Here is a 143,846-nt window from a genome sequence, read left to right on the forward strand (position 1 = left end):
TGTAACCTAGAGATTTTGTATAATACATATTATATTACACATTATTAGTTTTCTTTAACAAATCTTGGAATGTTAACTTACAGGCTTAATTGAAAATTAATATCTTTCAAAACTGTCATTGTGTGTGAGTGAAGTAGAAGTAAAAATTTCAACAGCTGATTGTTCCTTTTTTTTCTGTCTTCCAACTGTCCCTATTTCTACACAAAAACAAGGATTTTTTTTATATTACTGTGATCTTCTGCTAATCACAATTGTAAAATGGGTCATTTGCGTCTCAAATTGGCTATATCCTTATTTTTTGATTACTATTTTGAATCCTCACCTGAGGATATTATTCCATTTATCTTCAGATAGAGTAGGAGGGAGGGAAAGAGAGAGAAAGAGAAAGAAAGAGAGAAACATCGATGTGAGAGAGACCCATCAATTGGTCACATGATCCTGACCAGGGCCGGGGACCAAACCACAACCAAGGTACGTGCCCTTGACCAGAATCAAACCCAAGGCTCTTTGGTCTGTGGGTTGACACTCTAACTGCTGAGCCAACCTGGTCAGGGCTGGCCATATGTTTAGGAAAAAACAAATAAAAAAAAAGTTTTTGCTGGATTTTGTGTTAAGCAAGGGTTTTTCTATAGTTAGAAGCCTTTTTGAGTTGTTCCTGGAATTTATAAAATTCTATTTCTTTGTGTGGTAGTCAATCCAGCTACCATCTATCTATTCATCCATTCATATATTATCTCATTAGCACAATGTAATCACACAGGTTCTATAAAAAACAATATATCCAGTGGTGACTATAGCATTCCTCCTGGGATGGGAGCAAAACAAGTATGACCACTATCGTTACCTCTATTCAATATTTTACTGTACAGAAAGGTAAAAAAAAAAAAAATAAATGTCAAAGAATTGGGAAAAGAAACTGTCATTGTTTGCAAATATAATTATACTTGTAGATTACCCAAAAAATCTATAGATATATTTTTAGAACATGTGGGTAAATTAGCAAGATAATCCAGATACAAGATCAACATACAAATAAAAATAGTACTCCTATATACCAGGAACAGATAATTATAAGATAAAATTAAAGAGTTATACCATCAATTCATCTGAAAACATAAAGAATTTATAAATAATTTGAAGCTTAATATTTCTAGATATCAGTATTCCTCAAATTTATTTTTATAGTCAATGAAATCTCATTTAAACAAATTTTCTTGTTGAAAACAACAAGCTAATTCAAAACTTCAAAAACCTAAATAGCCAAGACAGCCTTGAAGAAGAAAAAGAATTGGAGGGGCTTCACTATATATCAACTCACTCTAGAGCTATAGTGATTAAGACAGGGTAGTACTGGAAAACAAACAAACAAACAAACAAACGAATGAATGAAACAGAATAGAGACCAGACAAACACCTACTCATATTTACACTACTACCTGATTTATAATAAAAGTGCCATTTTAATTTAGTGGGATGAATTATGGTTTTTTCAATAAGTGGTGCTAATGCAATTAGAAGAAAGTTAATGTGGTTGAAACAGAGCTAATGATGTGAAGCATAGGGCAAGATGAATTAAAGAGGCAGGCAGAATCAAATAATTTAAGACTTCATAATCCAGGAAAATAATTTATATTTAGTCTTAACTGTGATAGAAAACTACTGGAGTTTTTAAAAACTGGCTGTTGTGCAAATAATGAACTGTTCAGGGTAAGAGTAAAGGCTAAGAGTCCAGCTAGGGTGTCACTGTAACAATGTAGGTGAGAGATGTTAACTAAACATAGAAAGTACTACAGAAGGAAAGAAGCAGATTGATTTGAGTTATGTTTTTGAGGCAGGATTGACAGGACTATCAAACTGATTAGAAGAGGTAAGAGGAAAAGAAAATAATCAAAGATACCTTATTGGCTTAAGCTACTAGTTGGGTGGTAGCACTATGTATTTAGATGTAGGTCAGAGGAAGAGTAGGTTTTGGGGGTGTTATGACCACCTCCTACTCATCCTATTAGTGAAGAAGGGATCCTATGCCCTAAATTGTAGGAGATGTTAAAAAACACACTACCTAACATTAAACAGATGAGATGAGCAATAGTTATTAGTCATCTGTTCTCACAGCCCAGGCGAAGGGTATACAAATGTTTCATTTGAAAGCAAAGTAAACCAAAGGGATTGGGGAAGGCAGACCTCATAAACAGGAAGGTGAGGTGCCCTGTTTTCTGCAGGAGGATATGAATAGTATATTTGAATAATTTCATGGGTTGGTAGGGAGGTTAATCTGTTAGGCTAAGGACCAGGTAGGGTCTTGATAGAGAAAGTGATAGTGGATAGGAGCATTTCTGGCAAGAGCAGTGGAACTCACAGACAGACTTTTGGGACATGATGAGGCTCAAAGATGTCAAGGCAGCACATGAAATTTTATATCTTATATACAGGAGGGAAATCCCTGTATTATGTCAAGTATCATATATATATATAGTATACCAAGTTCCCTTTACCCATACTAAGTTTGAGATGCCTGTGTAAAGATTCCATGTAAGTGGAGATGTCAAGTTGGATATACACATCCAGAACTGCAAGAGGTCAGAATCACAGGTAATGATTTGGAAGACATAGATATTTAAAACCATGGACCTGGATGGAGAGTATATAGACAAAGAAGAGTAAGGGGCCCAGGGTGCAGCTTTGGATACATTCCCACATTGAGAGCAGAGGCATTGAGGACACTAGGAAGAGGAGCTGGGGAGATTGAAAGAAAACCAGGAAGGTAAAGTGTCGTGAACCAAGAAAAGCATTTTAAGAAGGAAGTGATCATCTGTGACAAATGCTCCTGAGTTGTCTTGTGAGATAAGTGACCATTGGATTTAAAACATGATAGTCTTGCTAGGTCAGTGTGGCTCAGTGGATTGAGTGTCATCCCATGGACTGAGATGTTCTGATTCGATTCCTGGTCAGGGCACATGCCTGTGTTGTGGACTCACAGTAGGGGTCGTGCAGGAGGCAGCTGATTGATGTTTCTCTCTCACATTGATGTTTCTATCTCTCTTTCCCTTCCTCTCTCTCTAAAAAAAAAATAATAAAAACATTAAAAAACAAACAAAAAAAGTCATGATAGTCTTGACAAGTGAGTCTCTGTGGAGTTGTGGGGAATGGAGAGGTTTAGACATTCTTTGTTGGTCCCCAATCAGAGTTCAATGAAGCCTCTGGTGGCTACTGGTCTCTAGCTTCTAGTTAATGTTTAGTGGTGGTAATGATGACAACAATAACAAGAATCCCTTGTGGAAAATAAAGCACATGGGTGCGGTAAATAAGCATGGATTCTCCTTTCATACGAGGTTAGCCTTATCTCTCTCCCAGAGGCCAATGTAGGAATCTGTGGGATGTTTCTTACATAATAGGGTAAGTATTACCATCCAAGAAGTCACTATAGGCAGAGGTATATCAACCACCACATAATTCTGCCTTCCTCTCCGGTCACATTTCCTCTGTGCCTATGCTGGAGCCTTGCTAGCCTTTTAGCCTCACAGGACAATTTTGTGCTTCAGAGTATTTGCATTCACTTTTATCTCTGCCTGAAAAAATAATCTATTTTTTTTTTTTCCTGGATAATCTCAATCAGGATCAATTTAGGTTTCTGCTTAAATGTCTTTCTTAGGAAATTCTCCCTGGTCTCTGAAATCAGGTTATGTTTCCTTGCTATACATTTTCAATGTGATGTTTCCTTTCCGACTCTTCCATGGTAATAATTGCATGCATATTTATGAAATTATGAGGGCTATCTTCTTCACTCACCATAAGTTCTATGAAGTCCTGGTTCCTATTATATTCTTAACATGATTTCAAGTGCTTGGCACAAGTCCTGGTATAATGTTAGTGAATAATCAATATTTTGGTTGTTCTCATCTTAGTCATAAGTGGAAATGAAGAGGATTTATTTAATAATAAGGACAAGGACAAAACCCATTATATATATCTTTTTCATTTTACCTTATTCCTAGAATATCTTATTGGAATAATTTTGTTTAAAATACTAGTATTGCTGAATTTATCTTTGGCTTCTGTGTTCAACTTCACCCTTTATTTTTTAATTTATTTTTTATTTTTATTTATTTTTTCCTTGAGAGAGATACTTTTTATTTAATTAATTAATTTATTTTTGTTACAGATGTTTCTCCTTTTTCCCCCACTGATAACCCCCTCCCCTCCCCTCCCCGCCCTGTCCCCAGCTTTGTTGTCTATGTCCATTGTTCATGCATACATGCATATAAGTTATGTGGTTTATCTCTCCCCACCACCCCCTCTTCTGGGGATTGTCAGTCTGTACCCCACTTCCACATCTCTGGGACTACCCCATTCCTCAGACTGTCATGTTCATTATATTCCACAAATAAGTGAGATCATGTGATATTTGTCTTTCTCTGCTTGGCTTGTTTTGCTTAGCATAATACCTTCCAGGTCCCTCCATGTCATCTCAAAGGATAGATATTTCTTTCTTATAGCTGCATAGTACTCCATTGTGTATATGTACCACTGCTTTTTTTAATCTATTCGTCTACTGATGGACACTTGGGCTGTTTCCAGATCTTAGCTATTGTAAATAGTGCTACTATGAACACGGGGTACATATATTCTTCCTGATTGATGTTTCAAGCTTCTTAGGGTATATTCCTAGAAGTGGGATCACTGGGTCAAATGGCAGTTTAATTTTTAATTTTTTGAGGTAACACCATAGTGTTTTCTACAGTGGCTGCACAAGCCTGCATTCCCACCAGCAGTGTACTAGAGTCCCCTTTTCTCCACTACCTTGCAAACACTTGTTTGATGATTTGTTGAAGGCGGCCATTCTGACAGGTGTGAGGTGATACCTCATTGCTGTTTTAATTAATTTCACCCTTTAAAAAATGTACTATTCAAAGTTTGAACTATATTATCGAATTAAAAATAACAATTCCAAGGAGCACTTTCCTTAGTTAATATACTGTAGGTATCAAAGTTATTTTATCATGTATCTATCATCTCTTTTTTTTTTTTTTATATTGCATAGATTTGTTAATTATTAACAAATGACCAGTATGGGATGATATTTTTAATAATGAGATAATGCCTCAGTTATTTTCTGTCATTGCATAGATTTAAGTATTAGTAATCTACTCATGAGCAGTAGAAACATTTCTGAAACAGGGCATTTTGACATATGTTCATTACTTTTATTTCAAACATAATCCTCACTCCAACTTTGATGTACTCTGAACTTGATCTTTATATTTTTCTTTCCCCTACCTTAAGCCTTCTATCTCTCCACTCATACTTGACTCTTATCCCAGTTCTCCCCATACCGCTTTAAAAAAAAATAATCCTCACCAGAGGATATTTTTCAATTGATTTTCAGATCAGGTGAGGGGGGAGGGAAGGTAGGAGGGAAAGAGAGAGAGTGAAAGAGAGAGAGAGAGAGAGATATCGATATGAGAGAGACACATACATTGGTTGCCTCCCGTACAACTCCAACTGGAGTTGGAGATCCAATCACAACTGAGGTACACGCCCTTGATCGGAATCGAACCTGTGACTCTTCATTCCATGGGCCATCATTCCAGCCACTGATCCAAACTGGCCAGAGCTTATCTTTCCCTTTTATCCCTGACCTTAAGAGGTAGGTCTCAGACATGGAGTAAGAACATCTGTTTTAAACATTTTAAAGTCTTCTGAAATAAAAATGATTGCATTAATGGTGCTGAATCAAAATAAAGTGTTATGTACCCAATAGCTCCAGTAGGTTGCACAAATAGTGTAACATAATAAAAAATGTTTTTTCATTGTTTATAATGACTCAGGAAACACACGGCATACTGTGTTTGATCTGAAATGTTGCAGACAGGAAAGGCCTTGATCATTTGTAATCAGATTTATGTTCATTTGTATGATTTTGATGCATGGCTGGAGAAACCTAAAAAGATTGTGAGGAGGATGTGAGCAATTCTTGGTTTGTGTGAATCTAAATTAATATTATGAAAGGTAACTGGCTCTGTGTGGCAGAAGTGATTTATTATTTGGCATTGACAAACCTCAAGATAATTTTAGTGTTGACTAATGATGTACCTCTAGCTTTCTTTACTTTTAAGTTTGAAAATAATTCAGCAGTTGGTAGAACAAAATGGATTATTTAGGCTCTTTGATCTTGTATAATCTGTTCTCTAGGCTTGATAGTTCTTTTCTTTGGAAAATTTCTATTTATCCTTCAGGATTCAGTTTAAGTATCATCTCTATGTGAAAATTATTCTTTACCCATCTCTTTTTTCCTCCTAATTTTTCAAGTAGACAGAGTTACTCTCTCTACTTGGTTCCCATGACAACTTATACATATGTTTTTTTAATCATTTGTTTATGTTTCAGTGAAATTATTTATTTACAAATATGACTGGGGCTTAGCATTTTGAGGATTCAACAAGGATAGATACTATATTAATCAACAGTGTCTTAATCATAGATAAGAATCGTTGTTCAAGGATACATAGAGAAAACCAATAGAAGAAAGTGACTATTTCACAGTTATTGTTCTGATTACATGTTTTTCAAATAATTGTTTTACCATGTAGAAAGCTAACATGCTAGTTTGCTAATATTCTGAAATTTTCTCCAGTTTCCTGTGAATTTCGCTAGCATTACTTAGGTGCCTCAATTTGGAGTTAACCTTGGAACAGCCTTAGGCTTAAAATGAGAACCAGGGCTTATTCTAATAATGAGAATTGATCAGAATAACTAGAGCTCATAAAACATCTTAGCATCTAACTGGTAAGAACCTTCCTTGAAATCACTACATGTTTTGAAATGTTTGGAGGTAGTAGATCATTGGCTTCAAAAGTACACATGAAATATGTAGTAGTGACACTTTAAAGATAAAAATATCTGATGTGTCAGGATTGTTTGTTTCTTAAGATTATTGTCAGAATTAGAGAGACAAACATATATAGCCTTTACTTCACCAGGTTTATGTGACTGAATCTCACAAATACTAGTCAAAGGCATAGAGAGCTTCTGGAGTCAAACTACCTGGGTTCTAAGCTTAGTTTCACCAATAGCAAACTGTGATTTAGGCAAGATGCTTAAAGTCTCCATATTTTAATGTCTTTATTAAGTTCATTTAATTTCTTTATAAGAATAATAAATAAATATGGAAATAATATTCTACTTCATAGGGTTGTATAAAAAATTAATAAGCCATACATGACTATAGACTAAGCGCTTATATTGGTAATAAAGAGGGTGGGCTGATTCACAATAGTGATGAATTTTATTTGCCGAAATAAATGCACGAACTTAAAAAAAATCTCTTACTAAATTGTACATGATTTTCTTTCTTTCACACAAATGTTTTCTGATGAAAACAGAAAAAATAAGATAAATAAATTAAGCAAATTCTAAGTCTACATGGGAAAGAAACCCTTATATCCTCATAATAATATTATGAAATACTGTGAATGTTCTATGCCGTAACAGTCTGTATACACATTCACATTCTCTGAGGATGACCCTAATGATAAATTTTGAAACAATACAATTGTCTGAAACCCATTCTGAACCATTAACTTTCATGTTATCACCAGAGTATTAACAATGCAATTATATAGTGTTTAGATATTTTTAGTTCCTTACACCTTTATCTAAAAAGCACTTTTCTTAATAGTCTGATCTTTTGTTATCATATGAGGTAGGTGAGCTGCATTTCATATTTTGCCACACTCTCCATGGACTCTGACAGGCACAAAAGGAAACCGGCTGGTTTGCATTTGCAGAATTTCCTTTGATTACTGAGAGAAGTCCGAAGGTGAAATCTAAGAGAGGTTAGACCATAGAGAGGAAGCAACATCTCTTTGAACTTATGATAGGGTAATAGATTTTTAATTTGAGAACATCTGGCAACTGTACTTTAGCTGTCATTCTCAGGGTCAAAATAACTTTCAAAGCTGTTGTTTGATTTTGGTTCACCATGTATTTGGAGTTCCAAATCTGAAGGACGGTTTCCATAATCAAGAACAAAGAAGGATACTTCTTATATGAATACTTGTATTCATATTTATAAAATCTGAAAACAAAGTTTTCTAAAATATTTAAATCTATATTAAAAGTTTTATTCTTCAATATTTATATAAGACATCAAAATATTTGTTAATCAACTGAGAAAATACAGAACCTTTCAGTATGCAAGATTAAGTGAATGAATTACAGACCAGAATATTAAGAAATACTTTTGCATAATTGGTTAAAAAATAAGTGTAATGATTATTTTGTATGCTTATACTCATAAAAAGTATTTTTACTTATTTTATGTTTTAATATTCATAGTCAATAATAAAGGAAGCTAATGATATCTCACTTTTCCATGTGAGTCTAGACATACGTTGGTGATGCAGGTGTTTGTAGACATGACAGTGATTAAAATCAGACATTGAAATACTCTACCGCCAGGAGAGAGATACACACAATAATTTTTTTCCTAGAATTTTATGATTACTAAGGACCAGTGCTGGCTGTGTGCTTCCCCTTCTTCCCTTTTCTGAATTTGAATTTTTAATTCTATGTATTTTGTCCCTTCTCCAACACTGTTTATTGGTTGTGGAGTAAAACAGATGACTTGTCATTTTAGATTGTAGTTTGCAGAACCATAAGCAAACCCATTCAGGTTACATGGAGAGGGCTATACCATCTGGATATTGTGATCTTTGAACTGAATGTAGTAACAGAATGTCATTTTGTATGTCTATGAAGGGATGTGTGAGGGTGTATGCTGCCCTCCTATAGTACAAAGTTGTTGTTGAGAAGTAGCTGTCTAGCCAAGGTGTCTATTTCTCTGGCTCCCTTGCATTTATTTAGGTTGTGCCATGTGTCTAGCTCTTCTCAGTGGAATATAATCAGAAATCAGTTATAACCAAACTTTCCCCCTTCATGCCTTGATTCAAGAAAACACACTTACATTGGAAGCTGGGTTTTGAAGATACTTAACCTACAGAAGAAAAGAGCATTCTCTGTTCATTGACTCAGAATTGGAGAACCACATCCGCTAAGAGCAGGAATTCTATCTTTGGATCTTGTGTAAAAATAAACTCTTCCAGACATTACACATTTGGGGCATCACACATTTAATTGATTATTACTTAAATTAATGCAAATATGTGTTTGGTATTTAAAAGTCAAATTCTCAAAAGAAATTTCTTAACTCTTATTTATTGGTGACTTTGAACTCACAATATGTTTGTGAAGACTATTTTCAATTTTTGTCTTTAAATGAATGGCATTTGATTTTTAAAATGATTGCTCAGTTTTTGTTGTCGAGGTAGTTAAGCTGTCAACTTTAGTAAATGCATTATGGATCTATGTTTGCCATGCTATCAACTTGTTCTTTACATTGTAGCACTAAGGAATCATTGATCTTAAAGATTTTGAGTCTGCAGACAACTATCTCTTTGCCATTCCCACTGTTAGTATTGCAGACCCACCTGGGGATAATGTAAAGGTAGGATAAAAGCAGTCCCTGACTTGGCCACGGGTGGTGCTAGATGGATGGGATAGATGAGAAGCAATATGAAGGGATGAAGTGGGATGAGATGGAATTCCTGGGTAGCTGCAGGGTCTACTTTGGTGAGTAGAGAGAAAAATTTCACATTTTGGACCACATTAGCTTGGATGACTATTCTTTTTTTTTTTATATATATATATTTTTCTTTATTGATTTTAGAGAGAGAGAGGAAGTGAGAGGGAGAGAAAGATAGAAACATAAATGAGAGAGAACTGCCTTTCACACATCAATTGGCCGCCTCCTGCCTGCCCCCCGCTGGGGATCAGGCCCACAACCTAGTCATGTGCCCTGACCAGGAATTGAACTGGCGACCTCTTGGTGCATGGGTTGACACTCAACCACTGAGCCACACCAGCCAGATCTGGATGACTATTCTTAAGTAAGTTAACATTGTTATTCTGACCTGTACTTGCAAGGCCTTGAAATAAAATGGTAAAGCATGTTGGCTAGGGAATGTGTGCTCTTCTTGTGCCTTTATTGTGTAAGCAGGGGAAGTTTAATTTCCATCAAATTCTTTCATTTTTTTAGAATTAGCCATATTTGTAAAGATTTGCATTTTAGCATCAATTCTTTGAACATATATACATATTTTAATTATGCAAAACTGTTTTTGAGATGCCTGACTTCTTTCCCTAGTACCCAATATTTTTCAGTCAATTTATCTTGTGTAAAACTGTTATACTACTCTTCACTGATTCTAGATCCCCAGTGGATCCTCACTAGGTCTGTTCCACTTGGCTTCTCCTTGTCTAGTTCAGGTTTTTCAGTGGTTTCTGGGATGCTCAGAATTTGTTGCTATCATGGCTGCATTTTTGTTGTTAATCCTCACTTGAGGATATGTTTCCATTAATTTTTGGAGAGAGTGGAAGGGAGAAAGGGAAGGAGAGAGAGAGAGACACACACACACATCAGTGTGAGAGAGTCACATTGATTGGTTACCTCCTGCACAACCCAGACTGGGGCCAGGGATTGAACCTGCAATCCAGGTATGTGGCCTTGACCGGGAATCGAACCTGTGACCCTTTGGTCCATGAGCTGATGCTCTAACCATTGAGCAAAACTGGTCAAGGGTATGACTGCATATTTTGAAATCATTCTATTTAACCATGCATACTGCAAACTGTCTCCACTCACTATACTTGCACATCTACGTCTCAATGTTGCTCTACTAAATAAAGAGTCATATACTTTCTGGGTCTGCCTTTTAGAAACACAGAGTTAAAACTGTGCATGTTTCAGTGATTTCTTTAGCCTGGTGCATAAACACAAGTTCAGGGGTTAAATTCGTTAAAATGCACTTGTCCTCTCGGGCCCCATTGGACTTCCCATACAGACCCACTCAGGATGCTTGGAGCTTAGAGGAAGAAGGAACCCAACAGCTGAGATCTCTGGTACAGGTGAAAATTCTGATTTAGAATATAGAACAATATTCGGATGCTTTTCATTCATAAACTAAAATCCTTTTTTTCTACAGCCTTTTTTGTACATTTTAGAATTAACTGTGAGCATCTTGTTATATACTGAAAATGATTTTCATTGGTAATAATATATAAAGTTAATTAAAAGAGGTCTTCATCTTTTCCTGAAATCTCAGACCAGGCAGAAGTTCAGTTCTTTAGGAGGAGATTAGGCCACTCATCATTGCTTGTTTGGCTTGTCAGACACAGGACTTGCTCTTTAAAATTCATACAGTGCCTTTATGAATATGACATTGTATCTAGACAATAATTATGTTAATTTCTCCTAATTGTGATATCATCTGCCTAAAATAGCCCAATATTCTAACCTTTAAAAACCTGTAGCTATTTTTTTTCATGTTTGCAAGGCATAGTAATAATAACTTTGACAAAAATGGAGATATTGCCTGTGAATTCAGGTAAAACAGAAAGCTCTTCTCTTTCCCTTAAAATAAAGCTCTTTAAAATTTATATTACTTATGCAGCGCATGCTTATTATGAACAATATGGTTAATACACACACAAAAGGAAAATTGTAAACTATGCTTCTACCAATTAAAGACCTCTTCACGACATTTAGATGTATTTTCCTTACTCAGGGTACCCGAAATGGACATCTGCTATTCTTTCTGAACACCCAACACCCATGTTTAGGGAATTTCCACCTTATGAGGGAGATTCTGTCTTTCATTTTAGTAGCACAAAATCCAACAGTTGTTTTCAGCTGGCCTTGGAGCTAAGAGCAAGCACACAGCCTAGACAGCAAACCCGACGAGGCAAACTAACCTGTGCTTTGGACTGAAGCTGGTGAAGCAAAGCAGCAGAGATGCAGGAGAACCCTTCCAATGAGGGGGGTAGAGTGGTGGCCCCAACATCCAATTTCCAGAGGCTGCAGTAGCAGCAGTACTAGCAGCAGCACTGGGTGCCTAGTTCTGGGGATAAAAGTTTTGCAAGGAGCTGTGATTGTGCCCAGCAGCTCTGTAGGCAGTGTGGCTTCTTTAATGGCTCTGGGATGTTATTTTGCATATTGCCGGTGACTGTATGGCCCCAGCCTGTTCTTCCAACTTTCAAAGAGTCTGTGAATGACCTAATATGTTCTATAAAATTTCTTTGACTAAGAACACCTGAGTTAGTTTTTATTGCTTGCAACTAAAAACACTAAGTCAGTGGATTATTTTTAGTATATGAATGGAATCCTATTCAACGTGCTTTTGAATCTGTGGCAAATCCCACTTATGAGCTAGTATTTTCTGAAGGAAATTCTTAAATTCAGTTTCAGGGTCTTTTGGGTTCCTGGACCCAATCCAACATGTGTGTATTGCAGGGGAGCGAAGGGGGAGCTTCCCACACAACACCAAGCAATTTTCAGACACCAGCAGTCACTGAGAATTCAACTGATTCAACTCAATTCTGATAACATCTACCCAGAGATAGCATCCAATTTCACAGGTAGGGGGCTCAGTCCTACATGAGGACCACTCCATCCCCACTCCCCAATTCAGATACCAATTGAAAGCCCCGTTTGTACCCTGTGCTTCTGACCCACCAGCTACACATTGGAGATTCTAACCACCCACTTCAACTCAGAATGCCAATGGCAGTTGTTACCCATACTTTTGACTGACTGGGTGTAAATCAAAGGTTCCCATGACCTACTCCTTGGGTTCAATTAATGTGATAGAGTTGCTCAGGGGAACATTTAAGTTACTAGATTATTGTTCTTTTATGAAAGGATATAACTGAGGAACAGCCAGATGGAAGAGGTACCTAGGATAAGGTATGGGGAAGGGACATGAAACTTCCATGTCCTCTCCAAGTGTGCCACTCTCCTGAACCTTCATGTGCTCACCAACCCAGAAGCTCTCCAAATCCAGTCCTTTTGGGTTTATATAGAGGCTCCATTACATAGTCATGATTGATTATATCACCGGCTATTGGCAATCAATTCTATCTCCAGCCCCTTGTCCTTCCCTGGAGGTCAGGGGTTGAGACTGATAGTTCTAAACTTCTAACCACATGGTTAACAACCAGCCCTTATCTTCAGGTTGGGGTCCAAAAGTTGCATTATTAACATAACAAAAGATACCTTGATTGCTCCCCTTACTTAGGAAATTTTCTGGGTTTTAGAAGCTCTGTGCCATAAATGGGAACAAAGACCAAATATATATTTCTTATAAATCACAGTATTAAACAGGGTTATGTTCATAATAAGGGCAAACATTATAAAGAAATTCCATTGCATCTGTAGAAGGGAAACCAATCCTTCCTCCATTTTGTAAATTTCTTACTAAGGTCTTTTCCCCCAATTGTTTTACTTGCTGATTTAATGTTTATTTTCTGAACTTTGTTTTAATGATATAGGTTATTTATATCCCCATTAAACTTTTGCTCCATGAAATCCCTAATCTTTGTTTTTTAGTCTTATTGATGTATAATTTACACCTGTTTAAAAGGTATAATTCAATGGTTTTTAACATATTTACAGAGTCGTGTAACCAACACAATATCTAATTTTTTTTTTAATCCTCACCCGAGGACATTCTTAGAGAGAAGAAGGAAGAGAGAGAGAGAGGAGAGGGAAAGAGAGAGAGAGAGAGAGAGCGAGACCAGTGAGAGAGAAACATCTATTGGTTGCCTTTTTATGTACCCCCAACCAGGATCAAACCTGCAGCCTGGATATGTGCCCTGACCAGGAATTGAACCAGCAACCTTTCTGTGCACAGGACAATGCTTACTCAGCTGACCCACCCAGGCTGGGCAATAATCTAATTTTAGAACATTCTCATCACCCCGGAAAGAAACCTTGTACCCTTTAGCAGTGACCACCCTTTTCTATTCCCTCTCCCCTCCAACACTAGGCAAGCAGACAATAGTATATCTACTTTTTTTCCTCTATAAATTCACTTGTTCTGTTTCTCTCATATAATTGAAATCATATCGTATGTGGTGTTTTGTGACTGGCTTCTTGCACTTAGCAGAATGAGTTTGAAGTTCATCCATGTTTGTAGCACAAAATTAGTACTCATTTCATTTTACAGATTGCCAAATAATATTTCATTTTATTGAAATACCATGTTTTGCTTATTCATTTATCAGTCAATAGGCACTTGGGTTGTTTCTACTTTTTGGCTACAATAAATAATACTGCTATGAATATCTGTGTACAAGTTTTTGTGGATTATGTTTTCATTTCTCCTGAGTAGATACTTAGGTGTGGAATGGCTTAGCCCTATGATAACTCTAAGTTTAGCATTGTGAGGAATTGTCAAACTATTTTCTACAGCAGCTGCACCATTTTGTAATAAATTCAATTTCAATTTATCCACATTCAGTTCATTAAATTCCATCCTAGTGGATATGAAGTGGCATCTTACCATGACTAATGATGTTGAACACTATTTCATATGTTAATTGGACATTTTTATATCTCTTTCAGAGAAATGTATATTCAAACCCTCTGTCCATTTTAAAACTGGGTTGTCTTTTTGTTGGTAAGTTGTAGGATTTCTTCATATATTTTGGATATAAAACACTTATCAGACATATAATTTATAAATATTTCCTTCCATTTTATAGGTTGTCTTTTCATTTTCTTTATAAGGTCCTTTGGTCTACAAAAGTTTTTAAAAATTCTGTTGAAGTCCATTTTATCTATTTTTTTTTCTTTGTTGCTTATGTGTTCTGTCTCATATCTAAGAAACCATTTCTAATTCCAATGTCGTGAAGATTTAGCTCTATGTTTTCTTCTAAGAGTTTTGTGCTTTTAATGCATCCGAAGTATGTGCCCTTGACTGGAATTGAACCCATGACTTATCAGTCCGCAGGCCAATGTTCTAACCACTGAACAAACAAGACAGGACTTTTTAAAATTTCTAAAAAATTTATTTTAATTTAATTTTTGTCATCACCTTACCCCCTCTATGCCTTCTCCTGCCCATTCCTCTCCATCCCTGCAATCACCACACTGTTGTCTATGTCCATGAGTTCTTTCTCTTTTTTTCTCCTCAATTTCTCCACCCTCCTTAATGCTCTGTCACCCCTCCAAGTTGTCTGCCTGCTCTCTGTCTATGATTCTATCTCTATTTTGCTTGGCATTTCAGTTCGTTCATTACATTCCACATATGAAGCAATCAGATGTATCTTCTTATTCTTTAACCTAAAATAGCTGTATCTTTCCTAAGAGGTGAGCTTAGTTACACATGTCCAAAGCCACTCCTTCAATAATTGGCCATTTCTAACTCTTCACCTGTACAGCTTTTCTTATTCAGGACCCAGGGCCAGACAGCAAATTCCCAGAACACTCACACTGAATCCTGAGATCTTGTGGGGGCTCTGAAAACAGCGCAGGGCTAAGTGATAGGATGCTGTAATGCTGCATATGCTCCTCAAAGAGTTTCAGATTAGGGCGTAATGGTAAGGGTTTCTCTAATGTTCTCCCCGTACTCACAATGACACTAATGATGTTGTTTTTGGACATTTATTTACTGTTTGGCTCTGCCCCATTTATGCATTAGAGCGTTCAATCCCCACATCTTTGAAGAAAGTATTATTTTCTCTTTTTTATTGATAAGTTAAAAGAGGTTCAGAGCAGAGAATCACTTGCCCCAGGTCTCCCAGCTGAGGTGGTAGGGCTCGGAGATGTAAACTCACGTCTGTGGGTGGGAATGTCACAGCTCTAAAATGCTATGCTCTTCGCTCAACTGCATGTACTTTCGGCTCTGCAACCAATTCACCTGTTTCTGCTTTCTGCACAAAGTATTTTTGTACATTTTGATACCTTTGCTCCACATAGATGCTTTTATGTTTTTGAATCAAGGTGATTTAGGAAAATTAGACATTTTTATAAAAAAATATAAGGAAGAAAGCACAATCATCTTGAGGGATAGCTGAATGAGTGTGTTTAGACATGATAGGACCCTCCATAACATGTTTTACTAGCCAGTAGGAAAATATTAGGGATGCTTTTACTTTCAATATTCTTTTTAATATTTTTAAAGAAAAAAAGAAATAAAATCTGTCACATATACCACATATACAAAGGGTATGAATGTATTAAATCTAGTCAGTAGAATTACCACGACTTGAAAATACTTTATTCACTAGCTACAAACTTTATATACATTTATTTCTTATATACAAAGAATTTTCGCCAAGGTACTTTAGAACACATAATTACTGACCTTGTACAGAACTACTGGATGTTATTCTTTATTCCTGCTTGGCCCTAAGGGACATTTTTACAACCTTATTATTCTGACCAGTGTCATGCTTGATTCCCTTAACTCTTGGCACACTATCAACGAGTGAGAACCCAAATTGTTACTGTTAAAAGTATGAGCAATTTGAACTCTTCTGCCTTCGTAGTTGATGGAATAACTTATCAGACACTAATTAGAGGTTTTCTGACAAAATCCTGAATTTAAAAAACTCAATTTCAGATTATGACCTGTCCAGCATTACCTTTTCATATTTATTTTTGTGCTTCTGATATCAAGCTTCTTAGCATTCTTCTGTGTGATTTGTAAGGGTAGAGTTCACTGTGAATTTGGAGATTGGCAGGATCTGGAAATGAATATGAATTTTGCTGCTGGGTGAGAAATGCACCATCATAAAATTGGGAGATGGACTAATGCAGCACCCGAGTGAGCCAGTTAAAAAACAGGTGATGTTAGATTGATTCTATAATACTTATGTTTGCTTTCATTTTTGTCCCATGCAGGTAATTTCAAAAACACTTTGTCCAGATGCATAATACTGAAAATACAATGTTTATTTTTAATTCATTTTGTCTTTCAAAAAGAATTTTTAAAATGATGCAAGGCTTTTTTATTCTCTCAGATTTCTCTAAAAAATAATGTGTATTTTTCTTCTACTGATCTAAATCCAAAAAATCCTAGAACATTTTAACTATCTGCCTGGTATTTCTAGCCAGTATGTTTCTGTAAACACTGAAAAAGATTCACAGTGAACATTGACATCAGAGGGTAGGGTGAATTTTGGATGCAAATTTTTCCAAACCCTGACAAATAGGAAAACACTGGCATAGCTTTATTTAAATGACTCCTCCTGGAGCTGATTTCCATGTGTTTCATTGTCTAGTTCCCAGTGACAAAATGCATACAGAAGAGATAAAATCTTATTTTTCATGTTGTATTCATTTATTTTATTATTATTTTTCAAATTTTGAACTTAAAAAAATTTGTTTTACAAATCTTGGTTTAAAAGTCATGAGTACTGAGTGAATGATATCAGTTTTCCCTCAAATATATGTCTGAAACTAAGGTATTTCTGTTATGCTAGAAGGATGTTACTTGGTTAGTAAAACAATAAATCTAAAAAAATAAAAATAATAAAAGAAAGAAAATAAAACAGCTGATTGGAATATATATTTTCTTAGATGTCTTAGCAAATTATAGTGAATTTCAATAACATGCATGAAGGCCAAGAGTTGTTTTCCATATATATTTTGGTGGTGGCTGACTACAGTGAATCTGAGGGCCAAATTTTACATTTGTATTCTACAGCTGAATATGGTCCCATGTATCGAGGGGATTCATTAACCATAAGCCCATAATCATTTGAGAAGGTACTGTTTGCTTAAAATATTAGGCTTTTTTAGCCCTGGCCGGTTTGGCTCAGCTGTTAGAGCATAGGCCCATGGACCACATAACTGCGGGTTCGTTTCTAGTCAAGGGCACATACCTCAATTGTGGTTCAGTCCCCTGCCCTGGTCAGGGTCTTGTAGGAGGCAATCAGCCGCTGTGTCTCTCTCACATCGATGTTTCTCTCTCTCTCCCTCCCTCCTACTCTATCTGAAAATAAATATCCTCAAATGAGGATTTAAAATAAAATAAAATATTAGGCTTTTTTTTTTTTTTACACTTTCACATTATATGATAAGCATTTACATTTTTTTTGGAGCGAACATTAAAAGTATTATATTCAACAATTAAATAGTAATAGGTTTGTTTATCTAAAACATGCACACAAACTTCATAGGGTTTATTGAGCTATTTTGGCAACTCTGTAATAATTATTTATTATTTCAGCATTCAATTTTGAATTTAGTTCTTTGAATTTGTTACATACATTAAAATGTATGTGTCTGTACACTCAAATATGTGTGTGTGTGTGTGTGTATGTCTGCTTATTGGTGTAATCAGAAGAAATTTGGCTTAAACAGGTATGGTGGGGTTATTTAGGCTTTTAAAACTTTGTAACAATCAGATATTTCTGGTTTTGGGTTCAAAATGAAAAGGAAGATTGGAAAATTTAATGTCTTCGCAGCAAGAGACCATGAATTGTTCTTGAGTAATTGCTTCTATCTTGTTCCTTAAAAAAAATTTTTTTTTCTTTATTGATTTTTAGAGAGAGGGGATGGGAGAGAGAGATAGAAATATTGATTGGCTGCCTCCTGTGTGCCCCCCACTGGGGATTTGGGCCACAACCTGGGCATGTGCCCTGACCAGGAATCGAACTGGCGACCTCGTCAACACTCAGCCACTGAGTTACACCAGCCGCGCATTATCTTGTTCTTCACAAAACAAATAGTTGGTTCTATATTGATGGAAACATAACAACCCTGTAAAGTGTTACAGGTAATTATGTTAGCTGAATAGCTTAAAAAATATCCAACTTAACATTTTAAAGGAGAAGTTTGCACTATATATCCACATTTCAGAAAGTTTTACTTTCTTGAGCAGGATCGACAGTATCTCTAATTCAATGAAAGGTGATTTATAAATAAACACTGATGCCTGGAAAATAATTCTACACTTAATGGTATACCTTGTTTTGTTATGGCTCTCAGAAATGCATCATTTTATTTTTTCTTGAAGTGAAACAGATGCTGCTTTAGGATCACTAGCTCATTTCTTTTGGGGCGTGGGTGAGACTTCTGAAATATCTAAGCAAACAAAGGAAAGCTCTCTCTGGGGGAAGGTGTGCATTACTCTCCTGTTTGCTGGGTATTAGTTCATATGTATCCAAACTATGGTCTAATTTTCTATTGTAATAGTTGATTTCTATATCTTGCCTGATTTACTTATATGTATATTAATACATAAGGCAGCACATAAACTATTTTTTCTCTAAGACTTGTCTTTACATGAATTTTCTGATATTTCCCCCAGCTCTGACTCTTTGCTTTAATAAGGAGAGAGGAGGAGAGGAAATGGTCTCTGTACTATTTATAAAGTTGATGTCCACCTTAAACTTTTCCTTGAGTTATGGAGGAGAAATACATGTTTCTTTTGAGCTGGTAGATACCCCTGTTTGCCATCATAACTGTGAATTGTTATTTTTAATTCTTGCCTAAAAATTGGTAGCCAGTTTCAGAGATAAATGAAATTCTTCCCTTCTTCATTAGAAGGCATGGTTGGTGTTTTATGAATCTACACCTGGACACGGACAACAGTATGGTAACTGCCTGAGGGAAGGAGGGGTTAGAGGAGGTAGGAGAGGGTCAAGGCTGATGAAGGAGGTTGACTGGGGGTGGTGAACACACAATATAAGATGATGTATTATAGAACTGTACACCTGAAACATATACAATTTTATTAAGCAATGTTACCTCAATGAGTTAAAAAAAATTCTTTTTCTTAAATATTTATGCAAAATAAAGAGGATCATAGGATTTTGCTTTGTCCTTTTAAGGTCCAACTTTGACTATTTCTTAGTTTAGCACTTTAAAATATGTAATGGTCAAAAGGGAATGATTACTTTTTTTCTTTGGAAGCCACTTTCTCAGGAAAAAAAAAAAGAGAATGACATGTAGCTGCTTAATAATTTGACTAGATTTCCTTTTCAGTTACATTTTAAGGAGATAATTTTAAAATGTTAACATTTTAAATGAAAACTTTTAAATCATTCTACAAAATGAGTTCTCTTGAACACAAATTTTCATTAATTTCTACCATTTGAGGTTATTTTTCCATCATTCTGGTGGAGAAATTAATCATTTAATTTGTTTTCTGTTTCTAACTATGGATGAAGTTGTTTTATTTTATATAGATTTTGTTTTATTCACTCACAATATTGTATTTTAAAGCTTCTTTAATCTTTTGTAAAATCATATGTCACTTCAATTTCACTAATGTATATCGCAATTTTTAAATGAGAGAAAAAACACTTTACATTTTTCAGAAATAATTTTCTGTTTGATACATATAATAATTTAGACATTTCGAAGAATAAATTTAAAGCTCATTTTATTTTTGAGGGAGGCAAATATCCTGTGTCTTTAGTATATTTATAAACTACGTTTCTGGGTGGAAGGCAGCAGAGCTGCCCGGACACTGCCCTTCCCTTTGGGGAGAGGATGGAGCTCAGGGAGGAGAATGGGGCCCCGGCTGGCACCAGGGTGGCCTCAGGCGGGATTTAGGAATACTCATCCACAGAGGTGTAGGGCGAGCTTATGAAACTGGAGGTGGTGGAGGCAGATTTGGAATTCCTGCGGGCGCAGCCGTTGAAACTCGGGTCCCTGGGAGCCCCTCTCTTCTTCCTGCTGGATCTGCCGCTGTCCGAGTCGCTGGGGTCGAACACCACGGTCATGGACTCCATCCTGCTCACGGTGTACAGGCTGCTCTGCCGAGTCGGGTGGAACCGGGTGGTCTTGAGCTCCAGCTCGTCATAGCTGGAAACTTTGACCAAAGGACACCAGCGGAAGGCTCTCTTGAAGCCAGCTCGAAATCTGAGAAGTAGGCCACAGGGAGAAAAAGCCATGTTTGCAGGACATTTCTTTCATCTGCCACAGAAGGCCCTGCGTAAGACATGTCAGCCAACTAGGGTTTTGAGTCTGATTTTCTAGTCAAACTCTTAGAACTGACGCCACAGTATTGGTACTAGTCAGTTCAGTTCTCCTTGTTTGCTTTGAATCTTAATGTCCCATCAAGGAGAAGCAATTCATCAGCGTGAAAGCACAGCGTCAGGTAATCAATATGCCCAAGAAAAGTGTACATATCTTCAGTAATTTTAGACATCTGCATACATGTAATTGAGTTAGTCTTGCTAGTTAAGGCACTTAAAGATGACATATTTTGAAACAGCTTCCCCCCACCCCCCAGTAAATTAAAATCTTATTTCATGCTGGAATTAATTGCTAAACTTGATTTTTTTTTCTTTGAATTTTTATAAGAGTTTATTTGAGCCAAATTGACAACATGTGCCAGAGACTAAGATCTCAAATGCTCCCTAATCTTGATGGTTTTTATTTAATCACGTATGAAAGTGTAAAATCCTTGGCTTTGTAAACCATTTAATGAAATTGATTAAAAACAGATGTGCTGCTTGTGGGTGGCTTGAATTGATATATGGCTTATGCAATTAATAAAAAACATAACAATTAAGTATTTAACAAACTGAAGGCACAGGGAGGTGGACACCTACTTGGAAAGAGAGTTTGCGCAGTTACTTACATGAAGTTCTGTTTCTTCCTGTGCTCAAAGTAGCTCAATACACATTGGTTTATTAAGGAATTATCAACCTTATGAAATTCACCCTGCTATCCATGTAGTGACTTATAAACAAAGTGATTTTTACCAGGAAACCACATTTAAGCTTTTTTCCAGTCTTAAATTTAACTGTAAATATTCCTCCGTTTTTTTTAGCTTTACTTTAAAAATAGCTTTTTCCTGACCACCCCGCCTTCTTCACACCCTTTCCCATGGATCTCATTATGCAGGAAGGCAGACTGGAATTTCCCTTGCCTGTACTGTTGCTTCTATCACACTCAGCAACATCTATTTAGAAGTTTACTTACAAAACATCCTCCTTAGTAGAATGCACTCACAATGCCACCATCTGTGCATGTCTGCAAAGTATCTGCATTTCTTTGAGGACCTGAGCACATTCTCCACTTGCCTCCTTCATTGTAAGCGCATTCCTTTTTCTTTTGCAGATAAAATTATGAAAGGTTTGGAGGAAGGATTTGGCCCATATAAAAACTGCCCAGTTAGAACCTCTAAGAACATTGTGTTGAGGGTATGACTGGTAAGGTTGGATATACAAAGTAGGGGAGAGTCTAGAAAAATACCCAGCCCTGTGCTCTTCTCAGTGAATCTTTAAATTTTTCCTCCCGTTTGCATTTTAAATTTGCACCTAGAAGCTGGAATAACATTAAGCCAGGGGTGACAAGAAACTTGCATTTGGTAACTTTGTTTTTACCTCTTATTCAGACAGCAGTAGATGATGGGATTGTACATGGTTGAGCTCATTGCCAGCCAAAAGCTCGCCAGGTAGACCTGCTGGATGTATTTCCACCTGTTTAGTTGTTGATAGACTGCAGTGAGGATGAAATAAATATGGTAGGGCAGCCAGCAGATGGCAAATGTCACCACAACAATAATCATCATTTTTACAACCTAGGAGACAAGAAGAAAAAGGTCATATTTGGAATATTTGAAAGACATTACATATATTTCTTGCAATAGCTTTCTGCAAATCATATTTTTCCTGGCAGCACAGTTACATGCATAGCATGTCTAAGGAATAATTGATTTTTTTTCTTATCCTGACCCGAGGATATTTTTCTGTTTATCTTCAGATAGAGTGGGAGGGAGGGAGAAAGAGGGTGAGAGAGAGAAACATCAACATGAGAGGGACACATTGACTTGTTGCCTCCTGGACGAACCTGACCAGGGCCAGGGAAGAACTACAACCCTTTGGTCCACAGGCCGATGGTCTAACCACTGAGAACAACTGTCCAGGGCAGCTCTCAGGATTCCTTAAATTGCATCCCCCTCGATGAATTGTATTTAGATGTTTTCCTTTTATCTCTCCTATTTTTTATTCCTATATTTGTGGAATACAAGGAAGAGCCATATTTATTACTATCTATGACAATGTGAATGGTGTAGGCTAATATGTTAAATACAGTGTCAGCAAATGAATGTTTTTATGCAGACTGACCACAGACTCCCAATGCATGAACTTGTTTTCTAACAATAGCTGAAGAGCTACATAGGCTATCAGAGTCTTTTCAAGTGACTTCTAAGCATCAAGTGAAAGTCCAGAACAATAGGAAATTAAAGTGATTGTGCAGAATTTCATTAAGTTAAAATGCATTTACAACAGAAGTATCAGATGCCTTATTATTCACACATATATGATCTCCCCCCCTCCCCTTTATTGTTTTAGAGAGAGAGAAAAGGAGAGGGAGAGATAGAAACATAGATGAGAGAGAACATCGATTGGCTACCTCCTGCATACCCCTCACTGGGGATTGGGCCCACATGGGAAATTGAACAGGCGACCTCTTGGTGCATGGTTTGATGCTCAACCACTGAGCCATACGGGTCAGACTGATCTTCGTTTTTCAAAGATATTTTATCTTTGACATTTTTCTTTCAATATATTCTTATTGATTTTTAGAGAGAGAAGAAGGGAGAGAAAGATAGAAACATCAATGTGAGAGAGAAACATTGATTGGCCACCTCCTGCACGCTCCCTACTGGGGATTGAGCCCACAACCCGGGCATGTGCCCTGATCAGGAATTGAACCAGGACCTTTTAGTCCATGGGACAACCCTCAATCCACTGAGCCATACCTGTTTGGCTCTTTTAGATTTTTTAAAGGAAATCTAATAAGTTACTACATGTTTTGCAACAAGGACCTTAAGATCATGTATGTGGCCCGGCCAGTGTGGCTCAGTGGATTGAGCATCTTCCCATGGACTGAGAGGTCCCGGTTCCATTTCTGGTCAGTGCACATGCCTGGGTTGCAGGCTTGATCCTACAGGATGTGGCCAATTGATGTTTTCTCAGATTGATGTTTCTATCTCTCTCTCCCTTCTTCTCTCTCTAAAAACCAATAAAAATATACTTAAAAAATCTTAAAGATCCTAAGTGAAAGGCTTTTTTTTACAGTAAAACAATTGATACATTTTATTTATTTGTTAGGCTTCTGCTCACAAAATCCTGTGGAGTGATGTCAGATATTAAACTCAGGACCCCAGGTTTTCTGTAAATGCAGTAGCAAGCTCTTGGGTGAAGGAAAGTGCCTTGCTTTGTGAAATGCTGAAATTGTTAAACTGAGATTGGAATCCTGTCCCTCATAAAATGTTAAAGCAAGGAGCTGTTTGAAGGCAAACCTTGAGCAATGATAGGTATGTAGGTGCTGTGCGCAGCTGCCCTGTGTGGGTCATGGCTGAACAATGGCACCAGCACAGGCAGGATATAAATGCTAAGCAGCAAACTTGGTCCAGTTCCTGAAACTGCTGAGATTTTTAGGCAAGATAAGGGACTGGGATAGAGATGATTCAAATCTGTTAGCATGTCTTGACAAATTTTATTGTAACTTGATACAAAGATTGATTGGCAGTGACGGATGATTATTAGAATTAATGGGGTGATCACATTATAAGATGTGAACATGTTGAATCACTATATTGTTCACCTAAAATAACTATAACTAATATAATATTGTACACCAACTATAACTAAATTTAAAAAAACACGTTTTTATAAGCCAAACGTAAAAAGGGAAATCTTAAATCCCAGACTCAGGCTTTTATTATTCACTTATTAGACTTTTCTTGAGAAAGGGAATTTTTAGAAATTTCAGATAGAAATCTTTGAATGAAAAGGAGATAGAGAAGACGCAACTGATTTCTGTATGTACTGAGATAATAGTTAATGTTTTGATAAAGGTGCAGATTGAGTGGTAAGTATAAAACCTAAGCTTTCTGGGGGCTAACCAGGGCATTCAGAAGGTTGTGTTTGATTTCTCCCTTCCCTTCCCTTCCCTTCCCTTCCCTTCCCTTCCCTTCCCTTCCCTTCCCTTCCCTTCCCTTCCCTTCCCTTCCCTTCCCTTCCCTTCCCTTCCCTTCCCTTCCCTTCCCTTCCCTTCCCTTCTCTTTTTTGTGGTATGTGCTCCTAGCAGGAACTGAACCTGGGACTCTGGTCCACAGGTTGAGGCTCAACTGCTGAGCCAAACTGGCCAGGGCTGGAAGGTTGTGTTTTCAATTTGAGTGATCAGAGGCAAACAAAGGAAATACTAGTTGATAAAGAGTGGTGTTGTCAGATTAGTAAATTATCTGCAATATGTGTGATAATCCTTTTGTAACTTTAGATTTCTTTTTTTGTAGTTCATATCTAGTTATACTCTTGGTGTCTTTCATAGTTTCAGATACAGTAAAATAAAGTAAACTTTTAGAACTTTACCTTGAATCTACAGGTACAAACTGCTTTATCATAGAGATATAATAAAATGTCCCCTGACTTTTTCAAATGTTTTCTTGTGATAAAAACATATAATATAAAATTATCATTTAAATCATCTTTGAGTGTACAGTTCAGTGATATTAAGTAATTTACATTGTAGTGAAACCATCACCACCATCCATCTCCAGAACTTTTTACATCCGGCAAAACTGAAATTCTATGCCTATTAAATAATAACTCCCCAGTCCCTCCTCTCCTAAGCCCCTTGACTTTTAAAATAAAAAGTGTTCTACATGGTTTTTTTTTTTTTTTTTTAAGATTGATTGATATTAGATATTCCTGAAGCTGAAAGACTCATCCAGATTCTGAGCAATGGATTTATTTTCCATGGTAATATGGACATTGCCACCACGCACTGTCCTTACTAGTAAAGGAAGGGGTCAAGTGACGCAGCTCTTCAGTAATACTGCCTATTTTTCGAAGTTAAGAATCCACTTTAATCACATAGGCAAGATGGAAATGCATGTCTTCTGCTAGTGAGAAGAAGCTTTGGGCACCTTTTCTTCATGTATCAGAAAGAAAAAAAGACCTTTGATTTTGGGATCCTGTACAGGTTAGACTAGAATGCCTGCAGCTGTTCTTAGCTGCCATGTTAAGTTAATGCAGGATAAATGATTTTGAGCTTTGGTTGTGAAAGAAAAGAAAATCAGTCTAGGGAATGAAATAAAATACTGAAAACCAGAAAAAAAAAATTCCAGGAATCATAGTTTTCAGGGCAGAATTTATTCTTTTTATAAGTCAGAATTGGAAATAGTCAGCTCTATATGACAAAACACTCCTTGTTTTGATTAGAAACTCCTCTGAGCATATGTTTGAAAAACCATCCCATGGTCCACACATACCCTATCACTTCTCTATACCTCTGTCTGCTCAAATGTTCTCAAGTGGATCATTACATATTTTTAAGTCAAAATTCTAGGCCTGCTTATTTTAACTACGTATTAGCAAATTAAAATATTTTCAGGAGTAAGATATGAAAAAACTGTAATGAAAAACATCAAAAACTAAAGAACAGCTTTCTAGATCATTTAGGTTGCACTTTTGCTGCTTCAGTTTCAAAGATTGTGCTTAAAAATTTTATTCCCAATGAGAAAATAAGAATTTAGTAACACTTGTGAAAAAAGTGCATGATGTTCCAGAAGAGTTGAATTTTGCCAGTAATTTCAGAATTAGATGAGCACATAGGCATATTGGTTAGTGTTATCCAAGAAATCTGTTGCCAAATCCAAAATGTGCATCTAATTAACATTAGCTTAGATCAATACCTATAAGCAATTATGTCAAGCCCAAACAATGAGTGTTTCTGTGTGTGTGTGTGCCTGTGGTATTGTATTTGGACTCTACTTCTTTACATTTCATTGGCCATATATCATTTTTAAGGTGATTTCATTTTTCCATTGCAAATTTCAACTTTGAGAGCATTGCAAGATTTTAGATTTACAGTGATCTGAAGCCAAATAAAGGGATACAGCCATAAAAACAAGATGAAAAAGAAAATAAGTACATTAAGGAAAATGGGGTAAAAACTGGTATTATGGGATTATGGTTAAAGGCAAAAATTAGAGAGGCTTCCTTGGCTGGTCTGGCGCAGTGGTTAGAGCATCCGCCTGCAGACCAGAGAGTTTCGGGTTCAATTTGGCTAAGGGCATAAGGTACCTAGGTCGCGGTTCAATTCCTGGCTCTGGTCGGGGTCGTGCAGGAGGCAACCTGTCAATGTGTCTCTCTTACATCAACGCTTCTCTCCTTCTCTCTCTTCCTCCCCACTCCCACTCCGTCTGACAATCTATGGAAAAATATCCTCAGGTCGGGAGTAAAAAAAAAACAAACAACAGAGAGAGGTTTATTATTAATTGAATTGTGTTGCCTCAAAAAATTTTTTTTTAAAGTTTACAAGGCCCTTTTATTTATTTAAATTTTTTTTAGATTTATCAAGATAAACTTGGCATGTAACATTATGTAGATTTAAGATATACAATATGACGATTTGATACATGGATATATTATGAGGTGATTAGCATAGTAGGGCTAGTTAACAAACACCTCCATCACCTCACATAATCACCTTTCTGTGTGTGGTAACATTTAAGATTTACTTTCTTGGCAACTTTCAAGTATACATTACTGTATTGTGAATTATAATCATCATGCTGTACGTTAGATCTCCAGAATGTATTCGTCTTATAACCGGGCAGCTGGAGGCTCTGTAGGCGAGATCCCCGGTGGCTTGTGGGCTGGCTTCCAGAGGAGTCCATGACAGGTTAGTCGGATCGGAGTTCCTTTGATGTGTGCTGTTCAGAGCCCTACCTGCTGTTCTTCCAGCTGCTCACCAACCCCTGACTGTGTAGCTCAGAACTCAGTGCTCTGGGTGGAGAGAGAGAGAAATGGCCTTCTTGGCATGCCCCCACAGCGGGGAAAGCCAGGCAGGCACTCAATCACTTGCTCTTCTGGCCCCTGGGAGTAATCCTGGCACTGAGCTCTGTTGCCCTGGGGGAGAGGTGGAGTGGGTAAAGTCAAGTTATTCCTCTTACTGTCTTCGTGGCATCTACTTTCAGATGTTTTCACTCCAACAGTGTGCTGAAACTTCTATGCTGGACTCCTGGACTTCCACACAGGCTCCTGATGTGAGGGTGATTATCTAAAGTAGGGTTTTCCAGGGGCTCTGGGCCATGGCTGAGAGGAGCTGGACCTCATTCAAAGGCCACTCCGGGGTCCACAGGGGAACGGACTTCTGTGTATCTATCACTTGACTCTCTGTGGGGCAGACTCCTCCCCTTTGGTGCTGGTCACAGAACCAAAGCCAACCCCTGTGGTGTAAGGAGCTACATATTTCTCAGTCTATAACCACGGTGATTTTTGGGTAGTCACCTTTGAAGGAGCAGAACTGACTAGTTAGTTTTTAGAGGAGGAGAATTAAAATGGAAAATAACCAGAGAGTAATTTTGTTGTTTACAAAAACAATTGTAGATTTATTTACTAGTGTTTTAAATATTCAAATAATTAAGACTAATTTCAACAAAAATATTTTGTTGAGCAGGCCTATCTTCTCAAAATGACTCTCCTCATTTTTGGCCAGAACCATGGTTTTACAATTTCCTACCTGGATCCCTTAGCTTCCACAAAGGCACTTTTGTCTGTGGATGGATGCCAAATTGTTGTTATTGAGTGGGGAGATGAGGAGGAACATCTTATTCATCTCTTGCTGATGTCACACCCCTAAAATGCCTTACTAATAATTATTAAGTAAGATGTTTGAATTCGAGCAGGCACTTCTGCCCCGAAAGCACTTATTCTAACTCCAACACTATAATGCCTCCAGCTAGTGCGCTTTGCTTTCAGAATTCAAACTTGCTAAGTATATAAAGCAGTATTTGTTTATTTTGTGTGTATGAAGATTTATATGACAAAATCATTTTTTCAGAGTTTGCCTTAAAAATGATTTTTTATTTTTAATAAAAGGAATTGACTTGAAAGCATTTGTATTTTTAAAAATCATACACTGTAATAACTATAGCAGGCACTCCACTCCACATAGGATATAGAAATAAAGGTCTTCTGGAGAGAAGGCAGGATGATGAAAAACAGAGGTGGCTATAGTCCAGGACAATATACTGGATTTCAAGAGAGGTGTAGATTCTGTAGAATTACTTTCAGGGATGTAAAGAATAGACCAGGACCTCTATTTTCATCTGCTGAGTCTCTCTTAGGTTACAGTTAGTCTCTTCATGAGTACTGTTTTCCATTATAACTCCTTTGCAACAGAGGTAATGATACACACACACACACACACACACACATACACACAGAGAAAGCTTGCTTGTGAGGTGATAGGTGGTTCTTGGTCATAATACAACTCAAAATCTAATTTACTCTGTCACTTGAACTTAGACTGAAGAATCATACCTTTGATTAAGGCAAAAGTCTTCTCTGTTATTACACTTAGGTATGCACCTTTGAAGGAGCAGAACTGACTAGTTAGTTTTTAGAGGAGAATTAAAATGGAAAATAACCAGAGAATAACTTTTGTTGCTTACAAAAACAATTGAAATAGATTTATTTCCTAGTATTTTAAGTATTCAAATAAACAAGACTAATTTTAGCAAAAATATTTTGAAAGAAACTGTCACACATAATATTGAGACAAAGCCATATTTTTAAGACTTTCACAATATTAGATGCATTGGAATATTAGCCATAAAAAATGAAATCTTAACATTTGCAACAATATGAATGGAACAGAGGGTATTATGCTAAGTTACAAGTCAGACATAGAAAGACAAATACTATATGATTTTACTGATATGTAGAATCTAAAGAACAAAATAAATAAAAAAACACAACAGAAACAGACTAATAGATACAGAAACAAACTGATGGTTGCCAGATGAGAAGGGGTTGCGGGGCTGAGTAAAAAAGGTGAAGCAATTAAGGAGTACAAATGGTCAATTACAAAATAGTCATGGGGATACACAGTACAGTATAGGGAATATAGTTAATAATATTGTAACAGATATGTATGGTACCAGGTGGACACTAGACTTATTGGGGGATTAAGGGGGTTACTTTGTAAGTTATATAAATGTTTAACTATTGTGCTATATACCTGAAACTAATATATTATTGAATTTCAACTGTAATTTAAAAATACAAAATAAAAAACAAAGACTAATATATTCCACTGAGGATTAATATATTCCTCCACAATGTATGACAAACTAAGAAAGCATGGTTTATCTTGTTGTCCTTATTGTAATTACCTTGAAATGAATGTACATAATTTGCACATGCTGATTTCTCTGCCTGGAATGCCATGGTACAGTTTCTTTCCCTATAATATTATTTATCCATCTTTTGGGAGGTCACTTTAAGTTAATCTCTCTGAGGACCTTCCCTCATTTCTTCTTGCAGGTAGTGTTAGGTACTTCCTAATTAGACTTACTATATCATACTTACTTAGTCCAGCCAGTGTGGCTCAGTGGTTGAGCATTGACCCAGGCACCAAGAGGTCACTGGTTTGATTCCTGGTCACGGCACATGCCCAGGTTGTGGGACAAATTCCCAGTTGGGGGCATGTAGGAGGCAGCCAATTGATGTTCTTGCTCATTGATGTTTCTATGTCTCTCTCCCTTTCCCTTCCTTTCTCTCTAAAATCAATAAAGAAAAAAAAAAAATGTCATACTTATATTTCATAACACAGATTTGTGTTTTAGCCAAGAGTGTTTCTGTTTTCTTCAGACCACGTATCAGCACATTCATCTTTGTGTCTCCAGGGCTTAGTATAATTCTTTTTTTTTTTTTTTTTTATCCTCACCCGAGGACCTTTTTCGACATTTTGTTCAGAAAGAGTGGGAGGGAGAGAGAGAGAGAGAAACATCGACGTGAAAGGGACACATTGAGTGGTTGCCACCCACATGACCCAACCAGGGCCGGGGACAAACTGCAACCGAGGTACGTGCCCTTAGCGGGAACTGAACCCAGGTCTCCCCAGACCACAGGCCAACACTCTAACTGCTGAGCCAAACCGGCCAGGGCTTAGCATAGTTCTTGACATTCAATAAATACCTATTGACTGACTGTATCTGATTTTCTCACTCATTTTACAAATACTTTAAAGGCAGGAAGCATCATTTATCTTCATTTTAATAGTGTATTATTATGCATATAATAAGAATTTAATTATATTATTTAAGTGAGCAAAACAAAAATACATTTAAGGATATAACACTTAAAATTACTATTATTGCTTTTGGCTTTTGTATTTAGCAAGAAGTTTGGAAATAATAGCTATTTGAGCCATTTTATGGCATAGCCTTAAGAAAGAAGTACTATTATTTTTGCTTACTTAATCTATTGTACACTTATGTTAAAGGTGTTCTACAATAATGCTATTTTTCTAAAGAAACCAAGGCCATAGACTCTGGAGATGCAGTGCTAACTTTAAAAACAAAAAGTGTTATCTACTTTCACAAGATTACATCCTATTAAAGGGACAGTCAAATAATAAGTACAAAAATACACATGTAATTACAAACATAAATTCTGTAGAGAAAAATATTCACATCTAAATGTTTAGAATGCAGGTAGAAGGTCTCTTTGAGGAAGCAATATTTAAGTTGACACTTAGAGGACATACAGACAGAAGGACAAAGGGCATATCATTCTAGGCCCTGATAAGAGTATGAGTGAAGGCTGAGAAGTAGGAGAAAGTGTGTTGTGTTCAAGCAACTGAGAGCAAGTGTCACTGGAACAGAGTATGAAAGGCAAAGTTGCACAGTTGAGTTGGCAGAGTAAGTGGTATGAAGATTATGTAGGATCTTGTGGTTATTTTTAGGGTTTAAAATGTCTTTTATTTATTTTCTCAAATATATTGGGAAACCATTAAGAAATTGTAAGCAGATTGTATGAGTTGATTCACATTTTAGAAAAACTATCTTGGATACTGAGTGGAGAATGAATTTGAGGAGAACAAGTATAGACTTGGGGGGATCCATTAGAGCAGCTGTTTTATTGAGCCTGTCCATCAATGAGGGTATCTTGGAGGATTATTTCAGTGGAGATGGAGAAAAGTAGAAAGATGGGAGATATTTTTAGGAAAGAGAATCCTTAGGGTTTAATGATGAATAGATGAGGATGAGAGGAAGAGAGAAGTTTCAAGAACGACTCTTCAGAATTTGACATCTGGGTGACTGGAAATGCAATTTACTGATATTTGGATGACTGTTAAGAAGAGTCAATGTTTTTGAATATGAAGGCCTAAACTCAGAAAGTTTTTTATATGATAACTTTAAAATACCCGAGAAATACCAAATCAAGTATGCAGCTGATTATATAAATTTAGAGGAAGTATTGATTTAAAGTATACATTTTAGGGTCAGTGAACTATAGATGATCTTTAATGTCATGGGAGTAAATGAAAGTATGCAGAGGATGAACGGTAACAAGTCATCAAGAACAGGCCCTGAGTACCTTGGACATTTTGAAGTTAGGTAGAGGCAAAAAGTTAGAAAGAATATGAAGAAAGAGCAGTCAAAGGTTTGACAAGAAAACAACAGAATGTGTCAAGAAAGTCAAGAGAAGTGTTTTTCCCTCCTTTAAGAGGGAGGACTGCTAATCCTGTAGAATTCTGTTCAACATTTTAGTAAGGTAAGAAATTATAGTTTCTATGGAGAAAAGTAATGGAGTGACCAAGAACAGTTCCATAGAGCTGTGAATGCAAAATCCAAATTACAATAATTAAAGTGTGACCGGGATGTGGTAAAAGCATGTATAACAACTCTTTCAGTTGCTTTTGTTGGCTATGATGCAGGAATATAGGTTGGAAGCTGGGGGAAAGATGGGGATAAAAAGATAATTTTCTAAATGTAGACATACTAGAAGATGATTTAATGTCATTAGAATAGGCCTATAGGTCATCAAGCACAACTGAATGCTCAAGTTTACTGATATAGAGTGTGAGCAAATGAAATCCACAGACTTTTGAGAGATGAGGCATTTCTTCATTGTAATGGGAAGGAAGAATGTAGATGGTATATACAGGTGGGTTTATGGATAACATAGTGGGAAATACAGAAAAATGTCATCTAGTGGCTTCTGTTTTCTCAATAACCAATGCTCAGTATGCCTAGAAAAGGAGCTGGCACATAATAAATGCTCAATAAATATTTGTGGAATTGAATTAATAAAGTATGAATTAACCTCATTATCTAAAATGATGAGGCACGGGTTAGATGATCAGAAAACTAAGTATATCCAATATATAGCATATACATGTATATGAGGGTATTGGCTCACACAATTATGGAAGTTGAGATGTCCCATGTTCTGCAAGCTGGAGACCCAGGAAAACTAGACCCAAGAAAATTAATGTCCTGAAAGTGAAATAAAAGGTTGGAAATTTTTTAAAAAGGCAATTGAGATATGAAAAATAGAATAAACAGGTGCAACACCCATCTGTTAAGCATTCAAAAAGCATAAAACACAAACACAAAAGGATGATGAAGAGCATAAAGGGAAAGAGGAAGTATTCAAAGAGATCAGGGCTGAGATTTTCCCAGAATTAAAGACAAACATAAGACCCTAGATTGAAGAAATACATCCAGTTCCAAGCAGAATAAATAAAGCCAATACAAACTTGGAAAAAAATTTTGGTATTCCAACTTAGTCAGGCAGAGAGCAAATTCAAACTTTTTCTGCTGTTTTGTTCTATTCAGGTTAACAAATTGGATGATGGTCACCAACATTGGGGAGGGCCATTTACTTTATGCAGTCCACCAATTCAAATGCTAATCTCTTCCTGAAGTACCCTCAGAGACACACCCAGAAATACTATTTAACCAGCGATCTGGGCATCAGATGGCCCAGCCAATCTAACACATAAATTTAACCATTATAATAGCATGGCTTCATAATGCTCTTTAGTTGAATTTTGACATTAAGAAAGGTACATGTCTGCATGTTCATTACATTCTTTTCAATGGTGGCTACAAACACAAACTTATCTTTGTAGAGTGTGATAGTGTATCAGTGTAGATATATTTACACTCTAAGGCAAATCTGAGTCAAGATAGACATTTTAGAAACTTGCTTTTCTTCTCCTAATAGCAGCAATAATAAAAACAAAGACATTGCTTTTTATTGTAAGGAATAACTCAGAAAGAGATAACAATGTGTAAGTACATTTATTTTATACGATTGTTCAGAAAAGAAGATAAAAGTAAAAGTAAGGAACAAAAAGTAAAAGTAAGGAATAGTTTCCTCCTGAGGCAAAAGGGAAGCAAATTTGTTGAAGACCTGTTATGTGCAAGGTAGTGTGCTACCTGGATTCTGTGTATTACTTCATTTTGATTAATGCAATTGGTATAATTTAATTTATTTATAACTTAATTAATGTAATTTGTACAAATTAATGCAATTTGGAGGTGCCCAGTTGTGTTTCAGTTACAGTTAAAAATCTAATAGGTATGTATTTCTCTTCTAATAGTATTGTCAAGGTGAAGAAAAGACTGATTCTGGAAGTAAATGTAAATGAAATATTATATTTTTCTGTACATTAAATTCTTGGTTATTCGATTGAATGAATTTGTATCTCTAATCTAGACCTCTCCTCTGACCTTGTGTTATTTTTTTCCTAATGATTCTTAGGTGTTTGTATTTTGATATATTTCTTCACTTCTCAACAGTGACAACTTTTTTTTTTATCCTCACTCGAGGATTTTTTTTTTGCATTTATCTTCAGATAGAGCTGGAGGGAGAGACAGGAAGAGAGAGAGAGAGAAACATCGATGTGAGAGAGACACATCAAGTGGCTGCCACCCACACGTCCCCAACCAGGGCCGGGGACAAACTGGCCCAGGGCGATATTTAAAATTTTAAACTTCAATTGTTGAAAAAGAAGTTGTCACTGTTGCCCTGGCCAGTTTTGCTCAGCGGTTAGAGCATCGGCCTGCGGTCCAGAGAGACCCGGGTTTGGTTCCCACTACGGGCACGTACTTCGGCTCTATCTGAACAAAAAAATGGAAAAATGTCCTCGGGTGAGGATTAAAAACAATTTTTTTAAAAATATAATTTATTTAGTTCCACAATCCTCGTGCCATAATTAAGTGATCCTGTCTTTTGGGTTTAGTTCACAAAGTACAGCTTATTCTAGGCTTCTCTGTCTTGATTCTAGCAGCTGGTTTTCCTAAGGTGTGTTTTTATTATTTTTTTTCTAACTCCAGAGTCTGTTCCTCTTTGCATGTACAGATAAACTGAAAGTTTTCTCTTCAGTGCTGCAAAGCTGCAAATCATCCAGGAAGTGCAATCTCCTCTCTGCTGGCCAGCTATGTGTCCTCAGAGGATGGTAGGGCACTGAAACTCATAGTCTTAGGAATAATGGAATGAGTAAAACACAGCGTCTTTCTTTCCTGGATTGTAGCACCCTCTGCGCTTCTGAACTCTGCCTCCTGTCCTGTTACAGCTGCTGCTTCACTCCAGAAAATGAGCCAAGTGGCCGATGAGAAGGCCAAACTCCAAAAGAAACCTTTTAGGCCACCACAGTCCCCCACATAGGTGAATGTCTCCAAAACATCCAGAAATGTCATGTTTAAAACAAGCACCTTCCCGTCTACATCTCCCCACCCCAAAGCTGTTCTCTGTGAAAAGAATCTCAGGAAGTGGCACCACCACCCATCCAGTATCTGAAGCTAGACACTTAGAAGTTGTGCCAGTTTTTTTTCCCCCTTTTATTATTTTCATTTTTTTTCTTTGTTCTTGAGATTATTACAGATGTCACCCCTTTTTCTTTCCATTGCCCTCCTCCACCCTATTTCCACCCCACAAGAGGCCTTTGCCACTCCATTGTCTGTGGACATGGGCAATGCATACGCGCATATCAATTCTTTGGTTAATCTCTTCCCGCTCCCCTCCCCACTTTCCTCTGAGATTAGTCACCGTTCCATGCTTGTTTTTTTGCATTCCCCGTTTTTATTGCCCCATTAAATACCTTGGCAAATCCTGTTGGCCAAGTCACCAAAATATGTCTTAATTCTTTTCATGGCTTGTCATCTCTATTGCTATAACCTCTGAGAAAGCACTGTTATCTTTCTCCCGGACCATTACAATAACCACCTAATTAGACTTTGCTTCCAAACGGCAGTGAGAGTGACTTTTGGGAATAAAACCAAATCTTCTTACTGTTGCTCAGTAATTCTACTGTATTTTGCTTCTCTTGCCCTATTTTCCAGTCTCACCCACTACATCTGGCCTTTGATTCTGTCTGCCCTAGCACCCTTGTTTCTGACCCTTCAACATGTCAATCACTTCCTGTCCCAGGCATTGCTCGGGTGGTCCTTCCTGCCTGGGCTACTCTTCTTTCCATTCTTTTTTGCCTTACTTCTTCTTACTGATAAAAGCTCAGCTAGAAAGATATATTCTCCAGCAGGTACTATCTACCACCCTGTTTAAAGGTGACCCTCATTACAGTTATTCTTTTGCTTTAAAAATAAAATTCTTTTTTTCTTTATTGAGTTTTAGAGAGAGAGGAAAGGAGAGGGAGAGAGAGATAGAAACAATGATGAGAGAGAACACTGATTGGCCGCCTCCTGCTTGCTCCCCACTGGGGATTTGGAGGGGAATCCAACCGGCGACCTCTTGGTGCATGGGTTGATGCTCAGCCATTGAGCCACACTGGCTGGGCTATACTTTTTCATATTAGTCTATTTTCTTCAGCATTCCCAGCACAATTAGTACTTATTTTGTTAGTCTAGAAAGTCTCCGTGTCCTGCCTGAAGGCAAATCCTCTGATGGTCTTGGACATTTCAGTTTGTTTACCTTCTATCTCTAGAGCTTAGTAGAATACACACAACATATGATGGCCCTCCTTTGAATAAATGAATAAATAAATACATGAATAAATACATGAATAATACAGTAATGGGTAATTCAAAATAGAATGATTGACATACTCATACAGGGTATAAAACTATGATATCTTGTATAAAATACACCTTCAACCTCATGCAGGCTACTGAGAGAATGTTATCAAGTTTCTCTTTAGATTCTTTCTATATTATGAAATGAATTAATAATATGTAGATAATTTTGCACTGTGTATTATGGTCTATGATATTGGTCATATTTTTAACAGTCATAGGCAGTGCTGGTCATAATAGTCTTCATATAGGTAAAGTGTGGTGTTGTGATAGATGAAGAGCCAGGAGCTATAAATTCTAGTCACAACTTTTCTAGCAAGTTATCTTTGTGATCTTGTAAACGTTATTTAATCTCTTTAAGCCTCAATTTATATAAAATGAGACTAACCTCATAGCATTGTGGTAAAGGCTATTTAAAATAAAGCTTTTAAGCATCTGGGGAAAACTGTCAAAACTATAATTATGTTATAATAGCTAAAAACGTAGTAACTGTCTTAGCTTGGACAGCTGTAACAATATATTATAGAGTGGTGGCTTAAATAACAGACCTTTATTTTCTTGCAATTCTGGAGACTGAAAGTCCTAGATCAGGGTGTTAGGTTGGTTTCTGGTGAGGTTTCAGTTCCTGGTGTGTAGGTGGCCACCAACTTGCTGTGTGCCCACACGACCTCGCTTTGTCTGTTCCTGGAGAGGAGTGAGTGAGAACTCTGGTATCTCTTTTGCTAGGGACACTAATCCTATTGGATTAAGGCCTCAATCTTATGACTGAATTTAACCTTAATTAAATCTCCTTAGAGGCTCTATCTTCAAATACAATCATAATAGAGGTTAGAGTTTCAACACATGAATTTTTTTTTGGGGGGGGATACAATTCAGTTCTCCACAATAATAAATGTAAGATATTATTATATTGATATCATTGTAATTAGCTAATTATTAATAACAGGAAAGGAGCAGAGGGAAAGGCAGACATTATAGGTATGACCCCTGCAAAACATTGGGGGAAGGAGACTGAAAAAAAGGGAAGATGGACACATGCCCAGCAAAGTTGGGATGGCAGGCAAGATACCTGCCTGTCAGTCACACCTGGAGACAGAGAGATGGTTGGCCAGAATGGGCATGGCCATTGCAAACCCACAAAGATTTGCGATACCTGCCACCTAAACAAAGGATTTCTCTGTCTTGGTTCTCTTGGTTCCTTTTGGCGCATTGCACTTGACTTCTGGCTTGACCCACTGCCATGCGGACCTCACACACAGTGGACTAATAGATTTTAACTAGCCTGATGCTGAACTGGACCCAGCTCCAATGTGGAAAGAAAGCTTTGGACACTGGCTTTGCTTCTAGCTTTACCCAGCTACACTTCTTCTGTGACTGGACAAAGGGAAACAGGACTTCAGAAACACAGGGATTTAATTTTATGCAAATAAAAATCACTCTTTCTCCCATGCGAGTTTCAGACAATTCTTTTTCTGATATCATAAGAAACCCACCCCCAGCAGCACCCAGTCCACTTCATCTGATACCAATTTCAAATTCTCATTTATGAACACGTTTAGTTTTATTATTTTTCTAGACTTTCCATTTGAGTTGTTAATTACATATTGATATTTTCCAGAAATTAAATATTTTTCTTTTGATATTAGTTTTAATATATATATATTTAATATATGTGTGTGTGTGTGTGTGTATTAATATACCATAACTGATTGTTTGACCATAGAAAAATGATTCCCAAATTGGAAGGGACAAAACACACAACTTAGAGTTGCTGAGAGGAATTCTTTCCCCGATATTGTAAAGTACAGGTTTTATTATCTTGGTTCTATTTAGTGTTGAAGCAAAGAATTTAAATAGTCATCAAGTGGCTGATCAGTGTGAGTTTAGGCACATAACTTTATGGAACAGTTACAAGGAAACCTTGAAGTCTTCACTGCACAGGAGTGCCCTGCAGTGTCAAGGGCACTAGACTCAAAGACTTTGATTTAAATGTAGGCTCTGTTTGTAAATAGCTTGGTAACCTTGAGAAAAGTACTTAATCTTTCTGAACACCAATAATCTCACTTGTGAAGAAAGGACAAGAATGCTCATCATGCAGGGGACTGTGAGGATTAAATGGGAATGTGAATGCCGGGCTCATTAAAACTCAGGGCATGCTGCTGTATTCGCTTTTACTTCATTCCCCAAATCTGATTAATTTATAAACATATTTTAAATTATTGGCACAATGACCTAAAGTGCTTATAAATGTGCTTTTGTAAAGGCAAAGGGAGACCATGGTGGTAAGCTTAGGGCAATACTTAAAATGAAGATTGGGTACTGGAAAGCCAAGTAAATGAGTCAAACTGTGACAGAGGTGTGCAAACAACAAAAGTTTTAAAATCAGCTATTTTGTTTTTTATGAAAGCCCCTGCTAAATCTGAGAGAGAGAGAGAGAGAGAGAGAGAGAGAGAGAATGATAGCGATTGATATATATAGAGCATTAAATCCATGTTTTCCATTACAGCTTAAAAAATAAAAAGCTTAATTATTTCATAGTCACAATGACTTTGTCACTTCCCCAAAACAGCATCTTTCTATAATATAACAGGATAATAGGTGTTCCTTAAAAAACTTTGCTATAGCCCTGGCCAGTTTGGCTCAGCGGTTAGAGCATCGGCCTGCGGTCCGGAGAGACCCGGGTTCGGTTCCCGCTAAGGGCACGTACTTCGGTTGCAGTTTGTCCCCGGCCCTGGTTGTTCGTGCGGGTGGCAGCCACTCGATGTGTCCCTTCACATCGATGTTTCTCTCTCTCTCTCTCCCTTCCTCTCTCTCCCTCCCACTCTATCTGTACAAAAAAAATGGAAAAATATCCTCGGGTGAGGATTAAAAAAAAAACAAAACAAAAACAAAAACAAAAAAAAAAACTTTGCTATAGAAAAATATCTATTAAGATAATTACCATAGGAAGAAAAAGAATAATAAATGTTCTGTTCTTGATATTTATTTTAGTGTTATGACTGGAAACTTGCAATGTGAAACTTATTTAGTAAAAAATTAATTGAACAATTGAAATATCATAAATATTTTTAAGTTTAAAAATACTTAAACTCTAATGGCCATTTAATTGTTAACTGTAACATGTAGAGAATAAAATTAATCCAAGGCATATCATCTCAGTATCTTTTTCTATTAGTATTTAAAATCTCAATTGGAGAAAAAAAGAAAATAACTTGTTTATATATTTACTTGTTTAGATGCATAAATAATTTCTGGAAAAGAGAACTAACTCTTCTCTGTTCCAATCATTCCAGAAATATATTTCAAAACAACAAATTTAAGTCCTCCAGATAATATGGCAGGAAAATTGGAGGTGTTCCAGAAAATTAAATTTTATGGATTCAGTTCAATCAGTAATGTCAGAAATTAGTGACTTGTGCTGGAGAAAACTCCTAGACAGGATATTGGAAAATATTAAATTATAAGTGAAACATTAGTACAAGGTTGTGCATCAAAAAATAGCACAAAAAATACAACCAAAGAAAAAGGACAGGACATATTTTATTTTATTTTGTTATTATTATTTTTAATCCTCACCTGAGGACATTTTTCTATTTATCTGCAGATAGAATGAGAGGGAGACAGAGAGAGAAAGGGAGAGAGAGAGAAACATCGATGTGAGAGGGACACACTGACTGCTTGCCTCCCACATGACCCCAATCATGGCTGGGGACAAACTGCAACCGAGGTATGTGCCCTTGGCCAGAATCGAGCCCGTGACTCATTGGTCCATGAGCCAATGCTCTACCACTGAGCCGAACCAGTCAGGGCAGGACACGACATTTATAAAGATCTTCCTTATATCAGAAACATCAATATATTATAGAGTTTGTATATAATAATACAAGTATATATACAGAGTACATTTTATTGTCCATAGCATATACAGAATAGTTTGCATATGTTTACACACACACACATATATATATATATATATATATATGTGTGTGTGTGTGTGTATATATATATATACACACACACACATATATATACACACACACACACACACACACCTATATATATAGGTGTGTGTGTGTGTGTGTGTGCGTAACATTTACCCCAAAAGCAACTTTAAGCTATGAAAAAAATATAAACAACAAAACTGTTTCATGCCACTGGAGAGTAATCAAAAGCAGGTTGAAAATGGAGGCTGTAGAACCTGGGTGGGATTCGTAAATCTCTAGATGTCTAAATCCTTGGCTGCCCCTGCACTGCGTAGGCACAGGTCATGGCTATGAGCTGCTCAGCAAGTGACAACAGCTGAAAGGCTACAAGAGTGAAGACGTCTTAGCAGCCACTCCTCACAGGGGAGACAGTGTAGAGTTTGAGTCTCACCAAACTAGAGAGTCTCACTCAGTGAACAATTTAGGTTTTTCCAGAAGGTCTAGGACTTGAGGATAAATATGCCTAGGATTAAAGATTAACCCCAAGACTAACAGCAAAACTAAAATAGTACAAAGTACAACATTATAAACCCGAACTCCCATAAATTTGAACAACCCACCAGTAATTGAAAGCACAGTATTTTCAGCTGAAGGTAATGGCAAGTTGGAATAGACCCACAAGTCTCAGAAAAAGAATTCAAAACAAAGAGATTAATCCTTTCTCCTCATATAAAACATCAGTGAAAATATTTTTTTTTACTACACACAGTTTTCTACTCAGCTAATATAACTTGGTACTTTGGTTAAATAAAAGAAAATAATAATTGTGTGCAAAGCAACACATTACAGAGATGAGAATCTGACACGTGCTGTTAAATAACCCAAAGACAGGAATTACCTGACTTTCCTCCAAAACTTCATGTGCTAGAAAATAGTTCCTTGTGCTTATGGCAAAACTTCTTTTGGTTTGTCATCACAGAATAGAAAAGAACAGGCATTTATGTATCACATGGTATTATCCTCATATTATATGTATTAAAAAATAAAATAACTGTAGCAAAATGTTCCTGAACTCTGATTTCCCTTTTAGGCTATGGGACTTGAGGAAAATGTAGGTAAAAATCTTCATGTTTGAATCATTTTCTGAAAGCTGCCTAAATTCTAAGATGTCTTAAAGGAAGATAGGAGAGCAATAGAAACTGAGCTATAAGGCATAAGATATTCTTTGTTGTTGTTATTAATCCTCACCCAAGGGTATATTTCCATTCATTCATTCATTTATTTTTTAGATAGAATGGAAGGGGGGGTGGGGGAAGAGGAGGAGGAGGAGGTGGGGGAGGAGAGAGAGTGAGAGAGAGAGAGAGAAAGAGAGAAATATCAATATGAGACACATTGATTGGTTGCCTCCCACTGGACCTCAACCAGGGCCGGGGATCGAACTTGCAACCCAGGTACATGCCCTTCACTGGAATTGAACCCACGACCCTTTGGTCAGTGGGCCCACCAAGGGTGGATAACGTCTGGCCTGCAAAATCAATACCAATTGATATCACATGCCTCACCAAATTAGTCTGACCAAATATAGCAGGCTAATTTTTAAGTTGATAATTTTGTATGGTCCACAAATGATATAAATGTCCAAATGGCCCTTGGCAGAAAAAAAAGTTTCCCACCCCTGCACCACTGAGCCAAACTGGCCAGGGCATGATGGGGTATTCTTATTTACGATATTACAGACTATACTTTAATAATGTCAGTTGACACACTTATTTGCTCAAAGCACAGGAGTTAGAGCTCATGGTATAGCCTTTCTCAGTAAAAATCTGAAGTCCTGCAATGACATGTTCCAGGAGGTGCCTTGTAAAATTTTATGGCTTGAAGGTGGACTGGTGTGATGATGGCACCTGGTTTGTATTCTCATTCAAGTGAGTGAAACAGGGTCTTCTAGTTCTCCACAAACCTATGTTTTAAAATAAAACACTTTATCTTGCTTAAGCTGGATTAACTTTGGCATATAAATTTAGGGCCACCAATGATGAGTTTTCAATTTTCAGGAGGCACTATATATGAAGGGAATTATTATCCCCTACTTGGTTTTCTGATGTTTAATCAGCATGGTAGCATTTAAAGGACCGGTTGTTGTTTTTTCTAATTAAATTGGAGTTCTTATTTCCTTTGGTATGCAACTACTATTCTGTCCATCATTTTCAATTCTTTTTGGGTTCTCTTTTATTTACAGATTTAATATGTGAAGCGTGCTGTGTTTCTTTAAGGTGTCAGTGACAATCTTTCTCATCTGAGCTTAGTTGGCTGTGGCAAAAGGATTTAGAAATTCCAGTTTCAGAGATTTGTAAAATGCTGCCAGATCATGATAAAGAATAATGAAATAATGAAGCAGAAACAATCTGAGGATAATACCTGAGAATAAAAAAGTAAGATGTATTCACAATGTATTATTTCACTGGTTCTAAATATTTCCAAATAAAAACAGACTGAAGACAGGTTTGGGAGGACTACAAATGATTTGATAAATACTTCAGTTTGGAAATATACTGCATAAAGCATATGGAAGTACGGACACACATGGTCCTTTTGGGATCTACTACATAAGCAAAGTAGGAGACGCGAGTCTCTGGAATCTTTTCGGAAATAAAATAAATATGAAAGTTGTAGCAGAAAGACATCTGAAAAGAATTAGAGAAAGTAATTAGAATCACATACATAAAGGGTTTGTGCAACATGGTGCAAATGAAAACAGCATTATTTCTCTCTTTATAAGCTCTCCTGACTTGAAGGAGCGTGAAATTGGGTATACAAAGGATATTTTATTTGCTGAAAAAGGTAATAGATGTAGATGGGGATTTGCAAGTTTGGAATTATTTGAATTATAAGAACAGTGCTACAATTTGTATTGTAGAAACAGTGCTAAATTTGTCTTGAAAAATTGTGGGTGAATGTTCTTTCTGGAGCAGAGAAATGTATCAAGGAGACAGTTGCAAGCAAGAAAGGTGGAGAAGAAGATGAGGAGGGACACACACACACACACACACACACACCCCTGTGAACTGCACACACACAATTGCCTGGGAGCTGACTTGATGAGAAATGCCAAAGGGGAACAATTATATGCCCACAAATTCGGCAACCTTGGCAAATGCATAATTCTTAGAATCATATACTATTCCAAAACTCAATTTGGAAGAGTCTGAAAACCTAAACAGACCAATAACAATTAAGGAAATAGAAGTAATCAATAAAATCTCAGCGAAAAAAAGCCCTGGTCTAGGCGGCTACACAGGGGAATTTTATTGAACACTCAAAGAAGAACTATCACCTATTCTCCCCAAACTATTTTAATCAATTCAAGAGGAAGAAAGACTTCCAGCCCGGCTGGTGTGGCTCAGTGGTTGAGCACTGACCCAAGTACCAAGAGGTCATCAGTTTGATTCCCAGTCAGGGCACATTGCCCAGGTTGTGGGCCCAATCCCCAGTGGGGGACATGTAGGAGGTGGCCAATCAATGTTTTCTCTTATTGATGTTTTTATCTCTCTCCCTTTCCCTTCCTCTTTCTCTAAAAATCAATAAACAAAAAAAAAAAAATTAAAAAAAAAAAAAGACTTCTAAACTCTTTTTATGAGGCCAGCATAATCCTAATCCCAAAACCAGATAAAAACCCTACAAAGAAAGAAAACTACAGGCCAATATCCCTAATAAACATAAATGCTAAAATCCTCAACAAATCTTAGCAAATCAAATCAGCAATATATTTAAAACAATTATACACCACAACCAAGTGGGATTTATCCCAGGGATGCAAGACTGGTACAATATTTGTATTTTGATAAATGTGATATACCACATAAACAAAATGAAAAATATCAATAAATGCTGAAAATGCATTTGACAAAATACAGCATTCATTTTAGATAAAAATTCTGAGCAAAGTAGAAATAGAAGGATCATATCTCTACATAATAAAGGGCATTTATGACAGTCCTACAGCCAACATCATACTCAATGGGCAAAAATTAAAAGCATTTTCCTTAAAAACAGGCACAAGACAGGGATGCCCACTTTTGCCACTCTTATTTCATAGTACTGGAAGTCTTAGCCAAAGCAATCAGACATGAAGAAAAAATAAAAGATCCAAATTGGAAAGGAACAAGTAAAACTGTCATTATTTGCAAATGACATGATATTGTAGATAGATAGCTCTAAAGACTCCATCAAAAAACTGTTTAATAAATAAATTTGGCAAAATAGCAGGATACAAAATTAACGCCTAGAATTCATTGGCATTTTTTACACCAATAATGAACACACAGAAAAAGAAACTAAAAAAACAATCTTATTTACCATTGTAACAAAAAAAATTAAGATACCTAGGAATAAACTTACCAAAGAAGTAAAGGACTTCTTCACAGAAAACTATAGCACATTGAAAAAAGAAATTGAGGAAGATATAAAAAAGTGGAAACATATACTTTGTTCATGGATTAGAAGAATTAACATAATTAAAATGTCCATACTACCCAAAGTAATCTACAGATTCAATGCAATCCCCATTAAAATACCAATGACATATTTCACAGAACCTGAACAAACACTCCAAAAGTTTATATAGAACCAAAAAAGGCCCTGAATAGCCACAGCAATCTTGAAAAAGAAGAACAAAGTAGGAGGGATCACAATACCGGATATCAGGTTATACTGCAAAGCCACTCCAATCAAAATAGCCTGGTACTGGCACAAAAACAGGCACATAGAACAATGGAACAGAACAAAGAACCCAGAAGTTGACCCAAAATGTTATGCTCAATTAATATTTGATAAAGGTGGCAAGAACATACAGTGGAGTAAAGACAGCCTCTTTAATAAATGATGGGAAAATTGGATAGCTACATGCAAAAAAATGAAACTAGACCTCCAACTTACACCATACACAAGAATAAACTCAAAATGTATAAAAGACTTAAATGTGACTTGTAAATTCATAAAAATCCTAGAAGAAAATGTAGGCAACAAGATTTCAGACATCACACACAGCAGAATTTTCACTGATACAATACCTAAGGCAAGAGAAACAAAGGAAAAAATTAATACATGGGACTACATCAAACTCTAAAGCTTCTGCACAGTGAAAGAAACAAGCATCAAAATGGAAAGGGAACCCACTGTATGGGAGAGCATAACTGCCAATGATACATCAGATAAGGGGTTAATTTAAAAAATATAGAGATCACTCATACAACTCCACAAAAGGTAGACAAAATCCTATTAAAAATGGGTAGAAGACCTAATTAGACACATCTCCAAATAGGACATACAAAGGGCCAAGAGACATGAAAAAATGCTCAACATCAGTAATCATCAGAGAGATGCAAATTGAAACAATGCTCTGTCACCTCACACGTGTCAGAATGGCTGCCATCAACAAATCATCAAACAACAAGTATTGGTGAGGGTGTGGAGAAAAGGGGACTCTAGTACACTGCTGGTGGGAATGCAGACTGGTGCAGCCACTATGGAAACTAATATGGTGTTTTCTCAAAAAATTAAAAATTGAACTTCCATTTGACCCAGTGATTCCACTTCTAGGAATATACCCTAAGAAGCCCGAAACACCAATCAGAAAGAATATATGTACCCCCATGTTTATAGCAGCACTATTTACAATAGCTAAGATCTGGAAACAGCCCAAGTGTCCATCAGTAGATGAGTGGATAAAAGAGCTGTGGTACGTGTATAAAATGGAACACTATGGGGGAGGCAGATGTCATACTAGGCACTTTAAAAGATGATGTTGTCCATTGTTGCAAAGATTATGTAAAAGTGGAAAGGTGGAATAATTTTAATAGAAACTGTTTTCTCTAAGGCAAGAATGAAGAAAGAGAGTAGAAGTGAAAGTGATAAGGGCTCAACAGCAAACTGCCAACTAGGATTGAGGGGAAAAAAAAAGAAAATATTCAAGTCAAACAAACAGAGAATTAGCTTCCTCACTTTCCTCTCAGCTAAAGGCTGAGCTGTAAGAATGGGGTGGAGGGGAACACTACCCTAGCACCTCACTAGAATCACTCACACTTGCTGAGGAACTCAGAGCCGAAATCCTCCTTGGTGCCAGGAAGCTACTAGAAATCAGAGGGATCCATTTCTAAAAATCTTAAATAATGGTTTTGTTATGGGTTGAATTGTCCCCCTAAAATTTATATGTTAACGTCCTAACCCTCTAGTACTTCAGAATGTGACTGTCTCTGGAGATAGGTTTTTAAGGGGCTAACTGAGTTATAATGAGGTCATATGAGTGGACCTTAATTTAATAAGACTGGCGTCCTAATAAGACAAGGAGACTAGGATGAAGACAAACATGAGGGGAGACCACATGAAGACACTGGAAGAACGCGATCATCTACAAGACAGGGAGAGAGATTGAAGAAAACAGCCCGGCTGACACATTGATTTTCAATCCTCGAGAACTGCAGGAAGATACATTTCTGTTTTATGCATTTAGTCTGTGGTATTTGGCTATAACATCTCTAACAAACTAATAGGCTCTTTTTTCCACCTTCCCCCACCTCATCACCCCTTCCACTTCTAAATCATATGTGGCAGATATCATGAATTGTAACTTTTATTTGTATTCTGCTGCTTAAGCATGGTGAGTCATATACACACACTGTGATTCACATACCTGCTTCTGTAACTGAAATAGCAAACTTAAGCTGGTATATTTGACTAGTTACTTCCAGCAGAGAGAGCCCTTGGCTATGTCAATTCCTGTGTCCTAGCTGTCAACCAGGGGCACTGAGAAAGAAAAGCCTGTCCTGTGAGTATTCTTTGGGTGTTTGGAAAGGATATTTTTAGGAAAAAGATTTATAGCAGATGTAATCAACTAGGGCCTGGAGCAGAATGGAAGGCTTGTGGAAATATTTGTTAGGCTAGTAAATATGCTATGGAGATTTGCAATGCTAAAGTCTAAGAGTATACTCTACTCTACTCTACTCTACTCTACTCTACTCTACTCTACTCTACTCTACTCTACTCTACTCTACTCTACTCTACATGCTATCTGTCATCCGGAAATCTGTTTTATTTGTCCAGGCAGTTTATATTTGATACTAATTCTGTTAGTCCTACACAACACTGAAGTAGTTTTCTCCTCTATAGAAGAAGGCTTTTTCCCCCCAGCATAATTTAATGTTAAGGAAGTTTGGAATTTTACAATGAGTAGCATATGCATAATATAAACGTTTTGCTTAGAATGTTTTTCATTTACTGGAATGCTATATCAAGAATCTATATAATAGAAAGAATCTTATATATTGTTCTGGTGGCAGGATGAAGAAATCTTTTTATTTAATGAAATAAGGAAAATTTTCAAGAACAGCTTAATTCATTCAGCAACAGATAAGTAAACGTCATTTTTAAACCTGAGATTATTCATATACTCCCGAACAATTCACCTTGACCTGAAGATTCACATTGCAATCTTTCCTATGTGTGCAGGGACAAGGGGCAGAGTACCAGGTCACAACTCAGGAAGCTTAAATTCTGGATCTGGCTCTCCCTTTTAATGATTTTTGACCTTTACCAAGACACATCACATAACTGCACATATATTTCATGTATAAAATGAGAAAGCAGCTGATTCAGAAAACCTTATTTTTTCATTCATTTATCCATTTGTTTATTCATTTATACATTCATCCATCTATGCACCCAGAAGGCATAATGCTAGGCACTGAGGACACCATGGTGAGGAAAGCACTTTGCTTGCTCAGTACTCTGCAGCAGAGCTAAGAATTTACCTGTGATAAAATGCCCCACATTTTGTATGAACATTTAATTTAACTCTTAAACTACCTTATTTTTTTTGTTTTCTTTTTTTGTAAATTCTAACAGTACTTGAACTTATTATTAAAGGAGGTTTAATTTTAAAATGAATAATGGTAATGGTTATTAGATAATATATTATTGTGGATCTAACTACTTCATGTATTCACACATAGGCTAGTTTAAACAATTTAAGTTTAAATTAAAAACTACTTAAGCAAAATAATATAGGAGACTATGGATAACATGTAGAAGTGGGCATTAGTCTTAGGGAAGAGACAAAAGTCTGGGGCAATATATCAGATAAGAAGTGGGAAACACTGAAATAAATTCTGACAAAAACCTTGTCCGAAAGCTGCACTGAAAGCTCATAAACAAAGAAAATGATACATTTAAGAACAAAGTCCAATCTGTTTCCAGGTAAGAGATTCCATATGGAATCATTTTAGCATTAAATGAAAATATAAAAATAGATTATTCTATTATGAGTGAATTGTTCATAGATCATTGAAGGGGGTGAGATGTACTGTGACTTATATGGACAGCAGAATGAGAGGAATTTAGTTAATAAAAGGACCATAGTTTCTTAAATTTTATGCATTGAGTATACATTGTAGAAAAAGAAAAAAGTGATAGAATGCTGATATTGTAAGTTATTTCCGCCCCCCCTTTTTTTACCTCTTTTATTGACATTATCTATAATATACCTTAACTCTATTAAAGGATATAAAAAGGCAATGGGTTATTTCTTTCACTTCAGTGTTAGGTTGGGATCCAAACCAGATACCTCCACTTACTTGAAACATAATGTTAAGCAAACTAAACTCTCTAAGCCTTGATTACATCATTAATTAGATAAGCACAATAATATCTCAGAGTGTTAATGAGGCTACTACATGAGATAACACATGTGACTAACAATGCTTAGGCGTATGGTCTTATTATAAATACAGATAATTGATTTAAAAAATTGAGCATCTGAAGGAAAATACATCCAGATTTTATAATTCTACTGGACACTTGTTTCTAAGTGAATAAAGTAACACAGATCCATGGTAGCTTATTTACTGTGAATTTAAACGAGATAATTTCTATCTTTAGTTAAATCATTAAAAAAAAAAAAAAAAAAAAAAAAAAGCCTGGTGATTTTTTTTAAGCTCTTTGTTTTAGGGTTAGCTTAATTGCATTTTCTTTATTTTTTGGCCACAGATTTCCCTAAGTTGGTTCTTTCTGAATAAATGGGGTCATCCAAGATAGAAACTGGAGAAAGTATGTGAAGATGAGTCAGCACTAATAATCATGATGCTGAATAACATGCTACAAATGCATCTCCCACTGACAAATGGTCAGAAGCTAACACAGACCATATAAATAACATGCAAAATGGAATAGGAATAGAAGACAGGCGGTATCCACTGTCTAGTTGCATGACTTTTCAGCTAGCAACTCACCTTTTTTTCGAACAATATTTTATTAACCTGTTATTAATTGGTAGCCCCTACTAAAGAGGAACAGTGCTATCAGTGGATGTTTCTGCACTAGTTGAAAGTTTTATTACAAAATTAGAAATAATAAAGGTAGAAATAATAAAATAAATAGAAACTGGCAGTTGTGGCAAAAGCATTTTCCTCTGTTCCTCTGACTTGGGCTCCCAGATGTTGGGGGTGTGGAGACTGGGAGGAGGAAACATGAGAGGTGAGCAGAGGTGTTAGGGATAATGATACCCAATAGATGTGTGCCTATATTCACTATGATCTCATTCAGAGGGTGTAATGGAATATTGTTAGGAAAATTTCTAATCAGAGTACAGAATGAGTTGGCATAACACCGTCTCATAGGTTACAGAAGTGTGCAATGTTTCCTGCAGTAACAACGTCATCTGCCATCCTCATCAGCGTTAGAAAGTGTTCCCCCTGCTGGACGATCCCTCCAGCCGCAGACACATCATTTCCACCTGGCTGTACGCTCCTAAAGTGCATTCATCTTCTTCATCAGAACTGCTGTATGTTCTCACGGGCTCCCCATTTCTTGTTAACTGTGTCCTCATTTTCTCAGTAACTGAGTCTTTAAATAGAATTTTTCATTTCTTCTCCCTAAGTGTTTGTATCTAATCAGTTGCCACACACTGATGATTTTTTTAAAAGTTTTTCAATTGATCCCTTGTTTTCACCTTTACCTTCCCTAGCTTCAGCTGTTTGCTTATGTATCTCTCAAGTGAGGTAATACCTTTCCTATTTATCCCAGAGCATTACTGTGAATATAACATAAAATAATATATAGACTTTGTGCTATAAAAGGCTATAGAATTGGTACTCTTTCACCACAGATTCTGAACTAGTTCTGAACACCAAGAAGCCTATATAAATAAACCTTGTTGCTTTTTTACTAATTTATGACCCAAGCCCAAAGTTTACTTTGATTCCTCACTAATGATCACCCAAACCTAAGTATTTTTGTCCTATCAAATCCTCACAAATTATTGTTTCTTTGTGTAAAAAGATATAAAGTATTTCTACTTTTTGGTCACTCCCTGAGTATCAATTTTATCATCTCCCATATGTATGGAATTGTTTTTTTCTCAATCTGTCTTGTGTCAATTAGTCTAGCCATAAGAACTCAAGAGGTGTAAGGGGGCAATTTCTTCCCACTGACACCCCCAAGCAGATAGGGCTAGGGGTAGGAAAAGAAGGAGATGGAGGGGTGTCTGAGACTAGAGAGACAGAAGCACAGGAACTAAAGTCATACATTAAAAGAAGAATACATTTTATTTTTGAGTGGAGGGAGTTTTATGACCTTGAGTGTGGGTCTGCCCATCCTACCCTTCTGCTCGGTCCATGACTTGTAAACAGTATAATGTAGGTGACTGGTTACTTGTGTGGGAACAAAGGTATGAGGGAAAATTTTGGTTCTAAACAAAAGCTGTTCAGGACCCATTAGAAAATTTCCTATGAGCTTGGCCCACTAATTTCTGACCTGAAATATATTATTTTCATAAGATTTTATAAGGCTTAAGTAAAATCCCTCGTGCACAATGCCTGGTACACAACAGATGTTGAATAAACATTTGCTGAATCTCTATCATAGATAGCTACAGTTGGAAGTGAACTTAGAGGTAATCTAGTTCAATCTTCTCATTTTGCAAATAAGACTGAACCCAGGGAAAAGTGGTGATTCCACAAGATAATGTTCTCAGGCAAACACAAAATATTGTGCTCATTAGGCTTAACAAGTTTAGATTTTCTCTAAACACAAAAAACAATTATATTTATATTTGTCTTCTGATATTTGGCATTGACAATGTAGTTATTGGGAAATTGTTTTAGTGGTGGCAAAATCATGAATTAATATCCATATGCTTTAGGGTGTTATATTAACTAAGGAGAATTTGTTAAGGGCTTTTATGTATTGCTTTTATTCAGTATGTATTAAAGGAAGCTTTATTATGTTAAAAAAAAACTCATTTGAACTAAAACAAACTAAGCTTATTTGCAATTTTTAATAATCAAAAACAGACTTTATATTAGTACATGTTTTTACATATTAAAATAGGTATTTCCTCATTTTGGTAATTGCATGCAGTCCTAGTTTCCTGATGAATAATTTTTTTAAGAATTAATTTTTAAGTTGATTTTTGGTATTGGAAATAAATTTTAAGTTGACTGCTGATACGAGAGGATCAGTGTTTTTTTTTTTTTTTTAAAAACATTGCCTGCTTTCATTAGTTTAATATACAAAAGCTTTTAAACTCAGAATATGTAAATAAATAATACAATAATATAATTCAATTGTACTATTGGTAATTACACAAACAGAAAAATAACTAAGAATTACTTTATGTTATTTACTTCCCTACCTGCACTCCTGAGCAAAGTTCAGAAATGATCCATATGATAGAGGTAGAGACCACATTCTCTAGTCAGACATTCTAGATTCAAATACTGACTCTATCATTTAATAGATACGCTGTTACTTAACCCATTCAATGACTCTTTCTTCAGCTGCAAAATGAAAATAACAAAAGTGCCTCTCTCATGCGCTCGTCAGAATTGAACTGATCTACTTAACACACCTAAATCAAGTGTCTGACATAGTAATTGGCACAATAAATGCTAGTTGCTTTTAGAGAGCTATCACAAGCATTATTCATATTATTGGTGATCATAATTAGGTTTATTTTTGTCTCAACAAAAGACAAAAGTGCAGATCAAAAGTACATGTTTATGAGCATGTTTATGAGGTACGAGACATGTCAACACAAACATTATCTCGATTAACCTTCGTCAAAAATTTTCAAGAAAAGAAATTGTATTTCAGTATTTAGCTACATGTGGCTAATGGCTACCACATTGAACAGTCCTGATATGGACCATTTTCATTATTGCAGAAATTTCCATTGGGCAGGACTATTCTAGGGTAAGTCAGGATGCATAATGGAATAATGGGCAGGGGAATTTAATGATGAGAGACTGGCTAAGGGTAGCCACCAGTTCTTTGCAGTTAATGTAACGAAAAGAATGGTAGTCTTGCATTCCACAGGACTGAATCGACTTGCATAGTTACCAGCTGTATGAGTTTGGAAACTTCCCAGAGCTTCAGTTTCCTAATTTGTTAAATGGAGACAAACAATTTCCCCCAGGCCTACTTCCCAGGGGTAGTGTGAAGATCAGTGCAGACAACAGATGAGAAAGTATCTTGTATAAGGCAACATATACTCAGATATAAATATTATTCTGAAACCTGGTCCTTTGAACTAGTTCTCTAAAAGAACACAACTCTAAAATCTTTTGTCCAGAATTCACGTCCAAGTTCTGCCACTTATTAATTTTGTAAGTTTGAGAATCAGTTTTCTTTTTCTGTAAGACAAAAAATATTTACATAGATATTGGAGAAGTAAATAATATATATGTGGGAGTTATTTGCAAACTATGACTCACTATAAATGTAGATCGATATGATGTTTAAAAAGATAAATGACCAATTTAATAACTGTTTACTTTCTATCACATGATCCTCTCCGATCTTCACAATACTGGCATACATATCCCAATAAATTGCCTTGAGTAATAACTACTATTTACTGAGATCAGTTCTATATGCTAGATACTTTTTGAAATGTTTGACATGTATTGCCTCATTTAATCTCCATACAACTACATGGGTATGTATTATTATTTTAATTTCATTTTATAGATTATAACTTCTCTGAGGTTCAGATAGGTTATATTACCAAAGGTATGTGCCAGAGCCAGCATTTGAACTTGCACATCTACTAAAAGTCTGCTTGCGGTCTCTATGTTCAATTGCCTGTGTATATAAAGGACTGCCATTCATTTATCCACTCCTCAACCCATTTCAATTTCCCTTACTAAATATTTATTGCCCAGTTCTCTCAGAGTTAATAAATATAATCAAATTTCATAAATAAAAATACATTTTAATGAGACAAAATAATTTTTATAAATTTTACATGTAAAAATAAACAAGTAAGAATATCTAAGAAAATTCTGGAAAAATAAAGAGTAAATAAGGGTAGAGAGTTGCCCTAATAGATATTAAAATACATTATAAAACTTTATTAATTTAATCAGGGTGGTGATAATGCATGAATAACAGCCAGATAGGTTATAGACACAGAATAGAAAGTGCTGACTGAGTCTCAAATATGTTTGAGACATTAGAATGACAACTGTGAGATTTTTAAGCTCATGTTGGAGAAAATGGGTTACTTAATAAATGGTGGTAGGTAAAAACAGGAAGCACCTAGAAAATAAACTGAAGTCTCATCCCATAGCTTAAATAAATTAACTTCAGATGGATCTAAGTTTTAAATAACAAACAAACATTAGTAAGCCACTAGAAGAGTGTGATTCAATTTAATCTATCTATTTAGAAATTTTATGAAGTCTTGGTACAAAAATTGGTACTATTTGTGTGTGTCTGTGTGTATAAACATGTGTCCTGAAGTACTGAGAATTGTAGCACTTGTTATAGGTTTTATATGCCCAGCTTCATTTTCCTGCCAGAAACTCATGATGCCTGAACTTGGTTCCAATTTTCCCTGCACCTGTAATTGTGGAATAAGAAACATTAATGGGTAATCCATACAGAAACCATCTCAAGTGATTGCAAGCACTTAGAGACAGCAGATATTTCCTTCTAAAGTGTTATTTTTTCTTATTTTTTGAAAAGGAATAAACACTTCTAGTTTTCAAGTACGACTGTTAAAAATCACACAGGAACTTTTTAGCCTTTCAAAATGTTTCCCATCTACTGTCACACACACAGAGCTTGGAAGAGATTTAATGGAGGGATTTAAAGCAAATGGCATTTGCAATCAATGAACAGCTCAGATGTAGCAGGCGCTCCTGACTGCAGGTACAGCCCGAGTGGAGCCACGTTAGCAAGAGGGAACAAATGGCTGATATTTCTTTAAGCTTCGGTGTTTTAATTAGAAGTCTTTAATAATAATGTTATTCATACTTATCATGAATTGCAGGTGCTTTTTTCACTTTGTTTTGATTTAGTTCTTTTCCTTTAAGACAATGGGGCTATGAAAGACCCAACTGGATATATTTTTTATCATATCCTAATGGGTTAAAATATTTACATAATTTCAGAAATATAAAAAACATATATGTTCTAAAGTGTTTATTGATTTATCTGCAAAAATATACTCTTCTCAAAATATCTTCATGAAAAATAGTTGGTAAATAATCATAAATTTCTATATAAAAGTGCTTACAATATGTTTCTTTATTGAGGAGATAGGTTGTGAGATATGACAGAAACTTCCAAATGTATTCTATGGTTCTTGATTTTCATTTCCCTAGGAAATCTACTACTAAAATATTAGTTTTTACACCTGCATAATAACACATATTTTGAAAAGAAAGTAGAATACACAAGATATGTATTTTTAAAATACAAAAACAGTTTTAAAGGAATATATAGTTTTATGATTAATAATATAAATAATATTATTATGACAAATTATTGGGGAAAGATGCATGAAATAAGTGGAAATGTGTCATAAAGGCATGGAAATGAAGAGGGACACATAAATAAGTAAATCACACTGCATTATATACAAACTTGTGCACTTACATTATTTATTTATTTATTTATTTATTATTTTCATTTCTCACAAGAGAATACTTTTCTATTTATCATCAGATAGAGTGGGAAGGAGGGAGAGAGAGAGACAGAGAGAAACATCGGTGTGATAGTGCCACATTGACTGGTTGCCTCCGCACGACCCGACCAGGGCAAGGGAAAAACGGTGACTGAGGTACATGCCCTTGACCTGAATCAAACCCACAGCTCATTGGTCTGCAGGCCGACGCTCTAGCCACTGAGCCAGATCAGCTAATTATAGATAAGATTCTAACTCAAATAAGTATTCAATAACTTATGATTCAACATGTGTGGTTTACTTCTAGATATTTAGGAAACAAGATGATATTGTCAAGACTGAAAAAATTATCCACTCATCTATTGATGGACACTTGGGCCATTTCCAGATCTTAGCAATTGTAAATAGTGCTGCTATGAACATGGGGGTACATATATTCTTTCTGATTGATGTTTCAGGCTTCTTAGGATATATTTCTAGAAGTGGAATCACTGGGTAAATGTCAGTTCAATTTTTAATTTTTTGAGGAAACACCTTATTGTTTTCCATACTGGCTGCTCCAGTCTGCATCCCCACCAGCAGTGTACTAGAGTCCTCGTTTCTCCACGTCTTTGTCAGCACTTGTTTGATGATTTGTTGATGGCAGCCTTTCTGGTAGATGTGAGGTGATACCTCATAGTCATTTTAATTTGCATCTCTCTGATGATTAATGACGTTCAGCATTTTTTCATATGTCCCTTGGCCATTTATATGTCCTGTTTGGACAGGTGTTTGTTTAGGTCCTCTGCCCATTTTTTAATTGGATTCTTTGTCTTCCTTTTGTTGAGTTGTATGAGTACTCTATATATTTTGTAAATTAACCCCTTATCTGATGTATTGTTGGCAATTATGCTCTCCCATATAGTGGGTTCCTTTTCCACAGCCCAAGTGTCCATAAATAGATGAGTGAATAAAAAAGCGGTGGTACATATACACAATGGAGTACTATGCAGCTGTAAGAAAGAAAGATCTTGTATCCTTTGAGATGACATGGAGGGACCTGGAGAGTATTATACTAAGTGAAATAAGCCAGTCAGAGAAAGACAAGTATCACATGATCTCACTTATTTGTGGAATATAATGAAAAAAATAAGGTGATGAACAAAATAGACCCAGAGACATAGAAGCAGGGTTCAGACTGACAAACTGCAGAGGAAGAGGTGGGGGAGGCAGAAGGGAAGAGATAAACTGAAGAATTTACGCATATAAGCATAACCAATGGACATAAACAACAATGTAGCAGGGGGCAGGGTGGGAACAGGAGGAGGGTGTCAAGGGGAGAAAAGAAGAAACATCTGTAACAAAAATAAATTAGTTAAAATTATATAGTGGCTAGATTTTATATAACCTTTTCTTTTAACTTATAAATGAAATAGTACAGATTTAATGTGTATTATTTTGAGATTTTGAAATAATACAAGTCACAATTCTCAGTACATGTCAGAGATAGGAAATTACAAAGAAATACACTACTAAAATATTTTATAAAATAATTTAAAATTCACTAAATAATGGACATCCATGAACAATTGTTATGTAGATGTCAAGCATGTGAAACACCAACAAGATAGAGAGGTATAAAATATGACCTGTTAGACTGAAAAATAGGTTTTTAAACAACAATACTGTAATAGTGGATTTATTGAGAATTTTAAATCTTAAATAATATTAAGTACATAATAAAATGGTACAATATTTTTAAAGGAATCTGGTTATATGATTAAACATTTGACTTGTGTATCTCTTGACTCAGCATTCAAAATCTTAGGGACTTTTCTATAAAGATTAATTACATATTTTTGTAAAAACAGGTAAAACAAGGGTGTTTTTTGTAATTTTTTTTTATGTTCTTAAATTTATATAGTTATGTATTTATTTTCAGCAATTTATTTCCACAATGTGTTAACAATGTAGAAGTATAAAATAAATTAAAATTCTCATTAATGTCTACTGAAATCATATTTCTTACTATAAGCAGGGTAATAATTTGGAAAATATGTTTATCAGAGTTTTCATATAAGTGTATTCAGTTTTTAAAGAAACCATTATTACAAGATGCCCAGCAGGTGTGGCTCAGTAATTGAGTGTTGACCCATGCACCAAGAGGCTGATGGTTTGATTCCCGGTCAGGGATCATGCCCAGGTTTGGGGCCAAAGCCCCAGTGGGGGCATGCAGGAGGCATCCAGTCGATGTTCTCTCTTATTGATGTTTCTTTCTCTCTCTCCCTCTCCCTTCCTCTCTGTCTAAAAATCAATAAAGAAAAAAAAATAATAAAATAGAAATATTATTTGTAATTTGCTTTCTCACTGAACAATGCAATTTTTTTCTCAACATAAATACATGAAAATTGAATAAAAGACTGAAAAAAATTAAAGAGCACATTTGATTTATTTTATCAAAACATCCTAAGTATGAGATCTATTAGCACTCTTTACTTATTTCTTCCTTACACTGCATTTTATTTTAATCCAGAATAGCAATAAGGCAAGGGATTCTTGAAACTTTAGGTTTTGATAAGATCAATCATTCTAGAACACATTTTTTTTGAACTACAAATGCATTTTAAATCAACCCTACACTTACAGATTTCCTGAAGGAGAGTGTTGGCAAAAAATATTAAGCAATTACCACACACACTAAAAAGCACTAACTTTGTAAAGGACTTGGTGATTGTGTGATACTAATTGATATTTTATATTTTGCTACTGGGGGAAGATATTCTTATGTAAAGTATGGGCATCGTTTAAGTTAACCACTTTGTTATATTAAAGGGACATTATTAATTCAACATGCATATTTAAATAGACATATTTAAAGCCAATGCATGCATAACATACAGAATTTTAAAACCTAGAACATTTGCTGTAAATTGAGGATATGTTTGGTTGTGCTATGAGGTATTCAAAGTGCTTTGGAATTATAAAATACATTATATAAGAAAGTTAAAAAATTTTTTTTTATTGATTTCCAGAGAGAGAGAAAGTGAGAGGGAGAGAGAGATAGAAACATCCATTAGAGAGAACATCAACTGGCCACCTCTTGCATCCCCCCACAGGGGATCTGCCCGTAACCTGGCATGTGCCCTGACTGGAAATCGAACCGGCAACCTCTTGGTGCATGGGTTGAAAATCAACCACTGAGCCACACTAGCCAGGCTATAAGAAAGTTTATTAATGTACTTGCTAACATTGTTTTGGAAGTCTAGTCCTATACACGTGACTCAAATGTTGGTCCATTCTACAGATTGCCTCCTAGAGTTTAGTAAGCTGTTTGGAGCCATAGAATTTCAATACTGATGTTGAGGTTCAACAGCCTAATTTTTATAATAAAAAAAAATTTCTAGAGGTGTTAATTTATGTATCAAGACTCATATTTAGTCTTTTTAATATTTGGTGCTGGCTAGACCCAGTAGTATTATTTTCACATTGAATACATATGTAGACAGGACATATGGAAGGATCAAGTGGGGATTGTTAATGATCTGAATATTTCATATTAGTTTACTTTTTAGACATGCTAAATTCTATATAACTTAGACATATTTATTTCTACTGGCTGTTCTTTGAAGAATTTAATCTACAGGGTTTGAAATTAAGTACAATTCTTAAAGATTGTGGGAAAAAGAGAAATGAAAGCAATGTTCAATAGTGCAAAGATTTTCTCAGTGATTTGTCTCAAATTTTTATTTATTATAGTTCATGTATATTCAGAGCTTAATCAACACTCATTATTGTTTATTGCTAGGAGGTTGTTTCAGCATTGTTCATGGAGTTGTTGTTTGTCCCAACAGTCAGAATAAATTTGCACTGTTGTAATCAATACTCTCTTATCTCTGAAGTCAAATTTGTATTTTCAAAGATGTATTTTCTGGGAGAGAGTATATAATTAAATGAGTCATCAGGGTAGGATTTATATCTTTGCCCTAAGTAGACATATTAAAATATAAATGTAGCATGATTACTAGGAATAACTCTATTCCAAACCATACTGAACAATATTTTAATTTCAGATTTTAAAAAAATAAGAGAAGAGCTAACTATAATTTGAAATTTTTAGAAAAAATTGAATGTTACTTTTGAGATGCTCATAGTTATACTAATAAGCGACTGTGAAGGAAATCTAAGGATTAGGTAACTGATTACAAGAAGTCCATAACATAAATGTCATTTTGTATTATTTTAATCTAGAACACAATCTGATAGAAAGACATATGGATTGAAAAATGTAAATGTGTTAATCTTTTTTTTTTTTTTTTTTTTATCCTCACCTGAGGACATTTTTCCATTTTTTGTTCAGGTAGAGTGGGAGGGAGAGAGAGGAACAGAGAGAGAGAGAGAAACATCGATGTGAAAGGAACACATCGAGTGGCTGCCACCTGCACCACCGACCAGGGCCGGGGACAAACTGCAACTGAGATACGCGCCCTTAGCGGGAACCGAACCCGGGTCTCTCAGGACCGCAGGCCGACGGTCTAACCGCTGAACCAAACCGGCCAGGGCTAAATGTGTTAATCTTTTGAAATATTCTAGAGGGGTCACACCCTGAATTTAAATTGATATTTGTACTTTAAAATTCTAGAGTAATAAAATCAGAAGGAAATATTCATGCCTTACTTCCATCAGTTATGTAGAGCAAAGGCAGAATATTCCCTCTTGCTTTTGTTCCCTCTGGGACTCAATGCAAAAATAAAAAGGAACATTCATTTTTATTTTTTTGCTAGAATAATATTACATGTATCTGAAGAAAAATACTATAATCTACAATTATTAGACTTATTTTAATTGTTCCGGGTGTGAACAGTGGAAAACAGTTAAAAGAGAGAGAGAGAGAGAGAGAGAGAGAGAGAGAGAGAGAGAGAGAGATACCTAAACCAATAAGAAACAAAAGACAGGAAACTAGTAGTAATAGAAAGGCAGAAATTATTCTATAATACATAGAACATTACATCAGTTATTTAATGTGATGATGCCTATCATAGCTATGAGAAAATATCTCCCCTAAGAGTATCTTTCAATATGAGCAAGATGTTTCAAAATGAGGGTTGAAATTAAAAAAGAGAAAGAGAAAACTGTTCACTTAAGATGACAAAGTTATTGAAGTACTAGTTTTAGGATTCTTTGTTAGATGCCAAAAGCATTTTGTCATTTGTGCATTTCATTTTAAGGTGTTTTATTAAAAGAGAAATGAAAAAATATATATATATATATATTTGATGTGGAAATATATTTGTTTTAACAAACTAGAGATCGTAATAAATTGTTAACCAAACACAAGTCTCGTCTACCATTATTTGTCAATAAGAGAGGAAAAACATATGAGTGCTAAAATGGAATCCATATTCTACATTAGATTTTAAAAACCTGATTGATTGTTGTTGTTTGAAGGTAAGGGATTTTAAAACTGTTGGGTTTTTTTAAAGGCAAGTACCCATGTAGTTTGTAGTTAAATAAATAAATGAACCATAAATAGAATAAATAATAATTGGCATAATTAGCATGACTCTCCTATCCTTGAAAAATCCTTTCAGATTTACATGAGGCACACATCAATCGAGCGAGGAATAGGGAGGAAGATGGCTGTGATTCTTTTTAACTCTACAAATTTATCAAAAATCTCCCTCACTGAGTCACACAATGGTAGTCTGAATAAAATCTTAATTAAAATCCTAGTAAAATGTCAGTATAGTAATTTTAGAGGATTTGTTCTTTAATGTTAATGTTCAGAAATAGGCTCTATAATGTCACCCAATAAGTTGTAGAAGAGTATTAATGCAACTGTCATCTTTTTTTTAAAAAAATTATTTATTTATTTTTGTTACAGATGTTACTCCTTTTCCCCCACTGATTCCCCTCTCCCCTTCCCTTCCTGCCCTGTCCCCAGCTTTGTTGTCCATGGCCATTTTTCATGCACACATGCATGTAAGTTCTGTGGTTTATCTCTCTCCCACCACCCCCTCTTCTGGGGATTGTCAGTCTGTACCCCACTTCCACGTCTCTGGGGACTACCCCATTCCTCAGAATGTTATGTTCATTATATTCCACAAATAAGTGAGATCATATGATACTTGTCTTTCTCTGTTTGGCTTGTTTTGCTTAGGATGACACTTTCCAGGTCCCTCCATGTCGTCTCAAAGGATAAGAGATCTTTCTTTCTTACCGCTGCGTAGTACTCCATTGTGTATATGTACCACTGCTTTTTGATCCATTCGTCTACTGATGGGCACTTGGGCTGTTTCCAGATCTTAGCGATTGTAAATAGTGCCGATTGGTGTTTCAGGCTTCTTAGGGTATATTCCTAGAAGTGGGATCACTGGGTAAATGTCAGTTCAATTTTTAAATTTTTGAGTCAACACCATATTGTTTTCCATAGAGGCTGCACCAGTCTACATTTCCACCAGGAGTGTATTAGAGTCCCATTTTCTCCACACCCTCACTAACACTTGTTGTTTGATGATTTGTGATGGCAGCCATTCTGACAGGTGTGAGGTAATACCTCATAGTCATTTTAATTTGCATCTCTCTGATGATTAGTGATGTTGAGCATTTCTTCATATGTCTCTGAGCTATTTGTGTGTCCTGTTTGGAGAGGTGTCTATTTAGGTCCTCTGCCCATTTTTTAATTGGGTTCTTTGTCTTCCTTTTGTTGAGTTGTATATGCACTCTATATATATTGGAAATTAACCCCTTATCTGATGTGTCATTGGCAATGATGCTCTCCCATACAGTGAGTTGCCTTTCCATTTTGATGGTTGTTTCTTTTGTTGTGCAGAAGCTTTTTAATTTGAAGTAGTCCCATGTGTTCATTTTCTCCTTTGTTTCTGTTGCCTTAGGTGATGTATCAGTGAAAATTCTGCTGCATATGATGTCTGAAATTTTGTTGCCTACATTTCCTTCTAGGATTTTTATGGATTCACGGGTCATATTTAAGTCTTTTATCCACTTTGAGTTTATTCTTGTGTATGGTGTAAGATGTTGGTCTAGTTTCATTTTTTTGCATGTAGCTGTCCAATTTTCCCAATAACATTTATTACAGAAGCTGTCTTTACTCCATTGTATGCTCTTGCCTTCTTTGTCAAATATTAATTGGGCATAATTTCTTGGGTCCATTTCTGGGTTCTCTGTTCTGTTCCACTGGTCTATATGCCCATTCTTCTGCCAGTACCAGGCTGTTTTGATTACAGTAGCTTTGTAGTATAACCTGATATCTGGTATTGTGATCCCACCTACTTTGTCCTTTTTTTTCAAGATTGCTGTGGCTAATAAGGGTTTTTTTTTTATTCCATATGAACTTTTGCAGTATTTGTTCTAGTTCTTTGAAATATGTCATTGGTATTTTGATGGGGATTGCACTGAATCTATAGATCGCTTTGGGTAGTATGGACATTTTAATGATGTTAATTCTTCCAATCCATGAATAGGGTATGTGCTTCCCCTTTTATATATCTTCCTCTATTTCTTTTTTCAATGTCCTGTAGTTTTCTGCAAATATGTCCTTTATTTCTTGGGTTAAGTTTATTCCTAGGTATCTTAATTTTTTTGCCGCAATGGAAATGGGATTGTTTTCTTAGTTTCTCTTTCTGTGAGTTCTTCATTTGTGTATAAGAATGCCATTTCTTTACCATGACGTTCATTTTGTATCCTGCTACTTTGCCAAATTCATTTATTAAGTCTAGTAAATTTTTGATGAAGTCTTTGGGGTTTTCTACATATAGTATCATGTCATCTGTGAATAATGACAGTTTCACTTCCTCCTTTCGAATTTGGATCCCTTTTATTTGTTCTTCCTGTCTGATTGCTGTGGCTTAGCCTTCCAGTACTATGTTAAATAAGAGTGGCAAAAGTGGGCATCCTTGTCTTGTTTCTGTTCTTAAGGGAAATGCTTTTAGTTTTTACCCATTGAGTATGATGTTGGCTGTAGGTCTTTCATATTTGGCCTTTATTATGTCTAGATATGATCCCTCTATTCCCACATTGCTGAGCGTTTTTATCAGAAATGGATGCTGGATTTTGTCGAATGCCTTTTCAGTATCTATTGATATGATCATGTGGTTTTTATTCTTCATTTTATTTATGTGGTGTATCACATTTATTGATTTGAGAATATTGTACCAGCCTTGCTTGCATCCCTGGGATGAATCCCACTTTGTCATGGTAAATAATTTTTTTGATGTATTGCTGGATTTGATTTGATAGTCTTTTGTTCAGGATTTTGTCATCTGTGTTTATCAGGAGTATTGGCCTGTAGTTTTCTTTTTTTGTAGTGCAGTTTTCTGGTTTTGGAATTATGGTGGCCTCATAAAACAAGTTTGGAAGTCTTCCTTCTTCTTGAATTTTTTGAAATAGTTTGAGGAGAATGGATGTCATTTCTTTTTTGGATGTTCGGTAAATCTCCCCTGTGAAGCCATCTGGGCCTGGGCTTTTGTTTGCTGGGAGAGTCTTGATTACCTCAATTTCCTTAGTTGTTATAGGTGTGTTCAAGTTTTCTATCTCTTCCCGGTCCAGTTTTCAGAGACTGCGTGATTCTAGAAATTTGTCCATTTTGCTTAGATTGTCCAATTTGTTGCCATATAATTGTACATAGTAGTTGTTAACAATCTTTGTATTTCTGTGGTGTCAGTTGTTACGTCTCCTCTTTCATTTCTGATTTTGTGTACGTGGGTTCTCTCTCTTTGTTTCTTGGTGAGTCTAGCTAAGGGTCCATCAATCTTTTTACCTTTTCGAAAAACCGCTCTTTGTTTCATTGATCCTTTGAACTATTTTTTTGGGGGGGACTCTATGTCATTTATTTGTGCTCTGATCTTTACTATTTTCTTCCTTCTACTTGCTGTGGGGTTTTCTTTTTGTTTGGTTTTCAGTTCTTTAAGTTATGAGGTTAGATAGTCTATTAGATATTTTTCTTGTTTCTTGAGGTAAGCCTGTAGTGTTATGAACTTCCCTCTCAGAACTGCTTTCTCTGCATCCCATATATTTTGTGTTGTTGTGTGTTCATTTTCATGCAACTCTAATCTTTTAATCATACATACATGATGGCTATGCAGAAACCAGATGGGGGCAGAGAGAGGGGGTGAGGAAAGTTTTCGGAAGGGAGAGAAGGTGGGATAGATAAATGGATATTAGAAAATTATAGCACATACTAAGAAAGATGCCATTCTTGGGATCAAAGAAGCTTCTGGAAGACTATAGAGTTAATCAGATGCATTCTGTTCAATAAAGGACAAAGATAGCTAGAACTGCAAAAATATTGTAAACTGGGACTCCACTGAAAGTGAAATTTTAGAAGTTTCTTGTGGAGTAAATGAGAATACTCTGAACAGGGTAATAAAAATGTCTTTCTGTAGGGAAGTGACTTGTATAACAGAATGAAATTGCACATGCCTATTGGCTTATAGAATATAAAAAAGAAGTAAAAGAAAAATTGGATGAAAAGAAAGAAAACAAGACAAGTAAAAGTATAAGCAAAGCATGAAATCATATTATACAGTATTAAAGGCAATAAGTAGGTTTTCTCTCATACTGATTTGCCACGATTTACACAAATGCTTGGAAAATTATATAGAACAGTACCTTTCTTTTAGCCTTTAGCTGCTCATGATACTTATCACAGGTATCTCCTGGGATCTCTCCTCCCCAGAGAGTGATTCCAACAATGGTATATGTGATGCCCATGATGAGCAATGGGAAACAGTACACCAGTATAATGACAATAATATGGTACCTGAAATAAAAAACAAAACACACATGCTGAAGAACATATTCAGATAAAATAGTGGGACTTTGAATTCATTTCATTTTAAAGCATAATTGAAAATGCTAAAGAATACAGGGTGTCCCAAAACATGTATACATACTTTGAATGATCATAAAGGCAGTGTTAATTAAAATACATTTCATACTCAAAATGTAATAGAATCTACAATTTTGTGTGTATACATTTTTGGGGACACCCTGTATTTCCACACTCTCTGTGTCCTCATTTCACAGATCCATCAATATCCCATGCTATTGCCACCTACAGTTGTCCAAAAACTACCAGTTGATCTTTGTCAGTCTTTATACACAAAGACATAGCTAAGCTGCAGTGTTCATTTAAACTACACCTGCCCCCATCCCCACAACCTTGCTTAGAGGTTCAGTGTAAATGACTTTCTTCTACTTGGTAATTGCTGAGCTAATTAAATGTGTCATCAGACGAAAAGGGATGGGACAGAATAAACAAATCAATAGACAGATATTCTCTCCTGTCCATTGTAAAACTTCTATATATTCCCATGATATGATGCATATTTGAAATAAATGGATAGAAAACAGTTTAATAACAGTTGCTTGCTTTTTCTTTAATAAAAGCTTCTAATGTTCATTAAAAATCTGGACTCTTGGTAGAACAGAGTTTGATAAAATGACTGCTTTAAAAATGATCATTACATTTGTATTATTTGTTATTTTTAAAGGGAAAATTGGTCACTAAATAAGAATTATATTGTAATAAAATTTAAATAATCAGAATAAAAAAACCAAATGCAAATAAATTGCACAATTTTTTCCATTTGCTTTTCTTTTTAAGAAATTTTAAATTAAATTTATTGGGTTGACATTGGTTAATAAAATTATATGGGTTTCAAGTATAATACATAATTGGTATAGATGGACATTTCCTTCCATCACCATGTATTTGACCCCCCTTTACCCTTTATTACCTTCCTCCACCCTCCTTTCCCTCTGGTAAGCACCATACTATTGTCTGTGTCTATGATTTTGTTTGTTTCTTTGTCTTGTTTGTTCATTTGTTGCTTTCAGTTTTACATCCCACATAAGTTAAATCATATTGTTCTTGAATTTTCCCTCTATGACTCATTTCACTTAGCATGATATTCTCAAGATTCATCCATATTGTCACAAATGGCAATATTTCATCTTTTACTTTTTAAGGTGGGTCCAAAATATGAAATGTCAAATTCCATCATATAACATTCTTATTTTCTTTATAACCTAGTGTTTAAATTTATTTAATGGTAAAACAAAAGAACACAACCAAGAACCTACCAGGACTACACTTCCCTTCAACCAGGCTTCTTTATTTTTTTATTTTTTACTTGATTAATTAATTTATTTTTGTTACAGATGTTTCTCTCCCCCCCAACTGATTCCCCCCTTCCCCTCTCTCCCCGCCCTGTCCCCAGCTTTGTTGTTCATGTCCATTGTTCATGCATTCATGCATATAAGTTCTCCCCCACCACCCCCTCTTCTGGGGATTTTCAGTCTGTACCCCACTTCTACGTCTCTGGGACTACCCCATTCCTCAGACTGTCATGTTCATTATATTCCACAAATAAGTGAGATCATATGATACTTGTCTTTCTCCGTTTGGCTTGTTTTGATTAGGATGACACTTTCCAGGTCCCTCCATGTATTCTTAAAGGATAAGATCTTTCTTTCTTACAGCTGCATAGTACTCCATTGCAATTCACACGTTTGGCCTTTAGTTCCTCCCTTCTCATGAATTTCTCAATTAGTAATCATCTTGCCCTCCCTAGAATATTGCTTTCATCTCCAATGAATTTATCATCTCCTCTAGGAAATTCTCCAGAGCTGCTCCATGTAGAAGTCATTACATTTTTTCAATTACAAATCTTTGTAAGTGACACCAAATTATTGACTATATCTTATGTATTATAATATTTTTATGTGTCTGTCTTCCCAAATAATGTGTGAGACATCGAGGGAAATGTTTACATCTTCTTTGTTTAATGTTGCTCCCATCCTACAGTTCCTTGAGTGTTCAATAGTTGAATTGAAAGTCATACTAGAGAATTAACTTACGTGAAATGTTGTTTGGGACCTTCTGGCCATTGAACATAGCAAAGAGTACGGCCCGGCATGACTTTGATTCTGGAGTAAAGACACTGAGGGAAGGCAAGTAGAAATGCTAGAATCCAAATACTGCCAATGACAATCTTGGTTGCTGTGGCAGATAGTCTGGGTTTCAAGGGATCAATAATGGCCATATACCTACATAAAAAACAAAAACAAAACAAAACCATTTTGTCAGTCTCTTGTTAGCAAAGTTTAAAAATTAGTTTCAAAGGAGTTTCAGTGGCCAGGGTTCTCTCTCTTCCAGTAAACAAATTGACAAGGACTTTGCTTGTGTTGAGGCAGCATAAAGTAATGATTGTGACATAGTCTTTGGAATCAGACAAATCCAGGTTCAAATCCTATTTTGTCACTTTTTTAGCCTTTTTGAACCTCAGCTTCATTATTTTAAAAATAGAAGTAAAGAACATCTACCTCTTAGGGGTGAAGCCAAGATCAATAAAAATAATATAAGTTGAAAAGCCTTGATTATTTGGTGCTGTGCCTGCACATTATCAGAATTTATAAATGTCTGCTGAATAGAACCGGAAAGGTGAATGATCAGTACCTCAAGACCTCCATTTTTCCTTCTGTAAGCTTAGGTTTTTAAAACAAAATTCTGGAGACAAAATGGATAATACCTAATCTATGATTGATGAAGATGAAGAACCCCTCTGAAGCATATCATCATTTCCGTCTAAAGTTTGAAGAGACAAGTCCAGGATTCAGATAAAGATGAATAAATCAAGTGTGATTGAGGCTGTGCCTTCCTGTTACCTCCAAAATTGAATTCATACTACATCATGAAAATCTTCATAGTATCCATCTGTATAACTATATATAATTTTTATAAAAATACAGTTGAGGCTCTGAAAAACACACGTATGATTTTTAGAGTGCAGCTTTTTTGAAAATTATTAACTCTCTATATATGGTAACCAAAGTCAAACTTTATTCACTTAGTAAAATAGTAACAATATGTCTGGGAGAGTCAAATTCCAGTTTTAAATTGAATAATTGTCTAATTACCAAATTCTGGCTAATTGGGCAGAAAATAATGTATAACAAATTAATTCTATTTTAGCATTTCTAGCAATAAATCACATTATTTAAACTGTTTTATTTTTGAAAATCTTTTGGCTATTTTGTGTTTCTCAAATATATATTGATTTATGCAAATTTTCAAAGACAACACTTTTATCAAAGAGTGAGTATTATTTAAGCCAAAAACATTTTAACCTTAAGAATATTTTAAAATAAAGATAATTAACTAATTTGTTTATTGCTTTGTGATTTTGTAGTTATTAGACAGTAGATCTTAAGTAAACATTAGAACTTGTCTATATGCTATTCATAATATTAACTTTAGTTGTAATTTACTTAAAGCAAATATTCTTTTTTTTTTTTTTTTATCCTCACCCGAGGACATTTTTCCATTTTTTGTACAGATAGAGTGGGAGGGAGATAGAGGAAGAGAGAGAGAGGGAAACATCGATGTGAAAGGGACACATCGAGTGGTCACCATCCACATGACCAACCAGGGTCGGGGATAAACTGCAACCAAGGTACATGCCCTTAGCGGGAACCGAACCCGGGTCTCTCTGGACCGCAGGTGGACGCTCCAACCGCTGAGCCAAACCGGCCAGGGCCAAATATTCTTTATTTTAATAAAAGAAAATATTTGGCCCTGGTTGGTTTTGCTCAGTGGTTAGAGCAACAACCTGCGTTCCAGAGAGACCTGGTTTTGGTTCCTGCTAAGGGCATGTACCTTGGTTGCAGTTTGTTCCTGGCCCTGGTTGGGTCGTGCGGGTGGTAATCATTAAATGTGTTTCTTTCACGTCAATGTTTCTTTCTCTCTCTCTCCCTCCCACTTTATCTGAACAAAAAATGGAAAAATGTCCTTGGGTGAGGATAAAAATAATAATAATAAAAAAATATATTCTTAATTTATTATATATGATAGTTAATAGGCAAAAATAAATGTTGAATGTAAAAACAGTAATAAAAACAGTACCTTGCTTTAAGAAAATAAGGTGAATCATGAAAAAGAATATAAAATGAAAACTGTTTAAAATTCACTTTTCATATTTATGTGGATGAAGATAATAACAACATTTATTAATGACCAATCATTACCAGGCAATTTATTACATACATTACGTATATTTAAAATCCAGGATAATCCAGTCAATCAAGTAATATTAACTTTATTTTGCAGGAAAGAAAAACTGAATCTTAAAAAATTAAATAAATGATGGAAAAAGACAGATGGTAAGAGCTGAAATTCTAAGCCAATTCTGCCAGTCTTCAGAGTCCATATAGATACAGATTATGGCTTTGAATGTAACCATTTATGTAAGGGATTGTGAAAGAGAAGAAAAATATATAAGGCAGATGTCTTCCAAAGAATCAGAAATTGCATTTTGCCTTATGAATCCAAAATCATTTATGTGCAACATAAATGGTAAAGGTCAAACATATTGTGCTAATAATTGTAGTTGGCCATTGCTGTTTCCAATACTGCTGATTATGACTCACCATAGTATTTCTCCTTGTACTGCATTGGTTTTTTGGGGGTGGGGTGAGGGGAGTTCCAGAGTCAACCACAGCACTTATCAATAAAGTTTGTTTTACTGAATTGAATAATTCTCAAACTCTTATAATATTTTGCCTTTTTTGCTCATTCTGGACTTTATGAATGCAATTTGGATGTTTAGACAATTGTTATTTTTTAGACCAAAAAGCGAACTGAGTGGCATGATCAGGGTTGGATTTGTGTACAGCTACTATACCATGGATAATCAAAAGTAAACTGCAAATTACTTATAGATTTTTTTTTTTAGATAATTAGTCTAATGATAGAGAAAAATTTTCCTGACAGAATATTATATGGAACAATTTATGTTCTCACTAACACTTGAATAAAAGTAAAAATTTTGAAACTTCAAGCTGACAATTTTGTCATTTCTGGTCTGATCTATTATTTATTTATTTATTTATTTATTTATTTATTTATTATTTTTTTATCCTCACCTGAGGACATTTTTCCATTTTTTTGTTCAGATAGAGTGGGAGGAAGAGAGAGGAAGAGAGAGAGAGAGAGAAACATCGACATGAAAGGGACACATTGAGTGGCTGCCACCTCCACGACCAACCAGGGCCGGGGACAAACTGCAACCGAGGTGTGTGCCCTTAGTGGGAACCCAGGTCTCTCTGGATCGCAGGCCGATGCTCTAACCGCTGAGCCAAACTGGCCAGGGCGTAATCTATTATTTATTCATTCAACCAAACATTTATTGAATACCTGCTGTGGTATTCCAGACACTGTAGAAATACAACAGTGAGGAAAGATGGCCTTCACAGAACTCACAGTCTTGTGAAGTAGATAGATATTATTAAATAATCTCACCAATAAATAAAAGTTACAGATATGGGAAATGTTACAAAGGCAAGGTATATATATGATCACATTAATGCATTTACTGGGAAGGCATATTTAGATTGTGAGTAGGTCTTCCCTAAGGAAAGTCATTCTGGGTTGAAAGTTGGAAGCAAGTGGCAGAAGGATGAAGGTAGCAAAGATTTGTCGAACAAACGTGTGAAAAACTCCTATGTTGACACTGGGTTTTATGGTTAAATTGTGTCCCCTTAGAAAAATATGTTGAAGTCCTAACTCCCAGGATCAGAAAAACGTGACCTTATTTGGAAACAGAGTCTTTGTATAGGTAAGCATGTTAAAATGAGGCCATTAGGTGAGTCCTAACCCGATACTGGTACAAGGAGAAATTTGGAAACAGAGAGAACTACATGGAGAATGCCCTGTGACGATGAGGACTGAGGGATGCATTCCTAATCAAGGAAAGCCAAAGCCTGTCAGCAGATCCCCAGAGGCTAGGAAGAGGAAAGGAATAATTTTCCTACACTTTTCAGAGGAAGCATGGCCCTTACCTACACCTTGATTTCAGACTTCTTGCTTCCAGAACTGTGAGATAATAGATTTCTGTTGTTCTAAGTCACTCAAGTTTATTTCAACAGCTGTAGGAAATTGATATAAGTCAGGATGAGAGAAGCATTAAACACTTGAGTTATTAATGAGTACTCTAATTGAAACATAAAAAGTGAAGGAGGAAAATAGTTTGAGACAGAGTTGTAATGCAGGTTATAGATTTTTGTCTTATGGAAAATGATTGAGGTGATTCAATCAGGGAAGGAGAATAATCAAATTCTAGCCTGGGGAATGGATTGAAGGAAGAAATAATGGAATAAGGGAAATGAGTTACCTGGCTATAGTTTTGCTTTGGGTGAGAGATGCCTGATGCTTGAAATAAAGTATTGCTACTGGAAACTGAATTATGGTAACAGTCTGGGGAAAGTAACAAAAAATGTTGAAATATTGCAGAAAGGGAGAGCCAGTTGGCCAATGAAATAGGTAAAATTACCAGATTGCCAGGTGTTGCTGAAGACCAGTGTGAAATTGGTGAATAGGAATTCATTGTGGCATTGATATTTCCTATTCTGTGACCTTCTCCAGCAACAACAACTTGCTCAACAGTACCCAGGAAGAAAATGACTGCTTAAGCTCATCCAGATAAACATCCTGTGGACCGTGAGAAGAAATGATCAAATTTCATATATAAACTTACTCAAATGTCAGTACTTTGTTCTTCCTTTAAAGAAATATCCATCTTTACTGTGGTCACATTAGCTTTTTTTTTTTTTTTTTGAGCTTCTCACTATCATTCTTTCCTCACCAAACAGATTCTTAAATATGAGTAATCCTGAGTATTATTATTATTTCATGAATAACAGCTTGACTTCTTAGTGTATCAATTATGACATCACCTATGAAAGTTTTAAAATCACTTTTTATTCTTTTATAGAGACTGGAATTTTCAGAAGCATCCACTGGGAAGCTCATATTTTTGATGACTTGTTTGTTTTTAACACTTTTCCTTTTCACTTTATAAGAGCACTTTGCTTTACTACTTACTATTTTTCTGATATAATTGAGGGGTCTTTTTTCTTTACTTTGATGTCTTTTGCACAGTACTATTTTTGGTACAACGTTACACGGACCGTCTCCCAGGACTAAACTGGAATTACAAATAAAATAAAGACAAATCATTAGGAAAAAGCAAGAGAAAAGCAGCTTGCAAGGACCATATAACCAAGGACACTGACTCAATCCTGGTAGAATTGCAGAGGTGCGAGAGGGGGCTGGGAGCCCATGGACAGCACCAGGCTTAGCTCTGAGCAGCGCCCTTGGGGTAAAACTCCCAAGTGGCTCCACAGCACAGACAGAGCTGGAACAGACGCTAAAATAGCTACAGCCACTCCCCTTGGTCTCCTGCAGAGGGAGGGTGGACTGGACTACAACTGTGTGGGGACACTAGGGATTTAGAGGGTGCTCAAAGCTTTTGCTGAGTTGCAGCCATGCAGCACAGTGGCCATTTTACTCTGATCCAGGGATCTGGAGAGAGACCGTGGCCCCTCCATCAGAGATTCAACCCCACCTAGTGGGCCATTGAAATGTAAATTGGGGCTCAATAACAACCAGTATGTGCCCTCAGAAACTCCCCTTACGCTGAGCACCTCGGGGAATTTTTCATTCAACTGAAAACCCAAGGCTCTTCAAGTAACCTCAACTAATAGCCACCAGGCAAAAAGCTAGAGGATAACTGAACCATTCCTGGGCTTGCAACTCTGCCCAGGAAAGAAATACTTGAAAGTGGTGTTTATGTGGGTCCTCGCACACTCGTCCAAACCCAGGAGAGGAAGCCACAAATAGCAGAATACCAAAACCCACAGGGCAAATTTGGCAGGCTTCAAAGCCCACTGTGATAGCCAAAATGGTGAAACAAAGAAACAAATGCCAAATGAAAGAACAAGAGATCTCTACTGAAGATGAGATAAATGAGGAGCAGTTAAGCAAGTTAACAGGGCAAGAATTCAGAGCCATGATCTTGAGGAAGCTCAACAGCATGATTAAGGACATCAACAACATGAGTAAAGACATAGAAATGTTGAAAATCAACCGAATGGAAAATAAAAACCACCAAGAAGAAATGAGTAAAGACATATCAGAAATAAAGAACATATTGGAAGGTCTAAACAACAGAGTAGAGGAAGCTGAGGACCGAATCAGTGAATTAGAAGACAAGGTAGAAAAAAATCAACCAATCAGAAAACCAAAAGTAAAAAACAATTAAAAAACACGAAGACAGCTTAAGAAAACTGTGGGACAACTGGAAATGTATGAACATTCGCATCATAGGAGTCCCTGAAGAGGAAGAAAATGAGCAAGGGTTAGAGAATATATTTGAAGAAATAGTGACAAAAAACTTCCCTAATTTGGTGAAGGAAGAAGGCATTCAAGTTCAAGAAGCACAGAGAGCCCCAAGTAAGAAGAACCTAAACAGGCCCACACCAAGACACATAGTAATTAAAATGCCAAAAATTAAAGACAAAGAGAGAATCCTAGAGGCAGCAAGAGATAAGCAACTGGTTACCTACAAAGGAAACTCCTATAAGGCTCTCAGCTGACTTCTCAACAGAAATACTACAGACCAGAAGTGAATGGCATGAAGTAATGAAGGTCATGAAAAACAAGGATCTGAATCCAAGACTACTCTATCCAGCAAGGTTAGCATTCAAAATAGAAGGTTAAACAAAGAGCATTCCAGGCAAAAAAAGGCTAAGGGAATATATTAGTACCAAACTAAAACTGCAAGAAATGTTAAAACGACTGCTGTAATTAGTAGAAGAAATAGGAAGAAAAATATGACCACACTAAACAAAAATGGCAATAAATAAGTACATATCAATAATCACCTTAAATGTAAATGGTTTGAATGCTCCAATAAAAAGACACAGAGTAGCTGATTGGAAAGAAAGCATGACTCATATATATTTTGTTTACAAAAGACCCACCTCACAACAAAAGACTTACATAGGTTGAAAGTGAAGAGATGGAAAAAAAATCTTCCAAGCAAATGAAAAAGAAAAAAAGCTGGAGTAGCAAAACTCATATCTGATAAAATAGATTTCAAAATGAAGTCCATAACTAGAGACAAAGAAGGCCACTACATAATGTTGAAAGCATCTATCCAACAGGAAGATATAACCTTAATAAATATATATGCACCCAATATAGAAGCACCAAAATATATTATAAATCTTCTGGAGGACTTCAAAGGAGAAATCGACAGCAATACAATCATAACAGAGGACTTCAACAACCCTCTGACATCACTGGATAGATCCTCTAGATAAAAATTAGCAAGAAAACAGAGACTCTAAATTAAGCACTAGACCAAATGGATTTAATAGATATCTACAGAGAATAACACCCAAAACTACAGAATTCACATTCTTCTCAAGTGCACATGGGACATTCTCAAAGATAGACAACACGATAGAACACAAACAAAATCTCTACAAGTTCAAGGAGACTGAAATCATATCAAGCATCTTCCCAGATCACAATGGCATGAAACCAGAAATTAATTGCCAAAAGAACATGCAAAGGCATTGGAACACATGGCAGCTAAATAGAATGTTTTTAAACAATGAATGTGTTGCCAAGGAGATCAAAGAAAAAATTAAAACCTTCCTGGAAACCAATGAAAATGAACACACAACAACACAAAATCTAAGGCATGCAGTGAAAACAGTTCTGAGAGGGAAGTTCATAGCACTACAAGCCTACCTCAAGAAACAAGAAACAAGAAACATTTCTAACAGTCTATCTAACCTCACAACTTAAAGAACTAGAAAGCAAACAAAAAGAAAACCCCAGAGCAAGTAGAAGGAAGGAAATAGTAAAGATCAGAGCAGATATAAATGACATAGAGACCAAAATACAAGTCAAAGAATCAATGAAACAAAGAGCTGGTTTTTCGAAAAGATAAGCAAGACTGATGGACACTTACTAGACTCACCAAGAAACAAAGAAAGAGAACCCAAATACACAAAATCAGGAATGAAAGAGGAGAAGTAACAACTGACACCACAGAAATACAAAAGATTGTTAACAACTACTATAAACAATTATATGGCAACAAATTCGACAATCTAAGCCAAATGGACAAATTCCTACAAACACATAATCTCCCCAAACTGGACTGGGAAGAGATAGAAAACTTGAACAGACCAATAACAACTAAAGAAATTGAAGAGATAATCAAGACTCTCTCAGCAAACAAAAGCGCAGGCCTACATGGCTTCACGGAGGAATTTTACTGAACATTCAAAAAAGAACTAACACCCTCAAACTATTTCAATAAATTCAAGAACAAGGAAGACGTCCAAACTTGTTTTATGAGGCCACCATAATTCTAATTCCAAAACCAGAAAACTGCACTACAAAGAAAGAAAACTGCAGGCCAATATCCCTGATAAGCATAGATGCCAAAATCCTGAACAAAATACTAGCAAATCAAATCCAGCAATACATAAAAAAAAATTATTTACCATGACAAAATGGGATTCATCCCAGGGATGCAAGGCTGGTACAATATTCTCAAATCCATAAATGTGATACACCACATAAATAAAATGAAGAATAAAAACCACATGATCATATCATTAGATGCTAAAAAGGCATTTGAAAAAATCCAGCATCCATTTCTGATAAAAAACGCTCAGCAATGTGGGAATAGAGGGATCATATCTAGACATAATAAAGGCCAAATATGAAAGACCTACAGCCAACATCATACTCAATGGGTAAAAACTAAAAGCATTTCCCTTAAGAACAGAAACAAGACAAAGATGCCCACTTTTGCCACTCTTATTTAACATAGTACTGGAAGGCTAAGCCACAGCAATCAGACAGGAAGAACAAATAAAAGGGATCCAAATTCGAAAGGAGGAAGTGAAACTGTCATTATTCACAGATGACATGATACTATATGTAAAAAACCCCAAAGACTTCATGAAAAATTTACTAGACTTAATAAATGAATTTGGCAAAGTAGCAGGATAAAAAATGAACATCATGGTAAAGAATTGGCATTCTTATACACAAATGAAGAACTCACAGAAAGAGAAACGAAAAAAACAATCCCATTTCTATTGTGGCAAAAAAAATTAAGATACCTAGGAATAAACTTAACCAAAGAAGTAAAGGACATATTTGCAGAAAACTACAGGACATTGAAAAAAGAAATAGAGGTAGATATAAAAAAGGGGAAGCATATACCCTGTTCATGGATTGGAAGAATTAACATCATTAAAATGTCCATACTACCCAAAGCGATCTATAGATTCAATGCAATCCCCATCAAAATACCAATGACATATTTCAAAGAACTAGAACAAATACTGCAAAAGTTCATATGGAATCAAAAAAGACCCTGATTAGCCACAGCAATCTTGAAAAAGAAGGACAAAGTAGGTGGGATCACAATACCAGATATCAGGTTATACTACAAAGCTACTGTAATCAAAACAGCCTGGAACTGACACATGAACAGGCATATAGACCAGTGGAACAGAACAGAGAACCCAGAAATGGACCCAAGACATTATGCTCAATCAATATTTGACAAAGAAGGCAAGAGCATACAATGGAGTAAAGACAGCTTCTCTAATAAATGTTGTTGGGAAAATTGGACAGCTACATGCAAAAAAATGAAACTAGACCATAAACTTACACCATACACAAGAATAAACTCAAAGTGGATAAAAGACTTAAATGTGACCCGTGAATCCATAAAAATCCTAGAAGGAAATGTAGGTAACAAAATTTCAGACAGCATATGCAGCAGAATTTTCACTGATACATCACCTAAGGCAACAGAAGCAAAGGAGAAAATGAACACATGGGACTACATCAAACTCAAAAGCTTCTGCACAACAAAAGACACAACCATCAAAATGGAAAGGCAACTCACTGTATGGGAGAGCATCATTGCCAATGATACATCAGATAAGGGGTTAATTTCCAATATATATAGAGTGCTCATACAACTCAACAAAAGGAAGACAAAGAACCCAATTAAAAAATAGGCAGAGGACCTTAATAGACACCTCTCCAAACAGGACATACAAATGGCTAAGAGACATATGAAGAAATGCTCAACCTCAGTAATCATCAGAGAGATGCAAATTAAAACAACTATGAGGTATCACCTCACACCTGTCAGAATGGCCACCATCAACAAATCATCAAACAATAAGTGTTAGCGAGGGTGTGGAGAAAAGGGGACTCTAATACACTGCTGGTGGGAATGTAGACTGGTGCAGCCATTATGGAAAACAGTATGGTGTTACTTCAAAAAAGTAAAAATTGAACTTCTATTTGACCCAGTGATCCCACTTCTAGCAATATACCCTAAGAAGGTTGAAACACCTATCAGAAAGAATATATGTACCCCCATGTTCATAGCAACACTATTTATAATAGCTAAGATCTGGAAACAGCTCAAATGTTCATCAGTAGACTAATGGATTAAAAAGCAGTGGTACATATACACAATGGAGTAGTATGCAGCCGTAAGCAAGAAAGATCTCTTATCCTTTGAGATGACATGGATGGACCTGGAAAGTATTATCCTCAGCGAAACAAGTCAAGCAGAAAAGACAAATACCACATGATCTCACTTATTTGTTGAATATAATGAACATAACAGTATGAGGAATAGGGTAGACCTAGAGACGTGGAAGTAGGGTACAGACTAACAACCCTCAGAGGAGGGGTGGTATGGGGAGGGAAGAGATAAACCACAGAACTTATATTCATGTATGCATAACCAATGGACATGGACAACAAAGCCGGGCACTGGGTGGGGGGATTGGGAGGAGGGTGTCAATGGGTAAAAAAGGAAAAACATCTGTAAGAAAAATAAAATAAAATAAAATAAATAAATAAAGAGAAAAAGAAACACATAAAGCTGAAATGAAAAAAAAAAAAGATGGTATATAATCTTGTATATGCCATTTGAAAAGTACTGCTTTTACAGGGTCACTTTTGTGTTATCAATCATATGTTAAACACTCAATTTTGTTAAGATCTTAATTCCCTAAGAAAATAATTTTAAACTCTTGGCGGATTATCTTTGTGGAAGCAATGCCTTTATCAAAATATACTTAAAGTTCACATTCACTTATAAGTATTTCCAGTAGGCAATGTTTTATAGAGATAAAACAAATATACAATAATGTATAGTATACATAACTATACATGATATTCTATTTGTTATAAGATTATATGTATACAAAGCCCCTTTTCAGGGCAATAGATAAGGCATTTAATCCAGTTTTATTTTATTTTATAAGGGGAAGAGTTTTTAGATGAAGAGAAAATTCAAGAGGTTGTCAAAGTGGATTTAGAGAGAATAACAACTCAAGAAACCCTGAGGTAGGATCAAAAGTCATGTTAAAGAAATAATAATGGGTAAAGAAAGTAAAAATTTTAGAGAGTCAGGATATTTTCTAGCTTTAATATGTACGTCTACAATATTTAACAGATATTACAGCAGTCTTAGATCGTCATAGAGGGTAGAGCTCAAGTTCTGGATAAAGATGAGTACTCTCCAGGGGTAAATGGATTGTCTTTAGTGGTATTAAAACTTTGTTTTTGCTCTGTTGTTTGGAGGTACTAAGGAATAGAATGAGTGACAATTTATTGGGTGCATTAAAATCTCCTGGACATGAACAACAGTGTGGTGATCGCGCGGCAGGGGAGGAAGGTGGGTGGAAGTGAGAGAGGGCATAGAGGGAATAAACAGTGATGGAAAAAAAATTAAAATACTAGCCCTGGCTGGTTTTGCTAAGTGGTTAAAGCATCTGCCCACGAACCAGAGAGTCCTGGGTTCAGTTCCTGCTAGGGGCATGTACCTTGGCTGCAGTTTGTCCCCGGCCCTGGTTGCGGTCGTATGGGTGGCAGCCACTCGATGTATCTCTCTCACATCGATATTTCTATCTCTCTCTTCCTCCCCTTCTCCCTCCTGTTCTATCTGAAGATAAATGCAAAAATGTCCTTGGGTGAGGATGAAAAATAAATAAATAAAAGACTATAAACTTCCCAATGGATTATTGAAATAAATGAAAGGAAACTCCTTCATAACTTTGAAATTCCAAATTTAATCAGAGGGAGGTTGTTTGAAAGCTAATTACAATCAGAATTATGACAGGAAGCAGATTGATGGGGACAAACTAGCGTGTTGAAAATTGTATATTTGAAGTAACTTTGTGTAATTTGCAGAGTACTACAACTGTGACTCATATATCAAATAGTATGGGGCCAAAATTCCCTTCCATCTATTAACTTGCCCTTATAATTATTTGGCTTCCCTTTTTATATGGCTTGTATGCATGTGACAAAATCAAGCTACATTAATATAATTGGCACTAGAAGTCAATAGTTCTGGCAGACTTTTCTCTTAACCAACAGTAACATTGAGTTTTAAGAGAGTATGTTGAAACAATTTTATATCTACTTTCCGACAGTATGAATGACTTAGGGAGAAACATGAATACAACTAATACATATGAAAATAGTTTGTTCCATAAATAAGTTCTTTTGCTCTTGGAAAACTAATACTACTTCGAGTGTGCTCACTTGTAAATATTATTCATCTGTACATATGACTTATTCAGAACTGCTTCCTTTTTCTCATTTTCTTTGCACAATCATAAATCGTATCAGCCCAATTTCTGATATTACCAAATATGTTCTTCCCTTCCCTTCCAACTATTAATTCCTAGACTATGGAACCACCATCATAATGGGTTTCTCTAGTGCTGCTCTTTTCCAACTTTTTTCACAATGCCTTCAAAGTTCTCTTTCTAAAATATTTCACTCGTTCTTCACTTTAAACAGGATTAACTGCAATTCTGCATACCCTTATCACACTGACATTAAATATCTTGCTCTTTCCTCAAACTTACTATATTGTATCAGTCAGAGCTCTGGGAAAAAATAAGGCACACTCAAATGAGAAAACTGAAGAGAGTTTAATAAATAGGTCATTTACAAAATTTAATCAAGAAGCCATTTATAAGCCCCATTTCACAAATGATTGAAGGAAACCAATTTAAAATGAATGTTACTAGGACTAGCAATAGCAAAAGGTGGATGTCTCTTGCCCCAGGCCTGGAGGATGAAAGAATCCTATAATTTAAATGAAGCCTTAGGAGAGAAACTCTTGACCAGAGATAGGACTACAGTTGGGCTTAGCAAATTTGCAGTAATTCTGACTAGAAAGTGGTAGATGTATCCTAAAGATATTCTCCTTTCTTCCTTCCATTGCCTCCAGGTGTCTCTCATTAGGGAAAGCCAAGAAGAGGCCAGACCCCAAAGGACACCGTCCATGCAGTTAGTCCATAGAAGCAGTCAGGAGAGGTAGAAAGTAGATCTGAACTGAAAGATGAAAATGGCCCAGCTCAAATATCCTTTAAGAATCTCATGTTTTTCAAATGGTAGTTTCCTTGCTGAAATGATTTTTCTTCTGCTCATACCTTATTCTAAAGTTGCACAGCAGGATTCTACAACTCAATTCCACTCAGATTATAGAATGTTCACTGTGGATTCTTTCTCTTCTCTCTACCTAGTTAGTTTTTACCTCCTCGGACCTCCAACACATTATGCTTTTACTTTGACTTCAGCTCATTGGAGATAGTGATTTTATTCTTCATGTTCTGTGGCACCTAAAAAGTATCTACAGCAGTCAACATGATTGTTGAATAGTGATTGCAAATGGTGGCTGAATGTTTGTACAGATGGTGAGTAAATAACTGTTTACAAATGAGAACTTCAGCACATACACATTTAAAAAAATAGTTTTCTTAGTTTTCCTAAATGGAAATTATAAACAAAGCATAGAGTATGATTATGAGCTTAAAATGATATTAAATAACACAAAGAGGCAGTAATGCCAGACACAGTAGACAATCTAAATGATTCTAAACTGTGTTAAGTAATATGAAATCAACACTTGTGACAAAAAAACAAAACAAAACAAAACAAAAAAAACCCACAGCACAGCTATAGTGGTAATCTTGAGATAAAACAAACAAAAAATTAGTTCTCAGGTATTTGTGATTGACATGGAAAGAGAAATAAACTTATGCCAAAATTCTGATCTAAGGATTTGAAAAGCTTTCAATATTGTCTCTAGCTCTTCAGTGGAAACCTAGTCCATCAGGGTACTAGAGGATAGGTTATTTCTCTTCTAAATGTCTCCTTTGAAAACAGTTTCCTGAATGAAAGTAATGAGTAATGAGATTTATGCAACTTCATTAGGGCAACTTGTTCTCAGTGACTCAGTGATTAAATAAAAATATTTAATGTTACAATTGGGGACTTTGTACGTTCTTTGGGTACAGAGGAATAAATTGCTTTCAATTTTGTCTAATGTGGATCTACAGCATATCAAAATTTTTTCTGAAGTAAGTAGTGGCATGTAGCTGTTGCACTGTACTATCCTTAAGCTCATAGAGATGGTGGTACCTGTCAAACAGAGGCTGTGCAAGTCTTTGGGTATTTAAGGTGTGACAGTGTAAATGCTAATTTAAATGCTGTGGAAGAAAGTGGGTAATAAATAACTTCCATACATAGAAAATAAAGGTGGAATATAGAGGCTATTTTCATTTCTAATTTTAAATTTTAAATGATATTTTCATGATATCTTAAGGTAATTTGAGTACAAATTATTCAGTGATGGAAAATGATAGGAAAACAATGTGTATTGAGTGCCAAATATATATAGTCATAATCCTAGATGCTATGAATATAGTAGAAAACAAAATAGATAATAATTAATAGAAGGAAGAAAAATAAAACAGAGCAAATAGATAGAAAATGACATGAGAGTACTGTTTTAGACAGTAACCATTTTATACATGAGATACACTGAGAAATGAAAAGGTAACATTCACTTCTTTATAAGAGTAGCTTCTCTGTCCTCTGGCAACAAATGTACAAGTGTAAGATAATTTTATTTTAATAGCTTCAAGGACTTTATCGCTTAGTAGGGCAAACAGAAAAAACAAACAAACAAATAAACAAAACAAAAAACCCCAAACCAATAAACAGTAAAGATCAGCTCATTATTTAGTATTTTAAAAGGTGAGACAAGTGATAAAGAGAAAATAAAGCAATTTAAACTAGAGTAGTCAGGGTCTGGAGATAGTTCAGGGAATGGGTAACACAGCTATCCAGAGGAACAGTGTTTCACACGAGTGTAAGCTCCTGAGGTAGAAACATGCCTGGTGTACTGATGAAACAGAGGGGACCAGCGACGGTGGAACTGAGTGCTGGAGTGGTGAGTAGGAGATAAGGTTGGAGAATAACAAATGACCAGTTTCTGTAAGAACTTTGATTTCTGCCCTGACTGAACTAAGTAACCACTGGAAGGTTTATAGAGGGGATATAGGATCTGACTCATTATTAATAGGATTACTCTAGTTGTTGTATTGAGAGCAAACTAAAGAGTAACGGGAGCAGGAGTCAGGTAACCAGTTAGGTGAGAAATGATGTTGACTGGGACTAGGGAAGCAGCAGTAGGCATCTTAAAAGTGATTAGCTTGTACATATATTTTGAAAGTACAGGTGACTAGATTTGCTGATGGATTGGGTATGGAGAATGAAAAAGAAATGAGTCAAGTATACTTCCAAGGATTTTGACCTCAGAAGACTGCAGGAGGACTAAATTTTGGAGAATGGTAGGAACTCAGTTGGGGACATGTTAAGTCTGAAATGCCTCAAAGATTTCCCAAGGGTGAAGTCATGTAGGTGGTTGGATTTAGGACTCTGGACTACAGCTGGGGTTGGGGGGGTGGTGGTCAAGCTAGAGATATTCATTACGGTATCACTAGGGTATGAGCCATATCTATTTTGTTTATTCTGGTGTGCTTAAAAGGTACTCAAAATATTGGTTGCGTGACTATAAATATAGTGGAGTCGTGTGCTGGTAAATGTTTTGACCACAAGTACTTTGAGGGGAAAAAAAACCCACAGGAAAACAAAACAAAACTCCTGATTTTTAGTGTTTACAAATTTTTGTGTTGTAAATACTCCTACAGTGATTTCAAGCTACCAAAGTAATGTCCCTGCGTGCAAAGCTGGGAAGAAATGTGCACAGTTGATTCCCCCTAGCCAGTAAAAACCAGCTCTAAAACACAATGGAGGCTAGTACCGTTTAGTAATATAATCATATGCATGTTTTCCTTACTTACAGGTGTGCATGAAAGAGAATTTTAAATCATCTTGATACCTGAGCCAATGTGAACTATAAAAAAATCTCATAGATGATAATACAAGCTCAAAATAGGAGACTTAATTGAATATTTAAAAACCTATGTCACATACCAAACTAAATAAGAGAAACACTGAACTATTTATTCCTGTACTGTTAGGCAGGCTTCTAGATTACTTCACATGTGTAAAATATCTTTATATAATTCCTGGGGAAAAGATTTCATAGCTTATAAAATAATTTATTATAATGTTAATAGTACTCTCTTGTCAGAATTGTCTTCATGATTTCTAACTCAGCCTAAAAAATGTGTTTAAAATGTTGCTACAAAGCATCTGCCACAAAACACATTTTAATCAGGTTGTTCTCTTCTGGAGTCCAACCTGTTTGGCATGTATTTCAGCGTCATTACTGGGTTTTTTAAATGTATTTATTTAATTAATTAATATTTCGAAAAATGTTACTGTGGTAAAATGAATACAAGATTTACCATTTTAACTATTTTTACGTGCACAGTTTAGTGGCACAAAGTACATTTACATTGTGCACTCATCACCACCATCCATCTTCAGAACTTTAATTAATTCAAATTTACTTTGTTTCATGTAAAGAATGTGCATTTTGTTGTAGATAATCATAGAAAGAAAAATATAAAAGAAAAGAAAATTACCTAAAATCTCATCATTCAGAACAAATCAAGTCTACATCAACCTTATTGCACACATAGAGTTACATTAGACTGTTAAACTGATGGTCTGAAAATTCCGCACGTGTCAGAGATCCTGCTGAGTCCAAAATGGCACTCAGACTCTGACTGTGTCTAATGAAGTGGTGAGGCTGCACACCCTAGTTGTCTGTTTTGCAGCATTTATTTAATGTACCACTGAACAAGCTTCAATAAAAATGATTTATGCTCGGAGAGATGAGGCACAGGAAGAAGAATTATAGACAGTTCATCATCCTGGACAGATGGGTCAGAGTTGAGTCCCAGCAACTGAAAGTTGCAAGTAGAAGATGAAAGAACACCAGTCATTGATAAATTTTATTTTTCTTAATTATTATTATTATTTTTTTATGTTTTAGAGAGAGAGAAAGGGGAAGGAGAGAGAGTAACAGCAATGACAGAGAACATCGATTGGCCGCCTCCTGCATGCCCCTCACCGGGGATTGGGCCCACAACCTGGGCATGTGCCCTGACTGGGAATCGAATCAGCTCCCTCTTGGTGAGCTACACTGGCTGGGCTAGAAATTGTTAATGGAGCAAAAGTAAAGGACAAGATCATTTTTTCAAATTCTATTTGGCACACCAACAGACATTACAAATATTTCAAGCAGAGGGTACAGTTGGTAACATATGAGTTTTGCAGATTTGGATGCAATGTTCCCAAAACAACTATCTGTAGAAGGCCATGGCTTCTTCATCCCGAAACTGTCATGCTCTATACCAAAGTGTTGATATTGTTCTTTCCTTCCCTCCTTTTCCCTCCCATTCTCTCTCTCTCTCTGTCTCAAGGTGTGGTGGAAAGAATGAAAGTGCTGAAAACAACTAGTGATAAACTCTTATCAGACCTCCCTAGGGACTCTGTTCCTATGTTTGAAGAATGTAAAATATGTTTTGCTATATTTGTTAATGTTTTTTTTTTTTTTTTTTTTTTCAGAGAGAGAGAGAGAGACATCAATGAGAAACATTCATCAGTTGCCTCCTGCATGCCCCCTACTGGAGAAGATGTTTTATTTATAAAATAAAACATATTAAATTACTTAAGGTTTTCAGGTAAGAAACAGTGAATGTTGCCTGGATGGTGTAGCTCAGTGGATTGAACATCATCCCATGGACTGAGAGGTCCTGGTTTGATTCCCAGTTGGGGTACATGTCCGGGTTACAGGCTCATTCTCCAGTAGGGGGCATGCAGGAGGCAACTGATGGATGTTTCTCATTGATGTTTCTCTCTCTCTCTCTCAAAAAAAAAAAAAAAAAAGAGTAAATATCATCTTCAAAATTCTGTAATTAAATATTTCAATTAATACTGGACCATGTGCCCTGAAATTGTCCTTTAATATATGTTAATAAACCTTTCTAGAGTTTCTAACTTAAACTAAAAAATGTGCTTAGAAAATATAAGAAAAATTTTCTGCTTTCTAATATCCCTATATTATCAAGTGGTACATGTCCTAAATAAATAAAAATGACAATATTTTTATTATATTATGTGTTCTCTTAATAATTTTCTAACACCTATATTCTCAATTAAGATATAGATAATACATATGTAAGATGTGTTGATCTACATATAAGATATATAACACAAACAAGTCCTAAATTCTAATTCAACTGAAGGAAGAACTTTGTCTAGTTAAGCCCTGTGGTCATCACAACTTCTTAGGAGCTATAACAGTGTAGAAGTTTAGGAGAGCATGGGCTTGGGAGTAGACTGCAGTGATTTGAATCTTGGCTCTACTTACTGCATGATCGTGGAAAAGCTTAGCATCTTTTAGATGCTATATTTAAATGTTACATTTGAAAACGGCAAATTTGGGGAGGATGGTGGGAAGAAAAAGTGACCTTTGTTGTCAAATAATTCCACCGTGTGTGTGTGTGTGTGCGTGTGCGTGTGTGTGTGTGTGTGTGTAGGGATGGCGAAATACCCTTCAGGCAAGAAGGTAATATGTTTCTGTATAATACCCTAACCTGTGACATCACATTCAAATCTTTAGTAAAGTTACCAATATTGTTAATATTTTAAAAAGTAGAAGTAAAAAGCCAGCAATTCTTCCAGTGCAGAATGAAGTACCAAACACTTCAAGGAAAATTCAATGCCTTTTTCTCAACGAAATGTGTAACCACTGGCTTGAGATTCTCCATTTGTAAAATACAAGTGTTTGTGAATAGAGTATCTATAATCCTTCGCAAGTCTAAAATTTCTTAGGACCCAAGCACTTGCAAGCATTTTGCTGCAGCTGAAGAAAAGCCAGATGTGCCTGAATCAAAAAGGAAGTAGTTTCCAAGCTCAGAGGATCTTTTAACTTCAGGCAGAGGGGCAGAGTGAATTAAGTGTTTTCCATTTGGGCTGGGAGGATACAATTCAGCTCATATTAAATGGAGACAGAAAGCAGTCACAATTCAATAAGCCAAATGTTCACATTGTAGTTTAAATTATGTATTCCTTTATCGATAAAAAACTAGGCATCAAATAACCTTTAAGGTTATTTCAATAAAGCATAATTATATAAGAAAAATGTAATTTCTAAGAGCACATACTGTTAACTATGCTTTACATGGGGGAGGGAGTCCAGGCAACCATAAACAAAGGCACCACAAGTCACTTGAGCTTCCTCAGAAGGGTCAACCTTGCAAACTTAAATCTATAAAATAACTGCAAATATAAGTTTTTCCAGTTCATGCTTGATAAAACACCAATGCAGAGAGATTCCCTGCATTAGGAAACCATTGGGGAGGGGGGGTTCTAAGAACTGTTATATTTGTATAGTATTTGATCCTAAAAATTATGTTAAACAGGCTTTTCTCTATTTCTTTTTATCAATTGTGTGCTCAAAGAGTATTCCTTTAAATAACAGTTTTTAAAAAGATTTCAGTATCTGAACTGCATATGCTTTAGATTTGTTACGAATTGTATGCTCCATAAATTTTGTATAGCTTTAGTGATTCAGTGCTTTCTAGTAAAGAATAAGTAGAAAGCATTTATTAATATCAAACCAGTGAGTGTAATAAAATAGTATTTACAATATCCATTAAAATAACTCCAAGACCTTTTCAGAGTTTATATAAATGCTGAAAGAATTTCTTACTTGAAATACTGCCAATTTTACCCAAAGTTTTCATCAAATTTCATAATGTATCATTACAATATAGTGAGAATTTCATAATATGATATGCTAATGACTTTCCTCCTGATCACAATATTAAAAACCATGTGCTTACAAGAAATATAAAAGACAAAAAACATCAACAAAAAAACCCAAAGAAACAAAGACAGAACATAAAAGAAAGATGCTCAAACCGAAGCAACACTCATTGCTATTTTGGGAGAGGAAGGTTAGAAGCAATTTTACCTGTTCCCCAGTTTGGGCCTGATTTTTTTGCTTCTTTTTATTTCTGTCCCTACAAAAGTGAAAGGTTGAGGTCCATGTAGAAGATCAGAGATCAAGGGGAAAGGGCCGATGGACAGTTTCAGAGGCTGTAGAAAAATGTGATTTTATACGTATTTCTCCAAGTTAGTGGCAACTAACCACTGCTCCTTCAGTTTAACCCTCTTGGGTTGTCATCAGAAACAGTTTCTAAAGATGTTATCAATATTCTGTGCTTACTATTTCAAAATAGTAAACGCAAAGAATAGACTTATAGAAAGAACGTGTGAATTTCTTATAACGATGGCTTAATGTAGTAAGAATTAATATTAAGCCTCTTTTTATTTTGAAACAGTCTTGTTAATGTCAAAAAAGTGCTCTTTTCTTTCCACTGTTGAGAATATGGAGACTTGCAGTTAAAGTGAAATCACTCCCTGTATCCCCCACGCATCTGCCAATCACAAAACCAAGACTGGAATCAATTGGTGTTGTTTATTTTTTAGCATAATATTGAATTAAAGTGTAACCAGCTCAATAACAGGTAGAGATTTACCATTGTCCTAATACACATGCATATTTCATAATCTTCAATATAAGAAAGCAAATATAGACAGAAAATTTTAAAACTTAAATATGAGAACAAATGTTGAAGGTCTATTCGGCTTTTGAAAATTGAGCATCTCAGAATATTGTAGATGAGGGAACAATCTAAAAAGTTATCTTAAACAGCTATAAATTAGTGTGTCTCATTTCTTTTAAAAATTTTTTATTGAATTTATTGGGGTGATATTAGTTAATAAAATTATATAGGTTTCATGTGACAATTCTATAATCCATCATCTGTATATTGTATTGCATTCACTACCCCAGGTCAAGTCTCCTTCCATCACCATTTATCCTCCCTTTACCCTCTTCTACCTGTCCCCACCCCCCTTTCCCTCTGGTAATCACCGTACTGTTGTCTGTGCCTATGAGGTTTTCTTTTTTGTTTTTGTCTTTGCTTAACCCTTCACCTTTTTTTTCACCCAGCCCAGCAACCCCCCTTCCCTCTGATAGCTGCCAGTCTGTTCTCTAACCATTTATTCCTTGAGTTTTTGTTGCTCATTATCTGAAAAATGTGGATGCAATGTTCAAGGCACAGGTTTCACCCAGCTCAAAGTCTCCACAGATTATTGGAAGTGAAATCTAACCCCAGACATTGTGGAAGCTGCTGGCTGGTGGCAATCTTTGGGAGGGATTTTGCTGCCTCTGGTGGATGGATGCTCCATGACTGGGAGGCAAAACCAGTGTTGGCTCTGGGCTGAGGTTAGGGAATGTGATGGGTGGGGGTGTAGACCAGCAAACTTGAGAGTTGAAGAAAGGAGGGAGGTTGACTCATAGTCAATTTCTCTAACACAGAGATGGAAGGCCAAAAACTACATTTTGCAGAGAGGTTTTGCTGCAGTTGTTGGAAGCCAACTGAGAAAATTACAAGTATGTTTTCTAGCTAGCTTTGTCCTACTTGGAATGACAGATTTCCCCATCGCCCTCATTTACCTCCTTCAGTCCCTCTAGGGGCCCTAAATGGGAATCAAGGGGTTAGGGTGGAGTGGGGGAGGCCAGAGAAACAGAAGCTGGTTCTGCCCCTGGAGAACTACCTACCAATAGGTTCGTGACCTCCTTTTTCCAAGAACGCCTTCCTAGTCCCTTTCCTTTAACCAAGCCCATCTTGTCAGCATTTCCTTTGTAATCCCCTTGCCCTGCTCTTCCTCTCCCTTCTCCCTCTTTTCCCCATTTCTCCTCACCTGTCCACCGCAATGGCTGTCATGGAGTAGATGCTGGCGAACACCGCTGTGATGGGAAAGAAATTCTGGAAACGACAGTAGTTGGCGCCGAAGTACCACTCGCTGTGAAGCGCATAGATGAAGTTGACTAAGGTGTTGAAAGCGGCCATAGAGGCGTCGGAAAAAGCCAGGTTTACGAGGAAGTAGTTGGTGACGGTCCTCATGCGCTTGTGGGCCAGGATGATCCAGATGACTATGAGATTCCCGAAGACAGCCACGGCCACCACCACGCCATACGCCAGGGACCAGAGCGCGATGCGCCAGGACGGCTGCACGAACTGGTTGGTGAGGTTGGCAGCGGGCTGCAAAGGCGCAGGGGAGGTCGTGGGCAGACCCAGCGTAGAGGATGAGGCGGAGAGATTGCTGGCTTGGGCCAGCAGTTGCAGCCACTCAGCCTCAGCCGTCCCCAAGGTTGTCCCCACTGTGAGCGCCTCACTCAGGTTCCCGGCGTCAGCGCCCGCTCCTCCGGCGCCTGCCGTCCAGTTCGCGGCTTCTGGGAGAGAGGCCATCACCGCGGGTCTGCAGTCCCTGATCTGCCCACTCACCCGCTGCCAGCCCGAGTCTAGTCCTTTGAAATTCTTCTTTGCCACCTGGTCCCTTTCCTGCTGGGCGGTCCTCAGCACCCCTTTGGAAGCGCCTCAGGGAAGGTACCGCTCCCCTGGCAGGTGAAGGGATGCTTTGAGGCAGCAAGTGACAGGGAGCACGGGCGCCACTTTCTCCGAGGGGTTTTCGACTTTGGCAGGCTTGGCAGGATGAGAGCTTTGGGAGGAGAGATGTTAGGGGTTATCAGCGGTGGGGATCTCGGGGTTCGCCCCTGTTGGAGCTCCCAGCAACGGCTAGAGCACTGAGGCTCTAGTGCTGCAGCGCGTTTTATAGTCTCTTATAGTCCCCTGTTTTGGTGACGTTGTGGGGGCAGCGGAGCTGACCAACCCCGTCGCAGGGCAGGTTTGTGCTCCTTTCCTCCACCCCACCCGTCAGAGTTCATTCATTTGATACGGTCGGTCGCCAAGCAGATCGGGCGGGTGGACGTGCTCAAGAAAGCGCTGCGCTGTCTCAGGTGGAACTAAAATCTCTCCAAAATTTTCTTTCTTTTAACTTAAAGATATTTTGCTAAGGTCCCTGCTCTCAGAAATTTACTGTGGGCTGTTCTTTTATAAACCAATTAAACCATTCACCGGTAAATCAAAAGCGCATCCCAGAGGATTTTTCTGAGCACGTGTGTGTGTGTGTGTGTGTGTGTGTGTGTGTGTGTGTGTGTGGCCTGCTGCGAGCTGTGGGTACAAATCCCTACGCCCCGGTGTTAGATATTACTGGCTTTTGGAATTTCACTCAACTTTCTGCATGCGTGCACGTTATCACTTCTCAGATCCCCTTTCCTCCTGCTCCCACTTCCAAGGTCCATTCTCCCCCTCCACCTAATCCCTGTCACTGCCAGAGACTATGGCTTCTCCTGGAGGATTCTACTTTGGTTAGAATGTCATAGCACACAGAGGATACATCAGAAATCCGGAGATGTGTTTTCTTGAAAAACGACAAGAATTGGATTTCTTTTTATTTTTATTTTTTTTTTTTTTTTTATCCTCACCAGAGGACATTTTTCCATTTTTTGTTCAGGTAGAGTGGGAGGGAGAGAGAGGAACAGAGAGAGAGAGAGAAACATCGATGTGAAAGGAACACATCGAGTGGCTGCCACCCGCACAACCGACCAGGGCCGGGGACAAACTGCAACCGAGGTACGTGCCCTTAGCGGGAACCGAACCCGGGTCTCTCAGGACCACAGGCCGACGCTCTAACCGCTGAGCCAAACCGGCCAGGGCTGGATTTCTTTTTAAACATATCCTGTAAGCAATCTAAATACATAAACTTTATAGTCTTGCACATTTGACTCTATTTTTCAGGGCCTGACCATGAGGAGTACTGATGAAGATGGACAGCAATGCCCTTAGTTTCCTGAGCAGGTGGACAGGCCTGACTTCTGAGCTTTGGCTGGAGCAGGTGGGCTGGAGCAGGTGAGCTGGAGCAGGTGGGCTGGAGCAGGTGGGCTGCAGAGCACTGAGCTGGAGAGCACTGAGCTGGAGAGCAGCTAACTGGAGAAAGTAGTCTGTGCTCAGATAGATCTTACAAACCATTTATCAGTATGTTCCAGATGTGATGCTTTCCTTTATTAGTTTCTTGGGGGCAGGTGTGCAGGGATTTCATGTTAAACATAATTTAGCAGTCTGCTGAAAACACTTGAAATCATTGAACCTCAGTTTCCTCATTCAAAAGTGAAAAATTTAAAAATATCTAGTTTACAGGATAATTATGAGGATGTGTGGTTTCAACAGAATTCCTTCAACAACATCAGGCAAGATGGAGACCTCGGTGAATGTTAGCTACTTCCCTCTTGTTATTGTTGTGCATTTCATCTAAATGTTTTTGGTTAAAATGAATCACACCAAATTTTCTCTACATCAAGAGAAGGTGTCTTCTATTGTAAATATTCTTTATTGTTTAGTTACCCAGTTCAGAATATATCCTTCAAAAATCCTCCTATGATTATTGCACAAATGGACATAGGTTGACTGGTAATAACTAGTGTTTTCCGTTTTACATTTTTAATGATGAAAACAGTGGTGTATAGAAATAAGTTTTAGGCAACCTAATAATTATATTGACACAACCCTGCTTCAAAATAAATACAAGCTGAAAGTGTTAATTATCAAAGGTTATTTTCCAGAGAGGTCTGTGAAAATATGTGATAAATCATAAGTAAAGTTACTAGAGATTTCACATTTTTGGCCTACTAATTCTAAATTAAACCATTTTTAAAGACAAACTACTTTTTTCTGTCAATTCATCACCTAGAAATTACTTGAATTACAAATAAAATGGCCCTTTCTTCCCTAATGAAATCATGGGAGAATTTTTAAAGATTTCTTTGTATGATACACACCATTTATCATAGTTACAAAGTGGATCATGGTAGTGATTTGGTAATTGTGCATATTTTGATCAAATATTTTAAGTTGTAAAAGTACTTGGTTGTGTAGAAATCTATTCAGTTTACACTGTTGTTTTACTTATCCGTACAAAGTATCATAAGTCTGTGATTCTATTTTCCTTGGACTTACACAATGCGTGGAGATGATATGACAAAAAATAGGTGATAATTATGAAATTAGAAGTAGTTACAATACAAGGGGCTTAAAGAGGTATTTCCTTTCAGAGGAAGAGAGGAATCATTATAGATCTGCCTTATATGGAGAGACTCTCCCTATATCCCAGAGTAGTAGTGAGGGGTAGCCATTGTTCATTCATTGCTTAAGTCATTCCTCAGGTATGAATTGAGTATACTTCTTTCCAGGAGCTGTGCCAAGTAGTAGGAATGTGGCAATGAAACAATCAGATATAAACCCTGTCTTCCCGGAGCCCATAGTCTATCAGTGTTTTCAACATTAAAGCAAGAATTATAAATAGTAAAATAGGGAGGTACAGAGAAAAATGAAGCATGTGACTAAGTGGAAGGATGCTGTGCTCAGTGGATTCTGGATTATGTCAACGTCTCTTAAAAAATGAGAAGGTTTATCCTAGCTAGTGTGGTTCAGTTTGATGAGCATCATCCCATGCATGAAGAGGTTGCTGGTTTGACTGCCGGTCAGGGCACATGCCTTGGTCTCAGGTTTGATCTCCGGTAGGGGTCCTGCAGGAGGCAGCCAATAGATGTTTCTCTCTCATTGATGTTTCTATCTCTCTTCCTCTCCTTTCCTTTCTCTTTAAAAAATATGAATAAAAATGTATTAAAAAATGGGAAGGTTTAGGAGGTAAGGGAAGGCTAAAGTGAAGGGTTCCTGACTAAGAGAATTTGGGAAATAATCTGCCCATTGTGGCTCCAGAATCTGAGTCCTGCTCTTATCTGAGCCTACTATGCTGGTTTAATTCTTCTTCTTCACCTTCTTTTACTTCTCATAAGAATTCCAAAGCCTTAGCGATGGACCATTCAGGGAAGAAGAGAGGGGCAGAAGACATGGTATCAGACCATGTGCTTCTTAGGGAAGGATGCTATACTCTTGCATGTACAACGTGGGAGTGTGGGAGAGCATGCACCTATGCAAATGTCTGAGGATGCTGGAAAGTAAGCCAAGCATGGTAGCCTACGACACAGTATAAGATTATAGATAACAGTGACTAAGTCTTGGTTTGACTGCATAAGTGTAATACAAATTACGATCATTTATGTAAATGCTTGCCATTTATTTCTAATGACCAAGAAGTATTTACCTATTTTTTATGCACACTAGATTACATTTCTTCAACATTTTATTTGCTTTTAATATTTTTGCTTAGAGTCCATGCTAATGATGTGCCCCGGTAATTTGCTAACATCTTATAATAATAAAATGGATACTGGTCATGTTTTAATTATTATTTTTTATTTTATGACAACTCAAAAAAAACAAACAAAAACAAAATAAAACAGTATGACATATTTTAGACTTTTATATTTCTTTTAACAGGCTTCCCCAAAATAAGCATAATAGGGCAGAATGTTAGGTAATGTTGCTGGCTAGTGAAGAAATTATTTTTGAAAAGAAGAGCTTGCCAGAATTCCAGATTTCTGTCTCTGACAACACTTTTTATTGACAGTATGTTTGTTGTTTCCCACTGTGTTGAGATTTGTTCTTATTAATTTCAGATTCTGATTAATTTCAGATTTTTTACACCTAAAGAGAGAGCACTTCATAGGGAAGTTACTGTAAGTGATAGTTTGTATGTGATTGGCAAAACAGAGAATGATGACTCTATGACTGTGAACTTCGTGCATTTTTAATATCAGCGTGGCTGCCTCCGGTCATGATGAGCTACCTGCTTCAAAAGTCCAAAGTTTCTTCCCTGGTACTGATTGTGACTTTTGTTAGTGTTTATTTTGTAACTAAATGGCATACATTTTGAGAGGTGTCCCTAATCCCCTGTTTCCTATATGCATTGTTTTTTTAAAATGTAACTATTTTTTCTTGAATGGAAGTCTTTCAGGAACATATATAATAACACTGTAAATTCCTGGGCCATAATTATTATTAACATCTATATTTTATGGGTGAAGAAACTAACAAAGAAGTAATAGGAAATTTAACTGGCAGGGAGCAAAGCCTAGTCTTAATCACCCTCCCCCCATTTTAATTGGGAAGTCATTGGAAGAGGCAATTGTGGCTTTTTAGGTCAAATCATCACACACAGAGTAAAAAACAGACAGGGTGAAACAAACAATACTCAGGCATTCCTTAAAAGTCAACACAATGAATGAGAAAGTAAAGGGGAACATGTTATTAAATTATTTGTATTTCAATTTATATTACCATACTAGTTAGACATTTTGAATGAAAATGAGTTTTTGTCAATTTCCCACAGAAACAAAGCACCTATGAAGGGATTTTACTTGATGGTTTCATTATTAATTTGAACATTCACAAATTACTGATAGGATCAAATTACTTGAGAGGAAAAGATCAGGATTTCTAGTAAACTATGGCCCAGTATCTAATGGTGATAGAGTCTAGGATTTACACAATTGTGTGATCAGGGGCATGAAGAATTTTCCTTCCTTCTTTTTTATTAACAGAGACTACAATCTTAATTTTATAGGTATATTATAAGAAAAAAATCCATTTTCTAATTTATGAAGTAAATTGATTTTAATTTAATACTTAGAAATGGGAGAATTATATTAATTTTGAGACAGCCCTTGCAGTCTCATTATTTTTGCAGTTTTCAATGGCAAGGAAAAAATTCCCGTTGATTCTTTAGATTCAAAATTCTTACAGGATTTAAAAAATGTATTAAGTTTATATGTAATAAAGCAGTTTAAAATCTGAAAATGCCGAGGAAAATAAACATTTAAAATCTCTAGAAATAACAACATTCATAAAACATTAAAAAGGGGGGCATCATTTTATCTGAGTGAGTGGATCTAACACTAGCGTCTCTCCCATATGCCATTGGTCTCCAAGCGAGGTGCATACACTCCATGTACTGCAAGAGATGGTTCATTGGGGTGTGGGAGGACATATTAAAAATGCATTATTTTTATTTTTATCTTATTCTTTAAATGTTTTATATCATTGGTGCATATTTTAAAATGTACATAACATATTATTGAAATAGAATGAAGATATAAATTATACAGGGGTTATATATGTGTGTGTGTGTGTGTGTGTCACTATTTTTTCAATTGGTGAAGATCTTTTATGAATGATCTTTATGCTATGCTTCCCTTTCATGTGTTAAAAAGTAGTAAACAGAACTTTATTATTTTTTAAAAATATGTTTTTATTGATTTTTTAGAGAGAGAGGAAGGGATAGGGAGAGAGAGAGAGAAACATGCCTCCTGTATGCCCACTCTCAGGTATTGAGACCAGGAATCAAAACAGGGCCTCTCTGTGCAGGGGACTATGCCCTACCATCTGAGCCACACCAGCCAGGGCTAAACAGAGCCACTTTAAATGGACCCAAATCTGGTATGCCAGAGGACCTGCTTTTCCATGTCTTATGCTCAATTCTTTGGAATGTTAAAAACAGGGCAAAATAACTTTGGACTGGGACTAAAGCAACCTTGTGCCCCAGAGAACTGTTTGCAAAGATAACAAGAAAGCAGATATTATGACTACTGGACTGAAAATCAAAAACATTGTTTAGAGCCCGGCTGGTGTGGCTCACTGGATTGAGCATTGTCCCATGGACTGAGAGGTCCTGGTTTGATTCCATAAGGGCACATGCCTGGGTTGAGAGCTTGATCCCCAGTGGGGGACAATCAATGTTTCTCTCTCACATCGATGTTTCTATTTCTCTCTCTCCCCCTTCCTCTCTCTCTAAAAAAAAATCAATTAAAATATATATATAAAAAAATTGTTTAGAATTAGCGTCACTTTATTAGCATATCTGTACAATAGAAATCTCTTCCTTCTATTGATATAATTGTTCCCTCTCCCTTTTCTCATAAATACCCGTTGCCTTTATTTCCTAATTGAAACACTCTTTGGGCTTCTGCTAGTGCTTTACCAAATAGCTATTTTTACTGACCTCCAATAAATGCTTGTTGTCTCTCACGCTGAAAGGACTTTTAATTTTTAGGTCAGCACCTGCCCTTTTCTCCTATAGCCACCACATGCCCCAGTCACAGAGAAGGTGCACTGCTTTCCGCTCCTGGTAGGTGCCCCCTCCCCTACCCATTGGCTTATACTGGCAGGGTACAAGGATGCTGGGGTAGCAGAAGACCACATTTACTCACTTGTTGTTGCTCTCCTCCTGAGTTCCAGTAGAGGGGTGAAAAGTGGGTTTACATATGGATTTTTTCTAACTTTAAGAGGTTACACTTATAATTTCCCCTCTACATGGTAGACTCTTAATCCAAACCTGAGCCGATAGTAACTTTTCATCCAGAGATTTAAACTTATTTTTCTGGAAATACTAGATTAATGGACTTATTGATATTTTTATAGCTTATTGTATTAGGAGAGATCAGGGGTAATATTTGGGGGGAAGGTGGGGACCTGAGTAAATCATTCTTAAAATGAAAAATTTTGATCCTAGCATTTGCAATGATTAATGCTGCTCTTTATGATGGCTATCATTTATTTGTCAACACCAATGTTATCTGCTTTGCTGCAATTAAACTGTGTTTCTGAAACCTTATAGCATAAACATAAAACAATGCAGTTTATATGTCTTCAGACAAAATTATGTATACCTGATTGTCCTCCCTGGTCTTAGGAAAAAAAACAAACCCCAAAACAATGGATTGCTTTATCTGCATAAATAATTTCCTTGGATGACTAAAAAAATAAAATTAGAGAAGAAAACTAACTCAGAATATTCAGATGTCTCTTATTTTGGAGGCCTGTACAGATCACTTAATTTAAATTTGTTAGAGATGGAGCCATATGTCACCAGGAGTTGACAAATCATTTATGGTTGAATAGGTAAAATGGCTTAGATGTTGTGAAGAAACTTTGTTAGTATTATTGGGTACTTGTGCTTAATGTACTTTCACACTTAGTTAACAATTGATAACTAGTTATTGAGCTTTAACTGAAACATCTATTGTTGAATGACATACAGTTATTTTGAAACCTTAAATATCTATTACGGTCTGTATTATATCAGGTCCTCTTTGGAACAGTGATGGAAGTACTCGGAGGCTTCCCTCAGTAAGTGGAAATGGTATATTTAAGAACTTGTGAGAGAGAAAAAATGGTGACAGAGTGAATGGAAGCTACACAGATGATCTCCCAGAACCAAACAGGAATTGCAACTAAAATAAAGACAAATAATCAGAAAAGAGCAACAGAAAAGCAGCGGGACAGGACCATATAACCAGGGACACTGGTAGGGTCTACGGAGGCATGAGAGGGTGGCAGGCTGGGAGCCCATGGACAGAAGTGGTCTTAGCTGTGAGCAGCACCCTCGGGGATAAAATACCAAGCCTGCTCCACAGCACAGAGGGCCGGACAGAGCACTGACTTGGCTACAATCACTCACCTGGGGCTCCGGCAGAGGGAGGGTGGACTGGACTGGAACTCTGTGGGACACCGGGGATTTGGAGGATGCTCAGAGTTTTTGCTGAGTCACGGCCACAAAGGATGGTGGCCAGCTTGCTCCTTCCCAGAGTTGTGGGGAAAACCAGCAGCCCCTCTCTCAGAGATTCAGCCCCTTCCAGGTGAGGCAAATAAATGCAAATTGAGTCTCATTAACAACCAGCCTCTGTCCAACCCTCTGGAAATCCTCTTATACAGAACACCAGGGCTACATTCCAAGGCCCTGAATAACTGAGACTAATAGCCTCCAAGCAAAAGCTAGAGGATAACTGAAGTTTTCCTGGGCTTGCAAATCTACCCAGGAAAGTAAGACGTAAAAGTGGTGTTTAACATAGGCCCTCCCATGCTCATCCAAACCTAGTAGAGGGAGCCACAAACAGCAGAACACCAACACCCACAGGGAAAATTTAGCAGACTCCAAAACCCACTGAGATAGCCAAAATGGTGAAACAAATCCCAGATGAAAGAATAAGAGAACTCTATCAGAAATGAGATAAATGAAATGATTATGCTACTTTAAGCTACTTTCCTATGTTTGAAAATGTCAAGGGACATTTTCAAACATAGGCCATATGTTAGGACACAAACTAAATCTCTACAAGTTCAAGAAGATTGAAATCGTATCAAGCATCTTCTCAGATCATAATGGCGTGAAACTAGAAATCAATTGCAACAAAAACATGCAAAGACATTTGAAAACATGGAGGCTAAATAGCATGTTATTAAACAATGAATGAGTTACCATGGAGATCAAGGAAGAAATTAAAAACTTCCTGGAAACCAATGAAAATGAACACATAACACAAAATCTATGAGATGCAGTAAAAGCAGTTCTGAGAGGGAAGTTCATAGCACTATAAGCCCACCACAGGAAACAAGAAAATTTTCTAATTGACTATCTAACCTCACAACCGAAAGACTTAAAAAGCAACCAAAAAGAAAACCCCAGAGCAAGTAGAAGGAAAGAAATAGTAAAGATCAGAGCAGAAATAAATACATGGAACCAAAAAAACAATTCAAAGAATCAATGAAACAAAGATATCTTTTTTGAAAAGATAAACAAGATTGATAGACTCTTAGCTAGACTCACCAAGAAACAAAGAGAGAACCCAAATACACAAAATCAGAAATGAAAGAGGAAAAACAATAACTGACACCACAGAAATACAAAGGATTGTTAACAAATATTATGAACAATTAAATGGCAACAAATTCAACAATCTGAGCAAAATGGACAAATTTCTAGAAACACATAGTCTCCCAAAACTGAGCCAGGAAGAGATAGAAAACTTGAACAGCCCAATAACAACGAAGGAAATTGAAGAGATAATCACGACTCTCCCAGCAAACAAAAACCCAGGCCCAGATGGCTTCACAGGGGAGTTTTACTGAGCATTCAAAGACTATATCTCCTCAAATTATTCCAAAAAATTCAATAAGAAGGAAGACTTCCCAACTTGTTTTACCAGCATAATTCTAATTCCAAAACCAGAAAAAAACACTACAAAGAAAGAAAACTACAGGCCAATATTCCTAATGAACATAGATAACAAAATCCTGAACAAAATACTAGCAAATCGGATCCAGCAATACATCAAATAAATTATTCACCATGACTAAGTGGGATTCATCCCAGGGGTGCAATGCTGGTACAATATTTGCAAATCAATAAATTATATATACCACATAAACAAAATGAAAGATAAAAATCATATGATCATATCAATAGATGCTGAGAAAGCATTTGACAAAATCCAGCACCCATTTCCGATAAAAATGCTCAGCAAGTTGAGAATAGAGGAATCATACCTTGACATAATAAAGGCCATATATGAATGACCTACAGCCAACATCATACTCAATGAACAAAAATTAAAAGCATTTCCCTTAAGAACAGGAACAAGACAAGGATGCCCTCTTTCACCACTCTTATTTAACATAGTACTGGAAGTCTTAGCCACAGCAATCAGACAGGCAGAAAAAATAAAAGGGATCCAAATTGGAAAGGAGGAAGTGAAAATGTCATTATTCGCAGATGACATGATATTATACATAGAAAATCCTAAAGACTCCATCAAAAATCTAATAGACTTAATAAATAAATTTGGCAAAGTAGCAGGATACAAAATTAATGTCAAGAAATCAATTGCATTCGTATACACCAATGATAAACTCACAGAAAGAGAAACTAAAAAAACAATTCCATTTACCATTGCAGCAAAAAAGTTAAGACACTTAAGAACAGACTTAACCAAATAAGTAAAGGACCTAATTGCAGAAAACTACAGGACATTAAAAAAATAAATAGAGGAAGATATAAAAAAGTGCAAGCACATACCTTGTTTATGGATTGGAAGAATTAATATCATTAAAATGTCCATACTACCCAAAGCAATCTATAGATTCAATGCAATTCTCATCAAAATACCAACAACATTCTTCACAGAACTAGAACAAGAACTTCAAAAATTCATATGAAACCAAAAAAGATCCCAAATAGTCACAGCAATCTTGAAAAAGAAGTACAAAGTAGGCGGGATCACAATACCAGATATCAGGTTATACTATAAAGCTACTGTAATCAGAACAGCCTGGTACTGTCACAGGAACAGGCACATAGATCGACGGAATAGAACAGAGAACCGAGAAATAGACCCAGAACATTATGCTCAATAAATATTCGACAAAAGTGGTAAGAGCATACAATGGAGTAAAGACAGCCTCTTTAATAAATGGTGTTGGGAAAATTGGACAGCAACATGCAAAAAATGAAACTAGACCATCAACTTATACCATACACGAGAATAAACTCAAAATGGATAAAAGACTTAAATGTGACTCATGAATCTATAAAAATCCTAGAAGAAACTAAGGCAACAAAATTTCAGACATCATACGCAGCAGAATTTTCACTGATACATCACCTAAGGCAACAGAAACAATGAAGAAAATGAACACATGGGACTACATCAAACTAAAACACTTCTGCACAGCAAAAGATACAATCATCAAAATGGAAAGGCAACCCACTGTATGGGGGAGCATCATTGCCAATGATACATTAGACAAGGGGTTAATTTCCAATATATAAAGAGTGCTCATACAACTCAACAAAAGGAAGACAAAGAACCCAATTAAAAAATGGGCAGAAGACCTAAATAGACACCTCTCCAAACACACAAATAGCTAAGAGACATATGAAGAAATGCTCAACATCACTAATCATCAGAGAGATGCAAATTAAAACAACAATAAGGTATCACCTCACATCTGTCAGAATGGCCTCCATCAACAAATCATCAAACAACAAGTGTTGGCAAGGGTGTGGAGAAAAGGGGACTCTAGTGCACTGCTAGTGGGAATGCAGACTAGTGCAGCCACTGTAGAAAACAGTATGTTGTTACCTCAAAAAAGTAAAAATTGAACTGCCATTTGAACCAGTGATCCCACTTCTAGGAATATACCCTAAGAAATCTGAAACACCAATCAGAAAGAATATATGTACCCCCATGTTCATAATAGCACTATTTACAATAGCTAAGATCTGAAAAGAGCCCAAATGTCCATCCGTAGATAAATGGATAAAAAAGCAGTGGTACATATACACAATGGGTACTATGCAGCTGTAAGAAAGAAAGATCTCCTATCCTTTGAGATGACATAGAGGGACCTGGAAAGTATTATCCTAAGTGAAACAAGCCAAATAGAGAAAGACAAATATCACATGATCTCACTTATTTGTGGAATATAATGAACATAACAGTCTGAAGAACAGGGTAGTCCATGAAACGTGGAAGTAGGGTACAGACCGACAATACCAAAAAAAGTGGTGGGGGGGAGGAGAGAAAGCACAGAACTTATATGCATGTATGCATAACTGATGGACACGGACAACAAAGCTGGGGACAGGGCCAGAAGGAGGGGGAGGATGGTGTCATGGGGGAAAAAGGAGAAACATCTGTAACAAAATAAATAAATAAATAAATAAATAAATAAATAAATAAATAAATAAATAAATAAAAGAACTGCAACATGAGAAACCATGTGAATCCTACAGTGTTTGCTTGTTTGTCAACAGGGACATCAGAAACTAAAAGAACCCATGGGATGAATATTAAGCAGATCCAGGCAGACCTATAGGTGATAGATTACATTGGCTTATTACCCATGACACTGGGTAGATACCAAAAAGCCTTGATCATGTTAGACACTTATTCTAAATTTGTATTTCATTATCCATGAATTGAACAATAATTACCTCTAACCCTGTTTAATACCTGAAACAGAAAACAGTTCAATTTGGACCTTCTGCTTACATAGCATTTGATCAAGGAAACTCTTTTATTACAGGTGTAGCAAAATAATGTCCTGAAAAACATACACCTTACCCACAAAACAGTGTAAAATTAAAATTTAGATTTGCCAATTAACACAGCTGCTTAGTATATTGTGACGTGATAAGGAACTAAAAAGATGGCTTGTACAATTGAATGTGTGTAGATAGTACTCTAATTATTGGCTGCCAGTATTATAAATGAAGAATTCTACTGTAATGTATTTTTTGGGTTATTTTTTTTTGTACATAAGCCTTTTACTTCTGTCTGTAAACTTGTATGATCATTGTGAAATATAAAATATAGCCCTGGCCAGTTTGGCCTAGGGTCATGGATTCGATTCTGGTCAAGGGCACGTACTTGGGTTGCAGGTTCAATCTCCAGCCCCTGTCTAGATCATGCAGGAGGCAACCAATCAATGTGTCTCTCTCACATCAATGTCTCTCTCTCTCTCTCCTTCCCTTCCATTTCATCTAAAAAAAAAATCAATGGAAAAATATTTGATTAAAACAAAATTTGTGTGGATTAACAAAAATCAAACACAAAAACAAAAAACAAATGAAGAAACATAAAATATAAATTTGAGAATGTGTTTATAATATCACAAAGGGCATAGAATGAGCTTTGTACGAGTTTTAAATCTCTTCAGAAAGGAATGTAGAAGATACACAGTGTACTATGTATGAGTTAAATATTCAATTGATTGTTGAGGCCAACATTTCAAAGCGTCATTCTTTTTGTTATTATTTTAAAAATTGTTTATTAAGCCTCTGCTACCTCATACAAATTTTATTCTCATATAATGTATATTCCTTTAATTTTGCTTTTCTTTTTTATGAGAGATTAACAATTTCAAAGAAACTTGTACACATAAAAAACTATTTATACATAGAGAATTTGTATTCTGATTTTCTGCATCAAAGCACAACAAAAATACATGAAAAATGTATTCTAAATGTATTTGGTGTGTTTAAATTCATACCATAATGTGAATTTAAAAAATAGTCCTCAATATTTTCTTAGGAAAATGAACTGAGTATGTAAAAATCTTTTACTAGCTTGAATAATTTTTTAAAAATCTGATCATATTTCTTTAAAGATATGTATCCATGGAATTAGAACTAAATAATATTTTAAACAAAATCATATTTCTGCTGTCTTACTAGAATAGCTCTGCTGAAGGGAGTCATCTGTGAAATAGTGGACAAAAGAAATAGTAATAGATGCCCTTGAAGCTAGAGTCTATCATCCCAGAATGCATGCTGTCCTTGACATGAGTTATAGCCAACTTTCTCTCTCTATTTTGTACAGTATTTTAAAAACTGTTTGTGTGTGATGGCTCCTATTAGAGTTAGCACCCACCGAAGAGTCTGAATACAGCTTGCTTGTAGTGGAGAGGTATTTTCTCATTAGCTTTCAGAAGCACACCACAGAAAAGTAATATAACAAGACCTATACCACGAAAAGAAGATAGCAAGAAGAAATAAACTTGCGGTCATAAAATGTGTACTTTCTCTATTTCTGTAAAGACTCATAATTCTCGCCCTGGCCAGTTTGGCTCAGCGGTTAGAGCGTCGGCCTGCGGTCCGGAGAGACCCGGGTTCGGTTCCCGCTAAGGGGCTAAGGGCACGTACTTCGGTTGCAGTTTGTCCCCGGCCCTGGTTGGTCGTGCGGGTGGCAGCCACTCGATGTGTCCCTTCACATCAATGTTTCTCTCTCTCTCCCTTCCTCTCTCTCCCTCCCACTCTATCTGTACAAGAAATGGAAAAATATCCTCGGGTGAGGATAAAAAAAAAAAAAAAAAAAAAAGACTCATAATTCTCAATGTGAATGTTTGTGGTTATATTACATGGTAAAACATAAGTATAGCTTTACAGATTATACTTATATTTAATTGGCTAGGATCTGATTTTGTTTACCTTTTACAGCTGCAACTGCTCTTGGGGAATTTGGGATAAGATGGATGTTCTCTCTTTGTGTACATGAATGTCTATGGTTGATGAGGTAAGAGAGAAACCTAACTCATAATTTGACTGTAATTATATTCTTTATCTCTGTAAACTATTTGTTTTCTCTGTGTGTTTCAGCCACTAGAGGGATGCCATAGAGAACTTCTTGAAGCCTCAGAGGGTCAAAGTAGAAGTAAGTGAATTGAGGTTTTAATTTCTTTTGTCAATAAAATTAGATTTTATATTTTAGAGAGTTTATTTAAAGAAAATTCCATCATTAAAAAAGTTTAAAAACCACTGTTCAAGAGGGCCTGGTAGTCTCGAATGAGAGAAGTCATGATGACCAATTCCAGTAAGAGAATATCTAGATTGTGTTGGGCAGATAATAAAACCATGGGCCAGAAATACACATTCATTGATCTGAATACATTATAAATCTAAATTATTAATTTGCATTTTGAAGTTACATGAGCTCAAATTGGTTTAAGTGTATTCTTCTAGGAAATTATTATAAGATGATACCAATAAACTCTTCTAGAATATATAAGTGTTACTTAGAAGTGTTTTTAGGATCATTATAGGATTGGGCCATTATTTTTTACACTAAAAAGTATTTAAGTCATTTCTTTCCAAAGTGTTTAGATAAAAAACAAATTACAGAGAGTACAACATCCACTGAAGAGTAACACAGATATAAGGCAGAACTCAGATATAAAAAGGCAGATAATTTTAGCAAAACAAAAAATTATTTCATTGACTGCCAAGCAGTTGACCATCTTGAATTGAAGAGTTTCTTAGTCTAAAGCAAAATATCAGTAGCTATAAATAGGCAGAACAAGCAAACAAACAGTATTTAAAAAGGCTTTATTTTGAGCAAGAAGTTAGGCAAATATTAGGATCCTATGTCTGCATTGTTCAACATAGTAACCACTACTCAAATGTGGCTAGTAAGTGAGACTTTGAAATGAGGTCAGTCCAAATTGAGATGTGCAGTAAGTATAAAATACACACTAGACTTCAAACACTTACTATGAGAAAGTAAATAAAAATATCTCATTGATAATTTTATATTGATTACATATAGCAATGATAAGGACATATCGGTAATGGGTTACTCTCTTTTTGTGGGACTAGAAAAAAGATATGTAAGAACACAGTCATAATTAACTTTCTATGCACAAACAAGAAACTATATAACTCAAACACTAGAATTTGGTTCAGTCATTTTCAACAAATATTATACTATTTTCAATCCTCTCCATAAAAGCCATGTTTCAGATATTGAACTGGGTGAACCTTACCTGATTCTTAGAATGAACATTTTCAGGCCCAGAATGGAGTAAATAATGTGAGTAATTTATGCCCATATTTTTTCCAGAATGAGACCCCTTTTTGTTTATAAGGACACAAAAATTTAATAGCTAACACCAGAGCAATATACAGCACTTTTGTGTCTCTAGTTATTTATTACATTAAATTTAACAGTATTATTGGAAGTAATTAAAGGAAGTAAAAATTAAAATACTGTATCAACAAATACACGAATAATTCATTTTTAAGATATGCATATATTTGAGCATCTGCACTGTGTTAGGAAATATTATATTATATTAAAAGCCAAATGTATTATATGCCAAGGGAAGTCTCAATAAGAATCACATGCATTTTGTTTGCTTACAATACACATTGCAGCACTCATGAAGTACTTACTGTTTGTCAAGTATTTTTCCAAGGCCTTATATTTATTAACTTATTATAATCATAACAACCTTATGAGTTAGGTACATTTGTTCATTATTTTGTAGATGAGAAAATTCAGGCTAAAAGAGGTTAAGTGACATAACTCACAGCTGTTTAGGTGGATGAAGAAGAATCCACACTGAGCAGCAGTCTGGTTTCAGCAGTCATACATTTAATGTTGGATATTGGGAGAAAGAAATATACGCTGCAGGGAACAGTATGTGTGACTAGGACAACAAAAAATCATCTGAGCAACTAGGGAATAATAACTGATCCTGCTATGGGTACTTAGTTTGTATCAATGTGACTTAGATTCTTTGGTTGCAACAAAACAACTTCTTGCTAATTTAAGCAAGGTTTTTTGTTTGCTTGTTCTTGTTTTGCTTTGCTTTTTGTTTGTTTGAGGAGCCTATTGGGTTGATAGCATTGATAGAAACGTTTGAGAAGAAGACTCAGGAATGAACAACATCAGAGCTCCTGTAGATGTTCCAGATTTTACTGCAATAATACGTACACTCCAGCAGTTTTCCCCCTGGTGTTACTCCAATAACTTTGAACAAATGCCAATAAAGATTCCAAATACTGGACTCTGTAAACCCTCCTGAGATAAAGTATAAGGACTGAAAGAACTGCAAAGAAAGTTCAAACTTTACATAAATTTGTTTTTAGTAGTGGTTTTAGTTCTGTAATTATGAATCTACATTTTAAGAGAACTGCAAGATTGAATATATTCAGAACCAGGGTACTCAAGATGGGAGATGAGAAGCATACATTTCAAAGGGCAGGAAGTTAGGGAGGACTCAGAATGTTGGACTTGAATTGGTGGGATCAGAATTAACTCACTAAAAATACGAATAAATAGAGGTCAAATCTTTGTTTCTAAACACGGCTCTTCACTAAAAAGCAAACAAATAAAACAACAACAATAACAAAAACAACCAGAAGTTAATAGAAAATTAACAGCTTGCAGAACTGGGACAGGGAAAGTACAAGGTGAACTGTTCTATCTTATGGTGATAGAAAGGTGTTCAAAGATTATAGAATCATAAATAAAAGGGCAGAGAGCCACCCTGAAGGGCCAGATTGGATCAAGACAGCGTCAAAAGGTAATAATGATAATAGTGCCTAGTATATTGAATCATGAGTCCATTTTATTTATTTATTTATTTATTTATTTATTTATTTATTTATTTTCCTCACCCAAGAACACTTTTTCATTTATCCTCAGATAGAGTGGGAGGGAGAGAGAAACATCGATGTGAGAGAGACACATTGACTGGTTGTCACCTGCATAACCCCACCAGAGCCAGGGACATACCGCGACCAAGGTATGTGCTCTTAGCAGGAACCGAACCTGGGGCTTTCTGGTCCGTGGACTGATGCTCTAACCACTGACCCAAACCAGCCAGGGCTTGTGAGTCCATTTTAATACTAGGAAAAAGTGGTGGGGGATAGAAAAGATTTCTTTATAGAAAATGCCAACAGCCCTGGCCGGTTTGGCTCAGTGGTTGGAGCGTCGGCCTGCGGTCCAGAGACACCTGGGTTCAGTTCCCGCTAAGGGTACGTACCTCGGTTGCAGTTTGTCCCCGGCCCTGGTTGGTCGTGCGGGTGGCAGCCACTCGATGTGTCCCTTCACATCGATGTTTCTCTCTCTCTCTCTTCCTCTCTCTCGCTCCCACTCTATCTGAACAAAAAATGGAAAAATGTCCTCGGGTGAGGATTAAAAAAAAAAAAAAGAAAGAAAGAAAATGCCAACAACACATGTTCTAAGGAATTAGAAAAATAACCATTTTGTAGTCACAAAGTAATGTTTAACATACCAACCATTATCAAATGATGCCCGAATGCACACAAAATGCAAAATGTACACATTGTTTAATGCCTCTATTCACATGTTGGTATTTTTTAAAAACACATATGTCATACAACAATATTTCCTATATTCAGGGCATTTTCAGTTTACTTTATCATAAAATTGATTCTTTATTAGCTACATGACTTGAAAGAGGTGACTATTGAGATTTTGTGGAGGGATGAGGTAAACCAGGACAATAGCTATATTCAAACTCAAAAAACAAAACAAAACAACCAAACAAATAAGAAAACACAAAATGATTATTGGCAAATTGCCTAATGAAATGTAACAATGATGTTCTCATCTATTGCACTTATTTAGTTTAAAAAGAAGAAACCCCAGACAGATCTATGACTTATGAAGCAGAAAAACAGTTTAGAAATTTTATAAAACAAATGGTTATGTTCACATAGGTAATGTGATCATTAGTCAATTAGCATTGAGTCCCTTTGGCGCCATATAAACTCACTGCACTTTTAAATATGTGAGTCAGTAACCAAGTTAACTGAACACTGAGTTATTAAAAGATTGAAAGCAATACTTCATTTTAAAAATAATTATTGTTGTAAGGAAAGAAACTTTAAGGGACATTATATATAATAGATCAAAAATGAAGTAATTCATGCAAGTATTTTTAATATATTTATAAACTCAAATCATTTTAAGGAAGCTGAGATGAGTGGGGAAGAGCTGATGATAAGCTACTATAAATACGGATGAAAAATGTTAGATCCTGAACTCAGTAAATGGCAGTGGATAGAGAATATTGGTGACAGTATGTAGGGAACAGATTAAAAAACTATGGAGAAGACAGAGATAAGAAGCAGTAGCAAATTTCCCATAGTTGTTTAGAGTCTTTGATATAATCTTCCTCAGTTATATTTTGATATTCTTATTTATTAGTTGTATACTTCTAGGTAAATCACTGTATCTCTTTTTGCTTAAATATCTTAGTTTGTATAAAGGAGCTGTTACTGTTACCTGCTCTTTAAGATTGTTGGGTTAGAGGCAATACTATATTTATATCAGATATATTATCTCATGTTGGATACATACTTAGAACTCGATGTTATATATTCTTGATTTAATATAAAGGTAAAAGATGAGAAAGAATGTAAAAAGGATAAAAAATCAATATGCTCTAGACTGAATCTTAGGTTTAGGGACATTTTCTCTTTCAACAATTGGTTGCTATCTGTTCTTCTACTCTATTTCCCTCTCATGAATTTCTGTGGCTTCTCTTTCACTTTCTTGTTATAATGTAGTGATTAGCGCAAAAGGCATAAAACATAGATTTCAGGATGCAGAAGATTCATTCCATTAATGCTGTTACTACTATGAATTTATATGAAACCCAAATCTGTAAGGACTACTAATACTTTTTTTAAATTTATTTATCTTCAGATAGAGCAGGAGGGAAAGAAGGAGGAAGAGAGAGAGAAACATCAACGTGAGAGAGACACATCAAGTGGTCACCAACCACATGACCTCAACCAGGGCCGAGGACAAACTGCAACCAAGGTACGTGCCCTTAGTGGGAACCGAACCTGGGACTCTCTGGTCCACGGGCCAACGCTCTTAACCGCTGAGCCAAACCAGCCAGGGCTACTAATATATTTTTTATAGGTCAGAAATGTGTTCACTAACCAAATTAAGTGTAAGTTTATGCAAGTTTAATTTTATGTAATTTCTCTATGTGTATGTAATTTTAAGAAATGTCACATGCTGTGATATCAGTTGTCTTTAAATATAGATAGCCTGAATAGTGTGTGTATATACTACCACTCATCAAGAACAGAGATAAAATGAACAAATAATGGGATCAATGAGATGCTCTGAATTATGAAGCAAAGATGGCATTTAAGCACCCCAATTTAACTACATCTATATGTATGCACAGGGTGATATAAAGAATGTACATTTTGCCCTGGCCAGTTTTGCTCAGTGGTTAGAGTGTCGGCCCGCAGACTGGGGAGTCCTGGGTTCAATTCCCGCTAAGGGCACGTACCTTGGTTGCAGTTTGTCCCTGGCCCCGGTGTGGTTGTGCAGGTGGAAACCAATTGATGTGTCTCTCTCACATCGATATTTCTCTCTCTCTCTCCTTTCTGCTCTATGTGAAGATAAATGCAAAAATATCCTCATGTTAGGATAAAAAAAGAAAAGAATGTACATTTTGGCAATAAATATATTTGACAATAAACATATTGATGATCAAATGTAAACACTGATTATTCTTAGGACACTTTTTAAAAAATCTTTGTTTAAAACTTAATAATTTACCACTTTTTCCCCGTAAGAATATAATCAATTCATGATTATAATGATTTAATAAAATAACTTTTTTTCTAGAAGAGTTTAAACTTAACAGGAAAGTTGCAAAGATAGTATAGAGATATCACATATATGTCATAACCAGTTCCCCACTGTTAAAATCTTACATGAGAATGACACATTTGTCAAAACTAATCAAGCAATATTGATACATTATTATAAACTAAAATATTTTAATCATTTTTTCTTAGTTTTTAACTAATGTCACTTTTCTGTTTCAGAATGAAATTCAGGCTACCATAATACATTAATTATTAATTGTTATATCCTTTTATTTTATCCTCACCTGAGGACATTTTTTGCATTTTTATCCTCAGATAGAGTGGGAGGGAGAGAAGGAGGAAGAGAGAGAGAGAAACATCGATGTGAGAGAGACACATTGAGCAGTTGCCACCCACACAACCCCAACCAGGGCCTGGGACAAACTGTAACTGAAGTACATGCCCTCAGCAGGAACCTAACCCGTGACTCTCTGGTCCGTGGGCTGACGCTCTAACCACTGAGATACTGGCCAGAGCAATTATTATAACCTTTAGGCTTCTCTAGGCTGTAACAGTTCCTCAAACTTTTTTTTTTCGATGACCTTGACTGTTTTGAGAGCTACTGGTCATGTATTTTACAAAATAACCCTTAAAAGGGTTTATTGGATACTTCTCAGATGATTAGACTGAAGTTATATATTTTGGGGAAGAAGACCACAGAAATAAGTGCTATTCTCATCATATAATCTGAAGAGGATATGCTATCAATATGCTACTGTTGATGTTGGCCTTGATCATTTGACTAAGGTACTCTTTGTCAAGTTTACCCACTTTAAAGTTACTGGTTTATTTATATCAATGTAGACTCATGGATATTTATTTTTTACTATGAGTTATAATTTAATACCACTTTATTATTATTTATTGTTTCAAATTATTCCAGCTTCAGCTTTTGGGATTCCTTTTAGTTGGCTTCTGTATCCCTTTGACAAATTGCCATTGTTGTGTTATTATTATTTTTAGCATTATTTAAAAATTTTTCTAGCACTCTTAAGACACTGTAGTTTCATCTAGTGTATTTCCTGCCCCAGCTCAAGAATCAGACATTTATCTAAAGAGCCTTACTTTCTTTGCTGGGAAAATGGTATTAGAAACCCAAATCTGGGCTCTAAGTGTGCTCATTGCTATTGGGCTGTTCTTGCATCTAGGCCTTTTTAAAAGAAAGAACAAGGAAGTATATGTGTATATACTAGTCTGTGTATATATCCACATCTGCAAATATTTTTATGTGTAGCCATTTTACTCTCTACTAGGCTTCACATGTATTGATATTAATGTCTTTAACTCGAATACTACATGTTTTTCTAGACTTCTCTTTTCTTGTTTATAATGTTCCATTCCAACTGTGACAAAACTGGATCTGACCGTCAGGCATCAATTTATTCAACTGTTTGATTCCATTACACATGTATAGTGATTTCAGATATGTTAATTTGTAACCTCTGTGAGAAAGCCTGTGCCAATTAGAGGACAGTGCTTATATGTAGTTTCTTTTGCTTTTAAACATACAGTCTCCAATCACTTCCAAAGCTACTTAGCTCAGAACTTTCTCTTCTACCCTCTTACATGAGGCTATTTAATATATTTTTAATACAGTTAGACATCTTTTTTTCACAATCTACATTTCATTCTGGGATCCTCCCGACCTTGTAAATGACTTTTAAATTTAAACTTACATACATTAAGATTTACTGTATGGTTGTAAATTACCATAGGTCTAGACAAATGAAGTGTCACATGTCCAGCATTAGCATTATAGTATATATATCAGAGCTTAAACACTATAAAAATATCCCCATTTCCATAAAACCCCAGAGACCACTGATCTGTTTCACCACCTCTATAGTTTACTTTATCTAGAATGTCATAGAAATAGAATTCCCTGACAGTTCCAGACTGACTTCTTGTTTTGAAAAATCCAGTTTTTGTATGTTTTTTTTTTAAATTGATTTTTCAGAAGAGAGGGAAAGAGAGAAAGATAGAAACATCGATGTGAGAGAGAAACATTGATCGACTGCCTCCTGCACGCCCCCTACTGGGGATCAAGCCTGCAACCTGGGCATGTACCTTGACCAGGAACTGAACCGGGACCTTTCAGCACATGAGACGATGCTCAATCCACTGAGCCACACCGCTGGACCAGATTGACCTCTTTCACTTAGCAATAATGTATTTACATTCATCCATGTTTTTATGGGGCTTGATAGTTTCTTCCTTTTTATCACTGATTATTATTTCACTATGTGGATGTCTCACAATTTGTTTATTCCTTTTTCGTATAAAAGGGCATCTTGGTTGCTTCTGGAATTTGGTGATTATGAATAAAGCTGCTGTAAACCTCTATGTGCTGTTTTTCAAAAATGTATCTTTATTGTTGAAAGTATTATATATGTCTCCCCCTTTTTTTCCCCATTGATTCTCTCCTCCCTACTACTGCTGCCCCCACCCCCACCTTCATCACACTACTGTCTGTGTCCATTGGTTATGCATATATGCATATAAGTTCTTTGGTTTAGCTCTTCCTACCCCCGCTATCCCCTTTGCTCTGACGTTCAACCGTGTGTTCCCTGATTCCATGCCTCTGGTTGTATTTTGTTCATCCATTTATTTTGTTCATTAGATTCCACGTATAAATGAGATACTTGTCTTTCTCTGACTTAATATTTTGCTTAGCATAATACTCTCCAGGTCCCTCCATGTCGTCTCATAGGGTAAGAGATTTTTCTTTCTTACAGCTGCATAGTATTCAATAGTGCAAATGTACCATAGTTTTTTAATCCACTCTTCTACTGATGGGCACTTGGGCTATTTCCAGATCTTAGCTATTGTAAATAGTGCTACTATAAACATGGGGGTGCATATATTATTTCAGATTTCTTATGTGCTGGTTTTATGTAACCATGAGTTTTCAAATCAGTTATATAAGTCCCTGGGAGTACCAGTGCATCAAGGTATTACTATGTTTAGCTTTGTAAGAAATTGCCAAACTGTCTCTCAGTGGTTGTGCCACTATACATTCCTATGTGCAATGAAATAAACTTTTGTTTCTCTACATCCTTGCTAGCAATTTGTATTGTTAGTATTTTGTATTGTAGCTGTCCTACTATACATGTAGTGGTTCATTTTGGGGAAAGGGGATCTGGAACCTGAGCAGCTAAGTCACGTGTGTGTTGCATGCTTTTGTGATTGTTCTCCAATAAAAACCCTAGACATTAGGCTCAGGTGAGATTCACTGGTCGGCAATGCAGCAGTGTGTTCTCATATATCATTTTTGTGTGACTCCCTGGGGAAGTACATCGGGAAGCATGTTTGTATTTTCTCCTGAACTCTGCCTCATGTACCTTTTGCTGATTTAATCTGTGTCTTTTCACTGTAATAAACCTTAATCATGAGAATAAGAGCTTTTTCTAAGGCTGTGAGTCCTTCTAGTGAATCATTAAGCCTGAAGACTCCATCATGTGCCCTTAACATATTAATTATAATTATTTGATATTTCCTTCCTGATAACTCCAACCTGTGTGTCTTATTTGAATCTAGTTTAGAGAATTGTGTTGTCTTTTTCAAGTGTTTGTTTTTGCTTTGTTGCATGTCTTGTGATTGTTTGCTGAGAGTTGTACATGTTATATTGGGTAATAGGAAAAAAATAAATGGGCTTTTAGTGTGAGGATTTATGTTCACCTGTCTTAAAGTTGGTCTGTGTTCACTGTTTGTTGTAGCTAAGAGTACTAGAGGCTTCAAATTCCTTACTGTCCTTGTTTGTCTTTTTTCTTGTCCTAGAAGCGTCTCTATGTATTGTTCCTATGCTTTGCAGCTCTTTCAGTTGTAATCACTATTATTATACTGAAGCCCAGTGGCTGTGGCAATGAACTGTAGAAGAGGGAAAAACTTTTATAATCTTTTGATTAAATCTTAGTTTTTTAGTGGGACTTTGCCTCAGGCTGTTGCTTTCACAAGTGTTCATGACCTTCCTTCAGTTTATAGCTTTTATTTTTTGCCTTGTGCCCTCCTCCCTTACCTGTTTGCAGCATTTCTCAGTTATATCCTTAAAGCCTTGTCTGCTGCAGTTTCCCCCTGTGAGGCAGGAAGGTTGGAGAGGCTGGAATGGGCAGGAATCCCTTTCACCCAGCTGAGATGGGTTTCAGAATTGTGCTCAGGCAGAGTTCTTTCTCTTGGTCAGTGGGTGTTTGTCTGGGAAAAGCTTTAGGATTGTTCACAGTGGTTCCTCTTCCTCTCACCCTGACAGAGCCACAAGGGGCTCTTCCTTGGGACCCCGTGATAAGTACCTGGCAGAATTCTTTGGAGGGGAAACCCATGAAAGTGTAAGTTCCTCTAAGACTATATGCTTACACTCATGCTAGTCAGCCTTAGTTTCCAAAAATTCATAAAAAGTACTATATATTTTTTCAACTTTATGGTTCTATACTCCAGGTAAGCAAATCTTTCTTGCTGTGTCTCTCTAAATGCACCTCTCTCTACAATTTTGGGGTGGCAATTTCCCAATGACCTCAATTCTCTGATGAGTCTAAACAAAGTCATCGATTTTCAATTTATCCAACTTTTGTTCCTTGTAAAAACAGGAGTAAAGACTTCCAAGATCTTTATATGTCAGAACTGAAACTAGAAGTTTTCTAATGAATTTTTAGAATGTATGTTTTATATATTCCTGCCATGATTTTGTGTGCTGTCAAAGTAATGATTTTTGCAATGTATTGTTTTTAAAGGAATGCAAAATATCAGCACTGAAGTATTTTATAGTCTATTCAACAAAAGATTGTCATGCATTAAAGAATAAATGAAATCAGAAAAGACTATATATATTTCATATAGGATTATTAAGAATCAAGAAATAGCTCCCAGAAAGTTTATGTAAAGTTTTGTGAACTTGAAATGGAAATTGAAGAGGCACTGTGTTTTAACACTTTGTTGTATTTGTCAGGCAAGGAAGGGAATGAGAGAAATGGTTGCTGGTGAAAAATATAGGGCAAGTTTGCAGATATGAGTAGCCCAGAGGTTGCAAATGGTTCTGTCATTGGGTAACATTTTACAAGACTATGCGAAGTGTAAGAGTGCAAGATGTAATTGCACAAGGGAGCAATAAATTTAAGAGCAAAGTAGGACTGACCACAGAAACAAAGATTGCAATGGTCAAGAGAAAATCATATCAGATCTTGGTGGATGAAGTCCAGACTGTTGAAGATTTGGCATTTCAAAAATGGCCTATTGCCTGAACCATCTTATCTGTGGCTTAGATATGTCCAGCAGGCAATGTAACTATTCAATACACAAATACCAATTTATAATGTAAGGGATCTAATTTGTAAAAGGTTTGATATCATTTCAATTTTTATATTATATATTTATATTTATATTGCTACTAATCTACTAATTAATTAATAATACACAGCCACTGGACTGAATATATTCAGAATTTTTCACACAATAGTTTTTTTTTTTTTTATTATAAATTGGTTTTTTGAAAGCAAATTAGTCTTTGAAATTAAATTAGTTTTTTAGAGAAAGAATGCTATTTCTAGCAGGTGATATCTAGAAAAAAAATCCTTTGAATCAGGCCAGGCAGGAAAGGTTTTTTTCCTAAGATGTTTAAAGATACTCAGAAAGTATTGTTCAAAGATATTTAACATAAAAATGGAAAAATCCATTCATTGATATTTTTTCAATGAGGAGTCTTTATAGTTTCCACCTTTATTTCTTTAACCTGGGATTCTGTAGCTACTTATAATTTTGTTTCTTTTCATAATTAAACAAAATTTTGTACTAGGTATATTAGGAAAAATGGCTATTATATTAGTAGCAATGTCCTGGCCTATTTTATTTTTTATCCTCACCTGAGGATATTTTTGCCTTTGTCCTCAGATAGAGCGGGAGGGAGAGAGGGAGGAAGAGAGAGAAACATCAACATGAGAGAGACACATCGATTGGTTGCTACCTGCGACCCCAACCAGGGCCAGGGACAAACTTCAACGGGGGCATGTGCCCTTAGAGGGAATTAAACCCAGACTCCCTGGTCCGTGGGCCGATGCTCTAACCACTAAACCAAACCGGCCAGGTCGTCCTGGCCTATTTTAGAAGTTCTTACACTTACATTTGTCATTGTCAATAGTATCAGTTTCCTTCCCCTTTTAACTATTAACTCTAATAAGAGACTGGCAGACCACAATTGGCTCTAAATGGGAAATGGAGACTGACTACCTGGGCATTATTTTTCTGAAGTATCTAGGGACTAATAAACCATATTTTATATTTTTTAATGTGCAATTGAGGTCCAGTCTCTTCCATAAGGTTATTTATTGCTAGAGTAGATTTCACTGATATCTGCAATTCCTAAAATTTATTTATGCACAGAGTATATTCTCCAAAATTTGACAACTAATTTGTTTTTGTTTTTTCACATGATCCCTAATATTGTTACATTGCAATGTTATATGTTTGTGGCAGGATATATTTTACCAAGATGGCTATAATATTTCTTATCCTATATGTTTTTTGACAATGTGAACTTGACACCCTACATATAACCCACAGAATGCAGTGAAAGTAATGCTACATGACTACAGAAGCTATGTCAAAAGAGGTAACAAACCTGTCACTGGGATATTTGCTTTTGGAATGCTTAAATGCTATTTAAGAAGTTTAATCACACAGAGGCAGCCATGTTGTAAGGATGTCAAGACCTCCTAAAGACGTCACATTTTTTTTCTGATATATCTCCTTGGGCAAGGGAAACAAACAAAAACATAAATAAATGGGATTACATCAAGCTGAAAAGTTTTTGCACAGCGAAGGAAATATCAATAAAATGAAAATACAACCTACTGAATGAGAGAACATATTCACCAATACATCTGATAAGGGGCTAATATCCAAAATCTATAAAGAACTTATAAAACTCAACACTGAAGAAATAGATAATCCAATTAAAAATGGACGGAAGGTCTGAGTAGACCCTTCTCCAAAGAGGATGTGCAGATGGCCAATAGACATATGAAAAGATGCTCAACACCAATAATCATCAGAGAAATGCAAGTTAAAATCACAGTGAGATATCACCTCACACCTGTCAGAATGTCTATCTTCAGTAAATCAACACACAATGAGTGTTGATGAGAACATGCAGAAAAGGGAACCCTACTACACTGCTGGTGGGAATGCAGATTGGTGCAGCCAGTGTGGAAAGTGGCATGAATTACCTCAAAAGGTAAAAACTGGAACTACCTTCTGAACCAGTGATCCCACTCTTGGAATTTATCTGAAGATCCCCGGACATTAATTCAAAAGAATATATGTACTCTTATGTCCATTGCAGCATTATTAACAATAGCCAAGATTTAGAAGCAGTCCAAGTGTCCATCAGTAGATGAATGGATAAAAAGGCTGTGTTACAATGGAATACTATTCTGATGTAACAAGGAAGAAAATTTTACCTTTTGTGACAGCATGGATGGACCTGGAGAACATTATGCTAAGTGAAATAAGCCAGTCAGAGAAAGTCAAATACCATATAATTTCACTCATATGTGGAATTTAATGAACAAACTAAACTACCAGCAAAATAGAGACAAACTCATAGATAGAGAGTGGAGGAGGGGATTTTATTCAGGCTTGAAAGAGGAAATCCTTTCTAGAGAATTTAACACTGGGACAATGAGTATTACTAATGAGAATAAATTAGTGGGGAAAATATTTAAGGAGAGAAAATATCATATATGAAGTCATGGACCCATGAAATGGCATAGTTTCTCTTAGAGAAAAGGTTGCAATGTGAAGGGTCAGAGGCTTGAAAGATGTAGGAATGAATCAGATCAGTATATATCTTGTGTGCTAAACTAAAGAGTCCAGAACAATGGAGAATCACTGAGGACTTAAGAAACGGAGTGTAATGATAAAACTCCAGTGGCTGAGTGGAAGAATGAGTTGAACACAAGCCCTTGCTTAAAAGACTAGTGAAATGACTCATGTTTTTTAACTATATTAAAGCCTTTAGCTCTTAATTTTCTTGGGTCATGAACTGCTTTGGGAATCTAACAAATACTGTGTGTGAAGGCATTGCATAATCATATATATTTGTAATAAGATTGAAAATATGATTTCACAGACTGCAGAGGTTCCTTTTATGAGGAAAAAAATCCATAATGAAGACCACACTGAACATCTCTGGAGATTTCAGGCTTCTGAGTTATGTGTGGGAATGGCTGCTAAGCAGTATGAGAATAACACCACAAAAAGGGACTATGTAGAGAATGAAATTACTTCCATTAAAATACATTTAAAAACTGATTTCAATAGAGAAAATATCAGAGGATTTTAAATTACTAAATCTTATTCCTGAAAATAAAAATAAATGGATCAATTTCCAATGATATTAGAAATTTTAAAATGTAAAGGAAACTGTCAAATAAATATCTAGTCTTCTATTCTCCCAAGACAGTTATACCCAGAAAGTGTCACAGGGGAATTCTATGAAACTGTTAAAAATTGATGACTACAATGTGAATAAAATACTTACAGAAAAAGAAGAAAATCTTCCACATTGTTTTCATTTGGGAACATAATGTTCATCCAAAAGACTGACATAGACAGTTTAAAAAAGAAAAATACAGATCAGACTCAATATGAATATTGATATAAAATCCAAAAAGTATATTTGAACAACATAATTCAGTATAATATAACTCAAAAGAGTGGAAATTTACTCCAGAAGTGGAAAGACAGTTATGTAATTCATAATACAAACACACCTAAAGAGAAAAATCATAATCTCACAAAAACATGTTTACATATACTACAAGGTATTTAGTGGACCATTTATTTTTTATAAACTTTCTTGGTAAAATATTTTATTTAATACATAAAACATATACATACCTCACCCTAAATGCCAACATGGCCTCTTTTGTGTAGTCTCAGCTTCTTGGCAAAGGTTTGTTCTACTCTCAACTTACTTCTATCTGGCCATTTCTCTCTGGAGTTGCTTGCCCAAAAGTAACTAGTTGCTGCTCTGATGGGTCAATATCTATCACCTTTACTTAGAAGCACCATTAGTGATAGGCCCTCTCACGGTTTGCTGGCGAGACTTTGGAATCCAGCCTCTGGTCTGAAACTCCCTTAAACTACATGTTTATTTTGTGCTTATATTCAGTTGTTAATTTTTAAAAACACTTTCGAGATGAGCTAATTTTTCATATGTTCAAAAATGAGATGTTATTTTTCTTTGGAATTGAAAAAAAAACTTTATTTGAATTTTCAGATGTCTCACTTTCTTTCTAGGTAAAAATATACTTTAAAATACAAATTCAACAAAAATATATAATCAAGGTTGTTAATATTAACTGAATTAATATACATAATATCTTTATGATATAGTATACACATTATTACATATGTGGTATGTAACGTTATATATATGTAACACATATGTGCACATGTAACATATATTTATACTATCACATATATATGTCAACATAGTAACATATTATGCATCTAATTATAATATATGATGTAAATATACATTGTATATACATTGCATACATATTACATATGTGCATATTATATATATGCACAATATCATATATAATTATAATTGCTACGTGGACATACATGTAATAGTATATGTATATGATATGTAGTAATGATATGCATACATGTAATAATATATATATAGTTGATACAAAAACATATAAACATATATAATAGTATATGTGTGTACATATGTTTTTACTACTATATTTGTAGTTTCTATGTTGATACAGAACAGTTTTCTTTCTGAATTCATGTGACTTTAGTATATGCACCAATTATCTCAACAAATTAGGTACATTACAGTAATAGTAAAATTATTTTTGGAAAGAAGAATAAAGTAAACATGATCTGTTTATACCACATGTTTATTATTCTAGACTAATTATAACTTATTTTTTGCTTACCAGATTGATTTATGCAGCCTCAATCCAGACCTACTAAATCAATATTTCCCAGATGAAGCTCAGGTATATAAACTTCTACAAAGACCCACAGAGGATGAGAAGAATAAACTCATCCAGTGTTGTGGAACACAGCACACCCTTTGGAGTGACATAGTTCTGGGATCTGATACAGGGCTTCTCCACCAAGCAAAAGCTCCTCTTGGCTCAGTGCCCTTACCTGCAAAATCAGTATAACACCTTTATAATCACACTCTAGTAGGGGTTAAATTTATTAATTGATCTAACTAACACAACTCTACGTGTAAGGCACTATTCTATATAGTTTGGATACAGTGGTTTAAAACAAACACAAAAATGGACCAGTGGGAGAAAAAAATTTTTTTTCAATAAAAATAAATAAATAAATATCAAATTAAAGCCAGATACAAGATATTCAGTAAAGAACAGGAATGCAGGGTAGGTGACAGAGGCTTATTGTTTTGAGAAGATGATGTTTGGCAAAAACCAAAGGAGAGTCAGTGAATCGTAAATATTTTGTAGGAAATCATAGGAAAAGCATTCTAAATTGAAGGAACAGGCAGAGACACACAGTCAGGGAAACATTCCAGAGTTTTTAAAGCATCTCAAGGTGGCCCGTTGGCTGAAGTTGAATGAAACTTAAAAGGTTAATTAAATTTTGAGATCTAGTCAGGAGCAATAATAAAGACTGTGCAGGTCTTTTGATTTTATTCAATGGCAATTATGATTTATTGGATGGTTTTCAGGAGGGAGGTAAGAAATATGATCTGAACTTAATGTGACTTGCATTCTATCAGGATTGCAGGAGTCACCGTGAAAATAAGGAGAGTCTGACTATAATCAAGTCTAGGAAAAGTTATTGGTGGATTGGACTATAGTCATAGAGGTGGGGTTGCTGAGAAGTTGTCCAATTTCAGAACTATTTAAAAACAATGTCAACAAAACAAAATAGATATGAAATTCATTGTAATATTCTGCTATAGTTTCCTTTCTGCATTTCCTTTCCACTATTATTTTAACATTTTTGTATGCTTTGTGGAAAATTGAGACCTTTCTACCAACCCTGCCCTCAAACAATTTAGAAAATAAAAACATTTTGTTCAGGCTCAGCTGGTTGAGCATCGACCCACGCACCAAGAGGTCGCTGGTTCAATTCCCAGTCAGGGCACATACCCAGGTTGTGGGCCATATTCCCAGTAGGGGGCGTGCAGGAGGCAGCCAGTCAATGTTCTCTCTCATTGATGTTTCCATCTCTCCCTACTTCTCCCTTCCTCTCTCTCTAAAGTCAATAAATAAAAACATTTTGTTCAGTGTTTAATGGACTTTTCATATTTCAAGTTAAATAACACAGCTTTAATAGAACATTTTAAAATTTAGAAAATTAAACACCATTACAACAGAAACATCAATATATTTGGCAATAAATATACTACATAAATTTATCACATAAATTAAACACCAGCAATTTTCAAGCACTAGACCATGAAACCTTAGAATTTTTATTTGCTATTTTTTGGTTATTCATCATGATGAAATCACATTCCTTCAAAGTTGTTGACAGAAGAGAAAAATGTAAACCTATTGCCTCTATGAGGGACAAAAATAGGGAAACAAAACTAACATCAGTAGTTGTACTGGAAGTGCAACAAATTATAATACATTTTAAATGAATAGCTATCATTTATCCATTATGTATTGTAATGTAAGTTTTGTTACAAAGAATGTCCTAGAATCTTTGTCCTGAAATAATTTTCCATTGAAGATTTACTTTGGTTGTTCCATTTCAAGAATTTGTTAACATCACAAATTACAGCAATGTTTTCTTACATATCTACACACACAAATCTATCAGCGTATATTCCTATCCAGCCTTGCCGCCTTACCTTGCTTTATTCTCTTCTTAATTTTTATAGCTAAAATTGAATATTTGTTTGGCAACTATTTAATACATATTTTCAGCTATTATGGATCATATTAAGATGAATATATTTGTGCATACATCTTTATTTTTTTCTGTTTTTAACCTTAGTTTTGTTTTTCACAGAATTTTGAGTCGAAGTGCTGAGCATAAATGTATTATTAAAATGCTTTCCAGGATACTTACATAAATTTAGTATCTACCAGCCAGGTGCTTCACTTCATTCTTGACTACAGAATTCATTAAATGTAAGTCACTATTTTATCTCTAAGACCTCACGAGATTGTTAGCAGATTACATAGGTATCAAATATTTTTACCAGCTCTATGCAAATATATCAGGGACATAGTAGAAAATAGTACAAATTCATGTAAGTTGTATATCAATACTCTTACTCCCCACATACCTAATAAATTTGGGGTCAGTGTCAATGTGATCGAGTAAATCACTTATAATACTTCAAATATATATTAAACTGGCATTTGGTGTTTAGAATGATACATTTAAGAATTACTATTTAGGAAACAGAACTGTCAGTTTATTATTTTTACTGGTATCAGCAAGTAAAAATCTTGGTGATGATTTCTAATAAATAAACTGAAAAAAGTAAAATGTGAAAAATGTTTCATGACAAATTAACATATCAATAAACAGAGTGCAATGGCATAACCAGTTAAAGTAGCTTTTATTTAAATGTCTCGGTGGTTTTGTAGTAAAAAATACACTAGCTCTCTCCATTGAGCAAAGTTGCTTGTTCTCATCTCAGCTCAGGCAGCAACTTGAGCTGAGATTTTAGAAAAAAAAAAAAGTCTCTTAAGGCCTCAATTTTTTCCCCTTAGAAGGTTTCTGGAATTCACCTCAGCTCTAAAATACTATGTTCAAAAAATTTGTATAGGTGAACACATCTCATATAATCAGCCTCTGTCAAAAATGTGGTTGTACTCTGATTATTTAACCACTTTTTTCTGGATACTTAAATTGTTTTTACTTATCCACAATTACAAATAAGCATTCTTGTATGTTGAACTATATAGACCTATGTTAGTAATACTCTTGGGAAGATATATATGACATGTATTTATTCAGTCAAATTAAAAACATGATTTTTAGGACTATGTAAATTAAAATTTTTGTCTAAAAAGGCTATTATTTTATTATTTTTAAAATTTATTTATTTTTGTTACAGATGTTTCTCTTTTTTCCCCTCATTGACACCCTCCTCCCACTCCTGCCCTCCAACCCCAGCATTATTGTCTATGTCCTGTTTACGCATACATGCGTAAAAGTTCTGTGGTTTATCTCTTCCCTCCTCCACCATCCACCTCTTCTGAGGTTTGTCAGTCTGCACCCCACTTCTATGTCTCTGGGTCTATTTTGTTCCTCAGCTTGTTTTGTTCATTATATTCCACAAATAAGTGAGATTATGTGATATTTTTCTTTCTCTGATTGGCTTGTTTCACTTAGGATAATACTCTCCAGGTCCTTCCATGTCGTCTCAAAGGATCAGAGATCTTTCTGTCTTACAGCTGCATAATATTCCATTGTGTAAATGTACCACAGCTTATTTATCCACTCATCTACTGATGGACACTTGGGCTGTTTCCAGATCTTAGAGATTGTAAATAGTGCTATAATTTTATACTCTCAACAATAGTGCATTATTTTTTCAATCAAACATTAAAATATTATTAAACTTTTATTTTTCACCAGTCTGAAGGATAAATAATATTATCTTCTTTTGGTTGCTTTTTGTAATAATTTTGCCCATTCGGTTGGCCAAAAATTTAATTGAAAGTATCTAGTGGTGATTAGGGTATGTTCATACACTATGGTGAAAATAAACCTGGAGCACTTTCAGGAATTCAGTGTTTATCAGGTATCCAACAAGATGTTAAATGAACATATCCTTTGAGCAATTTGTTATTATGTATTGGTTTTGGGTGTACAGCTTAGTGGTTAGACAATCATATACTTTACATGGTGTTGCCCTCGATATTTCCAGTACCCTAACTGGCACTATAAATAGTTATCACAATATTATTGACTATATTTCTTATGTTTTACTTTGATTCAGTGCCCCACCCCTAGCTTTGCTTTCAAAACCATCAGTTTTCTCTCTATCTATTAGTCTGTTTCAATTTTGTTTGTTCATTTATTTTGATCTTTAGATTCCACATGCAAGTGAAATCATATGGTATCCGACTTATTTCACTTAGCATAATTCCCTTTAACTCCATGCATGCTGTCACAAAAGGTAAGATTTCTTTGTTTTTATGGCCTTGTAATATTCCGTTGTATATATGTACCACAGCTTTATTATCCAGTTGCCTATTGATGGACACTCGGGTTGCTTCCATAGCTTGGCTACTGTAAATAATGCAGCATATATTCTTTTGAATTAATGTTTTGTGATTTTTCAGATAAATCCTCAGAAGTGGAATCACTACATCATTAAGCAGTTCCATTTTTAATTTTTTGAGGTACCACCGTACTGTTTTCCACAGTGGCTTCACCAATCTGCATTCCTGCTAATAGTACACAAAGGTTCCCTTTTCTCCACATCTTGTTATCTAGTTCTCCTTATAATTTTTAGTTCATAGCTTCCTGATACATAATAAAGTTGAAATTTTTATCTTTTATTAGCCATTTATATTTCTTCTACTATTAATTATTTAACTCATAACCTTTATGTATTTATCTATCCATGTTTATGAATTTATTCATTTAGGCAATTATCTTTCAATTTTTATATAAGGGGATTTTTATAAATTATAAATATTAATTTATGTTGCAAATATTTTCTAAAGTGCTCATTTGTCCATTAACTTTGTACTGTCTTTGTTGTAAAAACATTTTTAATATTTAGGTAACCAAATTTGACAATCTATTTTTTTATGATATTGAATTTTATCTTTGGGAAAAATGTGCTGCTTTAAGGTATGTTTTAATGCTTTTATACTTGTGTATGTGTGTTTTACATGCACTTGTAGTTTGTCTAAAATATGTTAAATGATTTGAGATAGAAATGTAATATTGTTTTCCTACGTGAACAGCCATTGGTCCCATAATCAGTTGTGAAATAGTGTCTATTTTCATCCACATTAATATAAATGCCCCACTTATCTTATATTAAATTGTCCCATTAACAAAAATAATGTGTGTTGGGGAGGGAGGAGAAGGGGGGAATCAGTGGGGGGGGAAAAGGAGAAACATCTGTAACAAAAATAAATAAATTAATTAAATTAAAAAAAAAATCAGCATGTGTGTTCCCCATCAATCCTGCTGGTGGTTCCACACCAAACACATGCATATGTCTGTAATAACTTAATAGTTCCTTCACTGCCCTATGATTCTTCATTTTCAAATTACCTGTCCTTGAACACTTTTTTCCTAAACTTACTTTAGAATTAATTTTCAAGTTTTATGAGGAAATCTTTCAGGTTTTGTGTGAGGTTACTTTGAATTCATAGGCTGTTTTTGGAGGAAATAATATATTTATAATATCAAATTTGTCTGCAGAAAACAAATCTCTACATTTATTTGTACTCTTTTTATGTCTTTAAATAAAACATTATAGTCTTGTTTTTTCTAAATGTTATTTGATCTTAATGTTTTTGGTAAGTTTATTACTTGCATTTTTGTAATTTTAGTTTTGTGGGATCAGAAAAACAAAAGGAAAACGCTTTTTAGTTGGCTAGCTTGAATTAGAAAACCTAATAATTTTTTCTTCTTCTATTAAAAATGGGACAAAGAAACTTACTTTTACAGGATTTTTAATGATTAAGTGAGATGATATATTGATCTATGAAACACTTTACCTACCTGAAGAATTAGACCAATATAAGGTGGGAATTTGAAGAACAAGAACTAGGCCAACCTTGTCCAAATTTCTCTGCATTTGGACAGTTTCTATCTGACCATTATCTATTTCTGGCTTCATTTCTCATATTAAAAATAATATTTAAGAATCTATAAATTCTAAATATAATGTTAACTCTAAAATTAAACATTAAGTATTTGCCAGGAAAGTCAAGTTTGTCCATTAGGAATATGGCTTTAACTAACAGAAATTCCCAAACATTTTTTTACATGAAAAATATTTAGAAGTAGGCACTTGTCAATGTTGGCTATATAATTACATAAAAAGACCTAGATTATCTCCATCTGTATGCTGTGTCATTCTTGTATGATAATCTCTATTCTGCACCAATGGGATTGCCACAGTTTATAGACTTCTTGTTCTCATTGAAGGCAGGAAAAGTGCCAAATGAAGTATCAGCGTCACTTGCAGTAGTGTCTGTATACTTTTATCATGAAAGCAATAGCCCTCTCATTAAAATCTTTCCTTGTGCAAAGACAATCTTAGGTTTGAAAGAAGACTGAGAAATGAATTTTAGTCTTATGGTAAGAATGGGCAAGGATGAACAAGTTTAAGGGGTTTTATAATACAAGATGGTGCGAAAGTAGATTTACAGTTATTCGTATGAAAAATTATACAATAATCAATACATAATTATGCAAGAATAAACTCTGTGTTTTGCATACTCATGACTATAAACCTATTTTGCCTCACCTTACATTATTTGGTTCAACCACTCTGTTTCCAGCCAAATAAATCTGAAAGGAAATGAGTAAAAAAAAAAAAAGATGTTTATTGACTTATGGTTTATTATCACAAATGATATTTATTTTCATTATTTTAAATGTATCCATATTCTTAGTAGGTCAAATGAGTACACACACAGAGAGCTTTTTGACATTTTTCAAAGGATCACAGATAAATAAAAACCCTTTTTAAACGTAGAAGCAACTCAGGCCATCGTGAGTCACATATTAGTACACAATTTCCACAATTTGTTCTTCTCTCAGTTATGATTCATCACTGAAGCTAGGAAGTAATTCTATTAAGAGTACTCTGAATTATATGAAGGATTAAATAAAAAGCACATACATAACTAGATTTCAGTGGGTAGGTATGAGAGGATTGTAATACTTAGTAATATCCAAAACAAGGGAAACAAATATACACAGGGTGGGGCAAAAGTAGGTTTACAGTTTTTCATAAGGAAAATAACACAATAATTAATAAATATTGAAACAAGAATAAGCTCTGTTTCACATATCCACAACTGTAAACCTTACTTTTGTCCTACCTTGTATTCAGAGTGTTTACTATTTGACAGGCAGTATTCTAGGGCAGGGTGCATAAAATCTTTAGCAATATACATATAATACCTGCTCTAAGGTGACTTAGACAATGACATATTGATAGGAAAGGGTCACATATTAATAAAATGAGCCTGCGCACAAGTCTGTTACATTCTTAACACTGTCAATCAGTGTCTAGTTTATATTACACTAATACTTATTTATATTTTTCCCCATTAAAGTGTTTTCTGTCTCTAATACAGAGCTGTGCATATCAGACAAATGGTCTAAGTCTTACTGTTAAGCTCCGTGAATCTTGATTTTGTCATTTATAAAACATAACTTCTCCATAAAATTGCTAAAGGTTTCAATGAAAAAATACATATAAAACTTTTCATGATAGAACATAAAAGTGGTTGTTTATTCCATGATAACTAATTTGTGATTCACAGTGAGATTATAAGCCTTATAAAGTTAGGGGCTTGTCATTGGTTCTTTTCAACATGAACACAGATATTATCATGAATGTAACAAGGGGTCTATATGAGACTGACCATTTGGTGTATAGAAAGAGTAAACACACACTTAAATAAATTCCAAAAAATTATAATTTTTCTTCTATATTAAGATTTTATCACTAATAATCTGATAAATGTAGAGCAAAACAGTGATGACCGATTATTTCCTACTTATATAATTGAAGGGAAAAGAAAAACGCTGTTGTCATAAAGAATGAATGAATATTAACACTCTCATTCTGACTCTGGGTATCATATAAAAAGCCTAAAATGGTAATTTTCTATTTAAAATCCAGTAATCACAGTTTTAGGAGTTTATTCTAAGGAAATTATTAGAAATTCCATAAAAATATTAACATGATAATATTCATTATAACAATATTTATTATCATAATGCTTTGAACTAGACTATTAAACAGCCTTGGTACTTCCATGCAAGATATTAGTATACAGCCATTAAGAGAAATTACCTTGACAAATATTTAATAACAAAAGAAATTGTCACATCTATTATTAAATTGAAAAGCACTACCGATTTAACAGCCCAGGCACTACAGCGATCATGGCTGCGTTTGTGCAAGCCAAGAACTTGATTAAGAAACTATGTAACATTGAGACCTCTTTTAGTTTCCTATTGCTGCCTTGACAAACTCCTACAAACAAGTGGCTTAAAGCAATACACAATTTATCACAGGATAGTTTAGAGGACAAAAGTGAAATCAACCTTACATTTCTGGTAAAAATCTCACTAGTTAGGGTTTATAACTTATTTTATATGTTGCTGAATTTGGTTTGTTGGTAAGTTTTTTTCTGTGAGATAATAAATGTTTATTTTTTCAAAGTTCCATGTCAATTTATTATACTTCAATACATAATACAGATTGATACCATTACTGTCTCCATCTTACAAAAGAGCCTGTGAATGTTTACAACTTTAAATATATCTAGAAAGATGTATAGTTTTCTTTTTTTGTTGTTGAACTACTTCATCTCCCTGTGTTTTTTTTTTTTTTTTACCATTTCCCCAAAACATTTAATCTGTAAGAGCCCCAAATAATCCCATCAACCATGTAGAACATTTCTTCTAGCTTTGCTTGTTAAACAGGTAATTGTTCCTAAATGGAAAAACACGAATTCTTTAATTACTAACAGAAAATGAAAGTACTGTTGATTATATAATATGTAGTCTACTTTACCAATGGCTATATCTCAGCTTGACTTATGTATAAGTAAAAATCCCCTTTTCTTGTAACCTGTATTTGTAGCCCAAGATGGCTGCTAACCCAGCAAATGACATCTGATTAAATTTATTGAAATGCACAAATGTACGTGATGAACAAAAAGCACTTGTTGAAAATCTTTCTGTCTATATTCATAAGAGATTTTTTCTGTCCTTTCATTGTTATATTTTCGTCTAGTTTTGACTTCAGGGTAATACTGAAATAAGTGGTTAAGTGCATACTATTATTATGTTTTCTGGAATAATTTTTTAATAACTGACATTAGCTCTTAATTAAATATTTGGTAGAATTCAATAGTGAAATCATTTAGGTTTGGACTCAACTTTATGAGATGATTTTTTTTTCAATTCGTTATTCAGTCTCTTTTTTGTATAGTTCTATTCAGAGGCTTTAGTTCTTTTCTCGGAGAGGGGTCGTTTCTTTTTAGAAAGTTGCTCATTTCACCTCAGTTGTCTAATTTTATTAGTACGTACACAGTTGTTCACATTCTTCCCTCATAGTCTTTCCTGTTTCTGGAAAGAGGTAGCAACGTTCCTGCTTTCATTTTTGTCTTCAGAAATTTTAATCTTTGCTCTTTTTTCTCAGTCTATCTAAAGGATTGTCAATTTTGTTCATCTTTTCAATAGAAAAATTTTAAGTTTATTCATTTTTTTTATTGTTTTTCTACTCCCTGTTTCATTAGTTTTCTCTTTTATCTATAAAAGACCAGATTTTTAAAGAAGCATATCATTGGATTATGTCTTTTTATTTATTCTGACAATCTCAGATTTGAAGTATTTAAACAAATTACCTTTAAAAATGATTATTGATATAATTATTTATCTATCATCTTACTACTTGTATTCTTTTTTCCCATATATTTTTGATTAGTTGTATATTTTTTGTTACTTAAGTGGTTGTAGAGTTCAGATACATTTTTATAGTTTTGTTTAGTGGTTTTTAGTTTCTAAAAATCCATTTTTAATTTATCACATTAATCATCAGTGATATTATACCACTTCATATTTATGAGAAATTTAAAACATGCTTTTTTTCTCCTTCAGACCTTTGCGCTCTTTGTCATACATTTTACTTCTATATATACTATAAACACCAGAACACTTTGCAATTATTTTGGTTTAAGCAGTCAATATTTTATTGTATTTATTGTGTTATTATTCCCAGTACTTTTACCCACGTGTGTAGATCTAGATTTTATTTCTGCCTGTACAACTCCCTTTGACATTTATGGCAACGGGATTCTACTGGTGATAAATTCTTTCAGCCTTTGTATATCAGAAAAGGTCTTAATTTTGTCTTTCTTTTGGAAATATATTTTTGCTGGATATATACTTCTAGGATAACAGATTTGTTTTCTAGTGCTTTAAAGATGTTGCTAAAATATTCTTGCCTGGGCGCATACTTTATGATAATTCTACTCTTTACTTATCTGTGTTCCTCCTTACACAGTGTCTGCTCTTTCCCTGCCTGTTTTCTTTTCTTTTCTTCCACTTTAATTTTTATGATTGATAGATTTTAGAGAGACAGAGAGAGACAGAGAGAAAAAGAACATCCATTTGCTGTTCCACTTATTTATGCATTCATTGGTTGATTCTTTTTTTTTTAAAACTTACCTTTATTGTTGAATGTATTACAGAAGCCTCCCCCCTTTTTCCCATTGACCCCCTCCTCCCTAATCCTGTCCACCTTCTGCCTTCCCCACACTATTGTCAGTGTCCATTGGTTATGCGTATAAGTTCTTTGGTTTATCTCATCCCGCCCTCCCTCCCCCCTTCCCTTTGAGGTTTATCAGTCTAACAATCAATTTGTACCTCTTAATTCCTTCATCTTTTTCACCCATCCCCCACCCATCTGGCAAGCTACAAAAAGTACTCTGTATCTATGAGTCTGTTTCTCTTCTGCTTGCTCATTTTATTTGTAGATTCAATTGTTGATAGATATGTATGAATTGCCATTTTATTGTTCATATTTTTTCTTCTTCTCCTTCAAGAAGACCCTTCAACATTTCCTATAATACTGGTTTGGTGGTGATGAACTCCTTTAGCTTTTTCTTGTCTGGAAAACTCTTGATATGTTCATCAATTTTAAATGATAGCTTTGCAGGATAGAGTAATCTTGGTTGTAGGTCCTTGTTTTTCAACACTTTGAATATCTCTTGCCACTGCCTTCTGGCCTGCAAAGTTTCTTTTGAGAAATCAGCTGACAGTCTTATGGGAGCTCTTTTGTAGGTAACGAACTGCTTTTCTCTTACTGCTTTTAAGATTCTCTCTTTGTCTTTAACCTTTAGCATTTTGATAATGATGTGTCTTGGTGTGGACCTCTTTGGGTTCATCTTGTTTGGGACTCTCTGTGCTTCCTGGACTTGTGTCTGTTTCCATCACCAAGTTAAGGAAATTTTCTGTCCTTATTCTTTCAAATAGGTTTTCAATTTCTTGCTCTCTCTCTTCGGGCACCCCTATGACAAGAATGTTGTTATGCCTGAAGTTGTCCCAGAGGCTCCTTACATTATCCTCAAGTTTTGGGACTCTTTTTTCTTTTTGCTGTTCTGATTGGGTGTTTTTTGCTTCCTAATATTCCAAATCGATGATTTGCTTCCTGGCATTACCTACTCTACTATTGATTCCCTGTAAATTATTCTTTATTTCAGTGAGTGCATCCTTCATTTCTGACTGGTTCTTCTTTATGTTGTTGATGTTCTCACTAAATTCCTTGAATTTCTCCTTAAGTTCCTTAAAGGTCTCACTAAGTTCCTTGAATGTCTCACCAAGTTCCTTGAGCAACCTTATAACCTATGTTTTGAACTCTGCACCTGATTGATTGCTTATCTCCATTTTGTTTAGTTTTTTTCCTGGAATTTTGTCCTTTAATTTGGGACATGTTTCTTTGTCTCCTCATTTTGGCTGTTTCCCTGTGATTGTTTTTATGTATTAGATAGAGTTGCTATGTCTCCTATGCTTCGTAGGGTGGCCTATTATTTGTAGGTGTCCTGTAGGATCCAGTGGCACAGCCTTCCTGATCACCCCAGCTGGGCTCTCGAGGTGCACCCCTAGTGTGGACTGTTGTAACTGAGTCTTGATTGCTGTTGGCACATCAATGGGAGGTATTTGCACAGGCTAGTCAGCTGCAAGGACTGTCTGTGCACACTGACCACTGGCCTCTGACTACCTTGGAGGATCAGTTGTGTAGGGGCCCACCACACAGAGCAAGACTTACTTCAGCAGGGCTCTGGAACCTGGGACCCACTGAGTCCACTCACTGAGTGTGTCACTTGTGGAGATGGTTGGGTGGTGGTATTTCGATGTGGTCTGAAGCTATCCACTGGGTGTGCTGGCTCCGGGGCAAGGTCAGCCACTGCCTGTGTTCTATTCAGGGCAACCTGGCATAAGCTACAAAGTGGTCTGCAGATGGATGCTTCTTGTGCTGGGCTCAGAGGTGCCCAGGTAAAGCCAAGTTGTGAAACAAGACTGGCTGCTTCTAGTGCCAGGCCTGGGGCCACCTAAGGAGAGGTATGAGGTTTGCTGAGACCAGATGCTGCATGTTTGAAAGATTTTAGAATAATTTGAAGCAGGATCCAAGACAGGCCAATCCTATGGAAAAGCCACTGGAAACAGCTTGGGTGGGCCTGAAAGTTGAGTGGGTCGGGGCCCCAGGGAATCACCAGGGCGAGGCAAACAGTGTGAGCAAGGTTGCTGGAGTCCCAGATATGGCACCTGTCTGCCGCCCCAGGGAAGGGCTCACCAAAGGAACAATGGCCTCCCCCAGCAGTCTGTCTGAGAGAAAGCTGTCTCTGCAGCCCTTGTCTCGAGGCCAAACAGCTTAGTTCTTCCCTGTATGTCTCTGGTGCCTTTCAAGCCGCCTCTCCTATGAGCCTATAGGAAGCAAGTCCGAGTAAATCCGAGCACAGGCCCTTTAAAAGGAGCTGCCTGGGGCTCCCACAGCCTCAGCCTCTCTCAGCCTCAGTTCCTGCTGATTTTTCCTGCTGGGACTTCTCTTCCTGGCACTGGAACCCTGAGCTAGGTGCCTGGTGTGAGATGGGGACCCCTCACTCCTTAGGGAGGGTCTGCCCAGCCTAGGTGTCCTCCTGATTTTCATCTGCCACACGTGGGTGTGGGACCAGCCTGTCTGTGCCCACACCGCTCCTACCAGTCTGGATGTGGCTGCTTCTGCTTCTTTAATTTCACAGTTGTAGGACTTCCATTCAGTTCTATGTCAGGCAGTTCTGAGTGATGGTTGTGCTGTACTTTAGTTGTAATTTTGATGTGGTTGTGCAAGGAGGCGATACTGCGTTTACCTCCACTGCCATGCTGACTAGAAGCTTTCCCTGCCTGTTTTAAATATTTTTTCTTGACCCTTAATTTTGAGAAATGATTACTGTATGCCTTGGAGTTTCCATCATGTTTTTTTTTTTTGTGTGTGTATGTCATCGAAATTCATTAAGCTTTCTGGATCTGTAGGATTATAGTTTTATTAAATTTGGTAAGGTTTTTATTATTGTTTCTTTACATTTGGTTGTCTCCTCTTTTCTCTTTTAGGAATTCCAGTCACACATATGTTAGGCCTCTAGAAGTTGTTCATTTTTTAGGAGTTTGTTTCTCTGTGGGCGTCATTTTGATATTTTCTGTTGTTCTGTCTTCAAGTTTACTATTTTTTCTGTAATATCTAATCTGCCATTAATCCTAACCAGTACTTTTTTAAATGAGACATTGCTTCATCTTTAGTAATTTTATTTGCACCTTTAAAAACAATTTTCTAGCCCGGCCAATATGGCTCAGTGGATTGAGCATCATCCCATGGACTGAGAGGTCCCAGTCTGATTCCCGGTCAGGGCACATGCCCTGGTTGCAGTCTCTACCCCCAATAGGGGGTGTGCAAGAGGCAGCTGATTGATGTTTCTCTCTCACATCAATGTTTCTCTCTCTCTCTCTTCCTCTCTCTAAAAAATCAATGAAAACATATTTTAAGAACAATTTTCTGAGCACTTCCTTAAAATATTTAATCTTTTTCGTGACTTTTTAAACACATAGAATTCAGTTCTAATAACTTTTAATGTCCTTATCTACTAATTCTTACATCAGTGATGGTTCTGAGTGTTTCAGCTATTTTCAATGTCTGATAATATATTTTTTGATTAATCCTCATCAGAGGATATTTTTTCCACTGATTTCTAGAGAGAGTGAAGAGGAGGGATGGAGGGGGAGAGAGAGAAAGACAGAGACAAGAGAGAGAGAGAGAAACATCAATGTGAGACACATTGATTGGTTGCTTCCTGCACATGCCTGGACTGGGGTCAGGGCCAGGGATTAAACCTGCAACCTAGGTACATGCCCTTGACTGGGAATCAAACTCATGACCATTTGGTGCATGGGCCAATGAAATAACCACTGAGAACACCGTCCAGGGTGAATGCCTGATAATTTTTTACTGTATATTAACATTGTGGATTTTACCTTTTTGGGTGGTGGGTAATTTGGCATCCCTACAGTTTTTGAAATTTTTTTGAAAAGAAATAGAAAAGTATTTGTTCTTTTCAGTATTTGTTCTTTCAAGTCTGGCTTATGGGAGCTGACACTCATTATTCATGACCCTTTGTGAATGCTGGGTACACTCCCCAGTAATGATTTTGAATGTGGTCCCCCCCCCCCCCCGCATTACTCCCTTAAATTCATATTCTGATTGGAACTATGCTGGATATTTCCAGAAAATATTATGCATATCAGCAGGGTTTCTGATCAAAGAAATTCTCTTCCCTTGGTCTTTCCAGACCCTCTGCTCTGTCACTCTAGTGAGGGAGACCACCTGGCTCCCACATTACTTCTTCCTCCTTCACCTCTTCCTGCAAACTATCCCGAGGCAGGATGTTGGGACAACTGTTAGACTCATCTTGATTGTCTCTTATATTTTTCCTGACAATCAGTGTCTTGAAAACAATTGTTTCACCCTTTTTTTCCTAGTTACTTCAGTTGGGAATTCTAAACCAGCCTTACTCCTTGGTGGCTAAAGTAGATGTCCTCTTATCTGACCTACCCACTAAATTTTCATCTGAGACACTAATTTTCATCTCTAGGAGTTTGACTCAGGTCTTGTTTTATATGGTTTAGGGCTCTACTTAATATATTAAGCATTTCTTTTAGGACTTGGATGTATGAAATCTATTCATAACTGTTTTAATATTCTTGCATGCTATCACTTGAATAATCACTAAATTAAATTTTCTTATTAGAAAATTTAGGTTGTATTTTTCTTCTTCATATGCCTAGTAATTTTTATTGTAGACTACACATTCTGAAATTTATCTTGTTAGGTGATGGATACTTTTAATTTCTAGAAATATTATTAGAGCTTTGTTCTGAGACATAGCAAAGTTACTTAAAATGGTTTTATTCTTTTGACTTTACATTATAAGTTCCGTTAGACAGGACTAAAGGTATGTTTATTCTAGGGGTAATTTTCCCACATCCTCACATGCATGTACCAATGAGTACTCAACTGACTACTTCATGGAAAGTGTCTGCAGATTGCTGAATAATATTTCTGTATATTTTTCTCCTTTCCTGTACCTGTAAACTCTGACCACTTTGGCTTCCCAGGCTTCAGCTCTGTCTCCTTAGCTTAGGGAGACTGCTACACACTGCTGGGGTCCCCTTCCTGCACCACGGCCTGGACACTTGCTCCAGGCAGAGAGATGGGTCAGTGTTAAAGCTTGTCTCTTTTGTTTTCCATCTCTCAGAAATCAGTGTTCAGTGTCACCTGATGGATAATGTCTTGAGTGTTTCTGTTCCTGTTCTTGCTCCTCCTCCTCATCTTTCATTTTCTCTTCTTCTTCCTTTCTTTTCATAGTCTATGTTTTGAACTCTGTGACTTATGATCAACTTTTCCATTTTCTTTCAGTGTCAAAAGACTTACAGACACATCTGTGAGCCACTTATTTAAAAGATTTACCTAAATCTTTATATTATACTGTTTTATATCTCATTTGGGAGCTACTTATTCCTCTACCCCTGCTCACTTTTTTTATTATTTACATTTTAATATATGCTATTTTGGAATATCGCATCTTTAAAAGCATAAATTTGCCCGGCCAGTGTGGCTCAGTGGTTGAGCATCATCCCATGCACCAAGAAGTCGCTGGTTTGATTCTTAGTCAGAGCACATGCCCAGGTTGTGGGCCTGATCCCCAGTGGGGGGCATGCAGGAGACGGCCAATCGATGTTCTCTCTCATTGATGTTTCTATCTCTCCTTCTCCCTTCCTCTCTCTCTAAAAATCAATAAAAGAAAAAAAAATTTAAAATCATAAACTTATTTTGAAAAAAAGATACAAGTGTAGCAAATAAACTAAGAAGTATATAAGTAAATGATATGCTAAATTGTTTCTCTTACTCCTTTCTGTATATTTTCTCTATTTTACAAAAACAAAGATTTTATTTTATATGAAATTATACAGAAATTTAAAGATTTTTTTAGTCATAATTTATATTTTTATGGACATTTAGGAACAAAATTTAATTCACTGCTTATTTTCTGGAAGTTGGATGATTAAGGGATTGCATCAAGGAAATTACATGATCTGCCATATTTCTCAATCACTCTGGTGGCTGTGTTGACAATGGACTAAAGGATGACAAGGATGGAGGTCAGTCAGATAGTTTTGCAACAATCCAGATAAAACATGGTAGTGGCTTCAGCTGGCATGGTAGCAGAGGAAGTGATGAGAAGTGGTCAAACATGAGACACAGCGAGTAGAACAACCGGATTTCCTGTTTGAATGTATATGAAGTGTGATAGAAAAAGAGGATTGAAGGATGACTTCAAGTGTTGGGTCAGAACAATCAAAGTTATCAAATCATTAAGTGATGGGGGAATAGTGTGGAAAGTGGACTTGAAGAAGTTAGATCAGTAGTTAAGTTTTAGGAGAATTGCTTTTGAAGGGCATTATAGACATCTAGGTGTAGACCACAAGTAACCTTCTGGACACAGGAGCCTAAGGTAAAGAAGAGACAAAAAGTTTGAAGCCATAAATTTAAAGGTTTACAGCATATATAGATTGAATTTAAGATCTTGGATTCAATATGACAAAGAGAGTGACAATAGAGAAACTATCCAAGGACTGCACTCCGAGTCACTCAAACATTAAGATATCAAGGAGAAAAGGGAAATTATTAAATAGAACTGAAAGAAGCAATAAAAAAGTGTAAGTATTAAAATTTTCCAGATGCCATGCAATGTGTATAAAGGAGGAAAAAATAATCAACTAAATCATATGCAGTTGGTACATCATGTACAAGAAAAAATAAAAGGTGGGGTGGTGAACACACAATGTATAGATGATGTATGTCTGAAAACTATATAATTTTATTAACCAATGTCACCCTGATAAAGTCAATAAAAGTAAATAAATAAATAAAAATAACATAAAAAAGAAAACAAAACACAGATAGATGATAGATATATAGATAGATGTATAAATGGAGCATATATAAATATAGATAGGTGATAGATGATAGGTAGAGATAGATAAATGATAGATAGATTTCATGTATATAAATAGCTTTATTAAAATAATTTATCTGCATTGTAGGTGAATGGGCAGGCAGATAGGAGAGGATGAATGTGAAGCTGATGAAAAAAGTTCAAATTAGAACCTACAAATACACATAGAACTCAATGAGGTGAACTAATCCTCACACTGCCTCTCTTGGTCCTAGCCTTCAACTTCAAAGCTATAGGAGTACTATGAGAGAAGCTGGTACCTCACAGCACTAAGTAAGCACCTGACCATGGACTCAGGGAGATGGAAGGAGGATTCAGAGGGAACTGGATTGATGTAAGAAAGCTATCAAAGTGAACCACCAGGTAATTGACAATACATGAGTTACCAAAGTGCCTCCTGCCTTGCTCTGACCTTTCCACTGTATAAAACAAATATAGCTACTACTTCATTTTTATTTTCCAAATCTTGAATAAAATGTTTAACCTGACCCACAACTCAGAATTATGCATGTAGGTAGTTTCACCTTACCTAATCTGACAAAACATAAATACACCATGCCTGGTAAGACACTCAATGTGATGATGTGAACAAAACATTGATCACACTTAAATATATGTGGAAAAGTGGAACTGGTGATGGAATATAGGTAATTCTTAAAAAAAAAATGTTACTCTACTAACAGGAACAAAGAAATTAAGAAATGGGGAGAGTGGAAATGGGGCAAGACATTTTTTGACTATGGATGAAATAGGAGCATGATTATATGTTAAGGTTTATGATCCAGTAAACAGAAATATTGGAGAAACAGACAGAAGGTAGAAATGCTGGTAAATACCTTTGATTTGGAAAATGGGAATACAGTTTAATTCATAAGTGAGAGGATGGTCTTTGATAGAACTATAATAACAGGAGAGAAGCCAAATTATAGTATAGGTACAAATACTGGTTGGTGGGTAGACGCAGGAGTGGGAGCTGGTAGTTCTCTTCTGATTGTTTCCATTTTCTTACTAAAATTAAAATCATTGGATTAGAGAGAAGACTAGTTAGAGAGAAGACTGAGGTGGACATTTTAATTGTGAGGAGAGAGAGAATCAAACATCCTTTCATAAGAGTGGGAGAGTAATTGGACTCCATAAATTATATTACCTTTATTAGGCAACATTAAAAATCTTCTTGAGATTCTAGGTTATAATTTATTTATTTATTTATTTATTTATTTATTTATTTATTTATTCTCACCAGAGGCTATTTTTAATTGATTTTAGAGAGAGAGAGAGAACATCAATATGAAAGAGAAACATTGATTGATTGCCTCCTGTACCTGCCCTGACTAGGGTTTGAACTCCAACCAAGGTATGTGCCCTGACAGGGAATCAAACCTGCAACAGAAAACAATGGTTCCTATTAAATGATATATGGGTAAATTTATTTATTTAATAGTAAAATATTATGTTGATTATTTTCTCTTCTTTCCTTTTTTTTAAAATTGTTGACTCTCTTACAGATGTCTTCCCCTTTGCCTCCCTCCACCCTGTCCTTGCCCTTCCTAGGCCTTTACCACATTGATGTCTGTGTCCATGGGCTTGGTATATATGCAATATATTTTTTGGTTGACCTCTTTCTGTTCTCCCCACTCTCCTCCCCTCTGAAATATGTCAGTTTATTCTATGCTTCAATGCCTCTGGTCCTATTTTTTTCAGCAGATTATTTTGTTCTTTAGATTCTGCATATAAGTAAGATCATGCAATATTTGTCTTTTTCTGATTGGCTTATTTCTCTTAGCATAATAATCTCCAGGTCCACCCATGCTCTCTCAAAGGGTAAGTGTTCCTTCTTTTGCACAGCTGCATAGTATTCCACTTTGTAAATTACCAGTTTTTTATCCACTCATCTATTGATGGGCACTTGGGTTGTTTCTAGATCTTATCTATTGTAAATAATGCTGCAATGAACATAGAGGTGCATACATTCTTTCTGATTGGTGTTTCTGGGTTCTTAGGATATATACCCAGATTAGGCATGGCTGGGTCAAAAGGCAGCTCCAGTTTTAATTTTATAAGGGACTCCATACTATTTTCCATCAGTCTGCATTCCCACAAATTGCTCTAGGGTTCCCTTTTCTCCATGTTCTCACCAGCACTTGTTGTTTGTTGATTTATTGATACTTGCCATTTTGACTGGTGTGAGGGGATACCCCATTATAGTTCTTATTTGCATCCCTCTGATGATTAGTGGCCTTGAGCATTTTTTTTTTTTTTCATATATCCAATGGCCATCTGTATGTCCTCTTTGGAGGAGTGTCTATTCAGGTCTTTTGCCCATTTCTCTCTCTCTCTCTCTCTTTTTTTTTTTTTATTAATTAATTTTTGTTACAGATGTTTCTCCTTATTCCCCCACTGATTCCCCCTCCCCATCCCTCCCTGCCCTGTCCCCAATTTGTTGTCCATGTCCACTGTTCATGCATACATGCATATAAGTTCTGTGGTTTATCTCTCCCCCACTACCCCCTCTTTGGGGGATTGTCAGTCTGTACCCCACTTCCACACTCTGAGACTACCCCATTCCTCAGACTGTTATGTTCATTATATTCCACAAATAAGTGAGATCATATGATACTTGTATTTCTCTGTTTGGCTTCTTTCACTTAGGATGATACTTTCCAGGTCTCTCCATGTCGTCTCAAAGGATAAGAGATCTTTCTTTCTGACAGCTGCGTAGTACTCCATTGTGTATATGTACCACAGCTTTTTTATCCATTCGTCTACTGATGGACACTTGGGCTGTTTCCAGATCTTAGCTATTGTAAATAGTGCTGCTATGAACATGGGGGCACATATATTCTTTCTGATTGGTATTTCAGGCTTCTTCGGGTATATTCCTAGAAGTGGGATCACTGGGTCAAATGGAAGTTCAATTTTTAATTTTTTGAGGTAACACCATATTGTTTTCCATAGTGGCTGCACCTGTCTGCATTCCCACCAGCAGTGTATTAGAGTCCCCTTTTCTCCACACCTTCGCCAGCACTTGTAGTTTGATGATTTGTTGATGGCGGCCATTCTGACAGGTGTGAGGTGATACCTCATTGTTGTTTTGATTTGCATCTCTCTGATGATTAGTGATGCTGAGCATTTCTTCATATGTCTCTTGGCCATTTGTATGTCCTGTTTGGAGAGGTGTCTATTCAGCTCCTCTGCCCATTTTTTAATTGGGTTCTTTGTCTTCCTTTTGTGGAGTTGTATGAGCACTCTCTATATATTGGAAATTAACCCCTTATCTGATATATCATTGGCAATTAGGTTCTCTCATACAGTGGATAGCCTTTCCATAGAACAAATATTTCAAAAGTTCATATGGAACCAAAAAAGACCCCAAATAGCCACAGCAATCTTGGAAAAGAAGAAGAAAGCAGGTGGGATCACAATACCAGATATCAGGTTATACTACAAAGCCACTGTAATCAGTAGAGCCTGGTACTGGCACAAGAACAGGCATATAGACCAGTGGAACAAAACAGAGAACCCAGAAATGGACCCAAGGCAATATGCTCAATTAATATTTGGCAAAGGTGGCAAGAGCATATAGTGGAGTAAAGACAGCCTCTTTAATAAATGGTGTTGGGAAATTGGACAGCTACATGCAAAAAAATGAAACTAGGCCTCCAACTTACACCATACACAAGAATATACTCAAAATGGATAAAAGACTTAAATGTGACCCGTGAATCCATAAAAATTCTAGAAGAAAATGTAGGCAACAAAATTTTGGACATCATATGCAGCAGAATTTTCACTGATACATCACCTAAGGCAGGAAACACAAAGGAGAAAATGAACACATAAGACTATATCAAACTGAAAAGCTGCACATCAAAAGAAACAACCATCAAAATGGAAAGGCAACCCACTGTATGGGAGAACATTATTGCAAATGATACCTCAGATAAGGGGTTAATTTCCAAAATATATAGAGTACTCATACAACTCAACCAAAGGAAGACAAAGAACCCAATTAAAAAGTGGGCAGAGGAGCTGAATAGACATCTCTCCAAACAGGACATACAAATGGCCAAGAGACATATGAAGAAATGCTCAACATCACTAATCATCAGAGAGATGCAAATCAAAACAACAATGAGGTATCACCTCACACCTGTCAGAATGGCCGCCATCAACAAATCATCAAACTACAAGTGCTGGCGAAGGTGTGGAGAAAAGGGGACTCTAGTACACTGCTGGTGGGAATGCAGACTGGTGCAGCCACTATGGAAAACAATATGGTGTTACCTACAAAAATTAAAAATTGAACTTCTATTTGATCCAGTGATCTCACTTTCAGGAATATACCCTAAGAAGCCTGAAACACCAATCAGGAAGTATATATGTACCCCCATGTTCATAGCAGCACTATTTACAATAGCTAAGATCTGGAAACAGACCAAATGTCCATCAGTAGACGAATGGATAAAAAGCTGTGGTACATATACACAATGGAATACTATGCAGGTGTAAGAAGAAAAGATCTCTTGTCCTTTGAGACAACATGGAGGGACCTGGAAAGTATTATCCTAAGTGAAACAAGCCAAGTGGAAAAAAAACAAATACCACATGATCTCACTTATTTATGGAACATAATGAACATAACAGTCTGAGGAATAGGGTAGACCCAGAAACATAAAAGTAGAGTACAGACTGACAATCCCTAGTAAGGGGGCAGTGGGGGGGAGAGAAGAGATAAACTACAGAACTTATATGCATGTATACATAACCAATGGATATGGACAACAAAGCTGGAGTCGGGGCGAGGGAAGGATGGGGAGGCGGGTGTCAATGGGGTAAAAAAAGAGAAACATTTGTCACAAAAATTAAATATATAAAAAAGAGACATAATTGCAATATAAATAGCAATATGGAAGCAGCTTTCCAGTCTTTTTGATATTGCGTGAAGGGCTGAAGTTATACTTGTTTCCGATTTCCCTTCAGAACATTAATCTCGATTATGGATTTCATTGCCAACTGTCTATGAAGAATTTCCTGTATCTCTTCTTAAACTACAGAACCACAGTTTCAGACTCCTCTTAGTACCTCAAATTGAACCCATCCCACAGAACTCACCATCTTCCTCCCTCATCCCTAACGAATCTGCCTTCCTAGGCTCAAAGGTCTTCTATACAAAGCAAAGAACATTATTTTGCATTTTTATAGTGATAAACACAGTATTATTAGTGCTGTAAAAATGCTTTTAGAATATGCGGCAATACACTTTTAATAAATATAGTAGTTAATGGAGTATTTTTTTAAAGTAGCAACAAATTAATGAACCAATATTCATATTTAGAAAAGGCAAATAATGTTCCTTTACAATGTTGTGTGATAAATCTGATACAATGTAAAAAGAATTCTGATGGGTTGAGAAGAATTGTGTCATGTTTTGGTTATATTTTTAATCAATGAAATAGTAATGATGGCAACAATAAATGTTATTAAGAGCATTCAAGATATTAGAAATGAATAGTGGGGATTGCATTCAAAGATTTTACAGATTCTCTCATTTTATTCATTAAAATTACTTTGGTCAATGAAGCAGCAACTGAAGGTATCAATGAGGAAATGAAAATATTAACAACAGAATATAGAAGAAATCTGGAATTTTTTACAAAATTATGATTTTAAAAAGTAGATCTATAATGGTCTTAAAATTTAAGAACCAGTGAGTAAGACAGGTTCCATAATAGAGTTGAGAGTCCATAAAAGAGTCCACAAAGAGAATGTTGTTATATAGTGACATCATTTTCTTAAACATATAGCTTTGCTCCCACTTTTTATTATTTTCATACTCATCTCAAGATTGGTTTTGTTATCTTAAGGCTGCTTGAAGTAAGATATATGGGTGTTTTTAAAATGTAGAGATCTTTGAAAAGTCTATCATTGATCCCTAATTAGACATGAAACCTTCACAAACATCTATCTGCATTATATTAAAAATACATATAGAATCTATATAAAAATGGTGACAGTAATACACCAGATGGGGAATACATAGAGCTTTTGATTGACTCACTCAACCTGTACCTTTTTAGGTACCACTCTGGGGATGTTCTAAGTGCTGGAAATTCAGCAGAGAACAAAGCACAATAAACCCTGCTTTCAGGTAGTTTACATTCTAAAGAGAAGAAAAATTAAACAATAAATCCATGAAATAAAGAGTGTATTAGAAGTGATGCCTCG

At 35.9% G+C, this 143,846-nt stretch overlaps 1 protein-coding gene across 1 annotated transcript; it reads right to left on the bottom strand.

The window, feature by feature from the left end:
* Positions 1–20,358: 20,358 nt before the first annotated feature.
* On the bottom strand, positions 20,359–90,143 carry TACR3 (tachykinin receptor 3). Its single transcript, XM_036277794.1, has 5 exons — positions 89,491–90,143; positions 67,389–67,577; positions 65,136–65,286; positions 22,186–22,382; positions 20,359–20,713 (listed from the first exon to the last, which is right to left on the bottom strand). Exons 1-5 carry the CDS (start codon positions 90,036–90,038, stop codon positions 20,401–20,403), a joined length of 1,398 nt encoding a protein of 465 aa, XP_036133687.1. The 5' UTR covers positions 90,039–90,143; the 3' UTR covers positions 20,359–20,400.
* Positions 90,144–143,846: the final 53,703 nt, after the last annotated feature.

This window comes from Molossus molossus, unplaced genomic scaffold (genome assembly GCF_014108415.1).
Source record: "Molossus molossus isolate mMolMol1 unplaced genomic scaffold, mMolMol1.p scaffold_m16_p_1, whole genome shotgun sequence".
NCBI lineage: Eukaryota > Metazoa > Chordata > Mammalia > Chiroptera > Molossidae > Molossus > Molossus molossus.

Coding starts and splice junctions, on each gene's coding strand:
- TACR3 (XM_036277794.1), bottom strand. CDS start 90,038: ATGGCCTCTCTCCCAGAAGCCGCGAACTGGACGGCAGGCGCCGGAGGA. Junction 67,578..89,490: donor ACAGCCATTGCGGTGGACAG/GTGAGGAGAAAT, acceptor TTTTTTATGTAG/GTATATGGCCATTATTGATC. Junction 20,714..22,185: donor TACTGCTGTCTGAATAAGAG/GTAAAAACAAAG, acceptor CCTACTTCTCAG/ATTTCGAGCTGGCTTCAAGA.